The 144179-nt window shown below is 41.5% G+C and overlaps 1 protein-coding gene and 2 pseudogenes across 10 annotated transcripts; 2 read left to right on the top strand and 1 right to left on the bottom strand.

The window, feature by feature from the left end:
• The first annotated feature begins 13695 nt into the window (after positions 1-13695).
• LOC148164665 (large ribosomal subunit protein eL39 pseudogene) lies at positions 13696-13917 on the top strand (annotated as a pseudogene).
• Positions 13918-64941: 51024 nt separating this feature from the next.
• ACSL3 (acyl-CoA synthetase long chain family member 3) lies at positions 64942-138663 on the top strand. 10 transcript variants are annotated; one of them, XM_088021540.1, is made up of 18 exons: positions 64942-65176; positions 80190-80367; positions 88314-88368; positions 96816-96961; positions 111650-112064; positions 119085-119262; positions 120446-120555; positions 121414-121552; positions 123517-123667; positions 124893-125016; positions 125258-125329; positions 126854-126993; positions 128167-128339; positions 129970-130044; positions 131088-131279; positions 132635-132749; positions 134395-134552; positions 137940-138663. In XM_088021540.1, exons 5-18 carry the CDS (start codon positions 111687-111689, stop codon positions 138095-138097), a joined length of 2163 nt encoding a protein of 720 aa, XP_087877666.1. In that variant the 5' UTR covers positions 64942-65176; positions 80190-80367; positions 88314-88368; positions 96816-96961; positions 111650-111686; the 3' UTR covers positions 138098-138663. The 10 variants fall into 10 exon arrangements, with proteins under 10 accessions (XP_087877666.1, XP_087877665.1, XP_027960900.1 ...); XM_088021539.1 differs by lacking the exon at positions 80190-80367; XM_028105099.2 differs by lacking the exon at positions 96816-96961.
• Positions 96410-97060, bottom strand: LOC114210770 (PAT complex subunit Asterix pseudogene; annotated as a pseudogene).
• Positions 138664-144179: the final 5516 nt, after the last annotated feature.

The raw sequence follows: 144179 nt of genomic DNA, 5'->3' as shown, positions 1-144179 counted from the left end.
CTCTCTTATCAGGAAACAGATTGCTCACCTGTGAAAAAGAGCATACCTATCAGGCAACAACTTACTCATCAAAACCCTGACCTTGCTGTGTCCACCAATCCTAAACTATTCTGTCATAAACTACGGCCACTGTAAATTTGTTCCCTGTACTGAAAAACCATCTCTATACCATCTGGGCCCCAACTCAAACCCAAATCCTATAAATAGCCTTCCTTGGTATCCTCCTTCTGAGACACTGTGTATTCTATTAAGGTGGCGTTTTTCTTTGCTATGTTAAATCTGATAAAATTAGCTTTTGAGGAATTGACAGTCAACAGAAGGGAGAAAAATAATGTTCATTGAGTATTGGTGTAGGTGTTCATTATGTGTCAAACTGTAATATGTTACAATCCATTTCCTTTGCTAATTTGTGTAGAACAGATATAAATCAGTGCTTGGTTATGCTGTGACTTGGGCTAGAAAAGATATAAAAAGTCTTTTTTTTTTAAGATTTTATTTATTTATTTGACAGAGAGAGACACAGCGAGAGAGAGAGGGAACACAAGCAGGGGGAGTGGGAGAGGGAGAAGCAGGCTCCCCACTGAGCAGGGAGCCCGATGCGGGGCTTGATCCCAGGACCCTGGGATCATGACCTGAGCTGAAGGCAGACACTTAACAACTGAGCCATCCAGGTGCCCCAAGATATAGCAAGTCTTATTTCTTGTTATTTATTGTAAACACTGAGATTCATAATAAAAAGCAATGCATACTCGAAGCCTTCTTTACTATGGAAGGGGTAAAATATGGCAAGACCGTAAGGCCTTAAACAAGCTGCTACTTCTCAGCCTCCATGAGTGTCTCCATGTTAACCTACAAATATCGTGTGAGCCGAAGTGGGCATGGAAAATTCTTCCTTTCCACCCTCCCTGTCTGCCCAGTGCCCACCTCCTGAAGGCAGCTTCTGTGGCCGTTATCCGTGTTCATGCAGCCAATATAACGCCACAATTCTTCACTAAGTCCAATACAATGGGTTGGATTTTGTCCCCCCAAAAAGATGTGTTGAAATTCTAGACCCCTTGCCCCCCGCAGCCGTACCTCAGAACATGACCTTCACTGGAAATAGGATCTTTACAAAGGTAATTAGTTATAAGGATAACTCATTCAACATGACCAGTGTCCTTATAAGAATGGGAGATTTGGATGCAGGGGCAGACACACAGAGAGGGAAGAGAGGTGAGGACACACAGAGAGAAAACAGCCATGTGCCTGGAGGGATGTGTCTACAAGCTGAGGGAGGCCAAAGATCACTGGCAAACACCAGAATCTGGAAAAGGTAAAGGAGGATCCTCTTCTAGGTGTCGGGGAGAGCATGGCCCTGCCTATTTTGTGATTTCAGACTTCTAACCTCCGGAACTATAAGACAACACATTTCTGTTGTTTTCAGCCACCCAGTTTTTGGTACTTTGTTACGGCAGCCCTAGGAAACGATTGCACCCCAAGTCAGCATTTTAAAGGAAAGGATGATTACACAGAACATTTCACTACTTTTTATTATATATGTAATTCATTTTAAACTGTTGCTTGTTTAAACTGTTACTTAGGGGGGTGTCTGGGTGGCTCAGTCAGTTAAACATCTGCCTTCAGCTCAGGTCGTGATCCCAGGGTCCTGGGATCGAGCCCCCCATCGGGCTCCCTGCTCAGCGGGGAGTCTGTTTCTCCCTCTGCCTGCCGCTCTGCCTACTTATGCTCTCTATCTCTGTGTCAAATAAATAAATAAAATCTTTAAAAAATAATAAAAAAATAAACTGTTACTTAGGGACAATGTTGATGGGTACAAAGAACTAAATGCTAAGTTTCTGGTTATCTATATGGACTTAAAAAATTTTTTTTGTAATTTTTATTTATTTGTCAGAGAGAGAAAGAGAGAGAGAGCAAGAGCATAAGCAAGGGGAGCAGCAGGCTCCTTGCTGAACAAGGATCCTGATGCAGGGCTCAATCCCAGGACCCTGGGTTCATGACCTGAGCTGGGCAGAGGCTTAACCTCTGGATCTTTCCTCCTGCCTTCATATGAGGAATGTGGGCTGAGAATGGAAAAACATGAAGAAAAAGATCAAAGACAGAATCGGTGTTATTGAATCACCATATTACTACTTTTAAAATCTGTATGATGTTAAAATGTTTTCAAGTTTCAAAAAGACAAAAAATATCGGGCGCCTGGGTGGCTCAGTCGTTAAGCGTCTGCCTTCGGCTCAGGTCATGATCCCAGGGTCCTGGGATGGAGCCCCGCATCGGGCTCCCTGCTCTGCGGGAAGCCTGCTTCTCCCTCTCCCACTCCCCCTGCTTGTGTTCCCTCTTGCTGTGTCTCTCTCTGTCAAATAAATAAATAAAATCTTAAAAAAAACAGAAAATATCTAATTTAAAAACAGTACTGGGCACCTGGTGGCTTAGTCGGTTAAGCGTGATTAGTTAGTGTGGCTCAGTCGGTTAAGCCACTGGGTGGCTCAGTCCCTGTATGGACTTTTTATATTAATTCTGATAGAGTAATTTCCCTTTATAACTCCTTGAAATAAACTATCTCTTCCTGAAACATGACTTTGACGTATAACATAGACACCAGGGTACGTTACACATAGGACTTAAATTCTTGATGCAGTTATCAATAACCTTTTCTGAGGATAGGCAAATAAGTCCACAGGGTCATTTAACCAATAAATGATGAAGTTAGTCATGCCAACTCACGCTCATTTTATTTATTTATTTATTTATTTATTTATTTATTTATTTATTTATTGGAGGGGGAGGGGCAGAGGGAGAGGGAGAGAGAATCTTTTTTTTTTAAAGATTTTATTTATTTATTTGAGAGAGAGAGCAGAAAGCACAAGTAGGGAGTTGGGGGAGAGGGGCAGAGGGAGAGGAAGAAGCAGACTCCCTGCTGAGCAGGGAGCCCAGTGCAGGGCTCTATCCCAAGACCCCAAGATCATGACCCCAGCTGAAGGAGGATGCTTAATCAACTGAGCCACCCAGGTGCCCCAAGAGAAAGAACCTTAAGCAGGCTCCATGCTTAACATGGAGCCTGACTCAGGGCTCAATCTTACAACCCTGAGATCATGACCTGAGCTGAAATCAAGAGTCACGTGCTTAGCTGACTAAGCCACCCAGGCACCTCCCACTTTTTTTAGAGGGTGGGTAGCTAACTGCCATTTTAAAATAAAGTCCACCTTTCAGCTCCACAAATTCATTACTAAAGGCATTAATCACATGGATCAACTTATAGTAAGGGGTCATCATAGGATCAATGCCCAAGGTCATGGAAGAGAAGAACCACTTTGAAAAAATAAATGTCAGTGGCCAAGATCTTTTCTCCAACCTTTCAAAGAATAGTGTATTTAATATTTAATCTAGAAAGATTTAGATTCAAATCTACTAGGTGCCAGAACCTGTACTAGATAATTTCATAGATAGTGACTTTAGATAATTTCATAATTACTTCAATCCTCATACCAACAAAAAAATTTATAACTATGCCTTAAGATTATAAAGGGTTTATATGAAAATAGCATGAATTAAACCTTGCTGATAAGCAGGATGCTTCAGATTCTTCTAATCTTCATTCACTGCTAGAGATGGATTTGCTAAAATGTTATTTTATGGATTTGTTAAAATGTTCGATGATGGGCTTCCTTTAGCACCTTTCATTAGTTGAACTCAGTGGTGCTCAAGCTTTGATGCAGGGAAGGATTACTATACAAGGCACACCATGCACACTAGTCTTTGTGAGTCATGTAAGAGCTTTTCAAAGATTAATGACACATACTTTTTGCCTTTGTGCTAACCCCTTGTTTAATGTGAAATATCATAGCTGGTGCTGTGATTCAGCTCCAAATTTTGCATCGAGTTTCCAGTACCCAGTATAAGGAAGGCAACATGGTCATAAAGTGTTCTGGGCTACAGTATATAAAGTCTAACCTGAGGAACTCAGAAAGGAAGCTAGTGCTCTCTAGGACCTGGTATGGATTCGTTGGTAAAAGTCCTTGCTTACAAACTTCACTAAGTTTCTAAGTTATTTGATCAGGAGACTGCTTTCATAGATCAGAATTTTTGCAAAGTAGTTAAAAGAGGATCCCACAATATCTTTAAGACAAAAGGTGGTGTGTGGACAGAATGATCATGAGGTGAATTCACCATGTGCCAAAGGGCCCCAACTAAATGGCAGTCAGCTCCACTTTAGAAAGAATTCAGTGGTGGCAGGTTGAAAGAGTCTCTCCCGACTTTCTTGTTGAAAATACCTAATGGAGATTTATATGGAGTTCAGAACAGCATAAATTTGTCTCATTTGCAGATAGTGAGATTCTGGGAGGGATAACTGATGCCCTGGATCATAGCATTGAAATCTGAAAAGGACCCAATAAACTAGAAATACAAGTCAGATCGAATGCCATAAAATACTATTAATAAATATAAATCCTGCTCTATGATCCCTAGAGCACATGCATAAAGAAAGGAAGTAGAAAGACAGAAAAAAATTATGATCTTTAGTTGGCTGAATCACCAGCAGGAAGTGCACAGAAGAGATTGCAAACTTGAGCTGACTTAGCAATAACCCAGAACAATGGAGGTAATCATGGGACTTCTCTGGCTTGGCTCAGGCCACCTCTTTACTAATGATGTCATTTGGGGCAACAAAGTCTAATAAGCAACATCGATAAACTGAAACAGATTCAGAGAAGAGCACACCAAAAAGTGAGAACAGTTGAAATCATGATGTCACATAATGGAGATGTTTCATGTGGATAAGAGGAAAATCTGAGAAGATACGACAGCTGTCTTCAAATATTTGTATGGCTGTCACCAAGAAGAAATACTCAAATTTGTCTGCAGAGGTCCTCGGGGCAGAATCAGAGGCCATAGGGACAAGTTACAAGGAAGCAGATTCTGGTTAAAACAAAAAGAACATTCTAGAACTACCAAAAATGGTACAAAGATGTTCAAGCAAGGATGAGGGGCCCCTGGTTGAAGTAATCTGGCCATCACTCCCAATCACTTACTGAATATCCACCCTTGAACTTCCTCCTTTCTAACCACAACTCAGCTGTACGTGGAGGTGAACAGGTGACCCAGTTCTAACCTTACAGTACCTTAGACCTTGGAGAAATTCCTGCTGGGGCATTTGGATTAGATATGATTTCCCAATAAGAAGGAACAGATAAGGCTGGTGGCTGCCTCCACATTTTATTCTGTCTTGAATGTGGATGTGATGCTAAGAGCTGCAGAAGCTGTCTTGAAACCACAAGGAAAAGGCCAAGAGAGTCAGGGAGGATCAGTCTGACAGCAACTGCTTACCTCCAGATACCTTGCTGGGTGAGAAAGACGCATCCTTATTTGTTCAAGCCACAGCAGTCAGATTTTCTGTTATTTGCAGCCAAATGTACTCCCAACTAATCTAGGAACGTGGAACGCAAATAGCAATGGAAGCAAATTAGATTAACTCTAGAGTCACTCCAACCTTAAGATTTTTTTAGTCCAGAAGCTAACTTAATATTCTCAAATTTTTCTATATTTAACCAATAAGTATCCTTCTGAGTACTCACTGTGTAGATGGTGGTATGTTAAAACTAAACACACTATGGGGCACCTGGGTGGCTCAGTCGATTAAGCATCTGCCTTCGGCTCAGGTCGTGATCTCAGGTCCTGGGATCGAGTCCTGTGTCGGGCTTCCTGCTCTGTGGGGAGCCTTCTTCTTCCTTTCTCTCTGCTGCTCCCCCTGCTCGTGCACTCTCCCTCTCTCAAATAAATAAAATCTTTTTAAAAATAAATAAAATGAAATCTTAAGAAAACAAAAACGACAAAACAAAACAAAAAAACTAAACACACTGTGTATATGTATATTACCAAAACCTCTAACTTTGTGCCAAGAGTTCAACTGTACACTAGAATTTCTCAACAATGCCATTGTAAGGAAAGGTGATTTTATTTGTGAATCAATTTTATGTAGCAATTCCAATGCAATTTTGCAACTCATGGCCTTTTATACCCAGATCCATATTTGTTCCAAATGCTCACTGCTCATGGCATACCAGGGCTTATGTTCCTTGGTGCAGGACCTGTGAAGAGGGTTTTGGGGATTTCCAATAGATCCCACACATTTCGGTCAACCCACCTCTTTCACCAGGAGGGAGAGAGAATGCCACCCAGAAGCTACTGGGAAGGGTGTCTCTGGCAAGCAGGGATGCCCGGGTCAGCAGTGCAACCAGAGGGAGCAAGTCTGATAGAATGGAACCATGGCTAAGGTCAACTTGGGCCACAAGTGGAAACAGACACCATCCTGGTGCCTTGGTAGTGTCCAAGGGCAGCAACACCGAAGAAAGATGGGTAAAGAGAAGGGACAGTTATCCTGAGGATGCTGTCTTGCTTTGCCAAGAGCACTGGCTTCCCAGGCAATTTGGAGGGCGGACAGGAACGACATCCCCCTAAGAGATGGGAGAAGACCACTGGAAACATAGCTGGGAAGTCTGGTTCACATTCCAGGGACTCCGGCTGTGGGTCTGAGCTGGAGAAAGCTCCCTTTGCAAGGCAGGTCTGAGGTTCTCTGCAGTAGCAGTCCCAGGTGGTCCTAAGAAACTGGGACATTGCACATCAGGCCATTTGATAAATACTTTTCAGACTAGGAACTGACTGCAACACATGGGTGAATCATGAAATAGATTTACTGGGTCTCTGACAGCATTTTATTTATTTATTTAATTTTATTTATTTTTAAAGATTTTATTTACTTATCTGACAGAGAGAGACACGGCGAGAGAGGGAACACAAGCAGGGGGAGTGGGAGAGGGAGAAGCAGACTCCCCGCGGAGCAGGGAGCCCGACGCGGGGCTCGATCCCAGGACCCTGGGATCACGACCTGAGCTGAAGGCAGACGCTTAACGACTGAGCCACCCAGGTGCCCCTCTGACAGCATTTTAAAAACAAGAGATAGAATAAAATAAAATAGTCCAGAAAGAAAATATCAGAGCACGTTGCCTATAGTAAAGGTAATGTGAAGCTTTTGTGTGTGTGTGAGAGAGATAGCCTTTGATATAAAATACATCTCTTACTGTGGCTGAGGGTCAAAAAATGTTTGAAAGCCACTGATTAAGAGGCTCACTGCCTAGATAAATACTTAATTTGAATAATAGAGTCTTCGGAACATTTCGTATCCTGTTTCAATTCTGTGATTAAACTAACAGGAAGCAAAGTGACTCAGGGCATCAACCGATATTAATTAACAAATGTGTCCTGATTTTGGAATGACACGTTCTAGTTTCTTATTGCTCTTTTGGCTCACACAAGTGTTCATACTTTATTCAGTGAAAGTATCATTTGTTCTTTTGCTGCTCTTATTTCCTTCTTTCTCATCGATAGTAATTTATTTTCTGGAACATTCTTTAGCTCCATTTCCATAGTTTTGATCATTGGTTCCAACATTCCTCCTTTCAATCTGCTACAAATTCTCTGTTTTTGTTCTGGTTTTTATCCATTTATTTATTTATTTTTGAGATTATTTATTTATTTTAGAAAGAGAGAGAGAGAGAGAGCGCAAGCAGGGGCAGGAGCAGAGGAGGAGGGAGAAAGAGGAGACACAATTTACCAAAACGGACTGACAGATGCTGGTTCTAGAGGGGAAAGATTCTGATGAAGAGGGGAAAAAAGGGACGCCTGGGTGGCTTAGTCAGTTGGGTGTCTGCCTTGGCTTGGGTCATGATCCCAGAGTCTTGGGATTGAGTCCTGTGTCGAGCTCCTTGCTCATCAGGGAGCTTGCTTCTCCCTCAGCCTGCCACTTCCCCTGCTTGTTCTCTCCCTCTCTGACAAATAGATAAGTAAAATCTTAAAAAAAAAAAAAAAAGAGGGGAATGAAGAGTTCTGGTTGAATACATATTGTTTTTGGAGTACTCCTACAAAATAGAATCATGCTGCAAAACAAGAGACCTCAACGACCTCCTAGTTGATCCGACTCTGATTGGAAGCAGCACTGGGTATCCCTGGTTGGGTGGTGCTACCAATGCCAACATAGTCTCAGGTCTTTTAAAACTCACTGTAGCCTGTAGATGGGGCTGATAAGAAGAACTGAAATTATTTCTGATTGAAAAAACATAAGCATTTGGGGCGCCTGGGTGGCTCAGTTGGTTAAGTGGCTGCCTTCAGCTCAGGTCATGATCCTAGGGTCCTGGGATCGAGTCCCACATTGGGCTCCCTGCTCAGCAGAGAGCCTGCTTCTCCCTCTCCCTCTGCCTGCCGCTCCCCCTGCTTGTGCTCTCTCTCTATCTCTCTGTCAAATAAATAAATAAAATCTTTAAAAAAATAAAATAAATAAAATAAAAAAACATAAGCACCGACTGCAAAGCTGTTATTGGACCATAATATTCACTGGTCTCGGGCGCCTGGGTGGCTCAGTCAGTTAAGCGTCTGCTTTCAGCTCTGGTCACGATCCCAGGGTCCTGGGATCGAGTCTGCTTCTCGCTCTCCCTCTACCCCTCCCCCCTGCTCGTTCTCTCTTTCTCTCTCTCAAATAAATGAATACTTAAAAATCTTAAAAAAAAAAGACTCACTGGTCTCTAACCTTCCTGTGGTGTCAGACTCTGAACGCCAGTAAAACTTTCATCTGCTGCTTTAGCTCCTACTATGGATGGAAGGCTTGTGTCCCCCCAAAATTCATATGCTGAAACCTAATCCCCAATGTGACAGTATTTGGAAGTGGGTGTTTAGGAGGTGATTAGGACATAAGGGTAGAGCCCTCATGAATGGGATTATTGCCCTTAGAGAAGAGACCCTAGAGAGAAGAAAACACGTGTCCACACAAAAACTTGTACACAAATGTTCATGACAGCATTATTTGTAATAGCTCAAAGGTGGAAATAATCCAAATGCCCGTCAACTGATTAATGGATAGACAAAATGTAGTGTATCCATGTAATGGAATATTATCCAGCTATAAAAAGAAATGAAGTACTGATATATTCCACAACATGAATGGATCTTAAAAACATGCGAAGTGAAATAAGGCAAAAACAAAAGGACAAATACTGTCTGATTCCATTTATATGAAATACCCAGAATAGGCAAATCTTTACATTAGTAGTGGCCGAGAGCTTGGCTTGACTCGGGTCCGTCACCCCCGCAATGTTACATTCCCCTGACACCCCCATAATACATTTCCATATTCTGTCTGCATAAGTTTGCATCTTGGTTGTTTAGGGTTGGCCGTCACAGTGCCGTACCCTCTTCTGTTCCTTGCTTAGATGATTTTCCTCCGTTTGCTCATGCGCTGCCGTCCGTCAGCGGAGACAAGCCACTGGTCAAGAAGCCACTGGTCAAGGCAACATTTTCTGAACTTTCCTAGGAAAGGTGAGCCTGAGTCCCTGTTTTCAGTAATAATAATTCATACCCCATAGGAATCTGGGGCTTCCAAGCATTATTTCAGGGAATCTTTCCCATGGTCTTATTGGTGTATTATTTTCCTTATTCTACAGGGGAGAACAAAGGCTCAGAGAGCTCAAGATTGCCTCACCAGAGCATGTTAGAGCATCGGAGCACAGAATCCTGTAGGGTTTTGCATGTGGACTTTGTAAACACGCGTAAGGTGGATAGGATAGCAGCTCAAGACGTGTCTGGGGGCGCCTGCATGGCTCAGTCGGTTAAGCATCTGCCTTTGGCTCAGGTCACGATCCCAGGGTCCTGGGATCAAGTCCCACATTGGGCTCCCTACTCAGCAGGGAGTCTGCTTCTCCCTCTCCCTCTGCCCCTCCCCCCACTTACGCTCTCTCTCTCTCTCTCTCTCTCTCATGCTCTCTCTCAAATAAATAAATAAAGTCTTTAAGAAAAAAACATGTTTGTGTATCACCTCATAACCTATAAACTGCATTTCCTTGTTGACTTAAAAATTAAATTAGTTAGCACAATTTGTTCCAAATTAATGAAGTATACCAAGTTTTGATTCGAAAGTCAGTCTTACAGAATTCTGCTTTTATTCTATCTCCTGTTCAGTAAAACAAAAGCTCCTATTTTCCCACTTAAAAAAAAAAAGTCACCTGAAATCAACTTTAGAAATATTTCCCTACAATGGATATTTCTGTGGATGTTGTTCTTTTGTTCTCTATTTTATGTTCTATTTTCTGTGTTAAATTTTCAAAGAGAGACAAGGAGTTTCCTCATGAATATTTCCTAACAGGGGACATGATTTGGATGGAAATGGGACGAAAGTGGCCAGTCCTTGGTTAGGACCGCCCTTTCTCTTTGTTCGGCCCCAGGCCATTCCCCTGATCATTGTAAGTAGGACAGTGGGTGTCTTAGCCCTGTCACCGCCTTCAAGCGGAATTGGGCAGCACAGAACTGCTGTCTCTGACCGGGAACACGGTGTGTGGACACTGTGTGCTCCCGACTGTGCACAGTTCCATTTGTTGTCCGCGGAAGTTTCTGCCAAGTCTTTAACACTTGCAGCCAATTAAACACAAATTCCTAATGTCCACAACTTCTATTTGCAATAATTTAATTTATCACAGGCCTTTCCTGACAAGTGTTAGAATCAGGGCCAAACTCTGTCTTAACCACCAAAAAGGGGGAGTTCTGAGCCCTTGCTCCTTCTCCATGGACCACTCTGCCCACCTCTTGCAGCCAGTCCTATAGCCAGTGAGCGGGGCTGTGGCCTTGACCGGAGGATTTCTCTTGTCAGTGACAGTCCCTCCTCCTTTTCTGAATATAGTCTGTCTGTCTTAGGGTGGAGAATGTGTGGATTCAGCACAAGGTTCCCCTGGAGATATGTAAATGTGAAAAAGGAATGACTCTTTGGATGGAACATGTCAAGCTGATGAAGATGGCGTGAGGATGCTTGAAGGATTAGCAGGAGCCTGAGCAGGGGCAGGACAGCAGGTCATCCATGGAACAGGCAGCCAGCTGCGTTTCCCTTCTTTTTTTTTTTTTTTTTTGCTCTTCCAAAAAAGATTCCCTAATAAGGGGGAGGAATCCCTTTATGTGAAAAATGTGCACCCAGGGTAAAAATTGCTGTGTCACTTTTTGGAAACCCTCCTTTTTCTCTTTATTTCCAAAATAAAGCTTCCCCCCTTCTCCTCTCTCTTCTCCTCCTTCCCCCCTCTTCCTCCTCCCCATTCTTCTTCTTCTTCTTCTTCTTCTTCTTCTTCTTCAATAAAATGTCATTTCTGGATATGGTCAATGTTGAATTCAAGAGCTATAAAAAGAAATACTGTAAAATAGTATGTTAATAGGATGTTAACTAGATTTATCATGGTGATCACTTTGCAATATGTTCAAATATCAAATCATCAGGCGCCTGGATGGCTCAGTTGGTTAAGCGACTGCCTTCGGCTCAGGTCATGATCCTGGAGTCCCTGGATCGAGTCCCACATCGGGCTTCCTGCTCGGCAGGGAGTCTGCTTCTCCTGCTGACCCTCCCCCCCCCATGTGCTTTCTCTCTCTCTCATTCTCTCTCTCTCAAAAATAAATAAATAAAAAATCTTTAAAAAAATATCAAATCATTATGTTGTACCCCTGAAATGAATGTAATGTTGGATGTCAATTAGACTTTAATAAAAAAAATCTTACTGAGAGTAAAATGCTAAAATACTCTCCTTAAAGCAGAAAGTATAGACACATTATGAAAAAAATTTCACCTTGTCTTCAATTCCACCTCTGAAGAAAGTTATTATTTCTAGTTTCTTGTGTATACTTCCAGAGATAGTCTATATATGAGTGTATTCTGACACATTGGATTGAACTCCGCAAAAATAAAATAAGATTTACAACCCAGAAAAAGACCGTCCTCATTGTGCCCAAAGAGAAAGAGGTGGTCATTATGTGGATTATGTGAGATTGTGAGGCTCCCTCCTAGATTTTCTGATCCACATAGAATTCTCTACAGAAGGATAGTCCTTATGATCCATAGATCAAAAGACACACCCCATCCCTGCTGAGGTTAGACGCAATTAAATAAAATCTATTCAGAGTATTTCCTCTTCTAAATCGTGGGGCACAAACCCGTCAGGGATTCTGCCAGCAGCACCGTCGTGGAGTCTGTCGTTGGTCTGTAAATCAATCAGCCAGTGCATTAGTCAGCTTGCATTGCCATAACAAAATAGCACAGGCTGGGTGGCTTAAACAATAGACATGTATTTCTTATTTTTTTCCCAAGGTGCTGGCAAAGCTGGTTTCTAGTGAGGCCTCTGTTCCTGACTTATAGATTTCTGCCTTCTCATTGTGGTCTTTCCGCTGTGTGCAGGCAGACAGAGAGAGAGAGTTCTCTGTGTCTCTTTCTCTTCTTGTAAGGGCGCCATTTTTATCAGACCGGGGCCCTACCCTTATAACCTCATTTAACCTTAATTACTTCCTTAAAGGCTCTGTCTCCAAACGTAGTCACATTGGAGGTGAGGGCTTCAGCATATGAATTTGGGGGGAACACAATTCAGTCCCCGACAATGGTGGACCATTAGCAATGGTGATAACTATTTTAATGAAATAATAGCAGTGACTATTGAAGTGCCTACTATGTGTTGGGCAATGCACAGCTTGCTGTATGCATATAATTTATAGTTCTCAAAATAACTGCACAAGGTAGGCATTATTACTCCCAGGGAGTAATACTTAACGCAACGATTGATACGGTTTGAGTGCTGGCCAATCAGAATGAATGCTGACTATAAACAATGTTCCAGTGCCTGAGGGCTGAGGAGGCGCCCAAAAAAAATTCCATTGCTCAGGTGAAAAGGGGAGATTTGGAGAGATTAGGTGAATTATATCCAAGCTCATACAGCTGGCAAATGGTGAATCAGGGACTGGAAACCACGCCTGTCAGACTCAACATTATTTTGTCTGTCCGCCATTTCCACGGGAGCTGTCTGCAGAGGGTCTCCATAGTTCTCCATCTCAGTGAGCCTTGGAATATCTTCCATCATATCCAAAACTGACTTAACAGTGCCTGCTTTGGAAGAAGCTGGCTTAGTATCAGGGTCAGTGTGCCTGTTGGCTCCTCTCAGAGCTGACCCAGACCTTGGTGCAAGGGCCTTCCTCACAGCCTACTCTGGCTCACGTCTGACAGTATTGCAGGGTTTCTGAATCTGGGTCTTTGCACGGGGCCCCAGCTGTCTTTCCCAAAAGGCATATCTGGGTCTCTGGGGTCCTTTGCCTCCACCTGTGAACTTGACCTCCACTGGTTGTCTGGATCAGGTATGTGCTACTCTTGCCCATGGTACAGCTTACACGTGTATTTGATCCGATCTTGGGTCTTAGACTCCAGCCTGATTATCCATCATGAACTCCCAAACACCAGAAGTCTAGTACTTCTAGACTAAATCCGTTCTTTGAATTACCTCCCAATAACCTCCTCTTCCTGTTCCACGTGCTCCTCACTCTCTCTCCTTTCTGTGTGTTCTTCTTGCTTTCATGTTCCCATTTTTCCTCTTCTTTTTTCTGTTCTCCCTCTGATTTAGGGCTGTGTTAGCATGTACTCATGAAAGTAGCTTTCCCTTTCGACATTTATGGTTTAAGAATATTTCTGTCTCCTGGGCCGTCAGGGCCTCAGTGTATCTGTAGGACAGTGTATGAAACTTTCCATCCATCAGTCAGCGATATCTGTAAGCAAGATGGAACTGGTCCCAGTTCAAGGCACTTTCATTAAAGATTAAAAAGCAGCCTGGCGCTTTTTCCCCTTTTTCGTTGCCATCCTGCTCTGTGTGGCTGACTGTTTCTTGCCATGTCTTCTCACAAGACTTCCAGAATCAAGCGATTCCTGGCCAAGAAACAAAAGCAGAATCGCCCCATTCCCCAGTGGATTCGGATGAAAACTGGTAATAAAATCAGGTACAACTCCAAGAGGAGGCACTGGAGAAGAACCGAGCTGGGTCTATAAGGCGTCACACATCATGAGATGACACACCTAATTGGCACCACATATTTAATTAAGCTGTGTGAAGATCATGTGCTCTATCCTATCACTCTGTAAACATCCTTCCTACCTGGCCATAGACATATTTTAATATGGAAATAATTTTCTCTGTTACTATGCCTCTGCACCAGTAGGTTGGTTCAGGAATAAATGTGAGATCTTTCGTCTCTACTACTGTTGTGTTTCTGATTTGTGAAGTACTGAACTCCCCCTCCTGTCAGATCATGCATTGCACTGTCAGATAGAACTTTCTACAGTGATAGAAATGTCCCTTGACAACCAAGTATGTCAAGTGTGGCTAGGGGGCGCCTGGGTGGCTTAGTGCCTTAGACCCAGGTCATGATCTCGGGGTCCTGGGATCGGGCTCCCCACTGAACAGGGTGTCTGCTTGTCCCTCTGCCCCTGCTCCTGCTCATGCTCTCTCTTTCCCAAATAAATAAAATCTTAAAAAAAAAATAAAATGTGGCTAGTTTGAATTAAAAAAAAAAAAAGCAGCCCGGCTTATTCCAACCTCTACCACACTTCCCCCAATGTCACCTTGTCCAGAGGAAAAGGGAAATGTTTTATTATCAGTGAATTTGTTATCACATTTAGACTTTACCTGGATGTATCCTCCATTTCTACCACAAAGTCTCATGGTGCACAGTATTCTTTGGTCCTCGATCTTGCTGTGCTCATTGTTACTAGAATCAATATTTGTAGTACAAGCAGAACTTGACTCTGAGGATAAATCCAAAGGATAATTAGTGCTCTGACAAATGAAAAGCTGTTTTGTAGATGCCCTTTGTTTGATAGGCACCAAGTGTTGTATTTTCTTTTCTGGGTTTTGTGTAATGGGCAAATTCCAGGCACTCCTTGACCTTGTAATGATAAGCTGCCTCGATGACAATGACACTGGAGAGCCTTCCCTTCCATGGCTCCAAAGTTTTCAGTCTAACGATGAGGTCCCGACCACTTTTTCCCTTCTGCACCATAAATGAAATGACCGCGAAAACATCAGCTTTGCCATTTAGGAAAATTGCTTAGGGACAAGAAGGTGTGATGTTCACCTGCCATAACACCCACAGGGAGGTATGGGTTACGCCATCAGGTGTGAGAATTGCTCTGGGGAAGGACATCTCTCCCACACTGGCACTGCTGTCCTTGACACCTAGACATTGAGAAACATCTGGAAAAGGTATTGGAGATATTGAACCAGATAGCTCAGAAGGGGCTCCAGGCTGCCCAAGAGCCGATGTTCATTCCCTTGTCTTTCAATAAATATTTACTGAGTACAGCCTCTGTGCTAGACGCTCTCCTGGGTGTGAGAGTCCAGCAGTGAGTGGAACAGGCTTGGGTGCTGGCCGCGGGGCCCCCCAGGAGACAGACCCTCAGGAGACGGCAAGGACGCTCTGCTTGTCATGCAGGACCGACAGGCAGTGGCCTGAGCTGCCGAGCTGCAAAGCTAGAGCCCTGCTCCTGCAATGCCCAGTAATCAGGCCCCGGGGAGCCTCTGGAAACACTGCAGGTGAACCTCAGCTTTTGAATCTGCTTTTAATGTGTCAAAGGCCTTGGTCTTTTCTGGTTGGGAAAACTTTGACCAAAATGTATTAACAGGAATCTGACTGACAAGCAGTTCCTGTACTTAAGGTTAAGCCGAGGATCTGGGCTCCAGAGATCGTTGTCAAGAATGCTTAATCTTGTTAGGATGGATTCCTGTGACCACCGCTAAGTTCTCTGAACGCTCAGCGAGTAAATGCAGATGACATTTAACTCCAATTAATACTATCTCGAACGTAGAGATGGCCATCATCTTTCCCCTAGGCTCCTTCCTCCCCCAAAATAATCTTTCCCAAAGCTTATCTTCTTTGGCTCCAGGAGGCAAAGTTTCCCACTGAAGTCTTTCTTCCTTTTGAACTTAGTGCCATCTGCCTTCTGCAAAGAATTGTCCAAATAGGAATTATTTGAAAGTTCTAAAAGCTAGGGGTTTTGGGCCCTGTTAAAATACACACACATATGCAAAACTCTAAACTCTAGTCCTTCGGTGACACTCCCCACCTATTTATCTCTGCCATTTATTTGCTTTAAAATAATTATAGTTCTTGGGGCTCCTGGGTGGCTCAGTCGTTAAGCGTCTGCCTTCGGCTCAGTCATGATCCCAGGGTCCTGGAATCGAGCCCCGCGTTGGGCTCCCTGCTCTGCGGGAAGCCTGCTTCTCCCTCTCCCACTGCCCCTGCTTGTGTTCCCTCTCTGTGTCAAATAAATAAATAAAATCTTTAAAAAAAAAATAATTATAGTTCTTAAAGACAAGAAGGCTTAGGTTAGAAACAGGATGATTAATGACTTAATTTAATTCTGGTGACTAAAACACTGTAAACTTCCTGTTTCTGAGTGGCACTTAGAAATGTAATTCCTCCTTTTCTTTTATATTATTCCAACTTTCTAGACAATGCGCAAAGAATGGGGGTGGATCAATATTCTATTGGTATGCTGAATGAAAATCGCAGACTGTCTACTGCCCAGCCAGTCCTTTTGAGTTGATACCCTGGGAGGTGACTCAACATGGTGACAGGGGATTTAGTGTTCCATCTACTCGATTTGTACCTGAGTCACCAGGACCTTTGGGATCCACAGCGAGCCCGGAGGTGTAGGTTGGTCCAGGGTGCAGCTCATTGGACCAAAGTGCCCCGTCACTTGATGTATCTGCTCCTTTCAGAACTGACCTACCGCTTGGTTGAAGAGAACTGCAGCAGGAAGGCACTTGGTTCTGTAGTGGGAGTCTCTCAGAGGTGCACAGTTGTATTCAGTCTGAATCCCCATCCAGGAGCCTCTGGTGTGTGGTGGGATTTGGATGTTGGGCAGGGTGGGCCCATGGCCTCATGGAGCCTGCTGGCCTTCATTCTAGAGTCAAGGGCTCAAAAAAGCCTTTCATATTCAAAGGTAACAAGCACTGTAGAGGAATCCCTGTTACCATGTTCCGGAAATGAAAGCTATGCACACCCTTTTGAAGTTATTGGCAAATTGCTATCCATGGAAAAGTTCTTTTCTACCACACAATTCAGGCTTTCCCATTTCTAAAGTCAGATAATCATACTGCTGTATGTTCAAGTGATTTAAGGATTAATTTATTAAGATGTGACTTCATTTTATTGCCTGACGGTGCGAGTGTAATTTTTGAAATCATATCACTGTATCAGACGATTGAATTCTTTTTTTTTTTTAAAGAATTTATTTATTTATTTGACAGAGAGAGACACAGCGAGAGAGGGAACAGCAGGAGGAGTGGGAGAGGGAGAAGCTGGCTTCCCGCTGAGCAGGGAGCCCGATGCGGGGCTCGATCCCAGGACCCTGGGATCATGACCTGAGCCAAAGGCAGACACTTAACGCCTGAGCCACCCAGGTGCCCCTAGATGATTGCCTTCTTAATAGGGAGGACATTTCTTATAGGTCTTACAGGTTATTACCTGTGTGCAATTTTGTGATTATTTTCTGGGGGTCTTTGTTGTACTAACAAAGAGAAACTAGTTATTTTAATCACTCAAGAAAGGCTTAAGAAGTTTATTTCCGCATCCCCTCCACCCCCACCCAGGTGTCTCAGTCATTTAAGCGTCTGCCTTCCGCCTCCGCATCGGGCTCCAGGCTCAGCGGGGAGTCTGCTTCTTCCTCTCCCTCTGCCTCTCCCCACTGGCTTGTGGTCTCTCACTCTCTCTCTCTCTCTCAAAAGAATAAATAAAAAGCTTAAAAAGAAGTTTATTTAAGGGGAAATAATAAAGTAATATTTTCCTGAGTGTTGTATCTTTAAGGGTACAATAAGCTGGTTATAAAGGATCTAGCCTGGAAATTTGGCCTTGTACCGTTTTCTTAGTCCTACGGGGAGGTGTATGTGTATCTGTGTGTTTGTGTATTGGCGGGGGTGGGGGTGGGGGGAATTATGAGAGAGGGGCACAGAGGAGGTCAAGTACAATTCAGGGCTCAGGCAGTCAACTCCAGTAGGATGAAATGTAAGTCTCTTTAGACTTACCTGCATGGGGGCGCCTGAGTGGCTCAGTCGTTAAGCGTCTGCCTTCGGCTCAGGTCATGATCCCAGGGTCCTGGGATCGAGCCCCACATTGGGCTCCTTGCTTGGCGGGAAGCCTGCTTCTCCCTCTGCCACTCTCCCTGCTTGTGTTCCTTCTCTCACTGTGTCTCTCTCTGTCAAAGAAATAAATAAAATCTTTTTTTTAAAATTTTTTATTGTTATGTTAATCACCATATATTACATCATTAGTTTTTGGTGCAGTGTTCCATGATTCATTGTTTGTTCATAACACCCAGTGCTCCATGCAGAACGTGCCCTCCTCAATACCCATCACCAGGCTAACCCATCCCCCTACCCCCCTCCCCTCTAGAACCCTCAGTTTGTTTTTCAGAGTCCATCATCTCCCATGGTTCGTCTCCCCCTCTGACATACTCCCCTTTTCTTCCTCTCCTGTTATCTTCTTCTTTTTCTTTTTTCTTAAAATATGTTGCGTTATTTGTTTCAGAAGTACAGAACTGTGATTCAACAGTCTTGCACAATTCACAGCGCTCACCGTAGCACATACCCTCCCCAATGTCTATCACCCCGCCACCCCATCCCTCCCACCCCCAACCACTCCAGTAACACTCAGTTTCTTTCCTGAGATTAAGAATTCCTCATATCAGTGAGGTCATGTGATACATGTCTTTCTCTGATTGACTTATTTCACTCAGCATAACACCCTCCAGTTCCAACCACGTCGTTGCAAATGCCAAGATCTCATTCCTTTTGATGGCTGCATAATATTCCATTGTGTATATATACCACAACTTCTTTATCCATTCATCTGTCGATGGGCATCTTGGCTCTTATAAATAAAATCTTTAAAAAAAAAAAAAAACTTACCTGCATGATTCTGACCCTTAACTTGTGCAGTTGGCTGATCGTGCCTGACATGTGGCTTTTATCTTTCCAAAAGAAGGCAAATCACATAGACAAACATTCATTGTACCCTTGCTATGTGAAAACCACATACAAAGTAAGCTCTTTAGGGGAATACAAAGAAATGTAAGGCATAGTCTTTGCCCTCTTAAAGCTTTTGATTCGACTGGTATGAAGTTAAACACCATTAAAGACAGTAATGAAGATAATGCCCACAGCAGTTAAGGGGATGGAGGTGAGGTTCATCCAAAGATAACCTCAAACCTGTCCCTTCCAAGACTCGGCCTAGGGCTTCCTACATGCTCTCGAATGAATAGGAATAAAATAGCTAGTCAGTTGCAATGGACAAAGAGCCTCTTCTCACCAGTGCAAAGCTCTTCCCAAAGGCAGTGCTTGGGTTCCAGAAGCCTAAGTGAGGACTCCCTCACCTGACTCTTTACCCTTGACTGCAAGGCTGGACACGTGGAGCCAACTCAGGGTCCATATTCCAGCCAGTGGCTGGAAGAGGAGTTGGACCAGAGAGTCCACGTGGATGGCCTACTTCAAAGACAAGGGACAGGAAGAGTTTTGCTCCCCACTCTATCTCCAAGGCCAGGCATAGAGCAGGTGCTCAACAGCTAACTGCGTGAGTTAATAATTGAATAGTACATTATGAACTGAAGGATTCTGTCTTACTCTTCATCAAGGACAGCGTGGCATTGTTGTTTCTTAGGCCAAACATAAAGGATTTGACATATAGTCTTGCAGTACATAAATCACAGCCACTAGAAAATTAATTTCCAATTCTAGTAAACATTTTCCCCATAAAAAATTCTTCCTTTTAAACATAGATTTTTGGGGCACCTGGGTGGCTCAGTTGGTTAAGTGACTGCCTTCAGCTCAGGTGATGATCCTGGCATCCCAGGATGGAGTCCGCATCGGGCCCCCTGCTCAGCAGGGAACCTACTTCTCCCTCTGACCCTCCCCCCTCTCATACTCTCTCTCTCTCTCATTCTCTCTCTCAAATAAATAAATAAAATCTTAAAAAAAATAAAAAATAAAAATAGATTTTTGGGGCACTTGGGTGGCTCAGATGGTTAAGCATCTGCCTTCGGCTCAGGTCATGATCCCAGGGTCCTGGGATCGAGCCCCGCATCGGGCTCCCTGCTTGGCAGGAAGCCTGCTTCTCCCTCTCCCTCTACTGTTCCCCCTGCTTCTGCTCTCTTGCTCTATCAAATAAATAAATAAATAATCTTAAAAAAATAGATTTTTCTAGAACCCTAGGAGGTTAATGTACTTAATGCACATTAACCAAGGAGACGAAACAAAGGTTATCTTTGGATAAACTCTATTTTCTTTTACCAAAGAAAACAATTAACTATCTCCAATGGAGTGTTTGTAGTCTGGAATACAAAGTACTAAGATTTTAATGCAACTAGGAAATTTAAACCATTAGGAAACTTTGTGGCATTACATAAATTTTAAGAAAAAAGTCCTGGGAAATGCTTTCAGATATTTTCATTTAATTATTTTTATTCTGAGAATTGCCCAACTGTCAGTTATCTTTGCTGTATATCAGAATGCAATCAATTGATTTCTTGAAACTGCTCTTTAAAAATAATGACAAGAAATCAGTCATCAGCGTGCCATGCCTAGCTGTTTACTTCGCTCATGCATGACTGACTACCCATTCTGACGGAAAGACTTAGAAAGAGAAATCCAGTTTTGTATTAAGACCATTTGTATTAGAAATCACCTCTTCTTTTCAAGGCTGTCTTCTGATTTATGGATGTCTATATTCATCAGCCCACTTTTTCTTATATTTCTAATCTGTTTTCTAAAACAAAATTTGATTTCTTAAGACTATAGAAAGAATTATACTACTATAAAAATGCAGATAAGTGAAATAAAAGTTAAACTATCCTATCCCCAAAGGTAAACACTGTTAAGACTTTGGTATGTATTTTCCTTCTAGTCTTTTTTCCAAGCATAACAAAAATCATGCTTTTTAAAAATAACATAATGTCTTTTTCTTTTTTTCTTTTAAGATTTTATTTATTTGTCCAAGAGAGAGAGAGAGAGAAACAGAGAAAGAGGGAGTACAAGCAGGGGGAGGGAGAAGCTGGTTCCCCGCTGAGCAGGGAGCTAGATGCGGGACTCAATCCCAGGACCCTGGGATCATGACCTGAGCCGAAGGCAGACCCTTAACCAACTGAGCCACCCAGGTGTCCCAACATAATGCTTTTTTCATCTGACATTTTTCCATGTCAATTTGTCTGGAATAAATGTATCACTCTAAATTATTCTATGACACTCAGATTATGGGCAATATTTTGACCTTTGAGCTGAACATAGGCAGGAAAATGTTTTAGATACAGTAACATAAACAAATATAAAGGCAAAATTAATGTTGATTTTCCCTAATCTAAGAACGGTGCATTTTTCTCAGGCCCTGTGGTACAGTTTGGATAAACAGAATGAATAGGACGCCTGGGTGGCTCAGTTGGTTAAGCTACTGCCTACGGCTCAGGTCATGATCCTGGAGTCCCGGGATTGAGTCCCACATCGGGCTCCCTGCTCAGCAGGGAGTCTGCTTCTCCCCCTGACCCTCTTCCCTCTCGTGCTCTCTATCTCTCATTCTCTCTCTCTCAAATAAATAAATAAAATCTTAAAAAAAACAATGAATAAATTAAAAATGACAACAGTGTCTTTGTCCTAGAGTTTCCTTTCTTTCCCCTAATAGCATTAGGGTACAAGTGAGTTTTTATATGAGAGTTGATTTTATCTATTTAGTCTTCTGGCACTTACAATGCATTTTTTAAAAATATAAAAGATGTTATTGGGTGCCTGGGTGGCTCAGTTGGTTAAGCGTCTGCCTTCAGCTTAGGTCATTGATCCGAGGGTCCTGGGATGGAATCCTGCATCGGTTTCCTTGCTCAGTGGGGAGCCTGCTTCTCCCCCTGCCCCTCATCCGTGCTCTCTCTCTCATGCTCTTTCTCTCTCTCAAATAAATAAATAAAACATCTTTAAAAAAATAAAATAAAAGATGTTATTGGGGCACCTGGGTGGTGGTTCAGTCAGTGGAGCATGTGACTCGATCTCAGGTTTATGAGTTCAACCATGTTGGGTGTGGAGCCTACTTAAGAAAAAAATAAACAACAACAACAACAAAAAAACAAAGGATGTTATTCCTATTAAAATTCTTTTGAATTTGTTTTTATCAGATCCCAACCTAGTGGAGGAATTGGACAACTTACTGAGCGTGGCCAAAGAGGAATGACATGTTTTGGCATACAGAGCTAGTGTTTTTGAAGACAGAGAATCCAGTGGAACACCTAGAGAGACACACACACCAAAAAATAACTCCCGGGTCATAGTTCTAGAATAACTATGCCACGTTAACGATGGAGTTGCCATCCCGCGTTGGCGCGTCTGATACAATGCCATCCATGCCTCTCACCAGTGAGTAGCTGTGGCAGAGTGCACAGTGCTGGCTCCTCATCGTCTGAAAGAGCTGAGATTGTATTAATATTTTGAAATCTGTGACTTATAACTCTTTCTTAAGTGTGGCAGGAAGCAGAACTCAGCTTTCTGCTCCAAAGCACTATCAGCTGGTAGATCTGTTCCCTGTGTCACTGCCCTTGTCTTCCTTCCAGGTCACAGCCAGCAGACATGTGGGTGACAGTCTGAGGGGGCTGAGGATCCTCACTGGGCTCTTGTGAGGGGCTCCTAGCTACAGCCCAAGGATCAGAATGGAGGCTGAGTGCCACCCTCTTTGCAGCTCAGGGACAGATGCTGCTCACAAATCCAGTTCATCAATTCATTCATCTCCAGAACATCTCCTTCGTTTTTGGCTGTGACATTTACCGCCATTTTGATGAATCCAAGTGGAAAGTGATTTCCTGATAGAATGAACAAGCACAAAATCAGGGCACTTTGCTACAACAAGCTGTCTCAGAAGAATAATGTGTTATATATCTACATAATTTAAAATATGGTCCCAATATTAAAATGTGGTTGTGAATTGGGGCTCCTGGCTGGCTCAGTCGGTAGAGCATATGACTCTTGATCTCATGGTCATGAGTTCAAGCCCCCTATTGGGTACAGATCTTACATTAAAAAAAAGTAAAAAAAACAGTGAATGTGCATATTGGCTAAACAAATTATATCAGGTTAATATCCTTAGCCAAGGGACATCTGGGTGGCTCAGTCAGTTAAGCGTCTGCCTTTGGCTCAGGTCAGGATCCCAGGGTCCTGGGATCGAGCCCCGCATCGGGCTCCCTGCTCAGTGGGAGCCTGCTTCTCCCTCTGCCTGCTGCTCTCCCTGCTTGTGCTCTCTCTCTCTGACAAATAAATAAATAAAATCTTTTAAAAAAATCCTTAGCCAAGAAATTCAATGGCAAATATATGGACACTTTGGCTCTTCTAAACCCTTGGCACAGTCCCTTCCCCGGTGAGAACTTTTATTAATTTCATGTAAAACCTCTCAGCATCTCTTTATGCAAAAAAGAAAAGGAAATATTTTTATTTTCCCCCTTTCCTACTCAAAATATTGTATAATAAGTTGAGTGTATGGCACTTTGCTCTTTTATGTAATATATCCTAAAGATCCTCCTGTATCAGTAAAAAAAGAATATCCTTGTTCTTTTTTTAAAACAGCTTTATCAAGATATAATTCACATACCACACAATTCACCCGTTTGGAGTGTACAATTCAATGGGTTTTAGTATATTCACAGAGTTGTGCACCCATCACCACCGCCAATTTTTATAACATTTTTATTACCCCCCCAAAGGGATCTTATAGTCCTTAGCTGTCACCCACCAAACTTCCCACCCCGTCCCCTTACCAAAGGCAACGACTCATCCGCTTTCTGTCGCTATAGATTTGCCTCTTTCGGGCATTTCTTACAAATGGAATCATAGAATGAATACACGGTCCTTTGTGACTGGCTTCTTCCATGTAACATAATGTTTTCAAGGTTCAACCATGTTGTAGCCTTGCTCTTCTTTATAGCTGCATGATGTTCTCTTGTGTAGAAGTCCCATTATTTGTTCAACCATTCCCCTATCAGAAGCATGGGTTCCTCCCAGTCTTTGCCTTTTCAAGCAATGCTGCAGTGAGTAAACTTGAATACGTGTCACTTCTTATGTCTGCTGGCACAGACGTGGAACGCATTCTCAGACGTGGGAATTCTGGAGCAGATAGTAAATGCAACTGTAATTTTGTTAGATATTGCTGTCTTACTCTACCAGAGTCCCACCAGCAAAGTCTGAGAAGCTAATCCCTCATAGCCTTACCAGCAGAGCATGCTATCAAACTTCAGAGTTTTTGCCCATTTGGTGGGTTTATTTTATTTTTATTTTTTTTAAAGATTTTATTTATTTATTTGACAGAGAGAGACACAGCGAGAGAGGGAACACAAGCAGGGGGAGTGGGAGAGGGAGAAGCAGACTCCCCGCTGAGCAGGGAGCCCGATGTGGGGCTCGATCCCAGGACCCTGGGATCATGACCTGAGCCGAAGGCAGACGCTTAACGCCTGAGCCACCCAGGCGCCCCTTTTGGTGGGTTTAAAAAAAGTTAATCTCTGTATGGTTTTCCTTCGCATATTTCTTACCATGGTTAAGACTGATATCTATATATATTGACACCTCTTATGATTTCCTTGTTTGAACTAAATTCTCTTGGCTTCATCAGAGGGATGGTTGGGGTGGCTTCCCACAAAAGTTTGCTTTCCACATATTTTGTCTTTTGCCACAAGGATCTGGTCATTTTAGTACTGATGGTTATTATAAAGATATATATTTTTAAGCATAAGTAATTATCTTTATGAGTGTCAAAAGCACAGTAATTTTTATTTCCAAATTAGTTTGCCCTTTTTTTTAGATTAATTGACTAAGAAATTATCTTTCACTAGCGATGGTTATTTTGGTTAGCAACATGACTGTCCTTATCATGAAACTGCAACTCACATGAAATAAAAACAAAACATCTATTTATAACCAATAGAATTACTTCATTATATGTTAGATGCTCATCACCAGTCCCATTTGGAATTTCTCTGAAAAATAGATTCTAGTATTTCCTGAGGGGGGAAAAAAAGCTGTTTCTCTGAATATTCTCCCCTTTTCGTTAGACATGTTATCAAGTAAATTTTTCCATTTGGAACTAAGGTTTCTTTAAAGGGCAAGCAAAGGCATATATGTTTCGATTTATTTAACATGTAATGTACTGAAGTTCTGAGACTTGTGCACAAGGTTTATGTATTTTTTCCTTTTTTTAAATTTCAATTCAATTTAACATATAGTGTATTATTAGTTTCAGGGATAGAATTTAGTGATTCATCAGTTGCATATAACACCCAGTGCTCATCACTTCAAGTACCCCCTTTAATGCCCATCACCCAGTTACCCCATCCCCCCACACCTCTCCAGCAACCCTCAGTTTGTTTCCTAGAGTTAAGAGTCTCAGGGTGCCTGGGAGGCTCAGTCGGTTAAGCATCTGCCTTGCACTCAGATCATGATCCCGGAGTCCTGCATCAGGCTCCCTGCTCAACGGGGCGCCTGCGTCTCCCTCTGCACCTCCCCCTGCTCGTGCGGTCTCTCTCTTACTTTCTCTCTCAAATAAATAAATAACATCTTTTTTTTTAAAAGAGTCTCTTATGATTTGCCTCCTTCCCTGTTTTCATCTTATTTTATTTTTCCTTCCCTTCCCCTATGTTCACCTGTTTTGTTTCTTAAATTCCACATATGAGTGAAATCATGTGGTATTTGTCTTTCTTAGACTTATTTCACTTAGCAAGATACCCTCTAGTTCCGTCCACGTTGTTGGCAGTGGGTCAGCGGTCTCTCAAAGACGACTGTTGGCTTGAGGTCTAACCTGCATATCCGCCTAAGGGACTCCTGTGTAGGGGACCCTAGATCTCCTGAGAGGAGCAGTGATGAAAGTAGGATTGATGGACGGGCCCTCAGGGCTCTGACATTAACGTTCTCAAAGCAAAACCAGAAGCAAGCCTGCTTTAACCTGTAAGTGGGCTGGCCTGATGCTTCCAGAAGACCAGGCATGAGACAGGAGCACTTCAGTTAACAGGTGTCAGAGTTTGGAACCATGATTAATTGCTAGCAGGGGCCAGCAGTCCTGCTGAGGGTGCTAAGAGTGGAATGGTAGCTCCCTAGCATCCACAGCAGGAAGAAGTAGAAACTGAAGGTCTGACCCTCCTGTGTAAGGCTAAAAAGTAAGCTGGAATTCTCTGAGAAGCCGCAGCCTTTATTATTAGGCAATAGCAGCAGTAGCTACAATAATAATACAGCAGTTTCTACTTACTCATGGTCGTTCTACAAACTCACTGTAAACTTCGAGTTAGCAAATCCTGAACCATTACGCCCAGGTGTAATCTGTGAGCTTCTGGTAAGATTTTTATCAACCAACCAATATGTGACCAGTTTTACGTGTGAACTCATAGTCAACAGCTCCATAATGCGCCGCTGAAGGAACCACACCTAACACAGGAGTCCTCTGTGCGTTAGGGACCCTCGGGAGCTCTTCAGCACCACACCTGGGGGCCATTTTAAACAGCAAAATTGACAACAAGAGTGCAAAACTTCAAACGATGTGGCACTAAATGGACCACGGAAAGGACACTTGTTTGCAGTCTGAGAGCTGTAATGAGAAAGCAGAGTGTCCCCTTGTCTGAGCTCAGCTAAGAACATATGCCAAGAGCGACTCCGAATTTTTGGCTGCCTGTCTGCGAGTAGGTCAGACATGGCAAGTATTGACTTCCGGGTTAGAATAAGTTTTAGCAAGTAGGGCACCTGTGAAGACTGAGGAGTGAGTGTAATTGTCATCACTGAGGGGACAAAAAGTCCTCTCTCCCTGTGAGGAACACAGCCGACCACAGAAGCAAGGAGAGTGGCCTGAGGGGCCTTGTGAGGCCTTGTGGGGCTTTGTGGGGCCTTGTGAGGCCTTGTGGGGCTTTGTGGGGCCTTGTGAGGCCTTGTGGGGCCAGCTTGGGCTCTCTGGTTGGTATTCCGCGGCCCCACTAGCCAGGTCATGGGATTTCCGTGGGCCTCAGTTTCCTTATCAGCGAAACGGACATAGTTCCTGACCTCAATACGTTTGAGGGGATGCTTTGAAGTTAAACTATAGGAAGCCTTTGAAGAAGTCAGAATAAATAAATGAGAAAGAAAACAAATCCGAGGCCTCCAGTGGTTATTTCTGTGTGAGAATAGTAAAGGCAATTTTTATTTCCTTCTTTGTACCTCTCTCAATTATTTCACGCTGCTTTCTATTGAGTGTGCGTGTTTCTAATCCAACACAGCTTGACAAGGAAAAAGCGCCCACGAGAGTGACGTTAATTCATAGGAAACTGCTTCGAAGAAGGACTGTGACAGAGAAGAAGGTGTTGTTTTCCACGAAATAAATCAATATATGCTCTGGGTTCGTAAACCCAAGTGAAATTCCTACGTGCTCAGTCGTGCACGGAAAAACAAGTCCCACCTGGTTTGGGTAGTTCATCTTGTGTCAGAGCCTTTGAGTCAGATCCGCATTTATAACATTTCGGAAGGACTTCTGCACCTCGCCGACCGTGCCCAGCCGGCCCGCCTCCTGGGGCTGTCAGCGCTGCCCTTGACTTCATTTGTACTGAAAGAAAAACAGGGAGGAGGGCTGGGTTATCCTCCCCGTCCTCACAGCAACCCCGGAGAAAGGCAACGCAGAGCAGTGTATGGTGGGAGTCTGCACTGCGTGTCCTCTTGATTTAGTGATGCAGTTTGTAAAATGTCAGGCTCGTCTGTTCTCTTGGCTCCAGGAACTAACTCAATTCACTGTTTTGGAAGCACACGTTCCTCTGCGCGCTGTTGAACAAAGAACAGGTTTTTCTCACTCAGAAGTTCACTGCCTTCCATAAACAATCGTTTACACACTTCTTGCTGTCCTTTCCACTGGACATGGGATGCGTTCGCTTTTTCTGGTCCAAACTGTCCCCGGGTGTAGCTGAGGGCATTTCAATCGTTGTGATGTTTTGTGATAGAGATGGTTGGCTCTCCATGCGAGGTAATATGATCCTAAAAGAGATTAGAAAACAAAGCCTAAGCCCTTCAGCTCTGGCCTCTGGCTTACGTAAAACACAAACCTGGTTGATATATTTGATCTATTCCTGGACAATTAGGTCTCCTGCAAAATTAAGCAGGAGCATCCCTGTTCACAGATTTAAAGGTGTGTTAGATATGCCAGATTGGAAACAAAAAACAATCAAACAAACAAAACACCTTGCAGAAATAATAAAAAAGGATTGCATGGTTATTATCTAAGAAGAAGAAATGTCATTAGTGTCTACCAAAGTGAACATTGTTTTAACATTAATTCTGTTTACATAACTAATGGACTGTGTTAGGTGGATTTAGAACATTAAGTATGTCCCATGCAGAAATCCATACAGATTTCACATAAAAGTCTGTAGTTTCACAATAATCCTTTAAAAGGGCACTTGAAAGGAATTCAGAAATGCTAGCCCATTTGGTGAGAGAGAAGAGAGCAGCAGGAGTTTGGGGTAATTAACAGGCTGGATGGAATCTTTTTCTACCTGTGCAAATTACTTAGAGCAATGTAGATGAGATCTGTTCCTAGAACTGTCCAAATGTATGAGATTTTGTTTAAGCCCTTCACAGTTTTGTATCAGGATTAATTACAAAGATGTTGCTTTCTATAGTTCTCTTTTATATATAAAAAAGCCATGATTATAGTGCTATTTGAGAATCACTAGAAAGCACTTACATGAGGGAGGCAATTAATCTTAATCAGAAAGAAGGAAATTTCACATAAAAATCCCTATTTGATTATATTTCATATAAACTAGGTACAATGCAGACATCTGAGAAGAATCTTGATTGTTGGATTCTCAGACTGTTGGAATTCCACGAACAAGGGGAAGAAAGAGATAAACAAATGAAAATAAAATAAGTCATGGGCCATCAGACAAAGTTTTGGCTTCAAGGAACATTCAAATGAATATACAGGCAAAGTATCTTTGCTGACATGGATAAAATACACCTTTCTTTTGAAGCATGGCACGTAAGCGGATGTCAAGAAGAGATAAAGAGAGGGTTGGCTGAGCTCAGAGGGACCCCTGACATCATCCCACCAGCCTCATCATCTTAAAGCTAGAGACACTGAAACCCCCAAGAACTAACGTGACTTGCCCAGCTGAGGCTTTTTCCCTGCACGCCTCACTTCTCTTGAAATAAAACACACTAAAGGACGCAGCAGTTCATAGGCTGCCTCTTGACTAGAAAGAAGAACAAAAGGAAGGGAAGAAGGGAGAGGGGGAGATCCTTGTTCAAGGAGGAAGCCATTCTTCCTGTGGCTCAGCCCAAAGCCCCGGAAGGCAATTTTTCTTCAGTCTCAGGCTGCCTCTCCATCTGCCTTCTTACTCCTTATTATCTATGCTGATATCATTAGTTACTGAGGTTCTGTGCCCAATTAAAAATGAAATGAACATGAGGATAGAATGTAAGAAAATGGGGGCACCTGGGTGGCTCAATAGGTTGAGCGTCTGCCTTCGGCTTGGGTTGTGATCCCAAGGTCTTGGGATCGAGCCCCACGTCGGGCTCCCTGCTCAGTGGGGAGCCTGCTTCTCCCTCTGCCCCTCCCCCTGCTCACGTACTCTCTCTCGCTCTCTCTGACAAATAAATAAAATCTTAAAAAAAAAAGGAAAGGTGGATGGAAAGTAAATTTAAAAAAAAGAATGTAAGAAAATGTTACAGACAGCACATGATATATCCATATTGAAGAAGAATACATTGGCTATTTAAATTTTAATCCTAATGAACCCATTGTCTTATCCCTAAAAAAACAATGTTTATGAGGGTGCATAAATGCTAACCTAATAAAATATGCTCCCCATGACCCGAATGTCCCTAATATTAATTAGCAGGAGGATGAATGCCTGCAAGCCTGAAAGAATGATTTAGGAGTCTTGGATTTTGTCTCTAATTTGTCGTGTGACCCTGGGCATATCACTATACTTTTGCTGTAGCTTCTCAGTCCATAAAAAGGATAGTAAAATTACCTACCGAGGTAACCTCAAAGAAGTGTCGATGCCAATGACTAATGCTGATGCCGATGATGGCTTACACACCTGAGATTAAAGGCAGGGTAGAAGAATGTAAAGTCTTTGCTGTTGTAATCACTGTTACTGTTCCTGCACCACAAGCAGCGTTAGCCCATCTGCTGCCACTCAACACCAGCTCCTTGCAAAGCAACCCCCAAGGATGCAGGATGGCTTTCCCACGTGCTCCCAGCCACGGCTTGTCTCAGACTTTTCATTCATCCATTGGTTCATTCACCTAGGCACTCATTTTTTTTTTAAGATTTTTTATTTATTTATTTATTTGACATACTGAGAGAGAAATAGAGCACACAAGCAAGGGGAGCAGCAGAGGGAGAGGGAGAAGCAGGCTCTCCACTGAGCAGGGAGCCCAACTCAGGGCTCGATCCCAGGACCCTGGGATCATGACCCCCGCAGAAGGGAGACACTTAACCAACTGAGCCACCCAGGTGCCCCTAAGCACTCATTTATTTATCTAACAAGGACTTTCTGAGTTCCTGGGATGCTATATGTATGGTGCTAAATACCAAGATACAGTTTTGAATAAGACAACCCCCCTAATGACGCTAAATTTCTTCTAACACCTCTTCTCTTCTCCTGGACCCTATTTGCTTGTCTCCTGTTGCAGACGTGGACATTGAGGTGACAAAGCTCCCCAGACCAGTATTCATTTGGAAAGTGGAGGAGGTACCTCTCTCCCTCTATGTGTTGGCACTACCTTGAGACCTGTGACAGTGCGTACAATTCTTAATCATGACCAATACCACCTCCTGAATGATTTTCTGTGTCAGGCACTATGCTAAATGCTTGTTTTTCGTATCTCATTTAATCATACTCAACAAGGTAGGTACAATTACTAACGCTTCTTGGCAGATGAAGAAACTGAGGCATAGGAGGTTTAACTTGACCAAGTGCTAAGACCAGTACATGATTGAACTGGTATTTTGGGGTTTAAAACCAGAATTACCTGGCGCTGTGTTGCCTCTTTGTCTCAAGGAAGTTTTACTGAACTACCTGTTTTGTATTTAACTTACAGCCCCTCTCTACCCAACCCCTTCCTTCCCACCTCTATAAGATGGGTAGTCACCACGGAGACTGTTTCAGACCGAGATGTGAGCAAGAGGCTTGGTGCTCTCCCAGGGAGCATTCTTCTCCTCCTCTCCAGGGTTGAGGACTTTGCTCCTGGGTCAAGCCTCTTGGGCATGGTTCCCTCTTCCCTTAGTAGAGGCTCTTTCTCAGGAGGAGGCTCCCAGCCCTTCATGCATATGGACCTCTGGCAAGCAGTTCTAGTCCTGGATACCACTGCCCTGTGCTGAATTAGGACAATACATCAGCGATTCCAAGAAGTAGGCAATCTGTAGAAGTTTGAGGGATCTAGGTTTTTATTAATTCTAATAAGGATATCAGCAAAACATCTTCATGATTGATGAGGTGAAAAAGCCTCATTAGGTCACACCCCATTCTAGCTGCACACTTTTTTTTTTAAGTGTTATATTCTTTGGGCATGACCAATGGATGCATGGATGCAGTTGTTGGGACAGAGAAACAAGGCCATTCACCTTGCCATCCCTAGGTGCCAAAGTAGCAGTTAGCTTGTGTTAAAGCTGCACCACTTTATACGACCTCCTCTTTCTAGTAGCACACGTATAGAGGGCTTACTTAGAGCTGAGTATGGAGTGGGAGAAGAAACCCTTCCCTATGTTAAGGGGCAGGCTTACTATCCAGGCCAGCTCTCTCTCCCAACCTGGAGGAGTGAGATCCAGAGACAAACTTCCTTGTATCATAAATGAATGTTGCTATGGTAGATGGTCTTTGCAGATTTATAAAAAGTCATGCATAACTCAAAATCTAATAGGCATAAAGAGTGAAACCAGGGCACCTGGGTGAGGCTCAGTCGGTTAAGTGTCTGCCTTCAGCTCAGGTCGTGATCCCAGGGTCCTGGGATTGAGTCCTGCATCGGTCTCCTTGCTCTGCGAAGAGTCTGCTTCCCCCCCATCCCTCCCCCCTGCTCATGATCTCTCTCTCTCACTCTCTCTCTCTCAAATAAATAAATAAAATCTTTAAAAAAAAACCCCAAGGTTTTTGGAAAATATGGCAAGATGGAAAATATCAGAAAACAAGTGTTGTTCTATGACACCCTTGTTTGTACATATGTGGATATATGCCCCGGGTTGCGCACATCTCTTTCTGTGAGTTATGGTTCAAATGTTTGCAAGTCACCACTGGTAAAGCCCCAGAATATGAAAGAGGTTTCTATTATAAAATTATTCTCTTGTTTCCAAAATGATCATGGGCACACTCTGGCTGCTGCTGATGTCCTTTTTTTTTTTTCTCCTTCAGTTTTAACAAGTATCAGTTGCTGATGTTCAATAGTGAGTTAATGGACTTATACCTTCTTTTATGAGAAAATGGTTTCCTTTGGAAATCTCATTTTTATTTTATTTCTTTTATTGTTTTATTTTTTAAGAGAAAACTACAAGTTTTAACTGAAAAATGTAAATGATGTAAATAAAGGGAAGGAATGTTCCATATCCTCAAAGGCCAGTACTAAATAGCACTGCCAGTTTATTGCAAATCGGATTTTCATTCCCTCCTAGATATACTTCGCTTTTAGTTTTGTTTATTCAACTCTTTCGCTAATACTTAGATTATTTTTTTTAAGATTTTATTTATTTGATAGAGAGAGACACAGTGAGAAAGAGAACACAAACGGGGGGGATGAGAGAGGGAGAAGCAGGCTTCCCTTCGAGCAGGGAGCCCGATGCGGGGCTCAATCCCAGGACCCTGGGACCATGACCTGAGCTGGAGGCAGACGCTTAACGACTGAGCCACCCAGGTGCCCCATCCTTTTGCTAATACTTATCTATTACATTTAAAATTTCCAAGATATGTAGTTATTTTTTTCCTATGATATCCTCTCAAATCTTTCTGAGGATGTTAACTTTTATAACAGAATTTCTTGAGGTATTTATTCTATTTTTATTCAACTTGGTGTCTTTTTATGGTAGTGTTTCTTCCTAAAAACTTAGTGATACTTGGTTTCTGTTGATCTTTGTATTGAAATTTTCTGGCCACCTGCCAGTCATATCTCATGTTCTGGGGAGACGTGAGAGTGGATAGTAGAAACCATATTGGCAAGAGGAGTCTACTGTTAGTTTCTCCTCTGAGTACAGACACTTCCAGTGCCCATGGGGATGTATAATTTTCCAGATGTACCTTTCCAGCACCAGTGTCCACATGCAAGTGTTTGTCCATGGGCAAATCCTCCAGTCAGTTCTCCAAATAACCCACCTCCTCCCCCTTCGTCTTCCCATTCATCACCCTCCCTGCATGCTGCTCCTTACATCCATTGCTTCTGAGCTGGGTGCTCTTCTGGGATTGCTCCCAACATTCAACTTTGTTTTTCTTTGTTAATTAATCCATAGTGCTGATTTCTGTCAGTGATTCTTCAACTTTTCTGGTTCATTGAAGAAACTCTTGTTTTCCAAGATTATGTTATAATTTATTGCTGATATTGATCAGGCTTAAAGTTTGCTTCAAAACACAAAGTATGACACCAAGGATGTCTCCTATCCAGTCTTTTAACTGTCCCTTTGATGTTTGATATTAATTTCTCATATCTTGACTCATTACCTCTCCTAAAGTGGATAAATAGTATTTCCATTATGGGTCCTCCTATTTTAGCCAAGCGATATAGGCTTTTTTGTACTCTCCTTTTAGCAAAGCAATTTAGGTTTTTTGCTTAGAAAAAGTAAGAGGAAGAAGTCCCAAGCATATAGAATTATGGTTTTTTTGTGGAATTACTTGTATTATTAATATAGGCTGGGTCACAGTTAACAATATATAAAATTAATGCTTAATATATGTGTGTGTGTGTGTGTGTGTGTGTATCCCTCTGTTCTTCTTTAGGTAATTTCTATATCACCGAGTGAAGTAGTGAATTTCAAATCTAGCACATTGGTTTTATCTATAAGGTAGATTTTCATGTCCTTTTATTTTCTACAGGAGTATCAGGGCAGACATTTTAACCACATCTTCAACAGACTTGCCTTCTATCCCTCAGTAGACAGAAACAAACAAGGGGCGCCTGGGTGGTTCAGTCGGTTAAGTGTCTGCCTTCGGCTCAGGTCATGATCCCAGGGTCCTGGGATGGAGCCCCGCATCGGGCTCCCTGCTCCGCAGGAAGCCTGCTTCTCCCTCTCCCACTCTCCCTGCTTCTGTTCCCTCTCTCGCTATGTCGATCTCTGTCAAATAAATAAAATAAAATCTTAAAAAAAAAAAAGAAACAAACAAGAAAGACTGCTGTAAAACAGGGTCACAAGCCAAAAAAGCCTGTCTTCTGAATGTTCACTTTCCTTGAAGTGGGGCTTGTCGCCTTCATCTATTTCTGCGGTCTCTTTGCAGCTTTGCTTAATTGCACAATTTATAATCTATAGATCTCACAAGTACAAGTGCAGGAGAATTTTCTAGGGAGGTTACCCAAGGAAAGACTAAATCTCTGATAAAATAAACACTGACTTAGAACCAGACAAAAACTGTCTGTTGGTAGGAGACCTTTCCCCTTAGGATCGATCAACAGTTGCACACTTCCCACAACTAAACGGAAAACACTCTCCATGGCAAAGCCCATCAGAAACAAGTTTCAGGAGACCTGATTTCAAGAAGTCGAAGACAAGGAGACCAGAGAAACCATCGAGAAATCACCACAATAACTACATAGGAATCATTACAGGAAGGATTTGGGGACATTTGCCTTCATTTGGTCTGGCATGGGAGATAAATGGGTCCTGCTTTTCTCTGCAGCCTTACATAACGGTCACTTTTTCAGGTTGAATGGAGCTCACGGTGGTTCTTAACCTTATTCTTTTCTAGCTAAAATTATGACTCATTTTAGATACATAATTGCCTTACTCTTTCATTTTTCAGTGGAGCTAAAGGAAGGGAGGGAGGAAGGGGGAGAGGGAGAAGGAGCCCCGGGGAGGGCAAGTTCTCAAGGGGAAGCCCGAAAGATTGGATGGACGATACTGAAACTGGCAAAGAAATACAGGCTTCTGCCTGCTTGGGTTTCTGGGCTCAATCTTCTGCTTGGAATGTTGCCTCCTTTCTCTCTTGGCTTGAAAGTCACCTTCTCTGGGCAAACTGCCCTGCCCCCAGCCCACCCAGGCTAAACCTCTCACTAACTTTCTGGCCTTATCTTTCTTTATATACTCACATGATTATGTCCCCTACTGGGGGACCTTAAGGTCACAAAGGCAGTGTCTTTGTTTTGCTAATAAGCCACACTGCAGAGAGATTAGAGTGCCTACCTCTGAGTTGTGGGGGAAAGTGAAGTTTGCCTGGCGCCCAGCAGAATTTTCTCCTTTTCTTCCTTGTCTTCCTTGAGTGTCCATTTTCACTCACCTACTCCTCTCCCCAGCTCGGCCTCAAAGTGACTTTGGTATTTTGCTGGAGAACTTCTGTCTTTTATTATCTGTCTAAATATCTCCCTAACCCAACATTGGTTTTCTTTGTAAAACACAGTAAGAACTCAGTTATAAAGCCCCTTGGGTAAATTGGTTATACTTTTTCTGAATTGGAAATGAAATATTAATGACGTGTGAGTTAAGACACTTATATTGCTATTCCCGCAGGAAGTCATCTCTTCGGAGATCAAATTTGTGACTGAATCATTTCAAGAAAGGTAATATTTTGACTACAAAAAGAAATTGACAAAAAATTTTAAATTATAACAAAAAAGCCCAATTATCATTCAAAATGAATTTGTCACCCTGATAATCTAACGTTATCAAGTGAAGCATCTTTTCACAAAAGTTTACAATTGAGGGGAAATAAAAACTGTGTAAAGCAATTTTACCTGAAGAATTAACTAAATGTACGATTTTTTTTTAAAGATTTTATTTATTTATTTGACAGAGAAAGACACGGTGTGAGAGGGAACACAAACAGGGGGAGTGGGAGCCGAAGCAAGCCTCCCGCTGAGCAGGGAGCCCAATGAGGGGCTCGATCCCAGGACTCTGGGATCATAACCTGAGCCGAAGGCAGACGCTTAACGACTGAGCCACCCAGGCACCCCTAAATGTATGAATTTAATAAGAGAGAGCATTTAGGGGTACTTGGCTGGCTCAGTCAGGGGAGTGTGAGACGCTTGAATCTTGAGGTTGTGAGCTCGAGCCCCACAGTGGTGTAGAGATGGCTTAAAAATAAAATCTAAAAAAGAAAAAGCATTTAAAATTGTATTATTTATTTATTTATTTATTTATTTATTTTTAAAGATTTTATTTATTTAATTGACAGAGAGAGACACACACACACACAGCGAGAGCAGGAACACAAGCAGTGGGAGCGGGCGAGGGGGAAGCAGGCCTCCCGCCGAGCAGGGAGCCCGATGTGGGCCTCGATCCCAGGACTCTGGGATCATGACCTGAGCCAAAGGCAGTCGCTTAACCGACTGAGCCACCCAGGCGCCCCGAAGCATTTAAAATTTTAAAAAATTTACTTCAAATGCTGGAAAATATTAGCAACATAACGACTTACAGAATAATAGATATAGGAGACCAGAGGGAAAATTGATTAAAACTTTTAAATAAACTAATTTTTGACTTAATAATATGCTGCCATATAGTTACATGAATTTGTTCCATTATTACGTCATGTTAATAAGGTTTAACTTATCCTTTCTTGATACTTTTAACTCATTGTGATTAAAAATACATTAGCACTACTTTTTAAAAAAATTAATATATAGTTTTATCCTGCAAGAAATTTCTAGAAGCTTCTATCCAAAAGGGATAAGAGGTTAAATAAATCACTTTAAAGAAATAGGACATGAAGCAGTTTTATTTTTAAAGTTTGTCTTAGCAAAAACTTCAAAACTTAAAACATTTAGTTGAAATATTAAAACATTAAGAAGGGAGAAATATTAAGGTATTTAAATAGTAATATAAAGACAGCACATATCATGTCTTTATTAGAGTTAAAAAGAAACAAACAGAAGTATACTAACTTGGACAAGACTTACTTTATTTAATTATTTATTTATTTTTGGACAAGTCTATATGTATTTACATGTTAGCTGCCTTCTATTGTAGTCTGGCCATAAATACAGAGGGGATGGTGGTATTGAAACAAACATACCCCTTTGGTCATTTATAGATCTAACATAATGATAGCTGAAGAGTATCCAGCATCCGCTGAGATCATAGCATTGTATTACTTTAATTCGTATGACCTGCTCTATCATGTTCAAGGTTCAACTAAGGTCATATCTCCCTTTAATCAATGGGGCCCTATTTGCCTAGTTGTGCAAGGAGTCCACTTTCTCCCTTGGGGGCCTCTCTCGAGAAGACCAACGGGTTACACAGCCCAGCCGGACCAGTCCTGCTTCCACACATCTTGCCAACAGAATCTGAAGAATATGATTAGTCCACTAATGGATCTCACATTTTCTGTGGTTGTTGCTTCTGCAAATGCCCCTGGTTTATGCTTATATGTTCAGCCATAGTTCCCAAAGCATAGCTTTCTTGCCAGGATAAGTGTTTCATTCTGCTGGAATCAGTTCTCAATAATCTAGGCCCTGATATTGGGCCTGGGAATCCAGGCAAGTTTGCCCTTTCCTTCTTGGCAAGATTCCCCTTGCATACCATTTCAATTCCTTAGGGAGAATAGGAACCCCCAAAGGGTAGGAACTATAAGCCTCTCCATGTTCCCAAAAGCTCCCAGTTCTTCATGCAAATTTGCCCACCTTCTCCTCAAAATACCATGAGGTATTGGAAGAGCATACTTTAGTAAGCCAAAAACAAAACAACTTCAACCAAAAATAAAAACAAAAATGAAAAAGCAATGCTTCCTTAAATCAAGGAAATATGCTTCAGATTTATTTACTACTACCATCTAGGATGAGAGGGAACCAACATTATTTGAATGGCAATCTCTCTAGGTAAGTTTAAATTCAGCACTGAGCAGTAAAACAATATACAAAGTCCACCAGAGTTCAAGAACAGCTTATCACTCTACCCTTTCTTGTACTACCATTACTTTCTTCCAAGCGTGTGGGTTTATTATCTGTATCTCTGGATGAAGGAACTTTTTAATATCACTCATTAACTCATGAACAAAGAATGGGGCTACCTTTATGGCTTTAAAATATATATTTCACGGTAGGGCGCCTGGGTGGCTCAGTCGTTAGGCATCTGCCTTTGGCTCGGGTCATGATCCCAGGATCCTGGGATCAAGTCCCGCACCGGGCTCCCTGCTCTGCAGGAAGCCTGCTTCTCCCTCTCCCACTCCCCCTGCTTGTGTTCCTGCTCTCGCTATGTCTCTCTCTGTCAAATAAATAAATAAATAAATAAATAATCTAAAATATATATTTTATGGTATATACAGCGAAGAAATAGCTCTTAACTTTCCATTTCTCATAATTTCACTTCCTGTATTTTTGAAATCCTTATTCAACTTCAAAGTCTCTCTTCTTGGAAGAAAATTATGAATCAAATCTAAGTTATCGGACTAAAATTCCATAAGAAATAATATGAATTTGTTGCAGATGGGTTACAATTTGATTATTTCCCTCATGCTCTGCAAACCTTGGTAGTCTGACCATAATCAGATGTAGACTTAATCTCTGAATCAAATAAAATCAAATAAACCAAAAACCTCTTTAGTTATCTTCCCACTGAATATGATGTTTTTAGATTCCGCATCTTCATGATAGGGGATTTTAAATATATTTTCTTAAAAAAAAATGTCTGGTTTTTATTCTCCTCCTAATATTTATGCTTATACTCTATAATCATCGGAGCTGGAAGTTATTTTCTCCTGTAACTTTTAACTTAAAATCTTATTTTTATGGGAACAAAGACATTCTGTTTTTAGTCACTGATGGAGTCTCCTTTCGGGTTTCAGGAAATTAAACAGTGGTTTGAAATGTACATATTGCTTTTTGTACATGCCTCTAGATTTCGATGTAGTATAAAACACTGGGAAATACCATGTGTGTAGTTCTGAATACTTTATATACAATTTCTAGTGATTTGTTTTGTATTTATCAAGTAATGAACCAGTAAAACTGAAAAATTTCCATAGGATTTTGCAGGAAACCCACTCCGGGTAGAAACTGTGTCCCTGGTAACTAAGTGTACCTTAACCAAGGTCTTACAAAATCTTTTTGAAGTTCATTTTGAAGGTCAGAACCCCAAACATATGGTACCCTCAGACGTTGACTTCAGTTGGCCGAGTCAGCACATTAGCACCATATCATCTAGCATGGTGGGAAGAAGATTCTTTGCATTCTTTAGAACTTTTTGTAAGTGACAGAAAAACACCTCCAACTAATTTTGACAATGAAAAGGATTTATTGACTCACATAATCAAAAGTCCCAAGATCCATAATCTTCAGACAAGGTTTGAGGTGACAATTCAAACAATGTCACCAGAAGGAGACCATCTTCCTGTTGGTTCTCCGGGGCATCCCACTACCCTCCACCACCCCAGGAGCTCCAGGTGGTGACATGGAGGCAGCATTCTAAGATCTCACCTCTTCATGCCTTCCAGGGTGACTAGCTCCTTCATAAGCTGTGGAATGCACAATCTTTGACCAAAATCATGCAACATGTCCATCCCTGAACCGACCTCTGTGGCCAAGGTATGAAACATGTGCGTAGTCTTAAATTACCCCTCTCCTTCCCAGAGATGAGACTGATCCTTTGGGCAGGGGTGAAATCCCTGATGGTCGGAGATGGTGTAATGAATGTAGAAGAGGCAATCATCAGATACTCGTGATGCCCTTCCTCTCCACACCCTTCTTTCCCATGGCCTTTTAGTAGGAGACACACAGATGTAGAAAACAGCTTCCCATATCTTGACAGCCAATTTGACTGCTTTCCAATGGGGGAGGGGTGGTCCTCCAGGGTAGCCTGCTGTCTCTGGCCATTTGCACAGGGCAAAAAGGATGTCTGTATTTCTTGTTGATGTCACTTATTCAGCCAACAGTTCATTATTTTATTCATTCCTTTGCTCATTCAATATATATTTACGTGCCAGATATTGTGCTTTTTTTCCCCATCTTTTCTCTTAGGACCAAATGAAGGTGCTGGGCCTGGGTGGAGGGGCTGAACCCACGCACGCAGTGTGCTTAGAGGTTATGGGAGCTGAGGGGAGTGAGAAATTTTCCTTGCTATCGTGCAGGTCCGCTGAGGTCGGCTTAATGGGCTTATAACCCCACCCGCTCTTATCTAGAAATGCCTGGGGGTTTTCAAGGTTGTTAGTTAGCTATTCAAAGGTAATCCTTGGGAGGCTCCAATTTTCAAACCAAGTATCTTTCCGCGGTATTTTAAAATTCTCTCATAGATAACAAGGTAATCACTGTCATTTATTGGAACACCTAGCAGACAGTATGTTATTTATTTTACTTACATTATTTTATTAAGTCTTTACAACAAACGTCCAAGGTAGGAATTATGATTTTTACCTATAAAAAAATAAAAGCATAGAGAGGTCAAGTAAACTTCTCAAGGTATAAAGTGACAGAACCAGTATGTAAACGCAGATCTGTCCAATGCCAAAGCCATGCTTGTTCCATGGGCTTCTCTCTTTCATAGATACACTGCACCCTGTTAGCAAATATCAAGTCTTATTTTCATTCTTAGGTCACACTTAACCCGATTCATCATATCAGTGTCTATTCAGTTCAATTAGTAAGTTATTCTGAAACTGCTATCGGGACCTGGAATGGGTCTACAAGACCATGCGATGGAATTGCATTTTACTGGGGCCTGGGAGTAGAACTCAGGTTTACCTGATTCCCACCTCAGAGTTCTTTTCTGGATCCCACAAAAGAAAGTGTGACATAGACCCTTCCTGAGTTCACATTTATAGTTGGGGAACAAGATTCATAGAAGACAACTCTACCCTTGGTCATCAAAGCAAATTGTACAAATACATTTGAAGGTCAAATGGAATGGGGTCAACAGTGAGAACTACAGGAGGAACCTGGAGCATACGCTGTTCCAGCCATTCCTTTTTCTTTTCACCATTGTTGGAAGAAATCTTTTTCTTTTTTTTTTTTTTCCCTGCCTCCCTGTTCCACATGGAGAAACTCCCATCAGAATAACGAGCCTGCATTAGAAGTGAGTTATCTGATTGGTAAATGACATGGATCCCACAGTAAATGGTGCACGTTCCTTGATGGGGTTTAAAATCTGCCAGGCTTCAAGGCATCAAAGATCGACGCTCTTCCCTCTCTGCCAGACCGGAGCAAGGCAGTGATCTGGGAGAAGCGGATCTGCTCAGGTGCTTGGCTCCATAGTTCACACTGTGGTGGGGGCGCAGATCGTTAGCCAACCCTGCCCTTTTGGCCGAAAGCTACTGCTTTCACCTCCATCCGTTGGTCTCCTGTGTCTCATTTCTCAGATGCTTCAGAGCTCCATAGGAGAAGAAAGAGGTGTTATTATTTACTGACCTCCCCAAATATAAATCATCCATTTCCTTCTTTATTTAAAATTCAGCAACCATCACGGCTTATTACTGAGTCGAAAGTCAGCCTAAAACATCTTATTAATATTGCAATTTGCATTGCAAGTGCTCAGCAATGATTTACCAAGATGTCCTTTTTAAAACATGTGACTGCTTTTCCAAGGGCCCTTGGCAGCTTATGACTGTGGGGTAGAGGTGCGTGGCAGTCTACATCACTGCCCTCCAACCCCTCTGACTTTGGCCACAGCTGAGGTGGATCAAACTCTACCACTTCAGGCAGGTACCCCGTGCTGTTCATTTTCAGCCCCACAGCCCTCTCCCAAGCCGGGAGGCTGCTCGCCCAGCCTGCAAGCACAGCCTGCAATTGTGGGGGAGCCAATGCCCACCGGGGCAACCCTCAGGCAATGAAGGAGCTGAGTCTGTGAAGAAATGCTCTGGATGTCTGTCTGTCCTTTGGGTGGCCAATTCTTTTTTTTTCTTTTTTTCTAAGATTTTATTTATTTATTTGAGGGAGAGACAGAGACAGAGAGAGAGAGAGAGAGAGCAAGCATGTGCAGGAGCGGGGTAGTGGGGAGAGGCAAAGGGAGAGGGAGAAAGAGATGCAGACTCCCCACTGAGCAGGGAGCCCAACACGGGGCTCAGATCCCAGGACCCTGGGGTCTGAAGGCAGATGCTTAACTGACTGAGCCACCCAGGCACCTATGTTTGGGCAATTTTGGGAGGCATTTAGAACACTGCTCAAGAGGTTCAAGGGGAACTGACTGCTTTTATCCCACAGAAATAATAGATAGTATACCCTTTTACTGGCATTTCCTCCTTTCCTGTCTCTGCCCTTCACTCCTGTTACCAGGGATCACCTCTCAATTAAACTACCTGTCCTCGAATCCTCTTCTGTCTTTGGAGAGACCCAAACCAAGGTAATGACAAAAGAGGATATACTCCATCCAGAAGGGGCAGACTTCTCCTTCCTTGTGGTAGGTGATTCCATCCCAACCTAGGCCCAGACACAAGACATATTACATACACCCACACCCACATACACATGTGTGCACACGCAGATACACAGACACACATATGCTCACACAGACACATACAGATACTTATATACAACCACAGGTGAAGACATACATACACGTGCATGTACATATAGATACATACACACGATCGTGCACATATGTCAGGCTCCCGGTCATTGCCTCTGATCAGGTTTCACTGTCACCACCTAAGGGTGTAAAGAAAGACCGCATCTCCATCAAAGCCATGTCCCTGAATGCTGGCCTTTTCTTACCCCCTGGGCTTATCCAGCTATATTCTGAACTTGTCCTGTTTACTACACTCAACAACTGGTTCAAGTGCAAGACAACATCTCCTAACCCTAGGAGAAAATGTGAAGGTCTTTGTTGAGCTGAATTACAAACACAGTTCCAAGTTCCTTGGTTGGCTTATCCCAACCTTGAGCAGTTGAACAATACCTTCTGACACTTGCTGCTATCCTTTTCCCGTTTTAGCCAATGGCTTTATTTGTGCATCCTGACCCAAAAGTTTTTCCTGGATCACCTTCCTCATCATTCTTTTGTTTGGGATATTGCTATCGAGTTCCTTTTGTGTTTTTGGAGGAATATTTTTTTTTTCCCATTTAGGTTCCAGAACTATTCCTTGAGGTGCTGGATGAGACAAACCCTTTGGAAGCAGCTTCCCACACAGCCTTTCCTTTAGTCTCACTGAAGCCCCGGCCTGGAATCTGGCTCCCTTTTTATTCCCACGGTTGCCTCTTCTCCTGAGAGTCTGGATATTCGGGGCCGTGGGACAGGCTGAGGTCCCCAGAAGCAGACACTGAGATTATTACACAATAAGTTTTTGAGGGAATGTCCTTGAGATCAACACCTGGGTTTGCGGGGAGGAACGGAAGCGGGCAGAGGGAGAAGGCGGGCTGTCACACAGATGCAACAAGGCCTTGGCCCACAGAGAGTCCTGAAGCACAGAAAGCTCTTCAGAGTCGTCCTGAGTTGAGCTGGCCCTGATTATCTCCTTGCAGGCCAGTCATCGGATGCTGGCTGCCCTGGAAGAGATAGTAACTGGGCTTTGACTCAGTCCAGCCAATTCCTAAAGATGGCTGACAGCTGAGGGCTGTCGGCTGCCAACATTCCCAGCAGCTGTGGAAACAAATCCTTCACCCCTGAGGGACTGTGGGGTGGGGGAGGATCTGGGGAGCAGAGCGCATCCCCCACAATCCCTCATTCTTCCACCAGCCATCCTGCAAGTCCTCGGCCCTAGCCTCCGTCTATAGATCTTCCAGGTGAAAATCAAAGACTCAGCTACATCTTAAAAAACAAGCAGAAAAACCTACAAAAACTGTGGCACAAGATAGTCCTATTCTCTTACAAAAGGAAAATTGAAATGTCAAACCTTTTTTGTTTTGGGTAAATGAAACGAAAGTCTATGTTCCAAAATATATTTCTGAAACCTAAGGCGTTCTTTTCCAGATACACTAAATTTGTGAATTCTGTAGGAAATAGAAACTTTTTCCCCAAAATAAACCTTGAAGCAACTTGAAAATAAAGAGGACCTTCCTTTTGAACCGATGCTAAAAGTTAAGGGGCCTGAAGGCACTGTGAACCAGACTTCTTAAGTTTCAGAATTTGAAAAGATTGTAAGACAGATGTCCTAGAGTATATGGCCGGGTTTTTAAGTAACTAAGGGAATACTGTGCAGACTCCGAGTTAGAAACTTACACATTTTTTCCCCCCGAACTTAAAAATACATTCATACATTTTTTTTAAAGATTTACTTATTTATTTGTCAGAGAGAGCACAAGCAGGGGGAGTGGCAGGCAGAGGGAGAAGCAGGCTCCCTGCTGAGCAAGGAGCCCGATGTGGAACTCGATCCCAGGACCCCAGGATCATGACCCGAGTCGAAGGCAGACGCTTAACTGACTGAGCCACCCAGGCGTCCCTACATTCATACATTTTATAACTTAAAATACATTAACACGTCCTTCAGACATTATAAATTTACATGAAGACAGGAGTGCAAGCCCATTTGGAGGTATGAACAACTCAATATTAAGTCATTGTTAAGGGTTGAGTTGTGTAACCTCCCAAACTCCCCAAAGAAGATATACTGAAGTCCTAAACCCCAGTACCTCAGAGTGTGACTTTAGTTGGAGATAGAATCTTTCCAGAGGTAATCACGTAACAATGAGGTCATTAGGGTGGGCTGTAATCCAATAGGGTGTTCTCATAAAAAGGAGAGTTAGGGTCATAGAGAAAAACAGACATAGAAGGAAATCTATGTGAAGACACAAGGAGAACGCCATCTACAAGCCAAGGAATGTCCAAGGCCACCAGAAGCTAGGAGAGAAGACACCGAACAGATTCTCCCTTATAGCTCTTGAGAGAACCAACCATACTGACACCTTGATTTTGGACTTCTAGTCTCCAGAACTAAGAGATACTGAATTTCTGTTGTTTTAGCCATATAGTTGGTGGTACCTTGTCACTGCGGCCCCAGGAAACCAACACAGCTACTCCAACAGCACCTTCTCCATTCAGCTCATGTTTCCTTCTTCCATGAAGGCAACTCAGAAGTCAAATGGACTTGAACAATCATTTGGGCAAGTTACTTAATTTCTCCAAGATTATTTTCTCATCATGTAAAATAAGGACATTAATAATACCTACTGTAGAGTTCTTTTGCCTATGAAATGAGCTAAAATAGATAAGATCCTTCCTTTCTAGGTGTTATAAATTCAAGAGCATCATATAAGTCCAACTGGCTATCTTCCCAAAAAATGCTTATAAATCAATTGATGGTCAGTCTGATCCTTGTAATTTTTATGCCCCTTAGAGTTTCAAGTTCAGCATCACTTCCTCTGTTCATTACTGCCTGTTATTAATATTGCTGCTATTATTTTTCAAGTCTCAATGATTGAAACTGTTAAGTCTCTTGAAACAAAATAATTATCTTTATGTATTGAAGAAGTCATAAACCAGAAAGACAACAACCTTAGAGCAAGCACCCAGCCTTTCTTGACATGCTATAGTGGATCAGTCTGCAGCCACTGTAAATTAATTAGCAGTGTAGGTGACCTCCAGGGACCAACTTCCAACCTCTTTTGAGCCAGATGTGTACACAGAGTTTTTTAAATTTAATTTAATTTAATTTAATTCTATTCTATTCTATTCTATTCTATTCTATTCTATTCTATTCTATTCTATTCTATTCTATTCTATTTATTTTTTTCAGCTGAAAGTTCTCACATTTATTACTGAACCAACCTGCTGGTATAGAAGCATAGTAACAGAGAAAAATCATTTCCCTGATAAAACATGTCTATTGGCCAGGTAGGAGGGGTGTTTACAGAGTGAGAGGATAGGAACATATGATTTTTTTTTTTAAAGATTTTTTATTTATTTATTTGACAGAGAGAGACACAGTGAGAGAGGGAATACAAGCAGGGGGAGTGGGAGAGGGAGAAGCAGATTCCTGCCGAGCAGGGAGCCTGATGCAGGGCTCGATCCCAGGACCCCAGGATCATGACCTGAGCCGAAGGCAGACACTTAACGACTGAGCCACCCAGGCACCCCTGGAACTTATGATCTTTGCGCAGCTTAAATACGTGTGCCAGTTAGGTGTGTCATCTCATGATGTGTGATGCCTTATAGAACCAGCTTGGTTCTTCTCCAGTGCCTCCTCTTGGAGTTTTACCTGATTTTTTTTTTTTTTAAAGATTTTATTTATCGGGCGCCTGGGTGGCTCAGTTGGTTAAGCGACTGCTTTCGGCTCAGGTCATGATCCTGGAGTCCCGGGATCGAGTCCCACATCGGGCTCCCTGCTCAGCAGGGAGTCTGCTTCTCCCTCTGACCCTCTTCCCTCTCGTGCTCTCTTATCTCTCATTCTCTCTCTCTCAAATAAATAAATAAAATCTTAAAAAAATAAAGATTTTATTTATTTATTTGACAGAGACAGAGACAGGGAGAGAGGGAACACAAGCAAGGGGAGTGTGAGAGGGGAAGCAGGCTTCCCGCGGAGCAGGGAGCCCGATGCAGGGCTCTATCCTAGGACCCTGGGATCATGACCTGAGCCAAAGGCAAACACTTAACAACTGAGCCACCCAGGTGCCCCTGTACCTGATTTTATTACCAGTTTTCATCTGAATCCACTGGGGAATGGAACAATTCTGCTTTTGTTTCTTGGCCAGGAATTGCTTGATTCTGAGTCTTGTGAGAAGACATGGCGAGGAGCAGTCAGCCACACAGGGCAGGATGGCGGCGAAAAGGAGAAGGGGGCTTTATTATTTTAAATGTATTTTTAAAACCAGATAATTATCCTTGGTTTGTGTGACACAGACTCTTTCAAATAATACCCAAATGCTACAACACTTTATATAGATGATCTTTGGACCATTGGTTTGATTTTATTATTTGAACTCTTTTCATTCATATTCAATCAATATTATTTATATTGATTTTATTATTTGAACTCTTTTCATTCTTTGACAGAGATAATTAAATCCTGATTAAACCACAGTGAGATATCACTTCACACTTCCTAGGATGGCTATAATTTAAAAAGAAAAGAAAAGAAAAGAAAAGAAAAGAAAAGAAAAGAAAAGAAAAGAAAATGGCAAGTGTTGGTATGGATATGGAGAAACTGGAATCCTTGTACATTGTTGGTGGAAATGTAAAGGTACAGTGCTGTGAAAAACAGTTTGGTGTTTCCTCAAAAAAGTTTAACATGTGGACGCCTGGGTGGCTCAGATGGTTAAGCGTCTGCCTTCCGCTCAGGTCATGATCCCAGGGTCCTGGGATCGAGTCCCACATCGGACTCCCTGCTCTCAGCAGAAAGCCTGCTTCTCCCTCTTCCTCTGCCTGCCGTTCCCCCTGCTTGTGCTCTCTCTCTGCCTCTCTGACAAATAAATAAAATCTTTAAAAAAAAGAAAAAGTTTAACATGAAATTCTTATAAGACCCAGTAATTCCAGTCCTAAGTGTACACCCCAAAGAACTGGAAACAAGGACTCAAACATTGTGCACCAATGTTCATAGCAGCATCATTTACAATAGGCACAAGGTGGAAACAACCCCTCTGTCCATCAACAGATGAATGGATGAACAATATGCTCTATGTGCACACAATGGACTATTACTCAGCCATAAAAAGGAATGTTCTGACACGTTACAACATGGATCAACCTTGAAAGCATTGTACTAACTGAAATAAGCCAGACACAAAAGGACACACGTGTATGATTCCACTTACATGAAATATCTATAATAGGCAAATTTATAGGCTCAAAAAGTAGATTTTAGGTTGCCAGGGGCTAGGGGTAGAGGAGAATGGGAGTTAATTATGTGATGGGTACAGAGTTTCTATTTGGGGTGAAGGAAATGTCTGGAAATGGACAGTGGTGATGGTTGTACAACATTATGCATGTAATTAACACCACTGAATTGTGCACCTAACAGTGGCAAATCTTACGTTATCTATATTTTACTACAATAAAATAAAAAGAAAGAAAAATCAATTTTATAATTATTCTCTTCTTTTCACATGGAACCTGGGACATGAAACAAGGAGCTCTACACCCATTGGATGATCTCGCGTCGTCTTCATCTTTGCACAGTGTTATGAGGGAAAAATTATTGTCTCCATTTGACAACAAAGGAAAGTAAGGCTCAGAGAGGTGCTCATGGCCAATAGCTACTAACTGACAGAGCTGCGTTGGGATTCAAGTCCTAGGCCTTCTCCAGAGCTAAGTAGACAATACATAGATTTCTCTGTCTATGATCTACCAAGATAACCCAAACACCAATATCCATCCTTTCTTTATAGCAACAGATCCAGGTGAGTAGGGAAGAAGGGCCTGTGGGTCCCATAAAGGCGAATTTCCTGGTTCTGAAGGGAAACTGAGTGGTTTTCTCCAGTCCTGTCGATTATTGGCAAAGATAAGTTATGCCTTGAAAGTGTCACTGGAATGCTTCATGTATTTGCGAACTCAGTCATCCGGAAGACAGCCAAAAATCCAGAAGTGTGCAAAAATTACCTGTTAACGCATGCGAGGACAGAAACGAGTAAAATGATGTCACAGTACCAAGCTGGTTATAGTTTTGGGGCTGCAGCATTTCTGCATATGCTTCAAAGCCTTTTTAAAAATTTTCTAAAGATTTTATTTTTAAGTAATTTCTACACCTAACGTGGGGCTTGAACTCACAACCCCGAGATCAAGAGCTGTATGCTCTACTGACTGAACCAGCCAGGTACCCCAAAGCCTTTCCTTATCCTGAGTCCCAGTCTGCAGCTTTAGCAGCGAAGAGGTGGAGTGGGAGGAGATGGGGCAGTTTTCCCAAAGAGAATTGCAAATGGCTATCAAAAAGAGAACCTGCCCCTCCTTGGTGAGCAGCATCCTTACTGCATCCTCTAGTCCCTTCCCCTTTGTCTTCTTTTTGACTCCTCTTTATCTACTGCACTTTTAAACGTTGGTGATACCCGGGGTTCTGTCCTTCCTACTTCCCTTTTCATATTATACAACCCCTTGACCGACCCATCCACAAACATGGCTTCAGCTACCCCCAGTCCCTGAGGACATCTACATTTCCAGTCCTGACAGCTCTCAGACCCATTATACATCTCCACCTGGATGTCCCCAACTGTATCCATCATCTTCTTCTGAAACCTGCATTTCTGCTGGAATGACAGCATCGACCAACCGGTCACCCAAGCTAGAAACTTGGGAACCCTCCTGGACTCTCCCCTTTTCTCCTCTCTCTTCTTTTTTTTTCCCCCACCCTCCCTAGTTTTTCTGTCCTGTCAATTCTATCTCCTGTATGTTGCTAATCATTTCCCATTTTCTTTATCTCACTGTGCCTTGTTTAATTCCTCCTTATCAAAACCTACCAAGACCACTGAAGTAGACTATATTTTCCTTCCTGCCAGAGGAATAATTGCTTATTCCTCTGCAATCTGTTCTCCAGAAAGTGGACAAACAAAACCACATTTAGTCCTATTTTTCTTCTGCCTTAAAGTCTTCAGTGGCTAATGCTTGCTTGCAAGATCTCTCTCAAACATCCAGGCTTGACATGGGTGACAAATTCATTTGTGTTTTTTACCACCTTGTCTCAGGCCGCTTTGCTACACACCCCCTGAGCTGTGGTTATCCTGGCCATCTTACAATTCCAAAAATACACCATGGCCCAACTTGCTTTTGTGCTTTGACGTGTACTGTTCTCTCCACGCGGAATGTCCATCTACCCCCTCATCCTTCACCCCTCTGCTGAATGCTTATGGGTCCTTAGGGACATAGTTTGCATATCTTCTTTTAGAAGCATGTGTTGATGGCCGTGGGCTGATTTTGAAGCTTCTCCTTCATAAGGTTTCTTTATCAGCCTTATCAGTAGGGTGCAGAACTCTATGGCTTATCATGCTGTCTTTTTTTTTTTTAAGGTTTTATTTATTTATTTGAGAGAGAGAGAATGAGAGAGAGCACATGAGAGGTGTTGGGGTCAGAGGGAGAAGCAGACTCCCTGCCGAGCAGGGAGCCCGATGCGGGACTCGATCCAGGGACTCCAGGATCATGACCTGAGCCGAAGGCAGTTGCTTAACCAACTGAGCCACCCAGGCGCCCTATCATGCTGTCTTAATACTGATTTTCTTGGATAGCACCATCACGAGGCTACTTATTATAGGTAGGATCTGGGTCAAACAATTTGATACCTAGAAGGAATGAAAGACATGTTGAATGAATGCTCCTTGCCTGGAAAATTATTCTTTCTCAGTCCAGATCATAGAGGGTTGGTAAGCAATCCCTCCCAGCATTAACAACAATGCCCTGAGAGCTCCTTGAGACTCCAAGTTTGGAAAGAAAAGATGAATTGGTTGAGACCCAAAAATCAGAGCATGTTAGAGAGACATTAGAGTCAAAAGAAAGAGAGTAATGATAATGAAACTGGACTGGATAATGGATAATGTGTGACTACTTATCAGGGAAACTGGTAGACGTTTTTTGTTTTTGCTTTCCAGCACGGTTTTTCCCTTTGTATCTTGGTATGTCCTTTGGGACACCAACCCTTCTCCACAAACTCAATCCCTGTGGTTCAGGTGGGGCTGATCCCAGGCTTCCACACCATTAGTAGACACATGTCCTTGGCCTGTCCAATCAGAGCATTCCATTCCTTTCCCTCGCCAATTGGTTCAGATCAATGACATTAAACACCAGGACCTTCTCTGGAGCTAAACTGAGATTTTTGGTATTTACTGAGGTTACTTGGTGCAAACACAAGGCAGAATTATAAACCTGCAGTGGCTAGTTACCAGCTTGGTCTCCATGTGGGAAAAGACTCGAGAATGAAGCCCAGGCAAGAGGAGGAAGAGCTGCAAGGCAGAAAATCAAATTGCTGATGATAATGTGCCAAATCCAACTTTGCATGAAGCCGAACCTGTTTTGTTTTGTTTCTCATGATAAAATAAATTCTCCTTTTTTGAACAAGGTAATTCAATTTGGTTGTCTGTCACTTGCAACCCAAAAAGGCTTTATTAGTACTGAAATCAGGGTAGTTAGTAAATCTGGGTGGGGGGGAAAGTGAGTAGACAGGCCCCTGGTTTCGTGGTCCTGCGACAAGGATGTGTTTCCTTCCATCCAAATCATTTCATCCGGTGACCCTCTGGGCTTAAGGTCACTGACCCTCTAGGCATGTAGCAGAGGGAAGAGTACCCCAGAGAGAGGCGTGGCTCTCAAACTATGGCCCACTTAGATAGGGCACATCTAGTCCCCATCCCGTTCTCACTTGCCAAAAAATGTTTCACAATGGACTTTGTTTTATACAAATTTTAATTACTAATACATTCTTCATGTAGAAATGGAAATATAGAAAAGGCAAAAAGTCCCCTGACTTTACTTGACCATTCGCCTCCAGAGGCTACCCTTTATTCAGCTTGCATTCTTTAAACACTTACTATAACTCACTATGAACTCGCAGAAGAACATCAAGGATTGTTTTACTTGGTGGCTATATGATGTGACTGTGATTACAAAAGTCTGCCCACATCCATGCTAAACACCTTCCAACTGCAGAAACACCTCTCCTCTCACTCTGTCACCCAACCCCAGGGATATCTGAAATTGCACCTTCCTTCAAATCCCTTCTATGTGTTTAGCAATCTTCTCTGAAAGGTCACTATTGATGGGGAACCGGGATGGCTCAGCCAGTTAAGCATCTGACTCTTGATTTTGGCTCAGGTCATGATCTCATGGCTCTGGGATCAAGCCCCACATTGAGCCTGAGTCAGGCTCTGCTGCTCAGTGAAGAGTCTACTTGTCCCTCTCCTTCTGCACCACCCCCCACATTGTGTGTGTTCTCTCTCTCTCAAACAAATAAATAAAATCTTAAAAAAAAAAGGTTGCTATTGAACAGCATCCTGGGAGAAGAAGGATGAGCAAGGGTGACGGGGGGGCTCAGTTGGTTAAGTGACTGCCTTCGGCTCAGGTCATGATCCCGGAGTCCCGGGATCAAGTCCCGCATTGGGCTCCCTTCTCAGCGGGGAGTCTGCTTCTCCCTCTGACCCCTACCCCCTCTTGTGCTCTCTCTCTCAAATAAATTAAAAAAAACAAAAACAAAAAAACTCAGCATTAAAAAAAAAGGATGAGCAAAACTATGGCTTTTCTCATGTTTTTCCTCACTCATTTTTTTTCTCACTCATTTTTTTAAAGTTATGTATCTAATGTACAAACATGGGCTTCATGTAAAAGATTAAAAAATACAGAAATATAAGGAACAAAAGGTGAAAATCCGCCCTCATCCCACAATCTCCCCTCACCATTCCCTCCCCCTCATTATGTTGTATACATTCCCAGTTCTTTTCTTTGCATTTTCATTACGTATCTTGCCAAACAGCAATGTATTTTAGAAACTTCCCTGTCAGGGTCATAAGATTAAAGGATTAAGTTATGACACAAACAGAGAATATGCCCCCAGGTAATGAGATACAGGATAAGCAAGTTTCAAAGGGCGAGGAGGGGCAGGAAATCTTTGTGCACAAGCCTGAATAGGGAGGGTTGGGCTGCCAGGGTATCAAAAGTACGTACGTGTGGGACAAAGCACCCAGTGGGGCCACATCACAAGCACACCTCACTGACTTCCCGGTTTTTCCATGCCTGCTGCTCAAATCCTGGTGGCTGGGAGGATGGTTGTGTTAGTGTCATCGGGGTATTTATTTTAATAATTAAAATAATATGTACGTAAAACACTGATTCAATACATGAATGTGATTTTTCCATCTTAACATTTTGATTTAGAGAGTAGACAATGGAAATTTCACACCATTCATCCAGTTAATCAGGATAAAGGAGGAGAGAGCAATTCAGGCAGATCTGTTTAAAAGGAAACACTGCTTTCCACTTCTTTTTTGCTGTGTTGACTCAGAAACCTGAGCTCGCCTAACCTAGTGCAGGGAGAAAAGGAAGCACTGGAAGTGAGATTCCTGCTTTACAGAGATGGGGAGATAGAAGGTATGCAGACTCCTGGTAAAGGCTAAATGATTCTGTTGACTAAAGATATAACCTCAGTGTCACAAAAGTAACAAGCTACCTTCTTAAGCTTCAATGAATTTCATTTTGAAGTCCTCCTTTCATTTTCTTGTTTATATACTAGGACGTTTGGGTTGTGAATGATCCAAAACTAGCTTAAGCAAACACACACACACACACACACACACACACACACACACACACACACACACACTGACTCATTTTATCAGTCAAAATAGTGGTGGGCAGGAGCTGACCTCAAGAACCACCAGATTTGGGGTTTCTGACTCCCATCTCTTCCCTAAGCTGTGTTAGTCTCAGGGCTTCTGAGAGAAACTTGACTTGCACTTGGTAAACTCTAGACTCAACCCATCCCAATTCAGCCTTTCTGGGGATAAAGATGGAAAAAGTGCTAGGGATGGACTCTGATTGGTTCTCCCTGCATCACCTGATTGCCTTGAGCCAATACCTATGGCTTGAGGGACACGTTGTTTTTGTTTGTTTGTTTTTAAGATTTTATTTATTTATTCATGAGAAGCAGAGAGGGAAAGAGAGAAGCAGAGGGACAAGCAGGCTCCCGAGGAGCAGGGAGCCCGATTCGGGACTCGATCCCAGGACCCTGGAATCATGACCTGAGCCGAAGGCAGACGCTTAACCATCTGAGCCACCCAGGCGCCCGGGACACGTTGTTCTGATTGGCAGGTTGGGTTTTGTAGTCTCGGCTACGGCCAGTGTGGGGAAGGCTTGGGGACAAGCCCTGCGGCCAGAAACACAGAGTGGGGCGGGACCCTTCTGCTTTAATAGAAAGGAAGGGCTGCTGGGAAGACAATATGACAAATGTTCATGCTAGAGGTAATCTTTTATAAATGATCTAGCTAGAATTTTACTGCGATTGTGTGGATTAAAAGAGAGCTTTGACATTTTATGTATCAAGGTCTTTATCCCCTGTGAGAGTATGTCCCATCATTACCTTTAGTAAACATATCCTAAACTATTGAGGGAAACTATTCTTTTTCAGAGCTGCTTTGAAAGTGGCAATACGAGCTACATTGGTTGGAGTGCCTGGCTGGCTCAGTCAGTAGAGCATATGACTCTTGATCTTGCAGTCACGAGTTCAAGCCCGGCATTGGGCACAGAGATTACTTAAAAAAAAAAAAAAAGAAGGGCTATACCAGGATAGCTCATCAAAACAACAAAAGCAGCACATTTTCACTAATTGTCCATGTGGTGGTTTACTTCTTTCTGCCCTTGCTAGCAGTAGCTGATTAAAAAGTGGGTAAATGCCAATTTGTAATTTCTGTAGTTAAAACACAGGTGCAGTAGATCACTTTGAGTTTCTTGAATTAATAACACTGGTATAAAATGAGGTTGGGAAGCATGTTCCGACATTCTGGGTATTTGCTTGCATCACTCAGGCCCGTGTCGGCATGGGAATCAGGAAGTCTGTCTTTAAGAAAGCTGTGGGTCACTTTTGGAGAAACATGGTTCTTTAAAATATTTACACACACACATTTTTTTTTTTCTTAGTGCAGCTCAGGGGGGTTGGGAGCTTCTGCTTTTTGGATGAGTAGCAAACAACCATGATAAACTTCAGGTCTTTCCTTCCATTACCTTTATGCCCGCTTTCCTCCATCTGTGGACAGCTCTGTTATGTCCCTGTTTGGTGGGCCAAGGCACTAGAAATCAGGAGATGCTCTATCTGTTTGTTCTCTGGGCCATTGGTTTTCTTCTTTTGGTGCCGGGCTCTCGGCTCAGTGACAAGCACATCTACAATTGGTGGTGGATGAGCTGACACCAATGGTGAATCAGTGCTTCTCAAACTCACAGGAATAACCTAGGGATCTTGTTAAAATGCGGATTCTGATTCAGTAGATCTGGGAGGTGACGGGAGAGTCTGCATCTCTACTAAACTCCCAGATGAAGTTGATGTTGCCAGTCCATAAAACCATAGTTTAAGTAACAAGGTATTAGAGTCACAGGTAGGTTTTCCTAAATAAGTTAGGTACTCTCACTATACTTCTAGTTAACTTTTTTTTTAAAGATTTTATTTCTTTATTTGAGAGAGAGAATGAGATAGAGAGAGCATGAGAGGGGGGAGGGTCAGAGGGAGAAGCAGACTCCCCGCTGAGCAGGGAGCCCGATGTGGGACTCGATCCCGGGACTCCAGGATCATGACCTGAGCCGAAGGCAGTCGCTTAACCAACTGAGCCACCCAGGTGCCCGCTTCTAGTTAGCTTTTGATATTTTCACAAATTATATTACATTAAGAAATAAGCTTTTAAGCAAGGTGTGATGTTATAATCAATACTAGAGTTTTGTGGTTTAGAAATTACATAGAAAGTATATAAAACATAAAATATAAAACATATAAAATGTTTTCATGTTTGTTTATGGAGCCTAGAAAAGTATACAAGATCATTAGAGATCTGGTATAAACAGGAATATAAACTAGCAAGATGCAAATAAACGATCTTTACCTGTAGTTTTTTTTTTTTTTTCTTTTAAGCCAGATGTATGGCATGGTCTTAGTTCATGAAAAATTTCTGGACTAAAACTCTCTATTATAGTAAGACAAATACAAATAATAAAGGTTTTCAAGTCAGGGGCGCCTGGGTGGCTCAGTTGGTTGGGCAACTGCCTTCGGCTCGGGTCATGATCCTGGAGCCCTGGGATCAAGTCCCACATCGGGCTCCCTGCTCAGTGGGGAGTCTGCTTCTCCCTCTGACCCTCCCCCCTCTCGTGTGCTCTCTCTCTCTCTCTCATTCTCTCTCTTTCAAATAAATAAATAAAATCTTAAAAAAAAGGTTTTCAAGTCAAGTTATGAAGGAGGAAAATAGAAACACTAAAATGACTTCTCTGTTTTGATTTTTTTCTTTTTAATTTTTTTATTATTGTTAATCACCATACATTACATCATTAGTTTTTTCTGTTTTGATTTTGACCGTTGCTCTCAATTCTGTCTGCCTGGTGTTTCCACCTTTAAGAGAATGAAAGAGGGACACCTGGGTGGCTCAGTCGGTTAGGCGTCCAACTCTTGATTTTGGCTTGGGTCATGATTTCAGAGTCGTGAGATCAAGCCCCGCGTCAGGCTCCACGCTTGGTGGGGAGTCTGCTTGAGATTCTCTCTCTCTCCTTCTCCCTCTGCCCCTCCCTCTACTCTCTCTCTCTCTCTCTCAAATAAATAAGTAAGGGACACCTGGGTGGCTCAGTCGGTTAAGTGTTGGCCTTTGGCTCAGGTCATGACCCCAGTAGTAAGACAAATACAAATAATAAAGGTTTTCAAGTCAAGATAAGAAGGAGGAAAATAGAAACACTAAGAGTTTCCAGAAGGAAACTCTACCTCCAGGGTTTCAATTACAGAACTGAATAAATGCCTTTTTAGATTTAAATTAGCTTGACTTGAAGTTTCTAGCCCCCTGAAAATGAAAATGATCTTAATTGGCTGAGTGTTCTTGGAAGCACATGAATAGCATTCTTTTTATGTTTCTTCTCCTACTGGGCCCAACATGGTGCTTTTGCACACAGTAGGTGCTTACAAATGAATAAATATCACAGAAGACTTTCTGGGTTGGAAGTTGAGACCTGATTGTCTAATCCTAGTTTTTGCCATAAAGAATGTGTGACTATGCAGAAATCGCTTAACCTGTTTGGACTCTGTTCTCATTTGAGATTTGAAGGGTTTGGACCAGGTCACTGCAATCTTGGCTGATAGTATATCAGTTCCCACCAATGTAGCAGTACTGATTGCTGACAATCTTTCTCATTTTTGATTGGTCCACAGACCTATACTGTTCGGTCAGTGCTTTTGCCGTGCTGTTAAATATTTTAAATATTTCTCCTGTCAATTTATTAATTCAACAAACATTGGGTATCTCCTACCTGTCAGGCCCAGGCCAGGCCCTGGGATACAGTGGAGAGTGAAACAGACATGGTGTATTGTTTTCATGCATCTTACTGTCCAGGGCTCTGCTGATCAATACAGTAGCCACTAACCAACCGTAGGTGGCTGTTGAGCACTTGAAAGGTGGCTAATCCAAATTGAGGTAGACTCTATAAAATGAACACCCGATTTAAAAAAGCCACCCCCTAAAAGTATTTCATTAATAATTTTTATATTGATTATAAGTTAAATGATGATATTGTGGGATATATTGAGTTATATAAAATATGTTACTAAAATTAATTTGGCTGTTTTCTTGGTACTTTTTAAGTGTGGTTACCAGAAAATATAAAATCGCATATGTGGCTTCCATTAGATCTCTAATTGGAAGGCACTAGTTAGAGTAGGAGACCAGTGACTCTCATTTTTTAATGTGTCTATGAATCTCCTAAAAAATTTTGTTGAAATACAGATCTGGTTCTAGTAGGTCTGGGCTGGGGCTTGAGATTCTGCTTTTCTTACGATCTCCCAGGTGATGCTGCCTTTGCACACAGCACCCTTTGAGCAGGCTGGAAGGGATTAAAAAAGTCTTATGAAATGGTCAATCAGATGTGGATTGAAATGGAGAAAAATGTGTAGGTATGAATTCATTATGGAAGGAATGAATATTAAGATAGACTCAAGCTGTCGCAGACGAAATAATGGAAGTAAATGTAGTGTGAAGACAGCCTTTCTGTCTAACTGCTAAGAAACAGTTTGATGTCTTGTGAGAAATTTAAAGGTACTATAAAAACTAGCATTGGTGTATGGAGCCCTCCAAACTTACCTGCATGTGTACGGTATTCAATAGTTGAATTCAACAAATATTTACTGAGCTAACGTAGTGCAGGTATGTCTACCAGCCCATTGTGTATATTTTTGGGATGAAAAGCTGAAGATGTGCTTCTTCTGAAACAGCTCATCACGGAGTCAGAGAAAGAGGAAGACACAACTGACCATACTGTGGCCCAAGAGGCACTAAGCTCCTGGTGGTGTTCGTGGTTTCCTTTCATTTTTACTAGTAACTGCACTCTGATTTCCCTGTGGAGAATCTCCATCTGTCTCCCCATCACACTGCCTCAGTGCTTTTGAGGTGTGGACTCCGGAACTCCACTTGAGGATCTCAGGGTGGAGCAAGTCAGGCAGGTTAGGCCAGAGCCGAGTGTTCTGGGCACACAGATTGGGCAGGGAGGGACATGTAGTATCTTAAGAGGCGATGAGATTTTTGAGAAGAGATAGAATTTCCAGTGAGCCAGGAGCCTGCAAGGGCCTCTAGCCGTCTTGCTGCCCCAGGGTCCTCAAACACCTACGCCAACGCCAAGGAAGCTGACCTGTAGAATGGAGAGAGTCAAAGTTGCTCTTTCTGATTTCTTTATAGCTCCTTATCAAGCTGTCCCTGAGGGCAGATAAACTCCCTTTAATTTTGTAAGCCAATAAATTCCATTTGCTTAAGCAAGTTTAATTTCCATTTCCTATTCTTTGGAACCTAAAGAGGCCTAACGGATAAACCAATGGCACAAACAAAACACAGAAAATGGGACAAGTAATTTCGCTTGGGAGCTTCACAGAGCACTTGAGATTTAAGTTAAATGCCTTAAATGACAAAGCAAGACCTAATGAACCTTTAGATGATAGGACTGTGTTCCTTGTTATATTTATTGATTCTGCAAACTTGACAGGATTTCTAAAAAGCCCAGGTCAAGTCCACGGGATAGAAGAATGCATTCCTAGTCTCTGGTAGAAGTGCTCTGGAGTGGGAAGACGGTTTTCCTGCCCAAAATATCAGCTGTTTCCTCATTAGGGCTTAAGTGTCACCTCCCAAGAGTTGTCTTCCCTGGCCTCTCCATCCAAAAGTGTCTGTTCCTTCTTTCTTCCAGTTATCCCAAAAAGGTCTGAAAAGCACCTTTGACTCTTTAATTATTTTGTTTACTATTTTTATTTATTTATGGTAATGATCCTATCTTAGAATATAAGCTCCTTAAGGGTCAGGATGTTTTCTGTCTTGATAAGTGCTATCTTTGCAGCATCTGGCACAGTACCTGTCATCTGGTGACACATAAATATCTGTTGAACTAATGTTCAATTAATTAGAGCATTGCATCTCAGCCTTGCTTCCAAATATTTTATGATGATATAAAGAAACTATAGCAGGGCCAGAGAAGAGAAACCAAAAGGATGAAAGGAACGAGAAGTAAGTTCAGTAAGGAATTGCAAAAAAAAATTAAGACAGGTGGTTCCCAAGAAGAGAAGGCTCAGGGATTATTTATTTATTTCACAATTATATGAAAGCTCTTTATCAGAAAAATATAGAACCATTGCTCTTTTTTTTTTTTTTTTAAGGTCGTCCTCTTTGACCAAGCGCACAGCTTCAGGAGGGATGCACATGGAGCAGTGAGGGAGGAAGGGGACACCCGCCTAGCCAGCCAGATCAGCCGAATCAATGCTGGCGATCAATGGGGTGAGAGATGTCACAGCCAGATCACCCTCACATCCAGAACCATTGCTCTTGATTGTCACAAACTTCTAAATCAAAGGTGGAAACAAACAGGAGCACTTCTGTTGGTCCTAGGAAGAACTTGAGCAACATCAGGTTAAAGGTGTGTATTTCAGTGCTCAGCATATTGTGCTTTCCATCAGTTGCCCTACCCCTATCAAGGGGGCTGACTGTAAGTTGCTTACCCAATAACTGTTCGTCCCTTCCCTTCCCAAATCAAAGAATCATGATTTCATATAGATGGTAATGTGTGCTTCTAGGAAATTTCATATTCCAGTCTTTCTGGTCAATGGGATGTAAGGTGAGATGTGTGGGAAAAACAATTTCACAATTCTTTTAATTGCCTAAAGAGAATTACTGGGAGTTGTGTGCCTTTTACATTCTTCTTTTCTTCCTTCCTGATGCTTGGAAGGTAGATGTGATGGCTGGAGCTCCAGCAGCTATTTTGTATTTTATGACCTTGAGCATGGAAGTCACATGTGAAAAAGCCACACCTGAGGAACAGCAGAAAGAGAGAAATAGCTTGGGTCCCTGATGATTTCATGGAGTTGCCATTCTCCTTTTATGTGGAATTAAAGTCCTTGTATGCTTCAGCCACTATTATTTTGCATTCTCAGTTACATGTAGCCAAACTTAATTCTAACTGCTATTTCTCAGTTATCTCTTTTTAATCGAATACATCAAGTCTCTATTCCAAAATATCTTTAAAAAATAATAGAAAACCAACTGTTCTGGAAAGTTTACTATAACTGCCTGAATTCAGAGTTCTTTACATCTATAAAACGGAAAGGAGATTCAAGAGAATTGACAAATTACAGAAAAAGTTTAATAAAGATAATATAGAAGACTATCTATTCAGAGACATCCACATAGAGTGCAGTCAAACAAGCCCAACAATGTATTTGAAGAGACTTTTAGACATATACAAATGTGTAGCTAATAAATGTTCACTGCCTTAACCGGAAATTACCATTAATCAAAATGAGCTAGGAATGAGAAAGTGTGTGTTGTTCCTTTAAAAAGCTAATTAATTTTAGCCTATTTTAATGGAATTCTGGTGAGTAAGGGCTGGGAATAGATTCTTTCAGTGTATTTTACAATTGTCAGGCCCCCATTAAAGTTTAGGTATTATGTTTTGTCCCCCAAATGATGAAGAATGGAGAAGAACAATAAAAATGGTAAAACGGATAGAAGATAGGGCATTTGAAAAAAAAAAAAAAGATTGTTTGGCCTGGAAAAGAAAAAGTAAAAGAGGGCTTTAAAGTATCTCATGAGGGCGCCTGGGTGGCTCAGTTGGTTAAATGACTGCCTTCGGCTCAGGTCATGATCCTGGAGTCCCGGGATCGAGTCCCGCATCGGGCTCCCTGCTCAGCGGGGAGTCTGCTTCTCCCTCTGACCTTCCTCCCTCTCACGCTCTCTACCATTCTCTCTCTCTCTCAAAAAATAAATAAAAATCTTAAAAAAAAATAAAGTATCTCATGAATATAAAGGGTTATCACAAGGAAAGTAGTAGGTTCTTAATCACTAAAGTGAAATAAAATTAAATTAGCTTACATTGAAGAAAGAATGTACTGGTAGTGTTGATGCAGTCCAGTGTCATTGAGGACACAGACATTAAAAATCTCAATCCCTAGAGATCTTTACAGTCTAGAGTAGGTATGAGGGTATCCCACTGTGATACCTCACCCCATGATTGCCATGCACATTCCTCCCACATCTGATGTCTGTGTTGCAAAGAAGTGCTTCCTAGAAAGACAGGACCACAGGATTTGGACACACAGGACCTTTTAGCATTTTCATGATTATTTCCTTAAAATTCAGTAACTGAAAAATTCCTTGAAATACATTTTTTTTTTTAACAAAAGGATAAATGGCAGACAATTGATTGCCCACCTGTAGCAGATGCTGTTGGTGCTCTGCACATATCATATCATTCATATGTTCAGTATATGCTGATGGCCCCCATGAATCTCCACCCCGGGCCTTTCTCCCTATCAGTGCGTAAGGCAGTTATTTGTCTTTACTGGGGCTAATACATCCATACTGGGTATGGATGTGCCAATCTTGCCCACTGAGTCTTGGCAGTACCACAGTCTGAAGGCTCAGAGAGTGTCTCATTTGCCATCGTGGAATCTTGCATAACATTGTTCTGCCATCAAGGGACTCATTTTATGGCAGAGTGGCAATGATGGGCCTGTGACTATAGGATCCATGGGTCCTGTCATAATACTTCATTCTCGGTAAGTACTGCCTGATCAAACTTTTTTTTTTTAAGTAAACTTTACAGTAAATGTGGGTCTTTAACTCATGACCCTGAGATCAAGAGTTGCATGCTCTACCCACTGAGCCAGCCAGGTACCCCCTGCCTGATGAAACTCTTAAACGTGTCTTAAAGGCGGTGCTTAAGAGCCAGCTTGAGGATGATCGTCTTTTGGAGTGGGGCCCTGTCCTTCAAAATGCCCTTCATATAGTTTGAACCGAAGGACAAACAATGTGTCCAGTTGCTAGACGATCCTCTTCCAGCCCTAGTAGATGATGTATGAGTGAGCTAAGTTTATCAGGGCAATTTCATTTGTTAGTGATTGGTTTACGGGAAGTGGGCTGAGTGCATCTTGGAAAGATGGAGCTCCACAAGAAACACATACTGACACATAGGAGAAGCTGCCGTTCCCTTCTGGCTTTGGAAGTATTGTGTAAACATAATGCTCGGAACGGTGGCAGCCATTTTGTAACCATGAAGGGAGGGAACATAAACACGGAGCATGGCTGGGCGAAGAGACAGAAGGAGCTAGTTTCTTGCGATAACGCCAGTGAGCCTTCGAAGCAACCCTGGAATTGCCTTTCTCTGGGCATTTTAAGAGAGATAACAGATGGTTTTATTGTTTGAGCACTTTTAGTCAGAGATGGGTACTTTTAGGTGATAGCTGTAGCAGACACTACTGATTAGGCTTTCTTTCTCACATTTATTCCTTCCCGTGACTGCTTCCGTGTTGATGGTGCCTGGTTTCCATTAGAGAGGCAGGCCAAAACTGCCAACACTTTCCCAGCGTCCCTTGCAGCTAAGGTGTGAACATGTGACCCAATTCCGACCGATAGGACTTCAGGATCAGTCTGTAGCCCGTCATCTGAGAAAGGATTTCCTCCTTAAGAAGAAGTGGCATTAGGAAACATGCCCCTAGTTTCTGGCCAGATGCTGTTGTGTCTTTATGTGACACCTGAAACCGCAGCTGCCATCTGTGACTAAGATGGCTTAAGGATGAAGCCGATATACTGAGACAGAGTGAAAGATGGTCAAAGCTCAGATCCTCAGTCACATGGCAGAGTCTCTGGATCCATCTTGGACTTGTCCTGCCTCTTGAGTTATCTTTATGTGAGGCAAATAAATGTCATAGTTTTCTGTTGAGTGTTTTGCTCTTTGAAGTCAGAACCATTTTGACTCAAGCATAGAGTAAGTATCTTCTGCTACCTCAGCTCCCCCACTCCTTCTCAATTCCCAGAAATGAAAGAACAAAAAGGTTTCTGTAAAACTTTTGAACATTGGCTGGCCCTGGTTTTACATTATAATGATTATGGAAAATGTTAGCAGTAGTTTGCCACGTGGTCACAGACTATTTCTGCGACCCTTCACATAAAACAGATCATTAAGTGTTCTTGAGAATTGCAAAGACATCTCCCTGAATTCCCCTGTAATTTGGTAAAATAACAAAACTTTAAAAGGTACTGTTGGGTGTTTTTGAGTTGGCCGTCATAGTTTCTGAATTGAGTTTTTCTAAAAAGAGGGAAAGTGAAGCCAAATTCCATAACTCTCAAACGCTCTAAATAAAAATAAAAACATACTGAAAACTTTTCTAAAAGAAAAGCAACTGTGCATGTATTATTTTATTTAAAAAGCAAAACTTTAGAGACTAGAGAAATTATATTTCTGTTTAGCCTAAGCTAACAAGATGAGAATTTAGAATTTTAATTCCAAGGAATATTTTCTTTTAAAAATGTCATATATATGTATGTATATACACACATATTTTATGATATAGAAAGAGATAAGATGTTAAGATGTTGCTGGAATTCTATTAGTCGGCTTTGTGCTTATTGATGGGAAAAAAGGTTTAATATTGGTTTTCCTAAAATATATATATACATATATATTTATATTTGCTTTCCTCACTTGGAAATTACTTATTTTCCTAGAGGCTTTTCCTCGTTTTGGAACTACCCCTTCTACTGTACTTCCCTCTGCATGCAGAAAAATGGTGATCTTTTTAGATAATTCTGCATTCCATTAGTCTTCAGGGTCTATCCTTTGATAGCATGTCTATAGATTAGCAGCAACTGAACACATTTTCTAGTGGAAAAACAGGTTGCCTGAGTCAGGTATCCATTCCTTTAGGTAGTTAAATTGGCCTGGGGCCCAAGGTGAGTGAGCTTTCTTTGCTCTGTGCATCATCACTCCACCTAGTTCAAGTTCAGACGCCTTCACTGATTTTAGAAATTCTCTTGGGAAGGGCGCCCTTGCTTTTAGCCTGAGGCTGGCTCAGAACCGTCACCTTTCACCTACTTAAAGAAAACTTTTGCATGGCAGGGAGATTTACTATTCAAGTAGCTATTTCTAGCTCCTTCACTGCTTAAAAAAAAGAGAAAAAAGAAGAAAACCCCAAACTCTCCAAATTAGTTTCATTTCCTGGGGTATCAAATCTGACTTAATGTTGTAACTTTGTTCAGAGACCGACTGAATATTTCGTTGGGTTAAAAAAAAAAAAAAAAAGCCCAACCCTCCTACCACTAGGGTAATGAAAGTCGTCTTTCTTATAGAGCACTGCAGTTGTTTGAGTCGTTTGTGTTATGGTTTGCATTTGATTGCTTGTGGGGAGGCAGTGTACCTTGCACTCATGTCTTTTTTCCTTTTGTAGTGTTTAAAATGAGATAAACTCTTTCAAATACAGAAACACTTCTAGATTCAGAAGAAGAATGTCTAAAAACAGTAGTTTGGGGTAAACTTTAGCCTTTGAAAACAAATATCAATCTTGTATGAATAGTGCGTGTATTTAAAGAAGATGGGTTATTTGCTGGGTTAAGTGAAGCCAAAGCAAGAGAAATAATTAGAGGGATTTGCTCTGAATCTTTGAGCTCCTCTCGATTCGGGTATTTCCGAAAATCATTTTATTTTACAGAATTTGACAACAATGTGTGCAAGGACAGGATAAATGATCCACTTAAGGACGAAAATAATATGCGTATTATTTCATGATCTATGTTAAGATTTAAACACTACAGCAGTAACTGCGTTTCTAGTTATTTTTTGGGTAGGCGGCAGGGGCGGTCTCTCCCCCCCCCAACGACCCTCCAGCCCTCCGCCCACGTCGCGGCCGCCGAGTCCGCCTCCCCTCCCCCAGCCGCCGCGGTCCGATCCCTCCCTCCGGCCAGGTCCCCACCCCGCGCCGGTGGCGGCTGGGTCCCGTCCGCCGCGGCTCCGCGAATGACCCGTAGTAACCCCGTCCCGCCCCTGGCCGACCGCGCCGCGCTCCCCGGCCGGAATTCGATAGGCCCAGCCCCGCACGCGCCACCGCCCGCGGGCCAATGGGCGGCGGCCTCTCTGCATATGCAACGAGCGCCGGCCGGGGGAGCGCGTCCCGGGCGGTTCGGCTCAACAGACGCTGGTCTGCCGGCGCCGGGCTGCGTCGCTGCGGGTGTCTCCGCGGCCGGGGTTGGGACGAGGAGGCAGCGGCAGGGACAGCAGACGGTGGCCTTGTTGCAGCGCGGCCGCGGCGGCTGCGCCAGGGTCCCCAGGAGGCGGCACGGGGCGTGAATGCTCTGGGGGCGCAGCCAGGCCTGCGTGGGCCCGAGGCGGGAGGAACCCGGGCTCCGGCGTCGCGGTGAGTGCGGTGCCCGTTGTGGGAGCGGCGGGGGTCGGTCGGCGGCGCGGCGTCGGCGTGCGGCGGGGCTGGGCCCGAGGGCCGTCCCGGCTTGGGGGCCGGATGTGGCCGCGGAGCCAGGCCCCGGGCATGTGCGCGCCGGGGGTCGCGTGGCGGCCCGCTGCCGGAGGGGAAACACCCGGGCAGGGTGGGAGGCGCTGCCGTGGGGTCGGGGAAGCGGGTGACGTGGGGCCTGGGCCGAAGGGCCCACGTGAGCCGGGCGGCCGCGCATTCCGGGGGAGGAAGGGTGCCCCGGGTCCCTCCCGGCGCTTGTGGGGGCGGACGGGGTGGGGGGCTGGCATCTTTCTTTGGGTGGGCCTTGACGCGGTCCCTGCGAGGAAACTGAGCCCTGCGGTTCCGGGAACCCCTGCTGGAGGGACCGGCGGGGGTGTCTGTTGCTGCCGGCTGTGGGGAGAAATTGGGTGGGTGAGCAGGGTCGACCTTGCTATTTATTTGTTGGGGCCACGATCCGTGCTGGTGGGGCTAGGATTGACCGATGGTTGGGGTTGAGTGTTGCAGGTTTACTTACCCGTAAGTGCGTTTTCATACATCAGTAATAGAATGTGTAACGCTGAGGTAGTGCTCACTATCAGCAGTCCTGCGGGGGAGGGATTATCACGCCCGCTTCCTAGGTGAGCATCCTGAGACACAGACCTTTAACTGGTTTATCCAGTCTGGATTTAGAAAAGGTGCTCTAAGCTAATGTATATATGACCCCTCAAAAACAGAAAGGGTAGAACAACATCTTTAAAATTATATGGAGGCTAGAGGAAGAATAGGCCTTAAGAAAGCGATCACAGCTGAATACAGTGACAAATAGTTGACATTTATTGAGGCTTTATTACATGCCAGGCACCGTACTGAGTGCTGTATGCATGGTACCATCACACATTTAACAGCCCTCTAGGGTGATGCTTATTCCCATTTTACAGCGGGAGAAACTGCAGTTTGGACACATTAACTTGCCCCAGACCACAGCCAGTAAGAGAAGCTGGGATTCAGACAGGCCTGTCTAAAAACCCAGAGTTCTTGCATCTGACCACTATATTATGCTGCCTCTCCTTGGTGGTTGGCTGAATAGTTGCCACTGTGAATTTTTCTGGGGGGTGGGGTGGGTCAGGAGAGCTGTAGTTTGATGATCTTCATTCAGGATTATCACAGCCTTTTTTGTTTCCCCAGATTAGTCCTGGGAGCTGAAGGTTATTGCTGAGTTGCTCCAAAAGTGTATAAGGTTATTGAAGGGAAGAGGTGTTGAGAGATGGTAGTCATTTGCACAGACTTTATTCTTTGGTTTTCTGGCATCTTCTTCTGCAGTTCTTACCCTTAGGGATGACTAAGACTTCTGTAGTCACTGTGGCATGTTCTTGAGACTTTTCAAGCTATCTTTTACAAGAAGGGTCAAGGTGACAAGTCACCTGGTGTCTTTGGGTCTCCGTTACAGGATTTGTTAAATTTGGACAGGATTTAAAGCTGAAATATTCTTTGAGTCTTAAATGTCCTTCTTGAAGGAAAGAGGGAAGGAAAAAGGGTTGAAAGAAATGAAGGATGGATAAATTATGAGCGGAAAATCATACTGTGTCTGGTTGGGGGTGGGTGTCAGATCTTAAAGCCTCAGGATCTTTCTCATTGCTTATGTGCTTCCCTGCTCTCTGGTTCTGCTTAAATGACTTATTGCCATTCCTCATTCAGTTAATTGCTCAGCCAGAGCCTTTTAACTCATGTTATATTTTAGGAACCGTGTAAGGTGCTGGGAATATAGCATTGAGCAGAATTGATGTGATCCTTGCCCTCATGGAGGAAACAGATACGAAGGAAATCATACAGATAAATATATAATTACAAATTATGAGAAGTGCAGTGAAGGAAAAGTGTGTGAATGAAGAGTATAATGAAGATTGTGATTTAGATGGAAATTGGGGAGTTTTTTTGAATTGATCTGGTGAGGTTTTACAATCTTGCATTCTGAGTCTAATTAAATGTACCTTAATGCAAGAGTTTGAGAACTTTTGAACAATAATTCATTCTTTTCATTCCACGGTGTCTGATCCTACCCAGAATATCACTCTAGCTCACGTTACAAGACAGAAAAATGAGATAGGGAACTTTTTGAAGCAGTCATTCCACCTTACAGCCTAACTTCTGTAACACTTAAATTTTCCCCTCTCAACGTGAACATTTGGGAACCAAAAATCTTTATGTAAGCTTTGGACTTGATAGGATTTGGATGTTTTCAGGAAAGCCAGGCCAAAAAGGTGACAGGTTTTCCTAACTTGAGATAAGTAGCATCATAATTATCAAAGGTATCCAGGGTAGTTAGACTTAAAATTCTCACCTCTTAGGAGACAAAATGATTATGTGGTTTGAAGAAATACAAGCTGTTAAGTACATGAATATTTCAGTTGAATGTGTATTAAGCCAATACAAATAATTCATTGCAATACATTTACTGAATGCCATCTGCATGCAAAGCACTGCCAGGTGTACCATGTGGAATAAATAAAAAGGTGAATTTGACAAAGTCCCGGTTTTCAAGGAGATTTAAATTTAATGAATACTAATACTCAGATTTAAGTCGCACCCCTCCCCCCCACCTTTTCAAAATACTCTCATGTTAGCCCATTTGATCCTCTTAGGAGCCTTATATCACAAGCAGAGATACTGAGAAAAAGGAAATTTGGAGGTAAAATTACCAGAAATGGTGATTAATAGTTGGGAGAAGATGTCCAGTGATCACTAGTTTGCCATCTTGGAGCCGTCGGTATAGAGGTGATACAGACTCTTGGGCTTGGGTGAGATCGCCTGTGGAGAGACTAGAATGAGAACAGGTGGAGGCCTGGGATGAAGCTGGGTAGAGGGGGCTGAGCTTGGCCAAGGAGATGGGAGGAGTGGCCAGGGAACCTTGCTCAAGGGGGAGCCCCAGCTGGAGTGGTGTCCCTGCAGCCAGTGGGGGAGCTCCTGTGAGAGGGAAATTGAGTAATGTCCTATGGATTTAGCTACTCTGAGGTGATGGGTGTTCTTTTGCAGATGTTGTTGATGGGGTGGGAAGCAGAAGCAAGTAGAAGGTGAAGAAAATGGAGATAGCAAGAATAGGAAACTTTATAGGAGTCTTGATTTTTATCAGTTAAGTTTAAATGCTGGTGGGAAGGTGTTTGTTGAAAGGGAGAGGTTGAATATAGATTAGTAAAATGTTCGCTTAATTTTGCAAAGTTCTGAGAAGATGGAAGAGGGTGGGATCCAAGTGAGGCCTGTACCTTAGGAGGGACACCTCTTCTGTAGTAACCCAAGACAGGCCTGTTAACTGATCTGACACTAATCAGGACTTGATCCTGGAGCCCTGGCCGTTTTCAAAAAATTGCCAAGAACTGTTAAGTTCCAAAAAATTAGCTTAATTTTTGCTGACTGATAAGGTCTTTATAGAACCTCACTATAGAAGCATTGTGTGAAATTGATTTAGTATGTGATTTAGTTTTGATTTCATCCACCTTAATAGGGTATATCATCTGGCTTGTGATTATTGTTTCTCTCCTGAAAAAGGAGACATTATAAACATTAAATCTTGTGATTTCTTCTACATGCTATTTTTAGTTTCATAAGAAAGTTTTTAGACTACTTCTGTTTTCCTGACATTTTAAATGACTAAATTCTTTTTATTTAAGAGTTTAGCTTCTGGGGCAACTGGGCGGCTCAGTCAGTTAAGCGTCTGCCTTCTGCACAGGTCATAATTCCAGGGTCCTGGGATCAAGATCTGCATATGGCTCCCTGCTGGTTGGGGGGGGGGACTGCTGCTCCCTCACCCTCTGCCGTTCCCCCTGCTTGTGCGCCCTCTCTCTCTCTCTATCAAATAAATAAATAAATAAAATCTTTAAAAAAATAAAGTTTAGCTTCTGTCTTTACTGGAATATCTTTACTTACATACTTCTACTGTTTCCCACTCTGAGGGATAAAGAATTGGTGGATGATTCAGTGGGTTCAACTGATCTGCTAATTCTGAAATAGAACCGAAGATACCTAAATAACCTTTTGGATAAACCACCTCCAATTACAGGTTTCTACTTGCCTTTCTTGTATTTGTTATAAGATATATAGGGAGACTGCTTTATTCATTCATATATTTAATGCCTATCTTGCAAGACACTGGGAATTTGAAAATGATTGATAGTCTCTGTTCTCAGAGAGCTCTTCATGGTTCATGAAAGGAAGGAGTTGTATGGACATTATATGGTATGGACGTTATACAAAGAAGGTGTAAGGGCAGATGTATTGCAGTATGGTATAATCCTTACACAGGGGAGGAAGAGGGGGAGACTTCCGCAGTGGAGGGGATGGCCTGGTTTTCCAAGATGAATTGGGCTGACAGGGTGACACGGAGCCAGGAATAGAAAATTTTATCTTGAAGTTGGTCCAGGTGTGTATTTCTACAAATATGTACACATTGGAGATATTATAATACCAAAGAATATTAGAAAAATAAAAAGCTTATTTTGCTATCCTGAACATTGCCCAAGAGGTGAAAAGCTGTCCATTTTTCTGTATTGTCATGGTCAGCTTTTCTATCCCCTACTTGACTTAGAAAGTAACCACAATTACACTTTTCTGGTACAAAGCCTTGTTTTTCTTCTTCAAAACAATTGGTCTTTGGAATAAGGCTAAGAGCCAACACCCTTACAGTACTTCTCTGGTCAGGCGCTGTTCCTACTTTCTTCTCACTTCTATTTTTTATTTTTTTTTTAAGATTTTATTATTTATTTGACAGAGACATAGCAAGAGAGGGAACACAAGCAGGGGGAGTGAGAGGGAGAAGCAGGCTTCCCGCGGAGCACGGAGCCCGATTCGGGGCTCAGTCCCAGGCCCCTGGGATCATGACCTGAGCCGAAGGCAGACGCTTAACGACTGAGCCACCCAGGTGCCCCTTTCTTCTTACTTTTAACAGATGGGGATATAGATTTTTTTTTTTAAGATTTTATTTATTTATTTATTTGAGAGAGAATGAGAGAGAGAGAGAGAGAGCATGAGAGGGGGGAGGGTCAGAGGGAGAAGCAGACTCCCCGCTGAGCAGGGAGCCCGATGCGGGACTCGATCCCAGGACCCTGGGATCATGACCTGAGCCGAAGGTAGTTGCTTAACCAACTGAGCCACCCAGGCGCCCCTAGATTTTTTTTTTAATCATTCTTAACTTCGCAGATGAGGCATTTGAGGCACAGGGGATCTAACATGACTTGCCTTCGTGTGTGCTGGATCTCATCTCAGGTAGTTTGGTTCCAGAGTCCATGTTCTTAGCCTGGGCACTGCACCTCCTGTTGGGTGACGGGCTTGCAGTTCTTACCTCTGAACACAATTGTATCAGGAAAGGAGCTGTTATGACATTTAGGGACAATGTTTATCTTTTTTTTTTAAGATTTTATTTATTTATTTGTCAGAGAGAGAGCACAAGCAGAGGGAGTGGCAGGCAGAGGGAGAGGAAGAAGCAGGCTCCCCACTGAGCAGGGAGCCCGATGCTGGGCTCAACCCCAGGACCCTGGGATCATGACCTGAGCCGAAGGCAGACGCTCAACCATCTGAGCCACCCAGGCATCCCAATGTTTATCTGTTTTAATTACACATAGTTTACTGCCCCCCAAAAGCCCTCTTCTTACAGGGGGGACATAAGTAAAGAGTAACAACCTAAGTTGAGGGAGTTTGAGTTTTCTTGTACTTGAATGGGACTACTTAAGGATACATCCTCCTTTAACATTCCTTCAGAGATTATCATCATCGCCCTTTTAGAATTTTTTGGATTGGGAATATAAAGCAATTTGGGTTGCTATAATCTAATACCATTTTCTTCCTTTTCCTTCTGTTAAAAAGACATGCTTTCTGTATGTCTGAAAAGTATTTCATAATATTTAATCCAGTTAAACCCACTCCCTTCCCCCAAATTCTCCAGTTAACCACTAATCTGAATCTGGTGATCTGAATTTTATTATTTGTAGGCATTTCTCTACAGTTTTATTATCCCCAGGCAGTGTATAGTGTTGTTTTATGTGTTTTTAAACTTCAAATAGTATTGTATGATTGTGCAACATACTTTTTTTTCACTTGTTATCACTTAATCGTTGTGGTTTCATCAATTGAGTTTCATCAAAGTGGGTATGTACATGTCTGTTTAGCTCATTTATTTTTGCTGTGACATGGTATGACATTTTAGGACTAAGACCACATTTTATTTCCTCTTTGTTCGTAGACCCTTATGTTTCCTTTTTTTTTAATTATGAATATTAGCATAAGTATTCCTAAACACCATTCCTTGTCTAATTCCATTTTTGACACTGTAGTCCTCCCCATGCTCCTTTTTCTTTGTTCTGTACATTCCTAACTCAGGTTCCTCTAATCTTGTCATTATTTGACGTAAGGTATTTCTGTCTGTCATAGTTGTAGTACAAAACCACAGTGGGTGCTTTTCTTCTAAAGTTCTCTTTAGTAACTTTTCATTAACCTTGTTTGACTTTGTTTTTCTTTTTTTTGTTCTTAGGCAATTTTGCAGATACATACCTAGTATCATCTCATTTTAAATTCCATAAATGACGGTAGTGTCTGGATAATTCACATCTGTCCTTCCTCTTGGAAAATTTTTTCAATCTATTTTTGATTTAGCCAGTTCTGTATTTTAGTGTGTATTTATTAATTTTTCTCTAAAATGTGTCTGTTTCCATTGTAATTTGGTGAGTAAGAATATGGACTTGGAGTTAAGATTGCTTGGATTTGAGTCCTGGATTTACTTCTTGATAGCTGTGTGACCTTGGGCAGCTTGTTTAGCATCTCTGTGACTCAGTTTCTTCTATAAAATAGAGATCATAATGGAATCTACCTGTAGATTGTTAAAGGGTTTATATGAGGTTAGTGCCTGCCCTTAGTCAACGATCAGTAAATATTAACTATGCTAATTTTAGAGTATGCAATATATTCTAAGTCCACATTTTATTATTGCCTTCTTTTCTGAAGCAGCATTAATATCTTTACATATACAAATATACTTCAAAGAAATGTCTAATGTATTGTAAGGTCTTATTAATGGAGCTTGGGAAGAGATTGTAAATTGTAGAAAATTGAGGGACATTAACCAGTTCATTATATTTTAACATCAGTAATTTAGGATTTAGCTTGTGCTTTAATTTTCTGGAAGTGTTTAAAAAGCACATTGAAAGTAGGTTGACATGTGTACTTCTTATTGAAGTAACTTAAGAGTTTCCTCTTTTTTTTAAAGGTGATTTTATGAAATCACAGGGACAAAACCTGTGGGCAGAAAGAGGTGCTGCTGAGAGTACTTTTTTTTTTTTAGTTGTTGTTAAGACTTTATTTATTAATTGTCAGAAAGAGAGAGAGTGGCAGGCAGAGGGAGAAGCGGGCTCCTAGCTGAGCGAGGAGCCCTATGTGGGGCTGGATCCCAGGACCCTGGGATCATGACCTGCACCGAAGGCAGACGCTTAACCAACTGAGCCACCCAGGTGTCCCTCTTGTTTTAAATACCTTTTGTAATAGGATCTTAATAATGATTCAGATAGCATTTCTAAATACACTAATTATCCTATGTCATCAACTCTCTGCTGTTGAGTGGAAAAGGAATCATTGCCAACCATATTTATAAAACTTGCTGTGTAAATTTGAGATGGTTCCTTAACCTTTCTAACCCTTTCCTTTCAATTTCTTTAACATATTTTAATTCTCACCTCACGAAGTTATGAGCACTGAGGGAGACAACAGATGGTAGTTCAGGGTACATAGGTGACTTCCTGTGTTGGTTGCTTGCCTTATTTCTCTGCCTCCTTCTGTCTTCTCTTTTTCCAGTTTTCTTTGTTCTTCCTTTCTCTGTTCTTTAATTGAGAAATCTGCACATATTTAATGTATACAATTTAAGTTTATACATGCATACACCTGTGTAACCATCACCACAATCAAGGTAATTGACATGTTTATCACTTCCAAAAGTTTCCTTGTGCCTCTCTGTCCTTCAGAAGCAGTTTTTTTTTTTTTTTTTGGTAGGCAGTAACAAGGTATTCTGAATCCAGTGTGTGAGGGAACCCATCATATAATAAAAGTACATCATTTTTTTAAAAAGATTTTATTGGGTGGCTCAGTCGTTAAATGTCTGCCTTCAGCTCAGGTCATGATCCCAGTGTCCTGGGATCGGTCCCGCAGTCAGGCTCCCTGCTCAGTGGGAAGCCTGCTCCTCCCTCTCCCACTCCCCCTGCTTGTGTTCCCTCTTGCTGTGTCTCTGTCAAATAAATAAATAAAATCTTAAAAAAAAGATTTTATTTATTAGAGAGCGAGCAAGCAGGAGCAGGGGCAGAGGGAGAGGGAGAAGCAGACTCCCTGCTGAACAGGGAGCCCGATGCAGGGCTGACTCTGAGATCATGACCTGAGTTGAAGGCAGACGCTTAACCTACTGAGCCACCCAGGCACCCCAAAAGTGTACATCATTTAAGGGGAGTAGGAAATTCTAATTTCTTAAGGACAAGAATGTTCAGTCTATAGGAGGATACATACAAGATGTGGTTAGTGTTGAGTGAGCAATACAGAGGACAGAATGGTCATGTTTGGCCAGGGTAACCAGGGAAAGGTCAGCTGAGCGAAAGGAGACACGAGCTGGATTTGAAGAAAGAGCTGTGTTTGAGGAAGGTACACGGATGGGATGTCCAGGGCAGTTGGGGAAGAGCGGGCCTGGCAGATAAAATTGAGGCATCGACTGGTTTAGGGGGTTTAGGGAAGCTGTGAGGATAAATCACATCCCAGAGGGCAAGCAAAAAACAGGCATGGAGAACAGAAATAGTTAAGAACTTGTATAGACTCATTTATTTATTTTGAGTCCTTCAAATCAGAAGGTAGTTGTTGAATGCATGGATGGTTCTAGGAGTGGTGAGGGAGACTGAGCAGCCAGCAAGTGAAGAGAACCATGTGGGCTCTGAGTTGTTACTAGGAAGAGCATTTGGGGATCTGGTCCAAGTTGTTTCCAACCCTGTCACCATGACTGTTGGTTGGCACTGCCCGTGTCGTGCCTGGCAGTGTGGCATTCTCCACACCATTTAGCCTTTCTGGAGTTCGGTTTCCTTGTCTGTGAACCTTTCTTGCTCAGTAGTGTTATGATCTGCTTCTCCATCAGTGTTCTTTTTCTTTTACCTTTCTTTCCGCTTCTTTTTACTTGCCTCAGAATTTTTGTTATCTCTGCCATATTTCTCTTAGGTTTCTTTAAAACTTTATTAGTTAGCTTCATGCATTTCCCTTTGTTCATTTTACGTTTACTACTTAGAATTCACTGGGGTATTTGCATGGGTTTTATTAGATACTAACTACACTGCTGAAATAGATAGTTCTTAAACTTTTGAATATTATTTTAGTTCTAAATTGATCTTGTGGATATGTAACAGCTCAGTTTTCTGCATTGATGTTTCTGGGTTGTAAAATACTCGATATCATCTTGGCTAACATTATAAAAAGTTCTCCTTCAACCACAGAAGTTTCTTATTTTTATTCATTTTACTTTCATCAGGCTTGCAGTAATCCTCATTCTGGATCTTGACTTTGGATTTTTTACTGTAACACTAACACAACCAGAAATTCCTCTCTTCCCATTTGAGACTGACTTGATCCCTGGACTTGATCTCTGCTTTCTAAGTTGAAATACGGAGTTTACTTTAGTTCCATAGAAGATCAGAATGAACTACAATTAATCAATCTTAGAACTGTATATGGCATCATTTTAATGTAAACAGGATTCACATTAATTGAAATTATACCACGTGGTCATTACATACATTGGTCATTATTTTTTTTTTACATACCCATAGTGAATATTTTCCTAAGTCATTTTCCTTTTGTATTGTAACTTTCCATATTGCTAGTGTGAGAGTCTAAGAATTTGTATTCATCATTTACCCTGAAACTAAGCCTATCTTTTGTAGACTGATGCTTATTTCGATAGCATAGCACTCTTCTTAGAAATTCAGTGTTTAGTTTGTATGTCACTTCTCTGAGGCATAAAAGGAATACCTATTTATCCAGTAGCATCTTGAGGTGGAAGGATTGTGGGAGGTAGTAGCTGGCTGGGAGTGGGGTGTGAGGTCAGAGAGGGAGCTCATGGGACCCCAGGTGTAAGGAAGGAGTTTGGCATGGTAGAGAGGAATGACGAAAGGCTTGAGCTTTGTGACCACACTGTGGCTTGAATCCCCAAATCTAGTTCTACCTCATTTTAGTTTTGTGACCACAGCAAATTCCTTAACCTCTGAGCTTTAGTTTCTTTAGGATTGGGGTGAAATCTGCCTTGCGGGGTACTTGTGCTCCAGCTGTGTGTGTAGCCCATCTTTAGGGTGCAGGAAGGAAATGTTAGAAACTTTCTTTCTAAGAATTTCTACATTTTATGCATGATTCATAGTGTTCACAGTATGCTAGGACCGTAGTACATATATACAACATTAAAGGTACATGTGTTTGGAATGCCAGTAGTTTTTACCAAAAGGGGCTTGTTGTGATCCTTAAAGTTTAGAAACTGGGCTCCTAGATAAAAAGCTAGGCCCTACTTGGAGGCTTATTAGTTTGGGGGCAGGTTTAGAGATGAATTGAGTATGGGATGAGTTTGAAGAGCTTGGGTTAGTTGGCTCTGGATGGAAGGGTATTGGATTTAGAGAGCATGTCTCTGCAAGATCATTTGAAAAATGGGGGACATAGTAAAACTGGCATGTTAATGATTTGAGTTAGTTCGTAAAAGTCTTAAACTGTATATTTTTACACGATATCATGTGTTAGAAGATTATATGGTAGAAATTTGGATGGTATATAACCCAGAAACATGAGTCAGTATTAGGGAATTGCTCTTGATGCGTGGATAGTTTGCCTACAGATGACTGAGAGCTGACTGTATGTATGTTTAAGTTAATAGTGTTTGTTTATATTGTGTGATGTCGGCAGACAGGCATGTTAACTGTAGGTGATTAATTACAACTTTGGGTTTCTTGTTATTAATTTCAAATTGGCTTCATGAGATAATAAATGTGGTTTGTTATCTTGTTAGATACGTTTCTTTTGGGCTCCTTAAGGGATAGTAGCTGTGTTTAAGTATCCCTCTAAGAGAAAAGAGAGCTCTATGAGGACAAGTATATTTGTGTTTTATTTACTGATTACACCCAGGGCCCAGCATATAGAAGATACTCCTGTTTTGTTGAATGAATCAGTCTGCGTATCCCTGCACAGTAAAGAACACGAGATAGTGTTCATTAAATTGAGTTGAAATATTTGAACATAACACCAAAAAGTTTTGGAAGGCCAACAGCCTGATACAAAATGACCAGTATGTGCTTATTAGTGGGAACTCAGGAATTCTGAAAGAGTAGACTTAATGTTGATAAAATATGCATTTGAATAGCTAGCTGGTTGAATAATATGTACAGATACAATTTAGAAATTTCCTGATGAAGAAGATAAAAAAAAAAGTGTGATAGATTGTCTCAGGCCAAGCCGAGTTCTTTATCATAACTCCTTGTTGCCTCCCCCCCCCCGAAAAGGTATTTATTTGAGACAGCGAGAAGGAGAGAGAGTGTGCAAGTGCACAAGTGGGTGGGAGGGGCAGAGGGAGGGAGAAGCAGACTCCCTGACGTGGCGCTCAGTCCCAGACCTGAGCCAAAGGCAGACGCTGAACCGACTGAGCCACCCAGGTGCCCCTACTTGTTGCCTTCTTTTTTTTTTAAGATTTAATTATTTATTTGACAGAGCGCGAGAGCAGGAACACAAGCAGGGGGAGTGGGAGAGGGAGAAGCAGGCTTCCCGACGAGCAGGGAGCCTGATGCGGGGCTCGATCCCGGGACCCCGGGATCATCACCTGAGTTTAAGGCAGACGCTTAACGACTGAGCCACCCAGACGCCCTGCTTGTTGCCTTCTTAAAAGCCTTTGACACTTCTGACGATGTCCTCATCAACCTTCATTGTCTGCCTTTGGTTTCTGGGACACTGTTCTTGGTTTCTTTACCTTCCTAATTGGCTTTTGTAGTGTCTGTCCTTTTTTTTTTTTTTTTTTTTTGTCCTTATTCTTTTTGTAAGTGAATATACTGTATTTGAGGGATTCCATGGTTTTGACTCTAATAGGGTTAGGGTCAGTGATGACTCTAAAATCTACACCTATAGCTCTGTTGGGAGCCCCAGTCCTGTATTCTGACAATATCTTGAATCTCTCTTCTGTCCATTCCCACAGACTTAGTATCACCCCGTCCCCTATGCACTCTCCTGTGTGTCTGCACTTCTCTTATATTCCTCATCTATTGCAAGTCACCCAACTTTCTAGAAATGTTGATACTCAGTTTTCAAAGATTAATCTTCACCTCTCCCCGTATTCTATTGGTTTTATCTTAGAAAAGTCTCTGTGGTTGGTCCTGCTTTTTCTCTAACTACTGCCCTCTACTCTGGACTTACTCATCCTTCACTTGAGCTATTTTAATAACTACATACCTGGAGTCCTTTCTGGTTTCTTTTCTGTGGTAACCCAAGTAATCATTATGAAAAAACAAATTTGGTCAGTTGCTTTGCTTAAAATGCGGTCTCATTCTGTCTGCTACATGTTTCTATTTTTCATTTTCACTTCTAACTTCCCTCCTATTTTCCTGTGCTGCATCTGCCAAGCTACTTGAGTTTCCTCATTCTGTGCTTGTTCATGCCTCTGTGTTAGACAGGAATGGAGTGTTGGCACAGAGGGATTGATTCAGCTCTGTCTGTGCCACTGAGGAAGACCTCCCATAGAAGCTTCAACTGAATCTTGAAGGACAAGTTTACGTTGGCAGTCTTTTTATCTTCTTTGAATTCTCTCAGAATTTTTTAATTCAATGCCAGTTCTAAGTTCTGGAGAATATTATTGAATCAATACGTCCATATTTTTGAGACAGGCCTCTTAGGTCATAGGCTCTGGGCCTCTGTGGATGTCACGTTTGCCATAGTCCACCAGGGTAGAGATGGGAGCCAAGTGGCATCACAGAGTTTCTTTCTTTCTTTTTTTTTTTTTTTAAGATTTTATTTATTTATTTGACAGAGGGAGACACAGCGAGAGAGGGAACACAAGCAGGGGGAGTGGGAGAGGGAGAAGCAGGCTTCCCACTGAGCAGGGAGCCCAATGCTGGGCTCTATCCTAGGAGCCTGAGATCATGACCTGAGCCGAAGGCAGATGCTTAATGACTGAGCCACTCAGGCGCCCCCATCACAGAGTTTCGACAGAACCAGTGATTCTCTCTCCAAAAGTTGCAGGCCAGGCAACATGGGCTGTGCAGGCTACCATAATAGCACTGGAGATTAATCAGAAAAAAGACTTAGGAACAGATTGTTTTTGGGACATGGCAACTGTGGAAGAGAGGGTATTGCCAGGCTGATTGTTTGCTTCATGGATCTCCTCATCTTTCTAGGACTTAAATCATCCAGTTGTTGGCTCAGTTCTGACTTTTCTTTAATGCTGCTTAATTTATTGAATAATCTTTTAACCACTAAACTGAAATGCCACTATGGTCAAATATAAAAATACCATGACTGTTAGTTGTTAGTTTTGACATCTAATAGGGCAAGCATGCACTAAGTATTCTTGTTTTCAAGTTTTATTAGCTTTTTTTTTTTTTTTTTTTGGTCAGTCAACATTTATGGAGCACCTCTATTAGCAAATCTTAAAATGTTTTCCTCTAGATAAACTTTGGAACTAATATCAAGTCATCGCACAAAACAAACAAGTAATAAGATCCTACAAGGATTTTGATTGGATTGTATTTGGTTTGTAGGTTAATTTTGGCAGAATTATAATCTTTCCTACCCAGGAACTAGTTTGTTTTTTAATTTAGTGTCTGTCAGTAGCATTTTATACATATGTACATACATATACATGTTATTTTTATTTCTTTTTTTAAAAGATTCTATTTTTAAGTAATCTCTACACCCATAAGTGGGGCTCAAATCACAACCCAGAGATAAGAGTTGCATGTTCTGACTGAGCCAGCCAGGTGTCCCTACATACGTATGTTTAAATAAGATGTTGTGTATATGAAGTATTTTAAAGTTGCTTTTACTCTTGTGACTAAGATCTTCTCTCTTTTAGGGCACCTGGGTGGCTCAGTCGTTAAGTGTCTGCCTTTGGCTCAGGTCATGATCCTGGGATCCTGGGATCGAGACCCGCATCAGGTTCCCTGCTCCACGGGAAGCCTGCTTCTCCCTCTCCCACTCCCCCTGCTTGTGTTCCTGCTCTCACTCTCTGTCAAATAAATAAATAAAATCTTTTAAAAAGAAAAACAGATCTTCTCTCTTTTCATTTTTTTAGAGGGGGAAGGGCGGAGGCAGAGGGAGAGGGAGAGAGAGAATCCAAAGCAGGCTCCATACCCAGCACAGGGCGCAAAGCTCCATCTCCCAACCCCAAGATCATAACCTGAGCTGAAATCAAGGGTTGGACACCCAACCGACTGAGCCACCCACACACCCCATTTTCTTTTTATGTAAACTACCCCGAACATGGGGCTTGAACTCATGACCCCAAGACCAGGAGTTGCATGCTGTATGGACAGAGCCAGCCAGGCACGCTTCTTTTCATTTTTTAACTAGTTACTACAAGTATATAGAGAAACTGTCAATTTTTATTATTTACCTGGTACCCAGATAACTTAGTGAATTCTGTCTCTGGTTGGATAGCTTTCAAATGATTCTTCTGGATGTTCTTGTCAGAAGGGCAGTCATACGCAAACAACGAAGATTCCATTTCTCCTCTCCTTTTCCAGTATTCATGCTCACTTCTTTTTCTCATTATTGCGTTGGCTGAACTGCAGTGCTGTCTAAAAGAAATGCAATGAGAGCCACAAATATGAGCCGTATATGTAACTTTAAACTTCTAGTAGGCATATTAAATAAAGTAAAAAAAACCACCCCGGTAACTTGAATATATTTTATTTAATCCAGCATACAGTAGGTACCCCCTTATCTGCAGTTTCTCTGTTCCTAGTTTCAGTTACCCTCAAGTCAACCCTGGCCTGGAAACAAATGTTCTTCTTTTTCTGAGCTTTCCTCAGAAGGTCAGCAGGAGCCTAAGGCTGGTCCACAACGTTCACCACCTTCACCTCCTTCACCTCCTTCACCTCTCTTCATCTCATTCCCTAGGCATTTTATCATCTATCACAAGGGTGAGTACAGTAAGATAAAATGTTTTAAGAGACTATATTCACATACCTTAATAAAGTTTTTAATTTTAATTCCAGTATAGTTAACCTAACTTTTATTACAGTATATTGTTAAAATTGTTCTATTTTATTATTATTGCTGTTTAAAAACAAAGTTCAACCAAGTAAATTTGAAGACCTACTAGATTTTATTAAATGATTCATGACTTGGGTAGCATCCCATCAGCAAGTAGGGGGGAGCTCCAAGGAGTTGTAGAAAATGGAAGAGGGTGGGGTGAGAAAGTTATTAAAAAAGAAAAGGATTGAGGGGGCGCCTGGGTGGCTCAGTCGTTAAGCGTCTGCCTTCCGCTCGGGTCATGATCCCAGGGTCGTGGGATCGAGCCCTCCCTTGGGCTCCCTGCTCCTCGGGAAGCCTGCTTCTCCCTCTCCCACTCCCCCTGCTTGTGTTCCCTCTCTCGTTGTCTCTCTCTGTCAAATAAATAAAATCTTAAAAAAAAAAAAAAAGGATGTTTCGTTCAAGATCATCTTCCTTTATGGGGATGGCAGGGGGTTTTATGCAAATTAAATCATCTTCCTTTTGGGGGTGTGTGGAGAAGGCCCCTGTGACATATTACCTCATTGATGCTGATCAGAAAATTCCTGACCCCATTAAAACTACATTTCTTAGGGAGGTTGAAACTGCAAGAAGATTAGGTATAAAGTCCACATGGTGATTTGGCTTAAGTGATGCCATTTCGGACCTGTATTTTTCTTTTTAACATTGTTAATCTCTTACTGTGCCTAATTTACAAATAAAACTTTATCATAGGTATGTATGTATGTATAGGAGAAAACATAGTGTCTGCAGGTTTCAGTAGTATGTGTGGTTTCAGGCATCCATTGGGGGTCTTGGAATGTATCCCCCTGCCCCGGGGATAAAGGGGGGGAACTACTTGTATCCAAAATATTATTTCAACATACAATCAGTATAAAAATTATTAGATGTTTTACATTTTTTCTCTACTAAGGCCTTGTAATATGAAGTTCCTTTTAAAGTTGATTATTGATATTTCCTTTCTTTTTTTTAATACATATACTGACATGATCACACCTTTCCCTCCCATTTAAACTGCTAATATAGAGAATGATGACAGAATCCTGGGGTATAATACAAAAATATGTTTGGTCTTTGTCCCCACTACTGGCACCTCCGGAGCTCCTGAAGACCCTTGGAATTTCCTGAGTGATAAGAGTCTTTTGTTATTCATAAAAACTCCCTTTGAACACCTCTGAGTTTATGCTAATGAAGCAGCTTAGGTTGGGGTTCTCTAGATAGCCTCAGGATGGGGCTGGTCACCAGAAAGACCCAATGATTAGAGAGTTTAAACTTACAGACCCACCCATCGACCTCCTATGAGGTGTGAGGGAGCTGGAGATAACAAACTCTTGAACGATGAACAAGCTTCCATGTTGGTGACCTGGGCCAGGTGCTGGGAAGGTGGCACACCTGGGGAGGGTTTGGAAGTTCTGCGGTGTCGCCTCCTCCCCCTGTCCTTTGCCCTATGCATACCTTCCCTTTGGCTGTTCTGGAGATGTATTTATGATAAACCGGTAAACATAAGTAATGCGTGTTCCTGAGTTGCCATTCTAGCAAATTATTGAATTTGAGGAGGGGATTGTGGGAATCCCTGGTTTGTAACCAGCTGGTGACCCGTGACTAGCAAGTGGGGAATAGTCTTGCAGGACTAAGCCCTTAACCTATGGGATCTGGCTCTTGTAAAATAGTACAAAATTGTAGGTCAATTCTAGCTTTAATAAAATTGTCTTTAAAAGTACTATCAATGTGTGCACATGGTGGAGGACTTTTTAAAATAATTTCTTATCAGAGTATGTTTGCAGAATGTAAATTTCCTGAGGCTTTACATCTCTGAATATTTCTTTATTCTACTTGGCAGTTGATCAGGAATTTAGCCAGGAGTAGAATTCTAGTTTAAAATTCATTTCCCTCAAAACTTTGAAGGCATTGTTGATAGCCTTCCAGGGTTACAAAGACATCTGAGGCCAGCATGATTCTTACTCCTTTATAGGAAGGGTGACTATAGGGGCACCTGGGTGGATCAGTCGTTAAGCGTCTGCCTTTGGCTCAGGTCATGATCTCAGGGTCCTGGGATCGAGCCCCGCATTGGGTTCCCTGCTTGGTGGGAAGGCTGCTTCTCCTTCTCCCACTCCCCCTGCTTGTGTTCCCTCTCTCACTGTGTCTCTCTCTGTCAAATAAATCTTCAAAAAAAAAAGGAAGGGTGACTATACATCCTGGTTTGTCTGGAGCACTTTCTGTAAAGTATCCTTATGTATTGATCAGTTATATAATTACTTATTTGTAGGTGACCTACTGTGTTTTTTTTTTTTTTTGGAAGCTTTTGGGATATTCTTAAACCTAGTGCTCTTGAGAATTCACAAGGTTGTGTCTAGAGGTCACTTATTTTTGCCCCCATTCATCTGCTCAGCACTCGTGGGGCCTTTCAAACTGAAGACTAGCATCCATCAGCTCTGGGATATTTTACTGCCGAGTGCTTCAGTAATTTCTGCCTCTTCATTTTCTTGGTTCTTTCTTTCTAGAACTCCTTTTAGTGGAACTTGATCTTTTGGATTAATTTGACACCTTGAAAAAGGACTTTACTACCGCCATTTTGACCCCAGACTTTCTAATTAAGTTTTTCTTTCCAGCTTATCCCTTTAACTCAGGCAAAAGACCCTGCACAGAACATCTTGTGACGGGAACCGAAACTACCCCCTCATGCAATCAGGAGTGCCTTGAGCCAGCCAGACCTGTGTGTGTGGTTGATCCCAAGACAGTGATCCATCTGAACTTCACTACCCACCTCCATGTACCCACTGACCTTGTACCACATTTCCTTGCATAAACCTAGAAGTATTTTCAGCACTTTGGAGGCAGTCTTTTTTTTTTTTTTTTAAAGATTTTTATTTATTTATTTGACAGAGAGAGAGAGTGCGAGAGCAGGAACACCAGCAGGGAAAGTGGGAGAGGGAGAAGCAGGCTTTCCGCCAAGCAGGGAGCCCGACGTGGGACTCAATCCCAGGACCCTGGGATCATGACCTGAGCTAAAGCCAGACGCTTAACGGCTGAACCACCCAGGCGCCCCTGGAGGCAGTCTTTAAAACATCAGTCTGCTCTGTTCCCTGTGTGGGCCTCACTGAAATACATTTCCTTTCTCATTTCCCCACCACTGTGTGTCTGCCTTTGGTGAGTGGCTGACCCTGGACTTTTGGAAACCCCCAGAACCCCATGCCCCTATAGCCCTATGCCCCCAGCTACAACCTTATTTTTAAAAGTCTTTTTTGATTTCTGTTTTTTACTACTTTTTTTTTTTTTTAAGATTTTATTTATTTGAGAGAGAGAATGAGATAGAGAGCATGAGGGGGGGAGGGTCCGAGGGAGAAGCAGACTCCCTGCTGAGCAGGGAGTCCGATGCGGGATTCGATCCCGGGACTCCAGGATCATGACCTGAGCCGAAGGCAGCCGCTCAACCAACTAACTGAGCCACCCAGGTGCCCTGTTTTTTACTTCTTTGATTTTGCTTCCTTTCTGGGAAAATAGTCTCAGCCTTTTTTCTAATATATATGTGTTGATTTTTAAATTTAATATCAGGTGCTATTCTTACTTTTAACAAGAGCTTTTTCTTTTTAGTCCTGTATGGTGCCCCATTTGTGTTTCATCAACAAGAGCCTCATATCTTTTTTTTTTAAGATTTTATTTATTTATTTGACAGAGACAGCGAGAGGAGGAACACAAGCAGGGGGGAGTGGGAGAGGGAGAAACAGGTCTCCCGCCGAGCAGGGGGCCCGATGTGGGACTCGATCCCAGGACCCTGGGATCATGACCTGAGCCAAAGGCAGATGCTCAACGACTGAGCCACCCAGGCGCCCGAGCCTCATATCTTTTTGAAGGATTAGTCACATGTATTTAAAGTATTCCCTCTATTTCCTGCATCGTCTGTTTCTATCCATTTCTGCCCCCCCCTTTCAGTTTTCATCTGTGTCCTCCATCGTGATGAGTTTTTGTTAAATATCTGGTGATCCAGAACTTCATATTCTCTCTGGATTTTTGATTCTAATTTTTCTGTTTCTAGGTGTCCCCCCCCCCCCCCGTATCAATAAATTTCCCACATTGGCATGAGATTTAACACTGTGAGAGATCTGATAGGCTATTCTGCGTACATATCTGGATGGCTCTTCAGAGATTTGGGTAATATCTAAACCACTTAGCACTTTGCAGGGCTTACAGGGCAGTGCCGGTGAGATATTGCCTTTGTTTCTTAGAGCTGCTATAACACCACGAATTTTGTGGCTTAGCACAACAGAGATCAATTATCTCACAGTTAAAAGGGGCCACAAGCTGACTGGGCTGAAATCAGGCGTTGGCAGAGTGGTGCCCCCTCCAGAGAAGAGTCTGTTCTCGCCTCTCCAGTCGCTGTGCCTGCTGTACTTGGTGGCCTGGCTCCAGCCTTCCAGGCCAGCAGTACATTTCTGCTCTGTCCTCATGTTGCCTTCTCAGAAGGAGTGTCAGATCTGCCACCTTTCTTCTAAGGACGCTTGTGATGGCATTAGGGCCCAGCTGATCATCCCGATTGCTCTCTCATCCCCTGATCCTTAATTCAGTCACATGTGCAAAGACCCCTTTCTCAAGTAAGGTAACATTTGCAGGTTCCAGGGATTAGGGCCTGATACCTCTGGGGTCATCTATCAGCCTGCTTCCGGGTACTTAAGAGGTCTCCAGTGCTTTCTGTGCTTTTGCAGATGCTGTTGTTACAGCCTCCGGTTTCCTCTCTCGGGTCCTTTGCCAAAAATTGGTGGATCCGCTCAGTTCTTAGTCAGCCTTCCTTGACCTTTCCTCCTCTGAGACCGAGGACTGCATTTGCCTGTTTCCTTAATACAGCCTGTCTCCTTATCCAGTAGTTTTGGCCATGTCAGTACTATTTGTCTTGTTGGTCTCTACCTCTGGAGTGGGAACTTTTTGAGTCTTGTGGGCACATTCCCAGAATGGGAAGCATTGGGTATGGAGCCGAGTAGGCATTCATTCACTAACTAGTTGTTGAGGAGATTCAACATTTATTAAAGGCCATTTAAATACCAGGACCTGTCATGTTGGGCCATTTAATTAACAAAGCAAAATATGGTAAAGTAAGTATGCACATGTGCCAAAATTTCTCCAGGGCAAATTTTTTAAGGAGGCATTTGCTAGGTCATAGGAATTCACATTTTCAGCTTTTGCCGAATGCTGCCAAATCGCTCTCCGAAGTGCGGCACTCTTGTTCCCTCTATTCTTGCCAGTGCTTGTGATGTTTTTTCTAATTAAAAAAATTCGATGGGAGGAAGGATAATGTTTTCATTTGTGTTTCTTTGATCGTGAGGCTATTTCATAGTTAATGGACATTTAGGTTTTTTTAATGGACATATCTTTTTTTTTTAAGATTTTATTTATTTATTTGACAGATCTCTCTCATAGTTAATGGACATTAGGTCCCATGGACGTATGTAGCCTATTTCTTCTACTGAGTTTTATTTATAGAAATTCAACAGATACTCTGGATATGAATTGTATATATATGTTGTTGTCCCTATTTACGTGTGAGGAAACTGGCATAAGAAATAGCAGGTAAATTTGTAAGATTTCCCCCCACCCAGATGGATAGATGGATAAATGGATGAATAAACGAATGAATTTGTTTAGAGTCATTGCTAATGAGAAAGAGTGGGGGCTATGGACCCGGAGATATCTGTTTTTTTTTTATTGTTATGTTAATCACCATACATTACATCATTAGTTTTTGATGTAGTGTTCCATGATTCATTGTTTGTGCATAACACCCAGTGCTCCACGCAGAACGTGCCCTCCTTAATACCCATCACCAGGCTAACCCATCCCCCCACCCCCCTCCCCTCTAGAACCCTCAGTTTGTTTCTCAGAGTCCATCGTCTCTCATGGTTCGTCTCCGCCTCCGACTTACTCCCCTTCATTCTTCCCCTCCTGCTATCTTCTTCTTTTTCTTTTTTCTTAACATATGTTGCATTATTTGTTTCAGAGGTACAGATCTGTGGTTCAACAGTCTTGCACGGGATATCTGGTTTTAAGGCCTAGTCCTTTTTTTTTTAAGTATATCTGGCTGCCTCCCAGGGAATGAGGAAATTAAGAATGAGTAGTGATAACGCTAAATTTTGTCAAAATACTTAACTATTAGTTCCACTTACAGGCTCCGTGCATTTGGGCTCACGTTAAATTATTATTATTTTTTTAAATGCCTGTAGTGACCGCAAACCTGCCTGCTTTCACAAACATTTGAGAAAAATCATTGAGGGGGGTGCCTGGGTGGCTCAGACGTTAAGCGTCTGCCTTCTGCTCAGGTCATGATCTCAGGGTCCTGGGATCGAGCCCCGCATCGGTCTCCCTGCTCAGCGGGAAGCCTGCTTCTCCCTCTCCCCCTGCATGTGTTCCCTCTCTTGCTGTGTCTCTGTCAAAGAAATAAAATCTTAAAAAAAAAAAAAAAAAAATCATTGAGCGACGCCTGGATGGGTCAGATGGTTGAGCGTCTGTTTGCCTTCGGCTCAGGTCATGATCCCAGGGTCCTGGGATCGAGCCCCACGTCTGGCCCTCAGCTCAGTGGGGAGTCTGCTTCCTCCCTCCCCCCTCCCCCCCTGCTTGTATTCTCTCTCTTTCTGCCTCTTTCAAATGAATAAATAAATCTTAAAAAAAAAAATCATTGGGATAGTGGATAAAAGTGTTGTATACACAGTGAAATACTGTTTATAAATCTTAGTAATTATTCTTCTTGACCATTACCATTATGAGAGAATAAACTCCAGTATATGCCTTAAAAGTTTTGGATGTACCTTTTTATTTTAATAGACTTTATTTTTTAGAGCAGTTTCAGGTTGAAAGCAAAATTGAGCAGAAGGTTCAGAGATTTCCTATATACCTCTGACCTCATTATCAATAGTCCCACACCAGAATGGCACATTTATTGCAGTCAGTGAACCTACACTGATGTGATATATCATTATCATTCAGAGTCCTTATTTTACCTTTAGGGTTCACTCTTGGTGTTATACATTCTGTAGGTTTGGACAAATATGTAATGATGTTTATCTACTGTCAAAGTATACAGAGTGATTCTACCACCCCCCAAATCCTCTGTGCTCTGCCTGTTCATCCCCATTTTCCTCCTTAACCCTTGGCAACCTTTTACTGTCTCAATAGCTTTTCCTTTTCCAGAATGTTGTAGAGTTGGAATCAGACAGTGTATGTAGCCTTTTCAGATTGACTTCATTCACTTAGTAATATGCATTTAAGTTTCCTCCATATCTTTTCATGGCTTGATAGCTCATTTCTTTTTAGTGCTGAATAATATTCCATTGTCTGGATGTACCACAGTTTATGCATTCACCTACTGAAGGACATCTTGGTTACTTCCAAGTTTTGGCAATTATGAATAAAGCCGCTATAAATATTTGTATATATTTTTTTTTCCATTAGTCATAAGTTTTCAGCTCATTTGGGTAAATACCAAGGAGGCTCAGTCGCTGGATCATACTGTAAAAAATATGTTTAGTTTTCTTGGAAACTGTCAAACTTGTCTTCCAAAGTGGCCGTGCAGTTTGCATTCCCACCAGAAATGAATGAGTTCCTCTTGCGCCGTATTCTTGCCAGCATTTGGTGATGTCAGTATTTTTGGATTTTGTCCATTCTAATAGATCTGTAGTGATACATAATGTGCTTTTTTCGGTGAAAGGTTACATGATAAAATGTCATTTGTTAGTGTGATAGATGGTGTTTTCAAAAACAGAAATTTTTCTGTAAGTTTTTGGAAGTAAAAATATCTCCAGGAAAAGGCTGATATTTGGCTCTGATGAGACTACAAGTAGTAATGTTCGTCTGTTTATGTTTGTTTTGACAGGTATCGAAACAAAGACGCAGATCTTGAAGGCACTAGCACCTACCATTGTCAACTGGTAAAATGTTAATTTTGTTATAACTGCAAAATACTTCAGCATACAGTGTATTAAGTTAAAAACCAAGTGTATCTAAACTGTCAAAAAATTTTTTTTAATTCTTCCCATTTTGTGATTGTAGAATTACGAAGGTAGAAGGTAGCTTTCCTACTAATTTTGTTTATTTTTTTTTAAAGATTTTATTCATTTATTAGAGAGAGAGAGAGAGAGGCAGAGGGAGGGGGAGAAGCAGGACCCCTGCTGAACAATGAGCCTGCCGATGTGGGGCTCGATCCCAGGACCCTGAGATCATGACCCTGGCCAAAGGCAGATGCTTAACCAGCTGAGCCACCCAGGCGTCCCATTCCTACTAATTTTAATTCAGTACAAATGCATTGGAACAGTAAGCCATGTTATTCACCAATATCACTGATCTTTTCTCAAATTGAATTTCATTGAAGTATTTGTGTGAGCGTTTGTGAACTCAATAACCTCTTTATTTTGTGAAGTTTAGCACTAGTTAGAGTGGTATTACCATTTCAGCATGTGCTGGTCATTTTAAATTTGTGTTAGTGTTATTTGAAATTCCAAACTGGACATTTTAACAGAAGTTGTTGGTTGCAGGCCCGGAAAACAGCAGTGGGCTTTTTGTTAACCTGCAGCCAGTTCTACATGTTACTCATAGTTGCAGTGGGCTAGAATGTGGCAGGTTGTAGTCTTACCTTACTGTGGCTCCTGAAGTAAATTAATTTCTTGAAATTTTGGGGCAAGAATTTGAGGATCAAGTGAACTGAAACTTTTTAGCATCTGAGTACAAGTAAAATTGGATAAAGCTGTTAACAAGGAATAGTCCATGTTGATAAAATGCTTTAAGAATGCTTTGAGAATGTAAAAGCAGTAAGCATTTTTATCAATTTGAATCATGAGTGTTGACATTTATCTTCTGTTTCAGAAGATCATTTCAAAATCTTTGCTTCCCTTCCCACCCCCCCCCCCCCCACAAATCTTTGCCCACATTGGTCAAATTTACTAATCTTTGTTTTCTATGGATTTTAAAAAGAATGCAAATAAATATTATGTTTATTATTAAAAAACTAAACAGTATAGGAGTCTGTAAGTAAAAGGGTAACTTCTCCATTCCCATGATTCTTTTGCGAGGGGATTACTGCCCCTTACCAATTTGGAGTGTGTCCTTCTAGACCTTTTATGTGCATTTCCAAAATGACCGTTTTGTAATTAAGCAGGTGTGATGGATAGAGGAATATTCCTTGTCCGTTGATGTGTCTTCACTTTATTTTAGACATTTCGGTGCCTACATTTTCTTGGATTGTATACTTGGCCACATGAGGAGTGCTTTGAAGTCACTAAGTAAATACATCAGTACATAGTAATTTCACTACAAATTTCTTTTAGTGGATTTTGGAAACTCCAGACTTTGAATTTCTGGCTAAGAATGGCCCAACAGAGTTTAGATTTACAAAGAAATTGGAATTGCAAAGATAACTGTGTAGGGGCAGCTGGTTAGCTTAGTTGGTAGAGCATGTGACTCTCAATCTCAGGGTCCTGAGTTCAAGCCCCACATTGGACATGGAGCATACTTAAAAAAAAAAAAATTTTTATGCATATATATATATAAATATATATACAATTTACTGTGTATTAAACAATGGGTGTTAAATAGTAAGGCATTTGTATAGATGACTGCAGTTAGTTTTGCCTTTATAGAGGCTTGGCTGGATTGGGGTAGATGGGTAAATGGTTATGGAGTTTTAGTACACCTACTTAGGGGACAAGGAAATGGTGAGTGGTGCCTGGGGAAAAAGTGCTATAGCAAAGTGACAAAAGTAACTTTGTCTCTCATTATTTTGCCTAGACTTGAGCAGGTACCCAAAAAGGGAAAGGACATTTGTCACTGTATACCGGTTAAGTATATTAGGAAGTAAACGGAATGTCACAGACGGTTTGAGGAACCTGGTGTCTTGTATTCTAAAAGTTAGAACCACACGGTGTTACATGTGGGAACTGTGCATATTCAGAAGGCCTGTGACTTCTGAAATGATGGAAGAATTGAACTGATTTGCATGTGAACATGTCCTTTGTGTGATGGTTAGAGTGAAGTATTTTGAGCTCCTTAAAAAATCTGGAGAAGCAGATTGTGATTAGAGTTTTATTTTAATGCTGTTGGTGTTAGTAGTCTACCGAAAAAGGGTGTGTAGAATTTGAAGAACATTAACAAATAGAGTTGTACATGAATAAATGTAGACCCATTGCCATAGGTGTTGTCTAGTGTCTTAACTCTATTAGATGCACAGCAAGTCCATTCTTATTTTTTTCTTGGTGTTCAGTTATATTGGTTTAAAGTATATTCTGTCCATGATTCTAGTAATTTACATTTAAGTATTTTCTAGAGTAGACAAGTTCTGATGGCCTTCAGGACTTCACTCGCCTTGATGATTCATTGTCCCACATTCAGATGGTAACAAAAAAGGTTATCTGTGCATATAGCCATGCAGTAGAGAAATTATTCAGAATATTGTCATTCTTATATGAAAGTGATCTAGGTTTGAAGTTTGGAAGGAGATGGGGACAGCAGCAGGTTTGCTGTTTTTTTGGCTAATCACGAAACAATTTCCTAGAGTAGGGCCGGATATTTCTCATAGCTGTTGAAGGTAGATTCCTTTTTCTTGTGCCTTCTAGTTTTAAAACACAATCTAGGTTTTGAACACTTAATGGGAAAGCTGCAAGAGGCCAGAAAGCTGGGCACACCGGAGAATGGCGGAGAGGAGAGGGAAGACCATATCTTCATAGCTTTAATTTTGAAAACTCTTTGTTTCAGAAAAGCTTAGTGGTAAAATAGTTTATGGGAAGAAGAAAATTTATGTAAAAAGTTAAGGAAAAATAGAATAAGATTATATGAATAAAGTGAAATACAGTAAAAGACTTAAGTATTTACTGAAGGAAGTATTGCATGTTTAAACCTTATTCTTTTTTTATTTAAGATTTTATTTATTTGACAGAGACACAGTGAAAGAGGGAACACAAACAGGGGGAGTGGGAGAGGGAGAAGCGGGCTTCCCGCTGAGCAGGGAGCCCCATGAGGGGCTCCATCCCAGGACCCTGGGATCATGACCTGAGCCGAAGGCAGATGCTTAATGACTAAGCCACCCAGGTTCCAGTTAAACCTTATTCTTAATTAACATTTAGATAATACAAATAATGAATTTGATATAATGTTGGTTGTGATGCAGGTTATTTATCCTGTAGTTACATATTTCTACAACATACTTACAGTACTTGTTATATATATTATTTGCTTTTTCTTAATTTTTTTTTTAAAAAGAGAGAGAACTGGGGGCTGGTGGCAGAGGGGGAGAGAGAATCTTAAGCAAGCTCCACACCCAGCACAGAGCCTGACCCGGGGCTTGATCTCACAACCCTGAGATCATAACCTGAGCTGAAATCAAGAAGTGGAAGCTTAACCAACTGAGCCACCCAGGTCCCCACCTTTGTTTGTTTTTTAACTGTTAGCCAAGATACAGATAGGGCTTTTGGGATGAGGAAGGATATGGAGAAAAGATAAGGAAGTATCTTATTGAACAGTTTATAAATTCTTAAAATTAAAAGGTATTGATTTAGATTGGGTAGATTTAGATGGTGTAGACTAAAATTATCTTGAAAATCTTAATTTTGACAAGTTAATCTCTTTACATTCTCAGAGGCTACATTTACCTGAACTATCTTCTCAATGTGTACTTTATTTTGCTTATTTTAAGCACATTACTTTTGTTGACATATTTCATATGTTTGCAACTATTTAGCCTCCGGCCTTTGAATTTTCTTTAATTTCATTTTCTGTTTTTACTGTAGGGAAGAAAATAGTTAAGTTCAAAAGTGAAATTGTTAATTGGACTACCAACCAATCCACTCTCTTAGTTTTAGGTTCATGTAATACTAAATAAAAGTACTCACCTGGATTGACTTGAAGTTACTAAGACCCTCAAGTACCAACCATCCAGGCTGATGTCATTATATAATCTAATCATGTTCTCGTGAAACATTTATATAGGTGGCTCTCATTAACCATTTTGGAGATAATTGGAATAAGTAAGGATTTAGTACTAACAGTTGGGGGGAGTGTAAATAGTCCTATTCAGTATTGTTATAATACAGTCAGGGCATTTAATTCTTGGCTGGTTAGGACACACTGATGAATTTGTCAAAACTGCTACGAAGTAGGGCTCCTAAGGTTTAGTTTCTCTGCCCTACCATTTGGATAATATAATGACCATGCCATTCCCCCCATTTCCTTTCTATGGATCAGCCTTAAACAAAATTCTAGGATAAAAAGCTGCACTTGTATATAGAGAATTTCATATCACTTCTTTTGGATATAATAATAAGGGAAGATACATGGCTTGGAAGGTGAGTAGAAAGCGGAGTAGGAATAGGTTTTTCCCTTAGATGAGGAAGGTGAAGCAACATGATTCAGAACCCTGAGCGCATGTGTGTGTGTGTGTTGTCTGGGTGGGGGGGTGACTGGGGACCTACCACATGACAGGACTGATGAAGCACCTCTGAGGACTCCCCTGTGTGTTGCTGGATCTTGGCATGAGGTTATTAGCCATAGGCGTAATACTATAAAAACCCTAAGAGTTAGGGAAGTTTGTTGCGGATCAACTTTTTTAGATGTATGGAGGCCCCGTAAGTTGAGTTGGTTAAACAGAGTTGGTCCCGAATTATATTGCATGTGTGTTCTTTACCTTTGGGACTGGAGTAGGACCCACAGGGTGGGATCCGATAGTTCTGTGTCACACACTCCAAGGATGTTTAAACTCGAGCATGGAGTACGAGCCATGAGAAGAAAATATTCTTCATATATGTATTTTCTTAAAGATAAATTTGTCATCATCTGACTGAAGCTCATGGAGAGAAATCCCCAAAATTGACTAGTGAACTAGAGATGCTAAATGGAATACCAATTCCAAATACAAGATGTGTTAAATATCCTTCTTCTCTTATTATTATTCTATAAGGAATTTTATGGATGGATCTATGATTTCAGCTGCTTCTAAACTTTAGAATCTTAAATGCCTGAAACCTGAAACGATAATGATAACGTGCGGCTGAGGCCGGAGTGCTGCTTGTGAGGCAGACATACCACCTTTGACGCATGCTAGCTGAGTCCTCTTAACGCTCTTTGTTTTTTGTTTTGTTTTTTTTTTTAAAGATTTTATTTATTTATTTGAGAGAGAGAATGAGATAGAGAGAGAGAGCATGAGGAGGGGAGGGGCAGAGGGAGAAGCAGACTCCTTGCTGAGCAGGGAGCCCGATGCAGGACTCGATCCCAGGACTCCAGGATCATGACCTGAGCCGAAGGCGGTCGCTTAACCAACTGAGCCACCCAGGCGCCCCTCTTAACGCTCTTTGATACACATACTGCTCCTCTTCACATTTTACGGGTGACGACATTGAGGCTTAGGAAAGTAGTTGACCTAAGGTGACATTTAGTAAGTAGTAGAACTAAATGTCGGACTCTGTCTGTTTGGTTCCATGGCCTAGGCTCTCAGTAAGCATACATTTGACTTAAGTATCTTCAGAGTCAGTGGGGGTATAAATAAGAAATAATCACGATGAAAGAAAAGTATTGGCATTGGTATACATAGTTCGGCATAAATGAATTTAAAATGCTACGAACACATGGATTGTATTTTGTAGTTTATGTAGAGCGTGTTCACCTGATTTCTTTGTTCCCAAAGGGAGTTTTGTGAGGCATTTATTATTATCACCCCAGTTGTATAGTGAACTTGAAGCTTTGGTGTGTTAAGGGAATTGTCCCCTATTACGCAGTGAGTAAGTGGGGAGGCCAGCATCACACCAAGAGCTTATTGCCACAGTTCTAAAAGGAGCAAGTCTATTGAACGTTTTTATATGCAGTCAAACTAGTGTTGCAAGTAATAGTACCTTCGGTAGATTATATAAAGTATGTAAATAAAACTAGGTAAAACCGCTTTGAAATTTTGCATAAACAGAACTTTGTACCCAAACCAACTATACTAATAACTAGCATTTATAGCACCTTTGCATTTTTCCAGAGTCTTTTTATTACTTGCTGCATCCATTTTATCCTCACTTTAAATTTTATGCGTTAGATAAATGATGACAGACGATGACAGACATGGGAAAATAGACAGAAAAATTGTTTCATAAACGAAAGATCAAAATTAACTAGTGGTAGAATCCAGGCTACAATATGCTTATTCCATGAGATGGTTAATTGTAGGGTGACAGGTTTGCCTAAAACTTTCCTGGTTTTAGTACTGAAAGTCCTGTGTCTTGGGAAACCCCAAAGTGTGAGGCAACCCAGAGTGGTTGGTCATTCCTAATAATTGTCACACTTGGTGGTGGCCTGGGGATGGGATTAGGGTTGCCATATAAAACATAAGGCACTCAGTTAAATCTGAATTTCAGATAAACATTGAATAATTTTTTTACTACATGTTTGATATATATGTATGGGACTTACATACACTAAAATTTGTTCATTGTTTATCTGAAATTCAAATTTAACTGGCTATCTTCTGTTTTTATTTGTTAAGCCTGACTGTCCCCAGTTAAGAGTGAAGGGACATTCTGATGTATAAAAAGATCACTTAGCTGCTTTTTTATGTAGACCTTAGGCTTTATACATTTATCTGCTTAAATAAATGTACCATCTAGCAGTACTTGACTCTTGGTTCTTTTAGTTATGTGGGTAGAGATGCAAGAGGTCAGGATGAATGTATGAAATCATATTTTGCTCAGTGCATTAAAACTGGTGTGTGTGTGTGTGTGTGTGTGTGTGTGTGTGTGTGTGTGTGTGTGTGTGTGTGTTGGTTGGTTTGAAGCAGTTTTGTACTTGGCAGGAAATTTAACCCAGAGATGAGCCCATTCTATCTTTGTTGGATCAGTCTGTGAAACACTGGCACATTCTCACAGACTGTCCATATTGTCTTTCGACTATATGTTAAAAAAGTATTTTTGCTGTTGTTAAAATAATGGATTCACATGATTCAAAATGAAAAGGAAGTAAAGGTTTTCCTTACTCCCTTCTTGGACCTGTTCATTTGCCCACTATGGAGACAGTCTGATCTGACTGGAAAATGTTAGAATTTTAGAAATGGACCTTAGAAATCTTCCTATTGAGTTTTTTTTTTAATTTTTAAAATTTATTTATTAGAGAATGAGAGATAGAACAAGAGGGAAGAGGGTCAGAGGGAGAAGCAGACTCCCTGCTGAGCAGGGAGCCCGATGTGGGACTTGATCCCGGGACTCCAGGATCATGACCTGAGCCGAAGGCAGTCGCTTAACCAACTGAGCCACCCAGGCGCCCTACCCCCCCCTTTTTTTAAAGCGTGGGAACTCTTGCCTGCCCACCCCCCACCCTCCACCAAGGGGGAAGAGTGTTTTGTATAGAAGACAGGGATAGAAATGGGTTCCTCTGGTCATTTACTTCTTCAGTGTCTGGTGGTTGTCAGTACTCCAAAATTGATTTGGGAGCGCTTGGCATCAGTACAATTTAGTCTTAAAATAGATTTAAGTGAATTCCATCATCATTAATGATGAGAAAATTACAATTTATTGACTTAGACAAGGTCTCATAGTAACTGGTGGCAGAGCCAAGACTAGTATATATGTATTTTTATGCATGTGTTTTGTGTATGCATGTTTAAAACTCCTTTTCTGAAAAAGAGAGGGAAACAAGCCATAAGTGACTCCTGAAGATAGAGAACAAACTGAGGGTTGATGGAGGGAGGTGGGTGGGGGATGGGCTAGATGGGTGATGGGCATTTAGGAGGGCATTTGTTGTGATGAGCACTGGGTATTGTATGTAAGTGATGAATCACTGAATTCTACTCCAGAAACCAGTAATGCACTGTATGGTAGCAACAAGAACAACAAATTTAGCCCCCCCCCCCCCCCCCGCCAAAACCCTATTCTGTATCAAGCTGAGAAACCTATAAATTCCCTTGCTTAAATTGTTTCCTATTTGATTTCATTCAAGACAATACTTTTTAATTTTTTTTTTGCCAGAATGCAAAACTTTATTAATAATTAACTGGTTTCAACAAAAAAACGAGTGGATACACGTAGAAACATGGACAGCATCTCCCCCAGCAGCAGGCAGGGTGGGAAAGGCAGGCAGGAGGGGTAGGCCTAGGGTATTCTGCTCTGCCCAGCAGAAGTGGAATCCCAGGTAAAGGGTCAGGTTCCCTCCATCCAGCTGTGAGTCCTGAGACTACCTCATTCAGGGAAGCCCAGGACAGCAGCTGAGGGCAGAGGCTGAACAGCCAGGGGCCAGGCCTGGGGGAAGGTGTACAGAGTAGTCCTAGGATGACATCACCAGGGGGGCGTCATGGGCTGAGGGTTCTGCAGATATGACATCACCACGGCAGAGATGGACAGCGTGAAGCTACTCATCATCTGTTTAGTGTCCTCAGAGCTCCGGGAGTTGGCAAAGCTGATGAAGGAGCAGTAGACAGCCACCCAAGCGCACCACTTCAGCTTGAGCATGAGACCGCACATGCTGAAGATCATGCCGAGGAGGTTCATGTAGTCCGGCGTCGGGTCGTCCAAGGTCGGGTTACACTCGCTCGGCGGGGGCTTGTACCTCAGCACTTTGGCCTTCGTGGGTCCGACATATTGTTGGTGGACATGGCGGGTCGGAGGTCGAGCCTCTTCCCAATACTTTTTAATTTTTTTAAGTTTTCATTTTTTTAAAAGATTTTTTTAGATTTATTTATTTGTCAGAGAGAGAGGGAGAGAGAAAGAAGGAAGGAGCAGGGGTAGCGGCAGGCTACCTCATGGAGCAGGGAGCCCATCGCGAGACTTGATCCCAGGACCCCGGGATCATGACCTGAGCCAAAGGCAGACACTTAACCGACTGAGCCACCCAGGCGCCCCTCAACACTTTTTAAAAAGAAATTTGGCTTGTAGAAAAGGAAGGTGGGATGAAAAGTAGATTTTTATTTTTTTAATTTTTTTTAAAGATTTTATTTATTTATTTGAGAGAGAGAGAGAATGAGAGATACAGAGCACGAGAAGGAAGAGGGTCAGAGGGAGAAGCAGACTCCTCGCTGAGCGGGGAGCCCGATGCGGGACTCGATCCCAGGACTCCAGGATCATGACCTGAGCCGAAGGCAGTCGCTCAACCAACTGAGCCACCCAGGCACCCGAAAAGTAGATTTTTAAAGAATATGTCTCAGTCAGGGTTAGGGAAGTCAGGGGAGTATATTTGTGGTTCAAAGAGAATATTCCAGTCTTATTGTTATTTCAAGTATTATAATAAAAGGATTGAAAAAGTTTAAAAATTACAGTGAATAACTAATTATATAAAGTGAGTTGGCTCTTTCAGCTGCTTTCCAATTTTTAATGTAAATACGTTTATGGTAAAGAGTTGCTGAATTTTCCTCCCTTCCTCTTTCTCTCCTTTCCCCTTCCTCCCTTCAAATAGGTCTTCAGGGCCAAAATTTCATTTCCTCTGGTTAGAACAAACAAGCCTAGTAGTTTTCTTAAAAAGAAAAGGACATAACCATTATTTCCTCATAAAATTTTCTAGTTGTGAATTTGGAAGTTAATCTGATTCAGATGATAATATGACTCAAGCCTCTAACAATGCTTTAAGTAGACTTTCTGGTACAGAATTTCTTTTCTTTTCTTTTTTTTTTTTTTTAAAGATTTTATTTATTTGAGAGAGAGTGAGAGAGAGAGAGAGAGCACATGAGAGGAGGGAGGGTCAGAGGGAGAAGCAGACTCCCTGCTGAGCAGGGAGCCCGATGCAGGACTTGATCCCAGGACTCCAGGATCATGACCTGAGCCGAAGGCAGTCGCTTAACCAACTGAGCCACCCAGGCGCCCTGGTACAGAATTTCTTAACCTCTTTATTTGTTATATTAAGGAAGTACTTACATGGATAAATGGCATCAATTTTCAGCCATACAGTCTAATAAAGTCAAAGAGCAGTAACAACTGTGGGGTCAGAGTTGAAATTTCCAGCGTTATTAAGCACTGTGTTAATATTTGGAGTTTTAGAAAGGACAAATTCTTTGTGTTTCCTCCAGTAAAGGAAGAGTGAGAACCATCATATTATGCAGTACTGAGGCAAACTAATAAATAAGATTTATGTTGATATTTGTAAGAATTAGGAAAAGCTCCTGTGGTGGAGTCTGTCTTTTTAAAATATTTTACTTTTCTTTTTTGGGGGGGGGAGCAGCACATACATATAGTAAATGTTTTAAACCATTCTCCTGAGCCAGATATGTATTCATATTTCTATTACGGTTTTAGTCTTGGGAAGCCTAGAAGTGAGCATGTTCATCAGAGCCAGGGACTTGCCTCTAAAGAAACTTTTTCCTGATAGCAAATCATAGTTGCTAGTTGAATTTTCTCATTACAACTCATTAGAGCCCAGTCTGGGAAAGACATCTTTCTTTTTGCCCTTCTTGACTCAGTTTCCTATTTCAAAACAAGTAATTTAGATAATTTTTCAGGAATTCTTTTGGTTTGTGTAGAACGTGACTTTTGTGGAAAGGAGTGTCTTGTCTCTAAAGTTGTGAAGGACTCTTTAGTTTTTTTCTTTTTAACAATAAAATATTAACCCTAGAGTTTAGGGACTGTGGAGAAATTAAAAAGCTTGGGTGGGAGTCAAACACATAGGTTAAAATTCCACCTCATTTTTTTAAAGATTTTATTCATTCATTTGAGAGAGAGAGAATGAGAGAGAGAGAGCACAAGCAGGGGGAGCAGGAGAGGGAGAAGCAGACTCCCTGCCGAGCAGGGAGCCCGATGCGGGACTCGACCCCGGGACTCCGGGATCATGACCTGAGCCGAAGGCAGTCACCCAACCAACTGAGCCACCCAGGCGCCCTCCACCTCATTTTTTTTTAACTCTAAGTACCTTTGAGCATGATCTGTTTGAAATTAGTTTTTTTTGTTTTTGTTTTTTTTTACAGAGGTGATACAAAGCTCTCTACAGAGTGCTTACATTATTGGTACTCAGAATTGCTTCCCATTTATTGCAAGCTTGGTGAAAAATTCTAGGCACATCTTACAGATTCCTTGGTATCCATCCCTGTGCAGTCCACTTATTTGTACTTCATTAGAGGTGACATGCTAAACTGTATTTTTTCCCCCCAGATACGAAGTTACATAGTGCTGATGCATGTTTGGGTGTTGTAGGCTACAAGGAAAACACAGGAGGAAATAAGAATGGGTAATGGGCAAGTTAATCAATAAATAAATTGTGGAGACTCTAGATACCCCTCTGGAGCATTTTCTCATTGCCTCTTCTCTTTCCTGGGTATTCTCTCTGCTCCCAGTGGATCTGTAGAAGAATCCAAGTTTTGGGTTTCTGCCCTGCTCTGGAAGTGGAGCTTTTCAGGTGGTATTTTGGCTGGGAGTGGGAGGGGGGCAGAAAGACCTACTGTCGTAGCAGAGTAATGTACTGGTGTTACTGGCCTCTTCCTTCCTGTAGACATCACAGAAGTCTCCAGTTCTGAGCCAGACTCCCATTTCCCTTGTTCAGTCCTCCAGCTCAGGGAGATTAATGGATTGAAATACTACTGTTTTGTATCTCTCCTGTGCCTGTGAGGTTCTTGAAGTTTCTGTTTAGATAGCTGCAACCAGATCTAAGCAGGTAGACCCTTTTAATATATTAGCATGAACATGATCCCTGTGGCAACCTACTGGTTTCCCCCTCCCCCACAGTACAGGCATTTACAGTTTTCCTGTTACTGAAACACATGTTGTCTGTGGAAGTTTTTCATATGATTTGCAGCTCCCCCCTTTGGCATTTAAAAAAAGTGGGAGTTAACATAGGTTGTATGACTATGGTAATAATACTCCTGTAGTAACTATTTAAAAACTAAAAGTTTATCCTAACATGAGAATTTCGTATGTCCCCTAAGTGTGTTATTTGAGGGAGATTTGTAGGTGGGCGTTAATCTGTATTACTTTGAACAGTTATTTCAGTTCCTGCCCTCAGCTTTCTGACAATTATGCAAAATTTTATCTGCCCTTCCTCCTCTACCACCTCCTTCTCTTATGCCCCAGGTGTCCTGTGTTCTTCCTTTTAAGTAGTAGAGGCCACTCAGGGAAGGATTTTCCTTAAACTTGATCATTATGATTTAAAACGACTTGCTTAATTAAAAGATGCAAGATGTAAATAATTTCTTTTGACCTAACAAAATGGACCATTTACATACACGTGTTTGAGTCTAGCTAGTCATAATCACACAATTTCACTTTTTGAGATACTTGCTCATCTATCATTGTGTAAATAATGATGGGTCATTTTCTTTTAATGTTGTTAAACTTGACTCAACTTGTTATTTTAATTAGCAATTCTGAGAGTATGGTAAAGATGGACATTTTTATATTCTTTTCTTTTTTTAATTTTATTTATTTGAGGGGTGCCTGGGTGGCTCAGTTAGTCAGATGTCTGCCTTCGGCTCCGGTCATGATCTCGGGTTCCTGGATCAAGCTGCACATCTGGCTCCACGTGGGGAGTCTGCTTGTCCTGCTCTCTCTGCCCCTTCCCCCCACTTGTGTGCTCACTCGCTCTCTCTCAAATATATATATATATATAAAAGATTTTATTTATTTGAGTGAGAGGGTATGTGTGTGTGCACAGGCAGGGGGAGTGGCAGAGGCAGAGGGAGAGGGAGAAGCCCGCTATGTGCTGAGCAGGGAGCCTGACCCAGGACCCTGAGATCATGACCTGAGCCGAAGGCAGACACTTAACTGAGTCAGCCACCCAGGTGTTCCCAGAAATTTTTATATTTTTCATGGTGGAAAATTAATGTACTTTGACCCATTGTAGCCCCATATAAATATTTAGAAATAATTGCTTAAAAACCTTGACTTGTCCATACTGTTGTCAGACATAAAACCATGCAGGACTGTATATACATTTTTTTTTTCCTTTTAAGAATTAGCAAGGTACATGGAAGTCCTTTCAGGTCAATTGCAAGTACATATAACTAGTTTTTAATGTTTGCATTATTGTCCATACTGTATATGTTCTTCAGCTATTCTTTGATTGATTTCGATCATTTTGTTTTCAGTTGTTGAATGTTTTCCATGGACAGTTTACCGATGTAGTAGGGTTTATTCAGCAATTCATTAATCAGGCAGCATCCAGTCTGGTAAATAGAAAAGAACTCCAAAGGTGAGGTTTTTATAGATCAAAGTGAGCAGGAACAAGGAAGTTATACTGGACACTTGCTGATTGGTGAAAGCAGGGTTAAATTCCTTAGATGGAGCATATGCTTCGTGGGCAAGCGCTGATTGGTTGACCTGCGTCTTCCTTTTCTCTGCCAGGTAACCATGGAAACTTAAGTTTTGGTTTGTTGACTTGGGTCTTAGCATGAATCACTCCATCTTGGGCCTAGTCTTGTTACTTTAACAGTTTTTTGCCTCTGAAACAGTACTGGCATGGCCTCCGAGCTTTGCCTCTAGATTGTACTGCCTCCTGTTCCTTCTCGGGGCAGTCGTCTGTCTCCCTGTTCCTGAAATATTTGAACATCAAGTTTTCTGTGACTCTGCTTCTGTCCTGTCATGATTCTTAGTGGTTTCAATATTTTTCCAATACTATGGTCTTTGTATTTCTTGACCTCCTGTCCTTAAATGCTGTCATACCCCAGCCTGCCTTTGCTACCTGTTTCTCCCTGGTTACAACCTGGACCTCTCCATGAACAATAGCTGTATGCCTTCTACAAACCAGCTTCAAAGCATTCTACTCAGACCATCACCTCCTGCGGTTCCATTTTACTCTCTTTTAGTACCTTAACCCAACAATCTGTCACCACACAGGATCTGAATGCATTGATCCTATCTCCTTTTCACAAACCCTTTCCCTCCTTATGGGCCATCCTCCTTTCCTCAACTTAAATCTCCCTGATCAGTCACGGAAGTAGTCTTCATTCCCTTGTCTTCCGCCCCCTCCCATGTTTTGTTCTGGAACTTGCCTGGTAAAACCCTTTCCTTAGTTAATTCAGCTCTCTGCCTGGTTCCCATGTCTGCTCTACCAGTTGAACTTGGCTGGGAAGTACACAACCAGCTCGATGGGTCTCCCTTTACATCCAGCACTCGGACTTCAGGTGGGCCTTTTGAGCGGTCAGGTGATTCTACTGTCTCCTATTTTCCTGTTCTCTCAGATGAGTATTTAATACTTTCTTTCTACTTAATTTTCTAATACCTTCCTTTCCTCCTCTCTCAGTCAGTGATTTTTCTTCCTATTACTCTGAGAAAATAGAAGCACTCAATTTTCTACTAGCTCCTGGTACCACCCACATGCATCTGTGTCCCTGTTCCTATGTACGGCCAACCTCTTCGCTTGGACGCTGTGTCACACCCTCTCTTGGGTATAATCTTTTTCTTTCCTCCACTGGGGTCCGAGCCATCAGTATGCAGACACTTTATAACTGTCTCTTTGAAAACAAAAGAATGCTTTGTCCTGTCGCAGTATCCATTTCTCTCTTCCTCTTTAGAGTGCTCCTACTGTTCTTTCCTAAGCTCTCTCCAGTTGGGCTGTAGTACTTACATGGCTATTTTCGAGGTCAACAATGACCTTCACACTTTTTTTTTATTGTAGTAAAATATACGTAACAAAATTTACCAGCATAACCATCTTTAAGTGCCCAGTTCATTGGCATTAAGTAGATTTCACATTGTTGTGCAACTGTCTCCATTATCCATCTGCAGAACTCTCCTGCCATTCCAAACTCTGTACCCATTAAGCACATCTTGCCAACCCTCCTTCCCCTCAGCCCCTGGCAATCACCAGTCTAGCTGTCTTTATGCATCTCATAGAGGGTGGAATTATGTATTTGTCCTTTTGTGTCTGCCTTATTTCGTGTCATGTTTTCAAGATCCATACACATTGTAATATGTATTAGAACTATCAGAACTTCATTCGTTTTTAAGGTTGAGTAATTCCATTGTGTGGCTCTATCAACATTTTGTTATTTATTCACCCACCAGTGGACATTTTGGGTTGCTTTCACCTTTTGGCTATTGTGAATAACTTTGCTATGAAGCTTGATGTACAAATACCTGTTTGGGCCCCTGCTTTTAGTTCCTTTGAAAATACACCCAGAAGTACAGTTGCTGGATCATCTGGTAATTCTGTGTTTAATTTTTTGAGGAACTGCCATACTGTTTTCAGTAGCCACTGGACCATTCCACATTCCCACCAGCAAAGCTTAAGGGTCCAGTTTTCCACTTCCACCTTCCTTGCCAGGACTGTTACTTCATTTTTTTTTTTTTTTTTTTGCTAGTAGCCGTCCTGATGAGTGTGCGGTCTCCTCTCACTGAGGCTTCGATTCACATTTCAGTCCTCGTCTTTGTTGACTTGTAGGTAATGTGTAGAGCTGTGCTCCTCCTGTGACTCTACCCTTCTGATTTTCCTCTGTTAACACCGACCCCTTCTGTCATGCCCCAGGACTCTCAGTTTTGATCTGCCCAGGATCTGCTCTTTGCACTTCTCGCGCCCTTGGCCATGCCAGCTAGTCTCATGGTCGAAAATACTATCACTGTTCTGAGTTGCCTTCAGTGAAACCTGTTCCTCCTGCAGCTGAGTGGTTTTTCATTATCTCAAGCCAAACACCTTGACCCCTCTTTCTCTCTCACTCTACATAAGGCTGTACCTTCAATACAGAGTCAGATTAGGGTCCCTTCTCACTGCTTCATCCTCATTCTGGTCTGAGACCTCGTCATCTTACACCCGATCCCTGCAGAGGCTCCTAGCTAGCTAGTCTCCTTGCTCCTGCAGCAGCCAGAGTTGGCCTTTTGATGGTCGGTCAGATGATTTCACTCAGGTCAGTACAGTTCTCATAGTGGTCCCCAGGCCCTTTGGGATCTGGACCCAGTCTTCTCACCGTGTCCTCTCTGCCCTCCTCTTTCCCCATCCCGCATCCTGCTGGGCTCAGCCTGGAATGCTCTTCTCCCAGATACCCCTGTGGCTTTCTCTCCTTGTCCGCTCCTGTAACACCTGACAGGAGTTCTCCTTCCCCTCCCCTCCCCTCTCCTCCCCTCTCTTTCCCGTCCCTCCCTCCTTCCCTTCCTCCCTCCCTTCTTCTCTCCCGCTCTCCTTCCTTTCCTTTCTCCTTCCTTTCCTTTCTCCCTCCCTCTCTTCCTGCCTCCCTCCCTCCCTTCCTTCCTTTTAAAGATTTTATTAGAGAGAGCGCAGTGTGTGGGAGAGAGCACAAGCAGGGGGAGCGGCAGAGGGAGAAGCTGCCCCTCCCCCAGCAGGGAACCCTAAGTTGCTGGGCTCCATCCCAGGACCCTGGGATCATGACCTGAGCCAAAGGCAGACACTTAACCTACTGAGCCGCCCAGGCAACCCGTGACATGCATTCTTTTTTACCTTCCTAAAGCAACAGCCTTCTCCACCCCACCACCCCACCACCCCACCACCCCACCACCCCACCACCCCACCACCCCACCACCCCACCACCCCACCACCCCACCACCCCACCACCCCACCACCCCACCACCCCACCACCCCACCACCCCACCACCCCACCACCCCACCACCCCACTGTTGTTTATTTCATTGAGCCTGCGCACGTGTCTCTGTAGCTGTTCCAACCTTACGGTATTTAGTTACTTGTTCGTGGTCTGTTTTGTGTTTTGTTCATGACTGTGACTCAGTCATCCACAAGAGTAATTGGTGTGAATTCTGTGTTCAATAAATGATTGAGAAATAAACGAATGATTGAGTCCTTATTCATATGTACTTAATATGCACTTGCTTTTCTGTAGAATAGAGTTCTGAGTGTGGGTTTGTATGTGGGTTTTAAGTACTGCAAGATGGCTTAACGGACTCTGGATATTGCAGTCTTTAAGTCATTAGTAGTGGAACTATTGGATGAAAATCGGTAAGGCTTCATTTTAATTTTAATTCTAAGTTTAAGGAGAACATACTGTCTATTTGGATAAACGATCTGTGTGTTTTTCTCTTTTATAGCTTCTCTGTACAAATTCTTTTTCCTATGTGTTGCTTGATTTTTTTAAATTTATAAGCGCTCTTTGTATATTTTGTCATGTATTATTTTTTCCCCGAGTCTTGTTTTCCTTTTGATTTTCAAATTGTTTCACCAAACAAATGTTAACTCTTCAAAAAAGAATTGATAAGAAAAATTTGAAAAACATGCATGTGGAGTAGGTCTCAAACACTGTACATAAATTTACATGGTTGCTGTTTAAAAAATGAGTCTGCTATTAGAGTTTTCAATTTATAGATATTGGGGAGGTAAGGAAGGGGGATGACATGTCTGAAGAGTCTCCTGTTTAAATACTCTCTATGGTAATTCTGGATGTGATTGGTCTATGGATCACAGTTGAGCAGCACTGCTGTAAATCTGTGTTTGGAGGCATGGCAAAGCAGTAGACCGATCCAAGGAACAGAATCATGTCTAGAAACAGATCCAGTTGTGAACGAGGACTTAACTATTGAAGATGACATTTTGGTTAATCGAGAAAAGGGTGGTTTATTTAATAAGCAGTTCAGGTAGTTCATCTGAAAGCAAAAGTTAACTTTCTTCCTTACACAGTATAGAAAAATAAACTCCATATTGATTAAAGTTCTAAATGTAAAAATTATGCAAATACTAGAAAAAATATTGGAGACCATTAGTTTAACCCTGGTATGGATGAGGCCTTAACATGGACTGTAAACCTAGAAGTCGTGAAGGAAATAATGAACAGATTTAATTGTTGAGGTTTGCTTTCTGAAAGGTGATGCTCACTGTAAGATGAGGCAACATAATAGAGCACCGTGACTATTTACTGATTCTCTAGATTTTCCACAGCCCCTTCAGCAAATGCAGTTGGCCAGAGGTTTGTACTTTACCTTGTTTTAGAAAAGGGTAGAGTCTTTTAGAAGACTTTTAGAAAAATGAAATGTCGTAATTGCATGTGGCTGGTACATGTAGGCTGCATTTGGTGCTACTGAACGCTTCCCCTTGGCTCTCCCAACCCTTGGCCTCGCAGCACTGCCTTCTCGGGGTTCTGCTTTTATTGGTCTTGCCGGTGGGATTTTCCTGCTCAGTCTGGGCTTTGGTTTCCCTCCAAAGTTTTCTGTCCTTGAACTTGATTTTGGAGATTTCCTACCTTTTCTTTCTTTCTTTTTTTTAAAGATTTGATTTCTTTATTTGACAGAGAGAGCACAAGCAGGGGGAGAGGCAGAGGCAGAGGGAGAAGCAGACTCCCCGCTGAGCAGGGAGCCTGACATGGGGCTCGATCCCAGCACCCCGGAATCATGACCCGAGCCGAAGGCAGATGCTTAACCGACTGAGCCACCCAGGCACCCCTGGAGATTTCCTACCTTTTCATCCTTTCTCTGATTATGGCTCTAAAATGTGTGCTTCTAGCTCTGATCCCTCTTATTCTTCACAGCTTATATATTTGGATGACTCACAGGCATCTCACACTCCTCAGTTTCAAGACTTGTATTCATCTCCTTTCCCCAGCCGTCCCACTGTTGATCAGCTACTGCTTACATTTCTGTCTCGGTTGAAGGCACCCACACTCTTTTACCTTCTTTCACTGCAGCTCCTCTGATTCGTGCCTTTATTCTCCAGGACTTGGATACCGAAGCCCCTGCGCTCTATAAGACAGATTTTGGCTGCTGGGGAGGACTGGAGGAGTAGCTGCTGCTGCCACCGTCTGGGCAGTTGGGAGCTGGAAATCCTAGCTGTCGGCTTGGGCCCCACACCTTAGCCACCTTACTCCTAGGAGTAAAGGATTCTCTCTACTTTCTCTTATCTGATTGCCTCCCGTCTGGTTCCTGCTGCCTTTAGCATAATGTTATTTTCTAAAACACTGGGATGCGGTGTGCATTCAAATGCAAATGAAGTTTCCTCACCAGCAGTTTGACTTCAGCGCCCTGCTCTCATCTCCTCACTCCCACCCTGCTCTACTTAGTGGCCGATGGTTCCCTGATGAACACCTGCTGCTTTGGGTGCTTGTTCAGATGATGTGGTGTCAACTATTCTGAATCTCCCTTCTCCCCCCCCCCCATCCTTTTGCTAGTACTACCCTGTCTTTTTTTTTTTTTTTTAAATATTTTATTTATTTATTTGAGAGAGAGAATGAGATAGAGAGAGCATGAGAGGGGAGAGGGTCAGAGGGAGAAGCAGACTCCCCGCTGAGCAGGGAGCCCGATGTGGGACTTGATCCCGGGACTCCAGGATCATGACCTGAGCCGAAGGCAGTCGCTTAACCAACTGAGCCACCCAGGCACCCTACCCTGTCTTGATTACTATTACTTTGTACTAAGTTTTGGAATTGAGATGTATGAGCCCTCCAACTTGGTTCTTTTTCAAGATTGTTTTGGCTGTTCTTGGCTACTTTGAATTTCCATGTAAATTTCAGTATCAGCTTACAAAATTCTGTATAAAAACCAGTAGAGATTTTGGTAAGGATTGTGCTGAATCTCTACATCAATTTGGAGAACTTTGTCATTTTTTTTTTAAAGATTTTATTTATTTATTTGAGACAGAGAATGAGAGAGAGAGAGCACATGAGAGGGGGGAGGGTCAGAGGGAGAAGCAGACTCCCCGCTGAGCGGGGAGCCCGATGCGGGACTCGATCCAGGGACTCCAGGATCATGACCTGAGCCGAAGGCAGTCGCTTAACCAACTGAGCCACCCAGGCGCCCGGAGAACTTTGTCATTTTTAATGGTAGTAAGTCTTACAATCCATAAATGGGATGTTTTTCTACTTATTTAGATCTTTAATACCTTTAATGTTTTATGGTTTTCACGGTACAAATTTTACACTTCTTGTTGTCTCGTCCTAAGTAGTCTTTTTTTTCAACGGTGGACCAGACAGTGGTGGGCAGCAGAGCACCGCTTACTGAGTAACAGCAAAGTGATAGTACAAAGCTCCTTGGGAGGAGGGACCCGAGAGGGTTGCTTAAGTATTATTTCTGATAATGTTGTAAATATAATTGTTTTATTGCTAGTGTATAGAAATACAGTTGATTTTTTTGTATATTTGTCTTCCATCCTGCAACTTCTGCTGAACTGTTCTGTTTTTTTAGTGGATTCTTGGGGATTTTCTATACCGTCATCATCTTATACAGTCATCACCTGCAGATAAAAGTCTTTTTATTACAACATTATTTTTAAATTCAAAGCACAGATATATGAAATTAAATTTCAGGGAGATTACTACATGAGATTACATCATTCTCCTGAGTTATTAAAATACCTCTATTTCCCTGCGGCTCTGATGTCTTAGAAGTAGTAGGATCATTTGTTTTCATGGTGTCATTTTCCTATATAGAAACCTTCAGTGGCTCCCCATGCCCTTAATGGCACAAATCTAGATTTCCCCGGACTCTTTTTTTTTCCAAAGTACTGCATAATACATGTCAGAGAAAACAGCATGAAATGGTGAACGGAACCCGGGGATTAGTTGGGAGTCCTGACTTCTCACCAGCTGTGGATGGGCAAATTTGGAGGTAATCTTTATCTTGTAAAATTGCAACATTGGACTTAAAACAATTTTTTTAAAAAGGTTTATTTATTTATTTGACAGAGAAAGACATAGTGAGAGAGGGAATACAAGCAGGGGGAGAGGGAGAAGCAGGCTTTCTGCCGAGCTGGGAGCCTAATGTGGGGCTTGATCCCAAGACCCTGGGATCATGACCTGAGCCGAAGGCAGATGCTTAACGACTGAGCCACCCAGGTGCCCCAAAACAATTTTTTTTTAAAAGATTTTACTTTTAAGTAATCTCTACACCCATGGTGGGGCTTGAACCCACAACTCTGAGAACAAGAGTCATACGCTCTACCAACTGAGCCAGCCAGGAGCCCCTGGACTTTTAGTGTGTGTGTGTGTGTGTGTGTGTGTGTTTTTAAATGTTAATCTTATTTGTTAATTTTTAAAAAATATTTGTCAGGGAGAGAAAGAACACACAAGCAGGGGGAACGGAGGGAGAGGGAGAAGCAGGCTCGCTCGCTGCTGAGCAAGGAGCCTGATACGGGGCTCGATCCAGGATCCTGGGATCGTGACTGAGCAGACGCTTCACTGACTGAGCCACCCAAGCGTCCCCGGACTTTTAAATTTTTAAGCATATTTTCCTGTAGTTCTTTGAAGATGTTTATAATAGCTGCTTTGATGTCTTGTCTGAGTCTTGACATTTGGGCCCTCTCAAGGATGATTTCTTTTGCCAGCTTTCTCCTCCTGTGTTTGGGTCTTCCTTTATCTGCATGCCTCAATTTTTTGTTTAAACTGCACATTTAAGATCTTTTATAGCATTTCTTAGTGCTGATTCCCCCCCTCCCCATATCCCTGGCTTCTTGTGTTACTTGCTTGTCTATTTGTTTAGTGACTTGGTTGGCCTGTTTCAATGCATTTTACACACACATTACCCCCCCCCCCACCAGTGTGCATCCTTTGATGTTGCTCCTCAGTGGGCACAGGCTTGGGAACACACAGGGTTCCCTTGAAGTGCCCTCTTTAGGGGATGACAGCATGGTTTTAGTAGGACTTTGGACCATTTCTTTCTCTGATCTCCTTGTTAAACTGCTAAGTCGGCCTCTGTTGGTTCACACCCAGTAATTATTCTCCACTGATAGCTGATGGCGTTAATTGTATTCGAGCCCTCGGCCATAAATTGCCCCACAGTGTGATTCAGTTAAGTTAGATGGCCTTTGTAGGGGTTGAGGCCAGTCTTTGAGCTGCCCTGACTCTAGAAGACCTCTTATTCTTTTCTCTTTTCTCTGATTCTGTTAAACTTCTGTTTGGTCTACTCTTTTCCTTGTTACTATCATGGAACTACCAGCCTCGTCTTAATTGCTCATCGCCAAAGTCTCCATTGTTTTCCATAGTGCCACGTGGCTTGAGCTTCCCTGTTCTCTGTTCCAACTAAAGTCAGTCCACTTAGGGATTGCTGAGGGGCTGTCTGTTCTTACAGCCTGCCTTGGACTGTGTAGAACCTGCAAGCCATTGCTTCAGAGCCAGGGGCAGGGACAGCAGCTTGTCCTCTGTTCTGTGAGTGGGGTCGTGGCCTGCGGCTGTCGCCTCTGCTCTTCCCTGTTTGGAGTTTCTGTCTCTCTGCAGTTAACATTATGAGCAAGCCGAGGCAAGGACAAATGGGCCAAGTATTCTTGGCCTGCTGTGCCTACAGTAGAGTTTCCTCACATTTCTTGGCCACATGTGCCTGGAATAGAATTTCTCCAATATGGAGGTGAGGGTAGGAGATGAGAATGCTAGAAATCAAAACCCTGGATTTGGAGCTGGTTTAAATAATTAGTAGTTTGCTTCAGTCCCCCCCCCCCCCAAATATTATTTACGTACCTACCACACAAAGGCCGTCCGTTTCCTCTGTCTGGAGTGCTCAGTTTCCCCCAGATAGGCACATGGCCCACTCTCCCTCTTGTATGTCTTTGCTCAGGTATGCCTGGCCAGAGAGACTCCTGTGGACCACCCTTGTACTAGAGCGTCTCTCCGACCTTGCCCTTTCACTTTGTGTTTCCCTTTCCCAGGTTCATTTTTCCTCAGAGGATTTGCCATCACCTGGCATGCATATGTACATTTGTTCATCATCTTCTCCCAGTGAATGTGTAGGCTCCCTGAGAGAAGGAACAGAGACTGTTGTTCACTGTTGTAGTTCCTGTACTTAGAACAGGATCTAACACATAGGAGATTGTCAGTAAATCTGATGAATGCAAAGTAGAAATGGCCAGAGTTTACTGCCTTCTTGCGTCACAACTTAACCGGCCAAACTGAAAAATACCACCATAGGAAGTGAATTCTATGTTGTTCACCAACAACTAGTTCCTTGTTGCTGCCTAGAGTGAGAGAATGGAGTCCACTGGGAAAGAATGCAATGATTATTGAACAGGCTGCTGGGGCCACGAGGGAGGAGAATGGTGTATCTGCAAAGCACTTGCCATCCCTGAGGGATGAACAGGAAATTGGTACATTCTTGGTCTTGATTCTGATGTCGGTCTTCTGACTTGCTCTCTCATCACCACTGGGAAGTGTTTGTGGGCACTTGGGGTTAGGTTGGAAAAGCCACCTGTTCACAGAATGATGTAGAAACTCTCTCTGTGGTGATTTCCATTGCTGATGGTTGTAAGAGACGCACTCGACCATATTGGAGTGGACTGGACATCACTGGAGGCCAGTACCATCGGCTGCTTGATTGGGGAAAAAAACCTCATTTGCCTATCTAATATGAAGATTTTTTTCTTTACAGTTATTTTAAAATGACTTTGAACTAATATCTTTTTCCCCCCCTTCCTTCTAGATTCTGGAAATCCGTTAATTCCACTTTTTGAGCACTTATGAATAACCACGTATCTTCAAAAACATCTACCATGAAGCTAAAACAGACCATCAATCCCATTCTTTTGTATTTCATACATGTTCTAATATCACTTTATACTGTTTTAACGTACATTCCATATTATTTTTTGTTTGAGACAAGACAAGAAAAAGCAAACAAAATTAAAGCAAAGCCTGTAGATTCAAAACCTGAGTCTGCATACAGATCTATTAACAGTTTGGATGGTTTGGCTTCAGTATTATACCCTGGATGTGATACACTAGATAAAGTTTTTATGTATGCAAAAAACAAATTTAAGGACAAAAGACTGTTGGGAACACGTGAAATTTTAAATGAGGAAGATGAAGTACAGCCAAATGGAAAAATTTTTAAAAAGGTAAGGTGATCTTTAATTGCCGTTGTCTTTCTTCTGAGTAAAATGTTCTCTCAGAAATGGCAGCAAGGGACAAGGGCAGCCTGCTGCTGTCGGATGCGGCTGGTGTGGCAGGAGAAGCAGGGTGGGCAGGGGACCATGCTCTGATCTCCTGTCCTCTCCTGCAAAGGATTTGTTCTGAATTGTCACAGACCGGCCAGAATGCCCCCTGACCCGAGTTGTCTGCCACGGCTTGGAATAAAATGTCTAGTGCAGTTTTGGGTCTGAAACCGTATTCCTGGTGGTCCCACAAGCACCTGTGTGTGCTTGAGATGGTTCTGGGTTTTGAGATGGGAGGCCTGCTGTTCCTGATTTTATCATAGGTTCCATTGGGTGCTTAATATCTTGGTATTTTGGTAGTGGCAGTTGCATAGTTTTTTAAGAATTTCTCTTCACCATTATATATCAGTTGCCATTGTTGATTTGAAACAGGGGATAAGACATCCTTAGAGGCAGTATAAAATAGTGGTTAAGAACCTAGATTCCAGATCCAGACTACAGGTTTGGATCTCAGCTTTGCTACCTACTAGTTAGCTGTGTGACTTTGGAAAAGTAATTTAACAAATTTGCCTCAGTTTCTTTATCTGTAAGATGAAGATAATGATTACTGCTGATATTTACATTAGCATTTCTTATGAGCCAGGCTGTTTTAAGTTCTTTACATGTACCAACTTACTTAAGACTTAAATAACGCTATGACTTTGTCTTATCATTGTTATTTTGCAGATAACGGCCCAGAGGCACCAGATAGGTTAACTTAGGCAAGGACATTCCAGCTAGAAGTAGTAAAGCCAGGCCTAGACCTGAGGTTGTCTTGCTCCATACACAAACACACACATTCTCTCTCTCTCTCTCTCTCTCTCTCTCTCTCTCTCTCTCTTTCTTTCTCTTTCTCTCTCACACACACACACGTAGAACAGCTGTGGTGTCTCGTGTAAATGCTCTAGTTTTTGTCTTGGGAATTGGGTGGGCAAAATTATATGAGTGACTACAAAGACATGGGGTAGTGTAACGTTATGAAGGATAGTGAGTATAGAAATGGCACGAAAATGCTGTTTTTGAACTTGGATTCATGACTCTTAGAAGCCGTTTTCTAAGCTCCAGTAGGTAGAAATTGAAGATTAAATTTTTTAGAGGCAGTAAGATGATCAGTAATCATCTTTGATAATTTGTCAGGTTATAGTTTATTACGTGTGTAGGCAAAGTTGTTTTTGTCTTTCCTTTTTCCAACTACATCCTGACTCCAGCCACCTTTTTTCTTTTAGTCACGAAGGAACTCTCAAGTCTCAGAGGAATGTTCAAATAATCACACCATGGAATGAAATACTCAGAGCTTCTCCTGTGACTGCAGGACCAGGGGGGTGTTATTTAACTTAATGGCCCATTGATTTTGGCACTCATACACACAAATTCCAGAGTCATTTTCTTTCAAACGTAAAGGAAATGGCAAGCAAGTTAACGCCAGTAACTCCTAGAAATTAAAAACACATTATTCTAATTGTAGACGACAAAATCTGTAAGTGTCCATCCCCTTTATATAGAGTGATCTTGTATCTTGTTCTGCCTGAAACTGTCCTTGTTTATCTTGCTTTGCCTGTCACATAAACAGTGCCTCCTTACAGTCTTAAAAGTGGCTTGGGGAAATGATATGGTCCTTCGACTTTTAAGGCATATTCTCTGTTTCTTTTGATGACTAGTTTTGCCTCACTTGAATCAACTTTTTTCTGTTAACTTAAGGTCTGTCTGGAGAGTTAATAGCACATTTATTGAAATTGAAGTCATGTAGTTAAGCATGTTTGTTTACTCTTCTCTAACCTATAGATTACAGCTTGCAAAACATTATGTCATAATGGTGTCTGAGTTTTTGTGATATATATTTGCTCCTTTTTAGGGTATACCATCCTTGATTTCATCTTTGAGGGATCTGGTAGTTATAAAAGATACCAAAAACACTACACTTTTTGAGTGCGAAAGTTTTCCACTCGTATGCCTCCTCTTAAAAACATTCATTTTTGTTTCTTGGTCTAATGCTATTTGAATTCAAAGATTGGGTTCCCTTGTTTTTAATCTCAGCATATATAACAGAAATCCTCTGTTAGCAGGAGGTGTTTCTCCAGAATTGCATGTTACAGGCTTTTTATGGGACTGGCACTATTTCTCAGTCCTCATTCAGCACTTAGAGCAACAAAGTAGCTTCCAAGTATATAAAAAGGAGATCAGTATGGTAAATATGAAATTCCTTCTTAATTCAGTTTATCAGTGTAATTAGGACAAAATCCTCGAGCTTTCACAGTTGTTCCTTAAATGTGGCCAGATAACACAATGTACACACGGAAAGTGTTTTTCCCTGTTGTGTGGTTGCATATGTGGCCTTTTCCTTCCTGTCCTGCCTGCCCATGGTGGCTTTGTTGTAGTCATTGTTTATTCAACAAGGAAATATGTGAACTCAAATAGGAAAGTTAGAAGGTGAAAAAACTCTTTAGCCTTTTCTGTCTACAGGATCTCACTCTCCGTCTTTCTCCTGTTGACATTGGCCTTCAAATTGGCATTTGTGATTCATCAGACTTTTGAGGAAGTCTTTACAGAATAGGTTATATTCTGATATAGAAAATATTATATTCTTCCTATTTGAAATTAGGCTCATTGGGAAAGTAAAAGTTTTAGTTTCCTGTATAGTAAATGAAGCACGTTTTCGGTCAGCCTTATGCAAGAAGAGGGTGACTTGAGTTTCTGTTGGTCTGTGTTGCTGTGGTAGCTGTGGTTTGCATACTGGGCAGTGGGTACCTCAGCTGGGTGTTAGAAACAACTAGGCTCCCCCCCCCCCCCCTTTTAGTTTCTTGTTTATACCCACTGTATTGCGGCAGGAGCATCATCTGCTCTGATACAAGAGTAAAAAGGGGACATTGCACAACTGGTGCTTAGGTAAGAGTGGAGTTGCCTGGGCTGGTGTGGCTTCCTCTGAGTGCTTACTAACTGGTGCGCACGCGCGTTTCCCATGAATGTATCGTCATTAATAGTTTCCATATTTGAAAATAACCTTAAATTAAAAAAGCCAGCTGGTGGTGTAGCAGTATCTACAAATTTCCTTCCTTCCTGTTTTGGGGGCTAGGCTTAGGGATTAACCCCAGAAAGTATCTGATAATGGTTGAATCAAAGATACCCAGACCTTCAGGCCACCTTCCTCACCTGCCTCGTAACACCCCGTCTCCTTTCTGTGGTGCGGTTGGAGCCTTGTGATTTAGTGCTTAGATTCCAGAATGAGTCTGCCCGGATTCATATTCTAGTCCTGTCACTTACTTACGCTGTGTGATTTTTGAGCACGTTCTGCTGACTCTCTCGATGCCTCAGTATTCTCATTTGTACAGTAGGGTTACTAAGAGTAACACTGTCTAGAGTTACGAGAAAATCTCATAAGCTACTGCTGCAGCGTGCTTAGCACAGAGTGAACTTGGCAAAGCTTAGCCACCCTCCTCTTCAAGATCACCACCAGCCATCCAGACCTGTTGAAGATTTTCACTCCCTGGCTCCCTCACGGTACATTCCAATAATCTTCATTTGTAGAGAGAAAGGTTCAGTGAAGCCGGGTGTACTTTGTCAAAGAAGGCAGGGAAGTGTGTAATTGGAAGTATTTCTGTTCTGAGTGGGTAAAGGAAAAGAAAAGTCCTGGACTTGCACTGGTTAACTTCAGCTACCTGAAAACTTGATTTTTACTTGATTGTCTCTTTCTTCAGGGTCCTGAATGGTGAAGTATTTGTGTGCTTTTATTTTACAGAATGTTCTGTATGTTATCTTTGTTTTATTTTTATAGTTTATCTTCTGAGATAAGAGGCCCTCATCATTAGCATCATCAAAGCATCTAATTTCATCTGTTCCTGAACAAAGTAAATGATTAAGTTCCTCTGTTCTGGGCAGTGGTGGTCTGAGTGATTAACATTGATGTTTACCCATGTGTTTGTCACACCTGTCCTAGAATAAAAATACAGCCAGTTAAATGTGTGAGACATGAAAGCGACCATAGGGCCAATCTTAACTCTCCTGCTACCTCTACAAATGAGGAAGCTGCTCAAAGGCTTCACAGTCATCATTTCCGTAGCCACACTAGTCATTCCCTTGCCTGACTCAGAGTCGGGAAAATTGAACATACTTGTGTCTCATGGGTCATGGGTGAGAATATTTAAGAGGTGGTAGGCAAAGGATGTGTGCACTGGAATGGAGACAGAAGAAAAGTAGCTCTAGAGGTTAAATGATTAGGTGGATGTGGATTTTTTTTTTCTTTCCCCCAAGCAGTCTTAAAAAAATGAGGCTCCTGGAGCAGAAAGGGATTAGAAGACTCAAGGCCCAAAGTGAATTGAAATTGTGTTTAATTACACTGTTCATTCCACACATATAGCAAATAATTGCTGAATGCCGACTATATGCCAGGTGCTTTGTTCTAGGCACTAGGGAGACAGTAATGAACAGGACACACAGGTTACTCGTCTCATGGGTCTTCTATTTGTTATGGGAGGAAGAGAGACAAGAGAGACAAGAATAAGTTAACAGATTAATAACTACTACAAAGACATAAAGCTGACTGGAGATCAGGGATAGCCTCTCTTGGTAGGTTATGGCTAAGTGGAGGCCTGAACAACAGAGGAGCCAACTTTGCAAAGATCTGGGTAATGAACCTTCTGTGCACTGGGATAGGGTGTGTGCCCACTGGCTCTAAAACTGGAATGAGCCCAGTTGGGTGAGGCACTTGGGGTACAAAGTTGAAGAAGGTATTCAAATGCTGAGAGTGAGTAACTCTCTAAATCTTGTGCCCTTGGCACCTGTCTTGCTTCATCCTAGTTCCTGCCCTGGCGCAACCTGTTTGAAGGACAGAAAGGACAAAGTTGTATTTACAGGAAGTAATGAGTTGGGGGAGGTGAGTCTGGAGAAGAAGGTTGGATAGGAGCATAGAGGTACTGGCATGGCTAGGTCCCTTAGGGCTTTGTAGGCCAGCGTAAGGTTTTTGAACTTGGATGTGCAAGTAGATGTGGCTGGAGATAGAAATTTGGGAAGTGCTTTGAAGTAAAGTCCTTGTAAGTTTGGCTATTGTTAGGGACGCTTCAACCGTTGTAATACCATGAGGGGAACCGCAAAGGATATGAGTACAGATGTATGTAGGCTATTAAACTTGGTGCTAAGAAGATAAGGGTATTTCCGTTGAATTTCTAATTTCTCAGTGATGTATGAGACAGTATTATCACCTTATCACCTGGACAGGGATACGGGAGGGAGGGAGGGGGGTGGAGGATATTTGAGTAGAGAGAAGTAGCCATTTCAGAGGGTGAGAAAGTGAATAGACCCAGGGAGTCCTTATAGGATTGCTGGGTGTTGAGATCTGTGATCCTGGATAGAGAATGAGTTTGGGTGTTCTTCAGCAGTATGGACAGGGAATAAGTAAAGGAGTTTAACCTCAGGTTTAAGCTAACCACGGGGACAGAGTTAGAATTGGGAATTTTTTCCAGCAAAAGTCAAAATTATGGGGTAGATAGGGGCCTTGAAATGTAATCTTTATGGGAAAGATCACTACTAGGAGATTCAGTGGTTTAAAGAATTAAGTGAAATTCAGTTTAGTTACACTTGAATTAAACTCATGATTTGATTTCTTTGCCACATGGTGGCCGTACCTTACGGGTTTAAAGATCTGGATTATGTAGATGATAATACCTTTCGGAATATATACATTCTCTGAAACTTAACAAAGCTCATCATTTAGGTTCTAGAATCTAAGAGGTAGCTCATGCTAATCTTTGGAGTGTAAAATTCTTAATTGTAATCCAGTTTGTGCACCTTTTGGCCAAGTTCTCATCTGTCTTCTCACCCCCACAGAGCTCCTTTTGAAGTCATTGGAGCTCCCCGTGCTGAGCATTTCATGGGGGTGCAGAGCAAGGTGAGAGTTTGGGACCAGTGAAGTTAAATAAATATTTTAAATCCAGTTGCCTTATCCATCAAAGTAAGACTTTATTCCCTAAGTCCGTTACGGGATAGGACACTAGAGGGCAGTACTTATCCTTTTTCCTCCCCGTTTCTGTCTTCACCCAGTGTCTTATTTCTAGAGCTCCCCAGGATGTTGAATGCATTTTTGGAAATGAGTGTGGTTAGTTTTAAGGTGTATGAGACATATGAGTGAAACAGCCATGTTTGGAAAAGATGTATATATTTGGAGTGTGAGGAGCTTTTTATCCAGTTTGTATGTAATTGGGGATTTATGGTCTAATCTAAGTTGGAGAAAATTCCTAAAGAAAAATAAGTTAGCCAGTTTAAAAACATGATTATTACTAATGAAGACTTAATGTTACTTCTACTTATGGTAAGCACAAATGAAATGTTGAAAGCCCAGTGGTGCCAATGGTTATTTAAGGCTTCAACAGAAAGACTTTGATGAGTAATAAAACTAGTCCTGGTTGCGTAAATAGACTTGTTTAGAGTTCAGTACGGGAGAGAGCAATTCAAATTAAACAGCCATAAATACGTCTGTTATCTTGGGTCTAGCCAGTTTCTGTTTGTAAATCATATTGTACCATTTGATATTGAAACCTGGGAATTCAATAAGTAGAGGGAAAGTTAATTTTTGGTATCATTAGTACTTGATACTAGGCTAAAATTTAAGCTAACATCTAAATTGTTTAAGTAAATGATATATAAATGAATTACCAATATATGAGCTTTTGACAAAAAAGCTGACCTTTAAGATCCTGTCAAACCCTGAAGATTTTTAAAAAACTCCCCATTACAATTGAAGATGTAGCATAAGATTTGTCATAGAAATTATCACAAAAAAGCTAATTTTCAAAATAGATTTTTTCACGTGAAATTCGCTTTCTAGCTTTTTGTTAGGAAAAAAAATAAATTACATATGTGCAAACATAACTGGTTTGTCATAAAATTTGGAATAAATCTTTATGGAAAATATTTTGGTTATATTAAAAGGTATTTGTATGTTTTTTATTTTATCAGGTTATTCTTGGAAACTATAATTGGCTCTCCTATGAAGATGTCTTCGTTAGAGCTTTTAATTTTGGAAATGGTTTGCAGATGTTGGGTCAGAAACCAAAGACCAATATCGCCATCTTCTGTGAAACCAGAGCTGAATGGATGATTGCTGCGCAGGCGTGCTTTATGTATAATTTTCAGCGTATGTGGGCTTTCTGATCTTCTGTGTGGGAGATAGGATGCTGTTTATTATAAATATTTCACTCTTTAAAATTCTGAAGTTAATTGCCACCTTGCATCTAATCAGGGGAGCATTCTGTTACAACTTGGAGTTAGAGGTCTACTTTGGAACAACTTGTGTAGTCAGTGTAGTAAGGGGACTGGAACCTCTTAATAGGGGCCTTGGGGCCTCTCTTAACTCTGCTGCTGGTTCTCTCAGGAATCTTCTTGTGAAGTTAGTGTCACTTCGTCCCCACTTCTGTTGGTAGCAACAGTTGACGTCTAAAACCGCAGTACTTGGAGCCACGAGCCGGGTGAAAGGACAGGGAATATTTACATTGTTAATTAAGTGGCAATCTGGATGCCCCAGACTGTGAGGTAGTTCTGGAAGCTTAGTTCATAGATCTTGGAGCCAAAATGGGATGTTAAGTATGGACATTCTCTTAACCTTTCAGATGGAGCAGAAGAGGTACTTTTACCAGATTTCTTGCTGTAAATGCTCCAGTGGTTTTTTAAACTGACATACCTTTTTGTTTTCATGGGTGTGGGCTTATAGTTTGCTTCTTTTGGGAAGCTTTGAAATAATTATCTCTTAAAGTCACTTTTAAGTCTGACTTCTGTGAGTTAGGCATCAAGCAAATAAAAGTCCACAAGATGATGATGATTACATTTCAACATGGCTAAGAATGTTTTTCTTGAGTTTTCTACTAGAATAAGCAGTACTGCCCCCTGATCATGTTTTCTTAACATACATAACACCTTCAGCCTGATACTCAGTGCATTATTTTACTGGTACATATTCTTTTTCCTATTTTAGTACCAAGTATTTAACAACTAAGGCTTTGATATTTTAGCAGTCAGAAGTAATTCCTTCCATTGTGGCATCCCAGAGTAACATCTGTAGGTGAAATAAAACTTAAAAATTTCATTTTAAAATATTAGAAATCTTGGGGGAAATTAGGAAGGGGTGAATGAGTGGGCATAATGTTTATTAGTATATTGAAATAATTTAGATAATCATAGAACAGTTACATAGTAAACTATGGATCTGACGATTTAGGGTTCTTTATACCATTAGGATTCATGACCCCTTTCAGAGACTTTAGTTACATTTAGTAACTTCCATGAAATGTGGAATATTTGACTTGCCCTTCTTTTCTCTGTAGTTGTTACCTTGTATGCTACTCTAGGAGGTCCAGCTATTGTTCATGGATTGAATGAAACAGAGGTGACCAACATCATTACTAGTAAAGAGCTCTTGCAGACAAAGTTGAAGGTGAGGACTGTGGTTATCTGTCCAGAACTTCCAGAACTATCATTGCTATGAGCTCTAATATTGATACTTTTACAATCTTTAAATCCTGAATATCTTTGTAAACTTTTAGGAATATCACACATTCTTCCTTTCCTTTAGAAAAGAAAAAGTAGATTTCATACATATTTGTGTAATAAGTAGTGCAGAGAGTTACAGATCATTAACATGGTATGCCCGTGTAAGGTAAAGGGATCACCTTTTTTCTTTATTGTGCTCATTTGTTTTCTAGTCTATTTTCAGTAAATTTATAAATTATAAGGGTTTCTGAAGTAGTAATTCCTTTATATTATTTCTGAAGCATTGAGTCGTTACGAGTTTTTAGAATTTTTTAAAAGGGAAAAAAAGAGACTTTATGAAACTGTTAGAAAGATTTTGAAAGTCCCTAGACGACTCCCAGTGAAAACAGATTAATCTGCTGGGTTTTTTTAATACTCAAATTTATAAGTGAGTTCCTTCCCTCTCCCCCCATATCTTTATGAGCCTCTTAAAAACATATAGGACTTGTGGCTACTCTAGTTCAGGCGGCCTGTGTTTATATGCCTATTTTGTGAGGAAGTGACATTGCTGATTAGGATTTTACCAAAGAACGGGCACACACAGTGAATCTAGTGCTATAAAATCGCAATTTAAATTTCAGACCGTATTTCTCCATCTGAAAGGAGTGGTATTCATACCAGTGCACCCCCTCACCTTTTTTTTGGAGGCAAGAAATTAATAACTCATGGATTGTGGTAAACTGCTTTTCTTGTGTCCGGGACTGTTTGCTAAGCTGATTTGAAACAGCGACGAAGAACATAATGAATGCTTGTGTTTTTCCAGGATATAGTTTCGTTAGTCCCGCGCCTGCGGCACATCATCACTGTGGACGGTAAGCCACCAACGTGGTCCGAGTTCCCCAAGGGCGTCATCGTGCACACGATGGCTGCAGTGCAGGCTCTGGGAGCCAAGGCCAGCAGAGGTACGGTGCACCTTCCCAGTTCCTTAGGGTCGTTCTGCAGTGACCGTGTTCTCTGCAGTGGTTCCAGACCCTGAAGTCAGATCAGGGACAAATCATTTTCTAGACCATCACTTTGGGAAGTAAGGTCACTCTCTACTTTTCCTCTACTCTTTAGTAGGGTTTAAGGGAGAATATACACATTAATTTATTGTTCTAAAAGGAGTAGTTATTCAAATACCTTTTACATTATACAGGTTTCCTGTTCCTGTTTCCTGTTTCCTAGTTTTCAGTGGCTTAAAGTTAGTTTTCTAAATAATGCCATTAAACTAGTCCTATGTGGATTATCTGTAAGTACGAACAGATAGCTGGAGTGGCTAAACCTAGATCCCCTCTTTCACTGCCTGCCCCAACTCTGTTTTTTCCTGAGAGAACATCTTTTTATCCCCCACCTGAACACTTCGGCATGGTGGTGCCAAAAGCTCCTACTCTCAAATAAGTGTCAGGAAATGTTCAAAAGTGTACGGGTGTTGATGAATATCCCGAAAGCTGCTAGGGTGCTGGGACTGTATTTCCTTTGTAGTTGGAAACTCGGTGATGAACTAAATGTAAGCACTCAGCTCAGGAATGGGAATGGGGTTCTGCTGACATTAATGTTGGGCATATGGAATTTTAAGTGCCAGTGTGACATTCAGATGTGGATATTTAGTGGGGAGTGGCATGTACTCTGGAGTTAAGTTTGGAGTTAGAAGCCAGAAGTTTGGTGTTATGTATAGTTGTGGAAGGAGTTGAGGTCACCCATGGAAAGCGGTGCTTCCAAAAAAGCAACTGAGGGTGGGTCAGAGGCAGGAGGAAGGCACTCAGTGTGTGCTTCACGGCGGCTGCATGAAAGGGGCCTCTCCTGGAGGCAGGGGTCAGCAGCAAGGGCAGGTGCCCTGCAGGAGTCAATGATACAGGCATTACAGGAGGCCCACCTCAGAGCAGTTTCTAGAAGGTGGTGGAGAATGGTGCCCTGGGATGGAGGAGTGAATGGAAGGCTAGGAAGTAAGGACTGGAATGAAGACCATTGTCATGGAATATATCCCCTCATGTAGAAAAGGAAGGGTTCACTCAGCAACATGTTTAAAATTGTTTCCCCCACATTTAAGAAGTCCACACTTAGGGGAGGGTCAGGATTAATTCAGGGGGTGCCATCCATGACCCACTTCTTTTTGCCTTCCTGCCATGTGCCCTCCAGGATGTGGGCTGTGGCCCTTAGGTTTGTGCAAATGGAGGACACTGTCTTTGAATCCAGGATTCAGACTGTAGCCAGATCACTTCAACTCTGTGAGGCAGAGAACAGTTTTTAGCAAGTGTCTAGGTACCCTAGCCCAACCACCCTATTTCACAGTGGAATTTCTGGAATAGCCTTTTGTCTCCCTACTGCCTTGCTTCCCTAAGTTAGGCAGCCACGTAGCAGCCAAAGTGACCCTCATCACTGGTGACGACAAGCCTCTGTTCAGATTTCTACTCCAGGTGCAATCTAAAGTCCTTAGCGTGGCCTCCAAGGCCTTGCATGATACGGTCCTGGATGCTATGTCAGGGCCTTTGCTCTCGCTTATTTTCTACTTGAGACAATCTTCTCCCAGTTCCAGGGTTTCCGTGGCTCCCCTCTGCACTGTATCCAGGTCTTTACTAAAATACCAACGTGCCAGAAAAGCATTTCTTGACTTTTCCATCTAAATACCTTCTACTGTCATCTCACCTTGTCTTTATTTTTCTTCATAGCTCTTACTACACTATAGATTTTTGGCTTGTTGATCTCAGTAGAACATGTGTCCTGTATGTGCAGGGACATGATCTGTTTTGTTGACCTCTGAATGAATACAATTCATAGTTGTCAAATTAAGTTATCAAACATGATTATGAAAAAAATGGGTGATATGACTACATTTCTCAGAAATGTGTGTGTGTGTGTGTGTGTATTTTTTTCTTTTTCTCCAATGCAGAGAACAAACCTCTTAGCAAACCAGGGCCCTTAGATATTGCAGTAATCATGTATACAAGTGGATCCACAGGACTTCCGAAGGGAGTCATGATCTCCCACAGTAACATTATTGCTGGTATAACTGGGATGGCGGAACGGATTCCAGGACTGGGGTATGTCACATGGTCAATATGAAGTAGTCCCTTGTTGATGCTGGTTGTTACGTTAATGTTGTTTGTGCCATTTAGTGGTATGTGGCTAAATTAGTCTTTCAGAGTCTGTTTACAGTAGGCAGTTCCCTCCAAAAAATAAGAGGGACTTTAAAATTAAATAGTTTTAGTTGTAAGGTTTAAAATACAGTTTTATATATATCATTATATTTACCTTTTACTTGAAAAGTGTAAATTTTATCTGACTTAAATCCCTTAATTTATATTCAGTTGATAATAGTATTGCTACTATGTCATTTTTATACCTAAACATGTTAAAATTCAGGTGAACAAATAGCTTCATCTCTTCCAATACTTATTGAGCTTTATTCAGTCTCTGATTTTTCTTTTTAAGACCAAGTCCAGCAGCCACAGGGCCAGGGTGGGCATACTGCGGGGAAGAGACTGACTGGCGGGGAAGCCAGATGGGACCGTGAGGGTGGTAGAGGAGTCAGTACTTGATGACTGTTGAGGTGCCGTGGTCGTGCTTGGGTATTTTTGATGCCCTTATGCACAGAAATCACACTCACTCACAGGTTACTATGGAACTGAATTTAGGGATGGAGAGAGAGAGAGTTCTCTTATGAATGGATAACTTTTCAGAAAAAATTAAGAGCAATAGTTTCCTGGGTTAGTCTTTGCCCTTCATATTTTTTGGGGGGGTGGGGCAGTTCTTGAAATACATACACATACGTACACATTTTCTTACGTACAGTATAATTTATTATTTCTAAGTAACTTTCAAAACAGGAATCTCTTTTGTAAAATTCCTGGCCAGCAGTTGTGGATTAGATTGGAACTTTGGGAGCCCACGAGCTTTAAAGACCATTCCTCTTTGGATGATTTCCGCTGTCCTACGGAAGACCCCTTCTTGTTTTGGCCCCTCAGCCCCCGTTTCTTCTGAGCACATTGCTCCTGTAGCACTCATAATCTCTTGAGTGCCTTCACGTAGCACTGGAGACAGCCTCTGGGCTTTAGCTTGAGCTGTAGCCGTCTCACTACTCCCCCCCCCCCGCCCCGAGTCTGTCTACCTCCCCCTCCCTCCCCCACGACACACGCATGCACACAGGCATGCGTGTGCGCGCTCTCTGTCTGTCTCCCTTTCTCCCCATGTGGGCGGGCTCGCTTTGCAGTCTCTTCCAGCAGAGATGACACCTGACAGATGCTTTTATATCTCCTTTTCTTTTAGAGAGGAAGATGTTTACATTGGCTATCTGCCTCTGGCCCATGTTTTAGAATTAAGTGCTGAGCTTGTTTGTCTTTCTCACGGATGCCGCATTGGCTATTCTTCACCACAGACTTTAGCAGATCAAGTAAGTTAAATGTCTTGTGACTTCAGATACTAAAAATACTGTAATTTTTAAACACATTTTTCTGTATCAGCATGACAATATATCATAAGGGTGGCAGTTAATCATTTAAAAATAATTACTTTTAAGTTTTTACAATAAGTAAATTAAAATGATGAATTTATAATACACTTTTTGGTCTAAGAATTTCACAGAATTTCTAAAATAAGGATCAGTTTATATAGATCACTTTTTCTCTCTCTAGTCTTCAAAAATAAAAAAAGGAAGCAAAGGGGATACAACCATGTTGAAACCAACACTGATGGCAGCTGTTCCGGTAAGAATCGACCGTTAGTTAATGTTGCGTACTAGAGAAGTGTCGCCGGCTACAGAGCCTGAACGCTAGTGGAAAAGTTAACTGTTGGCAAGGTAGTTTATGTAGGCTTTATTCCTTATTGATTATATTGCCTTACGCTCTGCAGGATTGATAGTCTTTTTTTTTTTTTAACTTTATTTATTATTCATTTTTTAAATTTACTAAATACTCAGTTTCAGCCTCCCTATGATAGTATCACGTCCTTTCCCTAAAGTCGCTTCTAATTCAGATCCTTTTCATGATATGTTTGCTATTAGTAGAAACCTGAAGCCCAGCAGGAGATGGGGGAAGGTTTGATAGCACTTCCTTCTCCTCTAAGCAGATTGCGTAGTTACCTCCTGAGTCCCCAGGAACAGTCTGGCCTAGTCACCAAAAAAGTGACAGAGAAGTGGTGCACCTTTGAATTACCTGAGAAACACTATGTATCCTAATGTACCAGGCATGGGCAGGGGCCTGGGAATTGAGTAGAAATGGGAGAGTAATGATTTTCTGTCTCCTTAATGTGAGTTTTATGTGGCTTCTGATTTTGTTTGAAAGTGTTGGGAATCATTACCAGATCCCTGAGTACCCCCAATCCAAGGAAAGTTACATAGTTACTCCAAATATAAATGACCAGTAGTTTGATAGTTTCTGTAGGTGTATAGTTTCCTTAGTGTAATATTTTACTTTTTATTTTTTATTTTTTTTTTTAAGATTTTATTTATTTGAGAGAGAGAATGAGAGAGAGAGAGAGCACATGAGACGGGGGAGGGTCAGAGGGAGAAGCAGACTCCCTGCCGAGCAGGGAGCCCGAAGCGGGACTCGATTCCGGGACTCCAGGATCATGACCTGAGCCAAAGGCAGTCGCTTAACCAACTGAGCCACCCAGGCTTTTTAGTTCATGTAAACTTTTAGTTCATGTAAAAGGAAATACAATTTAAACTTGTAAAGGGAAAACCATTTCAAGTCATTGAAGTATATATACTTCGTAGTAATGGGCCTAGCAAGCTAAATGCAGTGCAGAGAAGGAAAATTTCCTGAGTGCAGCACTGAAAGACAACCAACCAACCAGAATAACCCTGTGGTCCTTTTGTGAGCAAAGAATGTGGCTCTCTGTATTTTTATAAGATAAGGTTATGAGAATTTTAAAAACCATTTCATACAGTTATTTATGTAGTGAGCTTAGTTTTTCCAAAATAAGTAAGACAAGCAAGGCCATATAAAGAATCAATACTGATCTGTTACTGCCCTGAGGCTTTTATTTCTTTTTCTTTCTTTTTCTCCCCCACTCATGAGCATCTAGGTATATTTGTGTTATGAAAAATTATTTTTACAGAAACCTCATTTTTAAACTAGCTGTGGCTCTATTTTAAAAGTTTATTCCTGATCAACTGTATCTTCTAAAATGCTTCAATACCGATAGAAACATTTATCTGGTGTTAAGATACAATATGTCAGGCAGCTGATAGCATTGTTGACTGTATTAACTCATTTTTATATATCTAGGAAATCATGGATCGAATCTACAAAAACGTTATGAATAAAGTGAACGAGATGAGTAGTTTCCAACGCAATCTGTTTATTCTGGCCTATAATTATAAAATGGAGCAGATTTCCAAAGGCCGTGGCACTCCACTGTGTGACAGGTCAGATGACTCCCCCTCTCCTTGGTGGCTTAGTCATTTTGTTCATATTACTAGCCCAGGTAATTGAGATAATTACAAGAAATGAATTGGTTTTTAAAAAGTCAAAGGGACTCTAAAAATCCATCTTGCATAAGAACATGAGCAATTAAAAAAGATTGCAGTGTTATTTGAAAAAATGTTTCACTTACAGTTTTACTGTATTATAAGTTTGCTTTCATTTTCTGTGAAAAATTACACGTATGTAATTTTAGTTATTTTTAGAAATAGTTTTTCTTTGCTTTTAATTTTAAATATTTCAGTATGAATATAAAATGGCAACTAAATATGAGTGTTTAAAGTGTTAAATGATAGGTTTTACCACAGACGTGATATTTTTTGTTTTTGTAGTGCTGAGTAAGTAGATTTAATTATAATTTAGAAATTAGAAAACAATATGGCATTTAATTTGTTTTTGTGGGAATATTAATATAGTTTTCAGATGCTCCAATTTATTTGAAACTTTATATTTTTCTGCCTTATTTTAAAAAGAGATTGTACAAATATGTACACAATTCTTTTTTAAAAAATACTTAGAGTGTGTGCGTGCATGCGGGGGTAGGGGTAGAGTGGGAGGGAGAATGAGAATCTTAAGCAGACTCCACACTGAGCACGGAGCCCAACGCAGGGCCGATTTCACGACCCCACGACTCTGAGATCATGATCTGAGCCGAAACCAAGATTCAGACACTTAACTGACTGAGCCACCCAGGTGCCCCAAATACGTACATATTTCTAATGAAGTAAACAAAAGCAAAAAAAAAAAAAAAATTTGCTTTTAATGCTGAATTTTATAAAGATACAATAGGATTGTTTAGTATTACTATGTGTGTTACATAATATAAAATTAATTGCTCTTTGGCCATAAACATGGGTTTGCCATTACTATACAGAATTTTAAACCTGACAATTTTTATTTCAGGTATTAACTTGAAAAGTTCTTAAGAGAAAATCATACGTTCTTTACTTGGTCGAACTATAAAAAATAAGATTTAAATAGTGAGAGAATTTCTTGAATTGTTTGTGTGGCCTGACTCTCAAAATCTCACATATCAAAATTGGGAGATTAGTCTGAATGATCTGGAAAATCCCATTCAGCTTCAAATCCTCAGATTCTCTCTCTCTCCTTTTTTTTAGGTTTATTTTCCGAAAAGTTCGAGGCTTGCTAGGTGGAAATATTCGGCTTCTGTTGTGTGGAGGTGCTCCACTTTCTGCAACCACACAGCGATTCATGAACATCTGTTTCTGCTGTCCCGTTGGTCAGGGATATGGACTGACTGAATCTTGTGGTGCAGGAACAATTACAGAAGGTTGGTGTTCTCCACAAAGTGGTGTGTCCAACAGAGCCTGGGGTGCAACTCCCTGTATTCTTTGGTAGTGGGTTGTTTTCTGCAGTATGAAGGATAAAAGTGGTTAAGGTATTTGTGTAGCAGAATAATGGTAAATTGTAAGTACTGTGATTGTTGATAAAGTTTTTAATTATTGAGTATTGGGTACATCTAATAGTAATTAAAGGAGTCTTTCATGTTAGATTATGGTAGATCATATTAAAAGCTACTTAGCGTCTGGAAAAGAAGTTTTAGTAACAAGCATTGGCTGTATTATATACATTTATTTTCTTATCAGTTATTAAATGTCTTTTTGTGAAAAAAATTTAACATGTTTTGTACAGTTTAGGTATGTGTATTAAAGCTCAAACTCAGAAGTGGTTTATGGGGGTGGTCTGTGTAATGAGAGAGAAACCAGATTCAGTTTTATAGAATATAATTTCTAGTGTTTATTACGGTGACATGATTGAAGAGGTGATCCACTACCCAAGTGGTCCCTAGATGAATCCCAAAGTGTCACATGTGTCCCTTTTATGGAGGAAAGTTCTTTTGCTTCTCAGTACTAGGGAAAGCTACTTTGTATTTTCTAAATACTGACAGGTACTAAACCTCTTAACTGATCCTTTTCCCCTATTTACCTTCAGTGTTTCTTTGTACCATTCTTATGTCGGGTTTATCTTACATTACTTCTGTATTTTCCTGTTTTCAGTTTTCTATACTTTGGAAGTTACTTCTAAGTCTTGTTTTGCAGGAAATAAAAAAGCAATCTTCAATATGTTCATCTATGGTTCCTTTCTTATGATCCTTATAGCTTCTGTTTTAAGATTTGCATTGAATGTGATTCATCAGTTACAGCTTATGTTGTAAACAAAACATTCTATGAATTTTTAAATATCAGCCTTTTCTGATACTTGAATGATTTTTGAAGAGGAAACATAATGCAGTAGTAATTCACAATAGTGGTGTGTGCTTTTCCCAGATCCTTGAAAGTTAATCTCCAGCCTGGTCTTTGAACTCCTGTGTACGAGTTTAAGTAGGGTGATAGCATAAGCTGATGTCGGGGAGGCTTTAGAGGTCTCACTTTGAAATAGTGATAGATGGGAGAAGATTGGAGAGGCTACTTGTACTGCAGAGCCGTCCGGTCTAATAAGAAAGTGGAACGGGGGGAAGCCATTGTGATCCATCATCCTTTAAGATAGGGGCTCCAAACTCATGAGCCAGGCAGCTACTTCAGTGAGTGAAGTGGGCCTTGAGGTATGAAGATCCACGGTGGGTGGAAGGCAGGAATCGGGGGGAGCCGGAGCAGGCATGCCCCATCTAATGGGGACTACGGTTGTTGCTGCGCTGGAAATGCCGGCCCTGTTGGTCCTGGAGTTCCACACTTCTGGGTAAATTGTTGTGATTTTTAAATGTCACTAACCAATTCAGAATAAAAAAAACAGAACTCTGTGTGGGCCACACAGCTTGTGGGTCACCAGTTTGTGACTCTGGCTTTTAAAGATTCTCTGGGGATGTCAAAGCTTTGGGATAAATCATCCTTTTTGGTAATTTAGAAAAATCAAGCTGTTTATTCACCACTGTAATCAAATACTTTTTTTCATTTGCATCTTAGTCTGGGACTACAATACTGGCAGAGTGGGAGCACCATTAGTTTGCTGTGAAATCAAATTAAAGAACTGGGAGGAAGGTAATAACCTATTTTAACCACAGACCATTAATTTGTATAATATTAAACCTTGAAATTAGAATTGTGCTTCATTTTCTTATTTTAGAATATAAAATCACCCACAAGTGCTTTTTTTTGTCTAATAGAACTATTTTATCTAAAGCTATATGAATGCATTTATTCTGCTTATTTCAAGAATGATTCTGAAGTATTAAAATTGTTTTTATTTTGCTTATTTTATTACATGAATGCAAGTAAGAATTACGGCAAAAACTTGAGAAATCTCCTAAATGAATGATGTCAGTAAATTAGGAATGATCGTAAGTTTATTTGGTAGCAGCAAAATCATAAAATGTAATCTATGAAACTGAGGATTTTTCTTTTTTTCTTTCTTTTCCCTGATAGCTTCAATCAAGAATCATCAGAAGGAAATTTTTACTATAATTTCATACAGATCTGTTGTTGTGCCATTTAAATACTAACCACTTTTTAAAAATTTTATTTGATTCTATCTGTGTATACATTATCAGTGATTGGTTGGCTAAATCTTTTATACAAAGTAAAGATACTCAGGGTTCGCTGCCATTAGCAGAATTAGTGAAAATGTTTAACAGATTTAAACTTGGAGTCATTCTGAACTTATCTGTCAGTCATAAATCTTGTAAATATTGTGTAATTTGATTTTGGAGATGTGTTTTATTGAATTACATGATTTAATACTTTTATCAAATATATAGGAATCTCTGCAGAATCCCTAAAGGAGTTTACCTGTGTAGTACACATGATTATTTTATTCCACAGATGTTGGATTTTTTAGTGTAATTTTTGCTTGGAGTCGTAGTTTAAAAGCATCAGTGCTTATGGGTAAGCAACTGAAATTTTGCACCTAGTTTTACGTTAATGAGTTTTCTTCATTCATACCGTCTGCCTCATTTCCTTTGGGAAACTCTAATTGGATTAAAATCAGATGTCCCTATTTAGAAACTAATAGTTTCAAATTTTCACACAATTGTATATAGGGATAAAAATTTTGAATTAACTCTTAATTATTTTGTGTTTATTAGGTGGATACTTTAATACCGATAAACCACACCCCAGGGGTGAAATTCTTATTGGTGGCCAAAACGTGACAATAGGATACTACAAAAATGAAGCAAAAACGAAAGCTGATTTCTTTGAAGATGAAAATGGACAGAGGTGGCTCTGTACTGGAGATATTGGGGAGTTTGACCCCGATGGTTGTTTAAAGATTATCGGTGAGCCAACTAATATATATACATATGTTTTCTGCCAGTGGATGTTTCTGAAATAGTTTTACAAAAGAGATAACTGTATATTTAGGGAAACTGTTTAATAATATAAGAATATATCTCTCTGCAGTGTTGATAGGGTCTGTTGTATCATCCGTGGAATATAAAATTTTATAATAAACTGTGAAGAAGTTTTAAGGCCTGACATTTTAGGAGATCTCAGAATCTGTTCAACAGGCGTGATATTTTTAATTATTAGATAACCCTGAAAGAATCCAGTTCTCAGTAGGGAATATTTATTTTTTTGTGTGATCTTTGCTATCTAGAGGTTATTGGACAGGCTCTCTCCTGTTGGAACCATGTCCTGGCCTTGCCTGTGAGAATAAGGAAGGCCTGGCAGTTGGAGTACTAGGACCCATGGGGCAAAAAATAGCTCCCTGCCTTCCCTCTTACATTTTTTTTTTTTTTTCTCAGCTAATAGAATTTCTGTCCTAGTCATGCTACCTAGCAACCTGGGGGAGATGAGACTGTTTAGTGCACTCCCCATGTCTTACCCATATTCTACTGATTTATCATGTGAAACATGCCTCAAGACATTCTCTTCTTTCTCTCTGCCCCACCATGACCGTAGGTCAGGCCTGCACCTTCTGTCACCCTACTGCAAGAAATTCCTCCCTGGGACATGCTTGTCCCCCTTAAACACACACTCTTACAGGCCATGTGAGCCCTCAGCACTGATCTCACTGGGCCCCTTGGCTGCTAGAAAACTCTAGTGGCAGCTAGGGGCTCGGTTCCGTGCGCCTCTGTCCTGTAGCCCGACCCACCTCTCCGCCTCTGGCCGTCCCCCCGCCCCCCGTGCTGCGGTGATTCAAGTAGACCTGTGTGTCGTTTTCCATGGCCGCTGCACTTGGTCAGCGCCCGTCTTCCCTCGAGACTCAGCCCAGGCCTCACTTGGAGGAATTCTTTCCAGATCAGCAGGTTGGACAGGCTTGACCCTTACCCTTACTGTTCTGTATGGAGGGGATGTGCTTCTTTCCAGATAGAATGTGAGCTTTCATGTGTCCCCGAGAACTCTTCAGTTTCCTGGTGTTAATGGGTCGCGGGAACACACTTGTTCAGTGGAACAGGCCCGAAGCCCTGATGGTGGGGGCTCTTGACCAGAAGCTGATTTTCTTTTTTGAAAGAATTTATTTAATGGTACAAAAATTAGGGCCTAATTTACTGTGTACTTTTAGTTTTGGTGTAACTATTAATAATAGACTTAATTGATAGCAAATTACTTAGGGAATGGGCAATATTCATGTGTATTCAAGGTATTTCTGTGCTCCCACGTGGCCCCTCCCGGCCTTTGTTCTGCACAGATCGTAAGAAGGACCTTGTGAAACTGCAGGCTGGAGAATATGTTTCCCTTGGGAAAGTAGAGGCAGCTCTGAAGAACCTCTCCCTTATAGATAACATTTGTGCATATGCAAACAGGTAAGAAAGTAGAATTCTGTTACTTCTACTTCAGACAGACATTTTGTGTGGTTTTGGCATTTCCTTCCTAGATGAATCTTCTTTGTAAAACTACACTAAGAACTCTTCTTCCTTCTTATCTGTTGTCTCTGGGAGAGGCCTCTTCTCAGGAAAACCAGTAACTGATTCTGTCCTTGGGATACCTCCCCTCTTCGTCCTCCGCTGTGTCCCTGTTTTCTGCTTTGCATCTCACCGCGGTGTCCTGTGTGATAGGGGAAGAAAGTCAAGTCCTCCCTCCTGCTGCCTTGGTACCCCCAGTGACCCGCCCCGCTGCGCAGGGAAGCATCCCAGAACCAGTCCAGAGCCAAGGGGAATAAAGAAGGAAGTTGAGGATGGGAGTCATCAAGCTGAACCCTGCTCAGCACTTAACTGCCCTACTCTAGACTCGAGCCTACTTTGGACCCTGGCCAGGCCTGGGAGCTCTGCCTTAAGCTACGTTAAGCTGTGGCTGAACTCCTAGCGTCTCTGGTCTGTAATGATACAGAGGCAGCTGGGAAGGAGAGTTTAAAGTTAAAAATCCCAGAAATGTATTCCTGAGAAATGTGTTGGAAATTTAGATTGGCACTCTGATGACATTTTCCCCTAAGAGTTTTATACGTAGTAATTATTCTCCAGTGTTAATGATCAGATACTTGGTGGCCAGCCTAGGAACCTTACTGCAGCAGTTGACATAATAGTTATTGTGAAAAGTTAAAATCTGGTATCAGAAGAACCGATTTAGAAACAGACTTTAAAGATTTACTACACTGAATCTTAAATTATTCTGCCCTTTAATTAGCTGTGAGATATTTTCCTTAGCGCTGCTGCAGTTCTGGCTTTTACTTGTGTGATACTAAGCAGACTACCCTTCTCTTCCTGATGCTTGCTATTTCTTACTGCCATTGGCAGGCGTACCTAAAGCTCTTTTAGTAACAGTTCTCGTGGTAACAAGAAGAAAATAAATGCAACCACATTACTTTGATTCGCTGCCAAATTTCTTTAGATACAATTTATTTTTTTTTAATTTTTAAATATATTTTTTTAAAGGTTTTATTTATTCATTTGAGAGCCACAGAGTGCATGAGCAGGGGCAGGGGGAGCAGAGGGAGAGAGAACTCCAGGGAGAGACTGCACTGAGTGTGGAGCCTGACACGGATGGTGTCCGATCTCACAACGCTGAGATCATCACCTGAGCGGAAGTCAAGAGTCAGCTGCTTAACCGCCTGAGCCACCCAGATACAGTTTCTATTTACATGAGTTTTTACTTTGTTAAACAAACTGTTAATGTGAATTACTGATTTTTTTCTCAAAGTTGAATTTTCTGATATTTGTAATTTTCTTTTAAAAAATGTATACATGGAAGTATTCGTAACAGTTTCACCTAGTTGAAATTTGCCATTAAATATCAGATGAAGGTTTATTTAGCAGTGAACTCTGTCGAGTGTTGAACATACTATGAATCATCCAGTAGAAGTGGCTGTTCCGTGAGGTAAGTGCTCAGTACCAGATGCGAATCACGTATGTTCTTTCAAGTGGTCGTGAATTGAAGGCGTTGGCGTATCACTGACACCCGCTCACACGCTGTGCCATTTAGACCCTTAGCCTGCTTGTCCTTTATGTATTTCAGTTATCATTCTTATGTCATTGGGTTTATTGTGCCAAATCAAAAGGAACTAACAGAACTCGCTCGAAAGAAAGGACTTCATGGGACTTGGGAGGAGCTGTGTAACAGCTGTGAAATGGAAAATGAGGTCCTCAAAGTGCTCTCTGAAGCTGCTATTTCAGGTGAGTGGCTGTGAAATGGATTGAGGACCGAGGCTCACGATTACTTGCTCTGCTGTCACGAGGCTTAGGGGACGTCATTTCCTGCTCAGAAACCAACTGTGTCTCCTGCCGTTGGATAGAACCACAGGCTTCTCAGGCCCGCATCCAGGCTCCTCCCCAGGACTCGCCTGTCACGTGCTCCCGTGACGGCTGGGCACCGGTCAGAATGTCCTTGTCCCTGCAGCTTCTGTCTTCCGGGTTCGCCCTTTCTCTCCTTACTCAGCTGGGCCCCGGCCACCCCGGCCCACCCTGAACTGTCCAAGACTCTTCTCTGCATTTTCTGCACCGTTAGTGTACCGGTAGTGGCTTGTACGGCTATGTCCTATCCCCCTTTTTGTGTGTGTGTTGGGGGTGCTGCAATGGGTTGCTCTGCTTTTGGTTGTTAATGGATAATGCTGTAAATATTCATGTGCAAGGGTTTGTGCGGACGTACTCATTTCTCCGGGGTGGGTACTTCAGAGTGGAATTGCTAGGCCTGTGTCAACTTTATGTTAAATCTTTTGAGACAGAAGTACCAGATTATTTTCCAGAATATTTTTTCCCAAATCTTCCAAACTGTTTCTAAAATGGTAGCATCATTTTATCATTCCCACTAGTGTTGGTTTCCAGGTTCCCCACGTCCTCGAAATACTTGTTACTGTTCATCCTTCGGGTTCTACTCATCCTAGTGGGTACGAAGTAGGGTATCTCGTTTTGATTTACATTTTCTGGTGGCTAATGATGGTGGGCATCCTTCCTTGTATTTATTAGCCATTGTATGTCTTCTCTAGAGAAATGCCTATTCAGATCCTTTGCCCATTTTTTATTTTATTTTTATTTATTTTTTAAAAGATTTATTTGACAGAGACACAGCGAGAGAGGGAACACCAGCAGGGGGAGTGGGAGCAGGAGAAGCGGGCTTCCCGCGGAGCAGGGAGCCCGATGCGGGGCTCGATCCCAGGACCCTGGGACCATGACCCGAGCCGAAGGCAGACGCTTAACGACTGAGCCACCCAGGCGCCGCTTTGCCCATTTTTTAAATGGGGTTGCCTTTTTATTATTGTGCAAGTTCTTTATATATTCTAGACACAAGGCTCTTACCAGATATGCAATTTGTAAATATTTTCTCCATTCTGTGGGTTGTGTTTTTACTTTTTTGATGGTATCCTTTAAAGTACAAAAGGTAGGTTTTTTTTTTTTTCTTTTGTTGCTTGTGCTTGCGGTGTCCTATCTGAGAAACCAGTCCTAATCTATCACAAAGATACACCCTATTTTTTATTCTAAGAATTTTATAGTTTCAACTGTTAAATTTAAAAGCTCCTTGGTTCATTTGAGTCCATTTTTGTATGATGTGAAGAAGGGATCCAACTTCATTCTTAGGCAAAATCTATATTAGGTTTATACCTGAGAAACAGAATTAGTAGTTAATATAGAGAGACTCAGTGTGAAGAATTGGTTTAATGTGATCTTTGGGGGCTGACTTAGGCCCTGTTGGCAGCAGCTGACCACAGGCAGAATTACATTTTGTTGGGGGGACACCTCAGCTCTGCTCCTACAGCCTTTCAGTTGACCAAACCAGGCCCACTAAGATGATATAGGCCAATTTTCCTCACATAAAGTAAACTGGTTATAGACATAATCCTATCTACAAAATATCCTCAGAGCAACACCTGCATTAGTGTTTAATTGAGTAACTGGGAACTCTAGCCTAGCCCAGCTGATACATAAAACTGACTTCCCAGTCCATCATCACTTGTCCGCTTGGCACTCATGTACATCTCCTGAGAACAGTTGATTTTTAAGTAAAGACAGTAACAAAGACTCCTGCCTAACGTGATAAAACTGCCCAGCGCACAGCTGAAAATACAGTAACCTTTTCTGCAGAAGAGGATGCAGACCTCTTGAGCGATTTTTTGCTCTTATTCTGTATGCAGTTAGCTTATTAATACCTATTATAGATAAGAGAATAAAAGGGAAGAAAATAAAAATATTTGCTTTAACATATAAACATAACAAAACAAAAACGAACTATTCCATACGTCCTGAGGTCCAGGCCTTGCTGCTTTTGCTCACAGTGGTTTTCCTTCTAGGAGAGCACTCCTGAAAGAGCTTTAATCTTTGAAGAGAAAATCTTGTTATGTCTATGTTTATAAGTTAGAGTTAATATACCCCTTTTGCTCCCAAGGTACTTAGACCTTCAGTTTAGTGAGCAAGTGTGCCAGTGTGTATGCGTGCGTGTGTGTGTGTGTGTAAGTAATCATGGCTATGTGGTTACCTGTTTATCATCGTTAGATTTTATTCTACTTGAGAACAGAAACTATTCCTGTGTTTTTTAAAGAGTGTTTAAGAATGTTTAGTAAAGCACTTCACACAGTAATTTTTTTCAATACATATTTGTTGAATGAATGCTGGAAAAACCTCTCCCTTTTCTCCCCGTCTGCATCCCTCCCTTTCTTTCTCCATCCCTCTCCCCGTCTCCGACCCTCTGCTATTGAGAATCTGCTGGTATCCAGCAGTGTATAGGAACACAGTAGTGAGCAGACATTCTGTCCTCAAAGCTTATGCTGAATATTCTGGTTCAATGACAAGATTCGTTTTAAACTTTATTATTTTTTAGTTTCTAAAGTGATCTCCTTATAATAAACTGAAAACAAATAGGTGTGTGGCCTTTGCTTTTTCTTAATTGTGGATCTTAGCTCCTAGAGGTAAACAGTTTATAGTTTGGTGTATACTTGTCCTACACATCTAGATGTGTATAATTTATCTGGTATTTAAAAAAAAAAAGCCTTTTTTTTTTTTAAAGCCTAACAATATATATGACAAATATCTTTACACACTGTACCATGTAGATCTTTTTTTTTCCCCCAAAGATTTTATTTATTTTTGACAGAGAAGGAGCACAAGTAGGGGAAGCAGCAGGCAGAGGGAGAGGGAGAGGCAGGCTCCCTGCTCTCAGGGAGCCTGAAGCGGGACTCGATCCCAGGACCCCGGCACCCCGGGACCATGACCTGAGCCGAAGGCAGACGCTTAACCGTCTGAGCCACCCAGGCGCCCCATACATCTTACTTCTAATGACTGAAATATATTCCATTTAATGCCTACATCATAACTGAATCTAACCCATTCTATTGATGGCCATGTAGATTTTTTAAACAGTTTTTTTGCTATTATAATTCTCATACATATCTATATATATTTTTTACTTGTAGCATTTTTGAGGGATGGATTATTTAGAAGTAAGATTCATGGGATGTTTGTGCATTTTGATGGGTGCTCTAAGACTAGAAAAGTTTACTATTTGCTTAGAATTTTAATTGTATATTTTTCATGCGTCTGCGTTTACATTTTTTTTCTCTTCCCCCATCTCAGCAAGTCTAGAAAAATTCGAAGTTCCAGTAAAAATTCGTTTGAGCCCAGAACCGTGGACCCCCGAAACTGGTCTTGTGACAGATGCCTTCAAGCTGAAACGTAAAGAGCTTAAAACACATTACCAGGCGGACATTGAGCGAATGTATGGAAGAAAATAGTTCTCCTTCAGCATCATTTGCTACAGGGAGCTCAGATCAAATAGGAAAATACTTGAAGTGCATGTCTCCAGCTGTGAGGCAAACCCCATTCCGCATAGTAAACCTAAACTGTTGTTTCTCATGACGTCGCCGTTTTTACTGACAGGATTAGTAAAACATTAAGACAGCAAACTGGTGTCTGTCTCTTCTTTCTCTTCCCCCTTTCCAACTTACCTTACCACCTAGGACTGCACTTGTCAGCATGAGGACTTCCTGAATCATTTTGGGGAACAGTGATTTTAAAACCTCAAGTTTTTAAACATGATTTATATGTTCTGTATAATGTTCAGTTTGTAACTTTTTAAAGTTTGGATGTATAGAGGGATAAATAGGAAATATAGGAATTGGTTGTTTGGGGGGCTTTTTTACTTACAGTATTTAAAAATGCAAGGGTATGGATGTGAAATTGTGTAAATTCAAACGCTTATGAATCAAATCATTGTTGAACAAAAGATTGGTTGCTGTGTAATTATTGTCTTGTATGCATTTGAGAGAAATAAATATACCCATACTTATGTTTTAAGAAATTGAGACCTTGTGAATATATGCCTGACAGCGTCTTCTATATATATATTTATTTTTTATTAGGGAAAAAATGGAGGTTTGGTTGGTGCTGCATGAAACAAGATAGCACTAGAGGGTTATGTTTAATAGTAAAGAAGGAAACACAGCAAGTGTAGCACCAGAGGATAATTAGTCTCTAGTAGCTTACCCTCAGAATATTCAGGGTCTTTAGTTAGCTTTGAAACTATGAAAATGTCCAAACATTTTTTAAAGTTGGAAGCAGTTCTAAAAGTTAGGGTGGGATTTAAGAAGCAAAGGCTAGAAAGCTATTCTTTATTAATGTTTATATTTACAGCACCTCAGTCATGGGAAGATACTCTATCCACTCCGATGCTTTTAGTCTAGATGTGTAATCTTCTATCACATTTCAAAATGAGGATTCTTTCTCTTGATAGTTTGCACTGGTGTGTGTGTGTGTGTGTGTGTGTGTGTGTGTGTGTGTGTGTGTGTGGCAACTTATTAAAAAAGCACCTTATCCTTTCTAAATGGAACTAAGGTAATGAGAATTTAATACTGAAGTAGTTAAGATTTAATTTGTAGGTTTTTATGTTACTATGGAAGTTATTTATGATTCTAAAAACACTGCTTGTATGGTACATAGTGTTTTTCATATGTGTTGCTTGTCTTATTTGAGCATTATCGAGAGTAATACTGCACCAGTGAAGATGTGTTCAAACAAGACTTTAAAAAAAATCATAGGTACCATGTTTTCTTAACATCCTATCAGTTATTTTCTTGATTCTTAGTTTAGGCATCAAAAGGCAAAAACAAAAAAAGTTAAGGATGTAGGTCCGTGTAGGATAGTGGGAGTGCTGAGACCCAGGGCCCTGTAGCTTTTGGTCATTTGCGCGCACACCATATTTGGAGATACCGCAGTATGGTGTTCGGTTTTGAGTATTTCCTGTATTTCTGTATATTTGCATTATGTTTTTAGTGTGTTTCTCCTTGTCATAGTTTAAATTTTCATAAAGTTTGGGAAAACTGCCAAGAAATAAAACAAGAAATTAAACAGCTTCTCTGTCAGGATGTTGTGATGTCAAGATTAAGTCAGGGTGGGTGGAGAATTTGTTTCTGATGCTTTCTCTTTACAATAATTGTTTGCTTTCAAATGATTTTTGAGAACTTGTATTTAGAAAAAAAAAAGTTCAGTGCTTCAAAGGAGAGAAAACAATATAATGGTGACTTTTTACCACTGATTCTGGATACAAGTTGTTTCTTTTCAGAAGCATCCAAAAAGGCTGATTTAATTTGCGTCTAATTCCATTTTCCTCATTTTTTAGAATTCCTTTTGGTCTTAAAATCTTAGGTGCCACGTGTCAGATGTCATGCAGAGTATGAAATTATTACATAAAGTATCCCCTTTCAAACAAATTACTCTCTGACCCAGGCCATCTTTAGTGACTTAAAGAATGGTATCTTTTTCTATTAATCTTTCAAAAGAAACAGTTGGTTTAAAACCAAAACCAAAACACCACCCAACAACGATGATTTTATTAAAATACTGGTTTAGCCAGAAGACGCCTGGGGAGGAAAACTTTGAAGAATGTCAGTCAGTTGCTAAATCTAATACATCTGAAAATAGACTATAGATCCTAAAAAGAATGATTCCTAAGAACTTGTTTTCTGGAAATAAGTTACATAAGACTTCTCGGCCTTTTCCTGTGACAGTAAGTCTAGAGCCTGATTGGTGGCTACCTCCGCTCTTCTCTCTGGCAGTCTTCCCCCCGACCCCGGGCTGGGATTTTTTAGCTTCAACTTAAAGTTTTTACCAACAGCAGAACAAAACCTAAAGTGGTCTCTTCTTTATACGTACTACTTTGTTTTTTAAGTAATGGATCTGATATCCATGGTGTTCTCTAAAGCTTGTGATTTTTTTCAGCAATATTTAAAGATTATCCTGAAAGATTTTTTTTTTTTTTTGCTGCTAAAATACACAATATTTACAGTTTTTAAAGCAGTTATTCCCTGTGATACAACTTTAAAACTTAAAATCCTGATGTGTGAGTTCTTTCTTTTACATACATCTGTGATGTTTTAAAGGGGATCTACTTTTAACAGTGTACTTACTGGACCACACTGAAATGTAATGCGTCTTTTCTCTACACTTAACAATTGGTTATTCACTGCGAGTTCATTTTTGATGTATTCTTGGTTATTGCTGTTTTCTGCCTGAAGTGTACATCATAAAGAAGCAACATAGCCACATGGTATGGACTATTTATTTGTAACTTGACATCAAGTTTGAAGAATAAAGATGTAAAAAGTTTCTGGTATTATAACTCTACTATTTTGTTTTTTTAAAAAATCTCTATAAATAAAGTCAAACTTTTGACATTCCTGAAATACTTGTTTTGAAAAAGGAGTTTGGGGAATTTTCTTGGCCTAGCCAATCCGCTTGAAGGGGAATTTTTTTACTTTAAAAATTCTGTTCTTAATCTACTTTATTTCCGACAGCATTCTGTTCTCCCTTTCTCTAACCCTTCCTGATGCCTCCTTTCCATGTTGATTTTGACTACACCGATTCTCTGCTGTCAGCATTTAAAAATCAGTGCTAATAAGATGTTTTCTGCACTTAAAGTGGTTACATAGCGTGAATTAGAGAACATAAAATTTGTGGGAGTAATTAAAAGCAATGTGGCAGCCATAAATCTAGGTTTTATGCCTACATTTAATCCTTTAATTGTGGAATAATTGTATCCTGCCATGATATCTCAGAAACAACCTATCCCTGCCTTCAAGACCACTTGATGTTTGTTTATGACAAAACCAGGCATATGTCCCTTTATACTAAGAACACTTATAAAACCAGGTCACTGTATGGAATCCTGGCAACTGTAACAAAAAGCATCTAGCAGCTTCCTGTGTTGTGCATCAACTTAAATATAATTGTGCCTCATTTCTCTGTCACTAACCTTGCTCAGATTATTTTAAACTTTGGTAGCTTAATATTTCTACCACAATAACACCTGTAATTTTAGGATGAAGCAGGTCTGTATTGTCATGGAAAGATAGAAAAACAAGCTATGTATATGTACGTATATAGCCTGATTTAAGTAATGTGTTATCAATCTGACCCCCCCTCCCCCCCCAAAAAAAACCAAACTTGTCTCTGATTCTAATCTGTCTTCTTGCAAGTATGTAGACTCAAGGGGCACATCTGTTTGGAAATCCCCTCTAGCCCCAGTGCCCTAATAATGGTCCATGGTCCTCTGAGTGGGCATTCAATAACTTTTCTGATTAAAATGTTAACAAAATTAGAACCACAAGGCATATGTGTGTCTAATGTTAACATGCATTTTTCTCGTTCACACTTTTTCAAACCTTTCCCCGTTAGCATCCTTATTTACTGATAACTTTGAATAGTGGTGACTTGGTGGGATTCATTCAGAAGCAACTTTTCCACTTGGTGATTCCTTGGTAAATTAATCCTCAGTTCTTAAGAGAAATTATTCTGTGTGAGTTCTACGTTATGAAATAAGATGGAGTCTCAAGTTTTTTCTGCATGCATTACTTTGTAGAAATAGGGTTTCTCTCCAGTATGAGTTTTTTTTTAAAGATTCTATTTATTGACAGCCAGTGAGAGGGGGAACTCAAGAGGGGGAGTGGGAGAGGGAGAAGCAGGCTTCCCGCTGAGCAGGGAGCCCGATGCGGGGCTCGATTCCACGACCCAGGGATCATGACCTGAGCCGAAGGCAGATGCTTAGCAACTGAGCCACCCAGCTGCCCTTCCAGTATGAGTTTTTTTAAATTATGTTAATCAGCATACATCATTAGTTTTTGATGTAGTGTTCCATGATTCGTTGTTTGCATATAACACCCAGTGCTCCATGCAGAACGTGCCCTCTTTTAATACCCATCACCAGGCTCCAGTATGAGTTTTTTGATGCTGAAAGTTTTTTTGCATTTACAGATTTTCTCTATTTTTTTTAAATTTAAATTCAATTTAGTTAACATATAATGTAGGGCACCTGGGTGGCTCGGTTGGGTGACTGCCTTCGGCTCGGGTCATGGTCCTGGAGTCCCACATCGGGCTCCCTGCTCAGCGGGGAGTCTGCTTCTCCCTCTAACCCTCTTCCCTCTTGTGCTCTCTCTCATTCTTTCTCAAATAAATAAAATCTAAAAAAAAAAAACATGTATTCATCACTTGCGTATAACACCCAGTGCTCATCACATCACGTGCCCTCCTTAATACCCATCACCCAGTTACCCCATCCCCCCACCCACCTCCCCTTCAGCAACCTTCAGTTTGTTTCCTAGAGTTAAGAGTCTCTTAGGGTTTGCCTCCCTGTTTTTATTTTATTTATCCTTCCCTTCCCCTATGTTCATCTGTTTTGTTTCTTAAATTCCACGAGTGAAATCACTCAGTATTTGTCTTTCTCTGACTTATTTCGCTTATAATATCCTCTAGTTCTATCTACATCTTTGCAAAAGGCAAGATTTCATTCTTTTGATGGCTGAGTAATATTCCTCTGTGTGTGTGTGTGTGTGTGTATACACACTACACACTGTATATACACATTGTGTGCATACACACACACACACACATATGTAGGCTATTGTTAATGTTGCCATAAACATTGGAATGCACGTGCCCCTTTGAATTAGCATTTTTGTATCCTCTGGATAAATACCTAGTGCAATTGCTGGGCCTAGGGTAGTTCTATTTGTAACCTTTTGAGGAACCTCCATACTGTTTTCCACAGTGGCTGCAACAGTTTGCATTCCCACCAGCAGTGTAAGAGGGTTCCCCTTTCTCCACATCCTCACCAACATCTGTCATTTCCTGACTTGTTAATTTTAGCCATTCTGACTGGTGAGAGGTGGTATCTCATTGCGGTTTTGATCTGATGCCAAGTGATGTTGAACATTTTTTCATGTGTCTGTTGGCCATTTGTATGTCTTCTTTGGAGAAGTGTCTGTTCATGTCTTCTGCCCATTTCTTGACTGGATTTTTTGTTTTTTGGGTGTTGAGTTTGATAAATTCTTTATAGATTTTGGATACTAGCCCTCTATCTGATAGGTCATTTGTGAATATCTTCTCCCATTCTGTAGGTTGCCTTTTAGTTTTGTTGATTGTTTCCTTTGCTGTGCAAAAGTTTTTTATCCTGATGAAGTACCAATAGTTCATTTTTGCTTTTGTTTTCCTCACCTTTGGAGACGAGTCTTGTAAGTTGCTGTGGCCGAGGTCAGAGAGGTTGCTGCCTGTGTTCTTCTCTAGGATTTTGATGGATTCCTGTCTCAACATTTAGGTCTTTTCATCCATTTTGAATTTATTTTTGTGTATGGTGTAAGAAAGTGGTCCAGTTTCATTCTTCTGCATGTGGCTGTCCAATTTTCCCAACACTATTTGTTGAAGATACTGTCTTTTTTCCATTGGATATTCTTTCCTGCTTTGTCAAAGATTAGTTGACCATAGAGTTGAAGGTGCGTTTCTGGGCTCTCTCTTCTGTTTGCATTGATTTATGTGTCTGTTTCTGTG

Source organism: Eumetopias jubatus, unplaced genomic scaffold (genome assembly GCF_037043125.1).
Source record: "Eumetopias jubatus isolate StellerSeaLion01/CBP00866 unplaced genomic scaffold, mEumJub1_p1.0 scaffold_3, whole genome shotgun sequence".
NCBI lineage: Eukaryota > Metazoa > Chordata > Mammalia > Carnivora > Otariidae > Eumetopias > Eumetopias jubatus.
The sequence above is the reverse complement of the archived record's forward strand: the minus strand, read 5'-3'. Positions and strand labels throughout refer to the sequence as shown.

Bases quoted from the DNA above. Each gene is read 5' to 3' on its own strand.
- ACSL3 (XM_028105102.2), top strand. From the start codon at position 111,687: ATGAATAACCACGTATCTTCAAAAACATCTACCATGAAGCTAAAACAG. The intron at 128,340-129,969 runs GTTGGTGTTCTC...TTTGCATCTTAG, and splicing joins TGCAGGAACAATTACAGAAG to TCTGGGACTACAATACTGGC. The intron at 131,280-132,634 runs GTGAGCCAACTA...TGTTCTGCACAG, and splicing joins TGGTTGTTTAAAGATTATCG to ATCGTAAGAAGGACCTTGTG.